We start from the raw sequence: 144,179 nt of genomic DNA, 5'->3' as shown, positions 1-144,179 counted from the left end.
TTTTTAAAGATTTGTCCCAAATAATTCTAATGTGTAGCCAGGAAAGGGAGTTGTTTAAGGGGATTAATGGTTTCTGAGCTGTGCTTCTCTAGAGCGGAGGTAAGTTGGCACCACCAGCTCCTGAGGCCCTACCCCCTTGACCCCAAAGAGCAGCTGTATTCTGGCCACATGTAGTGGTTTTCTTTTTAAGATTTTGTTTAAAGAAAGTTCTGTTTCTACAAACCAAGTCAAAGTCTTGGAAAACTTTTGGACTCCATGGTCTCTGATGTTTTTTGGCATGAATCTCATGATCTGTAATCCAGTTTGTTCTGGAAGCTACTTTTTTTTTCCCTATTTCTCATCATAGAGTCTAACATTTTATGATTCATCTTGGAAATATGCATTTAGTAATAAAATAATGGAGTTTTATTTATTTAATCATTGATAAAAGCATCAATATGGTACACTAACATTTAAAAAATTAAAACTCCTATCTTGCTATATGCATATATGAGTTATTTACATATATTGATTGAATAAAGAATTTGAAATTTATAACAGATGTCCTCTTATCATATGCCAACTGGAAATAAGGTTGTATTTACATATCCATATATCTATATATGTGAATAAAAGTTTTTTATCTTTTAGTTTCAGCTTCTGTGCAATCCATTTGTGTGTGTATTCATTAATTTCCACGTTCCAGAATTATTGAATATCTGTTTTGTAAAGCCTTTGTGCTATGGAAGGTTTTGTGTGTGTGCGTTTTGTGTTTGTGTATATAAAAGAAAAAATGATATAAGTTTACAGGTAAATATAAGAACGTATCCACACTCATAACAAGCATGTGCCCATAATTGTAAAAGATGCCAATTTATGTCTAGATGGTATGGACTCTGTTTCTTGTTAACTATATAAAAAGAAATCGTTTTCCACCACCTTGAAAAAAGGTTAAAAAAAAACTTTTACAGGATGAGCACTGGGTGTTATTCTATATGTTGGCAAATTGAACACCAATAAAAAATAAATTTATAAAAAAACTTTTAGTTTGTCCACTTGTTTAGTTCAAAATATCTGAAATATTTGGTTAAGAAAGCATAAAATCAAATGGAAATGCAAATATATTAGGAACATATCTGAAAGTTCATGAAAATTGGAGTGAATAATCAAAAAAATATGAAATGAGGACCTGATGCTAATAGAAGCAGATGCCAACTAATCCAGAAAAATGCATCTGTGATGGGAAAGGAGGTGAAGAATTTGGATTACAGAGAGCCAGCTGTCTGTTTGGGTGAATTCAGATATATTGTTTTTCAACTCTGGGGATCTTTAAAACAATACTGATGCCTGGACCCCCCCCCCCCAGTGCAGATCAACAGGTGGGCTCTCTGGGCATGGGATTTAGGTGTCAGTGATTAAAATCTGCTAGGTGATAGTACCGTGCAGCCAGCGTGGACGAGAAGGAAGCCATTCGTGGTTTCTGTCGTCGGGCACGCTCCACACTGGAGTTAGGCCTAGATGCACACTATTTTTGCAAGAAGCCGGCAAGTTCTACAAGGAGTTTCGGTGTCAGGGGAGGTTAGTTGGGCTATAATTGGCTCTAATTGGCTCTCCCAGCAGCTGAAACATTCTCTACCTACAGCTGAGTGACACTCCAAAAGGGGAGCGATGTGCTCCGACCTTTGAAAACATCAAAGGAGTCACTTCCAACACGGTTCTTACACAGCCCAATGCCCTACAGCTCAGCAGGGTCGGGGCCAGGCCCAGCAAAGCTGATAGGGAACAGCTTTTGCAGAGTCAGATTTTTATCTCTCCCCGACATCAGCAGTACCTGCAGACTCACAGTGAAAGGACTGGGGTGGGAAGGAGGAGAGCTCTGACTCAAAGCAGGCATCTGCCCCTGAACTTGTTTCGCTGCCCCCAGCATCTTTTGGGCTGCGCATCCCCTTCTGGTGGTGAAAGGAAACTCAATTCATGTGTATTTTAGTGTGAATGAGTAATACCTGATACGTAAAAGGGTTTTTAAACACATGTTACATAACAGGCGATTAATGTGGCTTCGAAGGCGTCCAGGACCTAATGTGTACACTCTCCAGTTTCATCTTCTACTGTTCCAGGTGCCAAACATATGGGTCCATTTCTCTTAAATAAACCTGGCGTGCACATCTCTCTGTTTCTCCTCTGCACAGTTAGCTCAGTATGGCCTGGGACCCTTGCTATCCTGTCAAACCCGGTGTTTCACCCACAGTGGGGGATCAAATATCTGCTGAATGAGTAGAAAATGTGTGATTAGGCAAAACAATGAGATACTGACTTGATTTTCAAGTGGTCCAAAATCCAAGTCAGGATTAGAAGATTCAAAGACAGCCTGGCCCCTGCCCTCAAGGCGGCTGTAATCTAGTGTGGGAGCGATGGATGGAGTCAGAATAACTGCAAAGTGCACTCACTGGAGGTGCAGACGAAGCTTCTCCTTCCTTCTCTCTTGGGGTGGACCTGAGAGAGAGAAGCCTGGTTGAGGAGGAAGTGGCTCCGCCTGGACTAAGGCCCCAGGGCTAGGGGAAGGAGGGGACAGCCAGTGGGGAGTGAGGCCAGAAGGCCAGGGGTGTTGTGTCTGCAGGAAAGCACAGGCACTAAGAAGGGGTGCAGCATATCTGCATTCGAATCCAGACTAATGGACAAAGTGAAGAGTGGGCCAAAGTAGGAGGGAAGTAAGGCGAGGAGGTAGGGAGACCTACTGCCTTGAGCTTCCGTTTATGAAGAGGGCGTCCTCTTGCAGCGGGTGGGAGAGCACTGCTGAGGGCGCGCACAGACTTGAGCTCACTTCTTTCCTCGGCCACGTATTCACTGGGGGCCCCGGGCAGGAGACTTCACCTTCAGCCTTGTTGGCCGCTGCAGCAGCCACACCTCACATGGGGCACTGGGCACCCGTCAAAGGGCAGGAGGTTCCAAATGGAGGCAGGCCCAGGTGCAGGAGGCCACGAGCTTGGGCCCGGGGCTTCGAGATGCTCTCGGATCTGCCCTCTCCTTGGGTTGCTTCCCCTCGTGTTTGTGTGACGTGCACCAGCATCGACATTCTCAACCAGTAGAAGCGGGGTGGCTTCTCCTCAGAATTCCTGAGTGGATTTCCTCTCATTTGTCATTGTCCCAAAGTGGCCAGAGACAGCTGGATGAGTCTCCTGGGCCTGCCAAGGACCACAAACGAGGAGGCTTCCGAAGTCAAACATCAAGGTATGGACAAGGCCACAGTCCCTCGGGAGGCTCTGGGGGAGGAATCCTTCCAGCCTTCTCGCCTAGCTTCCGTAGTTCCCTGGCTCACAACAGCCTGCCTCCACTCGTCACACAGGATCGTCCCTGCGTGCTGTCTCTGGGCCCCCATGTCCCCTTTTTAGAAGGACACCAGTCATACTGGATTGAGGCCCACCTTAGTGACCTCACTGTAGTTGATTACTTCTGCAAGGACCCTATCTCAAATAAGGTCTCATTGTGAGGCCCGGCGAGTTAGGAGTTTGATATATCTTTTCTGGGGGGTGGGGGGTGGGGGGTGGTGGTGCAATTGATCCCATGACAGCAGCCCATCCCTAAATATCGCCCAGGGAGACACGTGTCGTCACTGGCCTAAGTTGTGTGGGGTGGAGTGGCCCGTGGGGAGCTGTCTGCCATGCCCACGCTCCCTCCTCATGGGGTGCTGGCAGAGCCATGGGAGCTCAACGGCCGGCAGACAGGAGGCACACGGCCCTGGACTGGAGACTGTGCAATGGTCTGCATGTTGCCTGGAGCAAGGTTCTTGGCCTGTCTCCGCCATGACAACGGAGGTGGTGCTGCCTGCCTGGTGGGCTGCCTGGTGGGAGCGAAGAGCAACGGCTTGCATCGAGAGCTCGAGGTGATGCCTGGCCCCACAGTAGGTGCCCCACAGATGGGACTGTCACTTGTTGTTGTTGTTATTACTGAAATACCTTGCTTCTGGCCATGGTTGAAGGAGCTGTCTAAGTTGAGTCATTAAAAGAGGCAAGAGTGTCACCAGAGGAACTGGGGAAGTGAAAGCTTGGCCTTGGACTCTTTGAAATGAAAGATTTTAGAATGTCCATGGGAGGATCTCTGGCAAAGATACAGGCCTGGAGCTCTGGAGAACTCTGGAGACTGACAGCTTTGTCATCGGGTGACTGTAAATGCTCCGAGTGTAAGCAAACTGGCTCAGGGACAGACCACGAACACAGGCAGGAGGCAGATGAGGACAAAACTCTGGGGTGCTCCCGGACTCCGGCGGAGATGGGCTGGAGAGAAAGCGGGGACCCAGAGGTCCCGACAGCAGTGTCTCATTCGACAGCACAAGGTGCAAATAAAAAGGTGTAATTGAGTGGCAAGGGCTCCAAAGGGGCGGACTTGCTGGGGTCGGTCCCAGGCCACCTGCCAGTCCCCTGTGAGGGGTTGCCTCCCTACCTCTGCTTAACGGCATCAAGGAGCAAAGGGGGGGAAACAGCTTAGGGAGAAGGGAGCTGAGTGAGAACTTGGAAGAAGGACGGCTCAAGCCTGAAGCCGAACGAACGCTGGGTGGGGGCCGGGGGCCGGGGGCCGGGCCATGCGAAGGGCAGCATTGGAAGCCCTGGGGCGTGTCTCTGAAGTGCAACGGAGTGACCATGAGTGCAGCCAGCAAGGAGTCCAGTGGGGGCCAGATTCCGAGAGAGGGGCCAGGCCAGGGACCCCGCCTTGGGCGCAGATGATCAGGAGGAGGGAGGGAGCTCCCGGGGCTCTTGGGGGGTGTGGGTGTCGTGCCCAAGTTCTGCCCCTGCAGCCACAGTCCAGCGTCAGGGTGGAAGCTGAGGAAGCTGCGGGGGCTCAAGCCCACACAGATGCAGCGATAGGGAGGCACAGAAAGCTAAAACTGTAGATGCACATTTGGGGCTGGGGGTGGAGAAGATGACTACTTAGGAGAAATATGCTATATAAATTCTAGGTTGTTTTTTTTTTTTTTCTCCCAGTAGTCTGGACCAAGTTGAAGACTCCACAAATTTCATAAACGAAAAAGAATTCTTTCCCAAACTTGTCACAGGACTTTGATTGGTAAAATAAATGCATACTGTAATCATTTAGCGGTTTGCTTTTAATTTACAGGGTTAAGCATCTTGCTTTGTGGCACAGTCTCTGTTTATGATTGGTTTACATTTCCATGGTCTGTTCTAGCATATGATCCCCTGGGCAAGCAAGACCCACCTCCGTGCCGATGAACGCCGGACTGGCTAACCAAACTCATACCTAAGGTCAACTCAGTATATTCCTTTCGGGAGGTGCAAACTATTGAAAAGACATTCTTCTATTAATGGAAAATACTTCCAATGTGGGAAGCGGTGGTCAAGTATTAGCGTACCCGTATTCTGCAAGTGAAGACTGGAGAGGCAGTAAAGGAATTGGCAATAAAGCCCGAGGTCCTTGGTTTCCTGGCTGTGCCCCCATATCCCTTCCTAAAGTTTGCCGGCATCGGAATCATGTGGACAGAAACCATCTATCTGAATGCCTGGGTTCCACCTGCAGAAGTTTGATCCCATTGATGACATGGAGGACAATCGGAGTGCCATTATTTTACGAGCTCCCCAGATGATTTTTTAAAAAGATTAATTTATTTCAGAGAGAGAGAGAGAGAAAGAGAATGAGAGCAGGGAAAGGGGTAAAGGGACAGGGAGAAAGAGTGAGAATCTCAAGTAGATTCCTGTTGTAGGGCAGCCGGGGTGGCCCAGCGGTGTAGTGCCACCTTCAGCCCAGGGCGTGATCCTGTAGACCGTGGGATTGAGTCCCACGTCAGGCTCCCTGCATGGAGCCTGCTTCTCCCTCTGCCTGTGTCTCTGCCTCTCTCTCTCTCTCTGTGTCTCTCATGAAGGAATAAATAAAATCTTAAAAAAAAAAAAAAAAGAGATTCTCTGTTGCACTTGGAGCCCAACTTGGAGCTTGGTATCAGGATCCTGAGATTGTGACCTGAGCCCAAACCAAGAGTCCAACACTTAACTGCGCCACGCAGGCACCCCTCCCCAGATGACTTTACTATGCAGCAAAGTTTGGGAGTCACCATCCTATGTGCTACTCTGTGGCAAGTCAAATGAGTAATATCATCATTGCATCTTTCAAAACAAAAATAATAAAGCATATTAGAAATCTGCATGACTTCAGAGGCAGCATCATAGAGCATCATAAATATTATATAGCACCTGTAATATAGGATAGAATCGATCACTATCATAAATAGAACATGGAATAGACTAAGTTGCTTAGATTTAAGTACATAAATATTCACAGATATAATATAACCTGCAAGAAGACTCATGGATTGGTGAGGAAAGGAACTATTATTAGTTGGAAATACTGCTTTTGTTATTTTTTAAAAAATATATTAAAATTTTGGGGATGTAGGGTTCTTAATAAATAACCTCTTCTCACTGCCTACATTGAAAATGAATGGAGAGATGGACATAGAGTCAGAAATATGGAAATCAGTATGTTATGCTGGTCACTCGTAAAGACTGGGTGGAGAGTGTGGGTCTAGATCTTTTGGAAAACAAGGCTTCCTACACATCGTACCTGGGCTGGATAGATTTGCCCAAGGAAGCTCCTGGCAGCCCTGGGACAGGTGGGGGAAGGCTGCCCTTGTGGAGGAGCAGACCTGAATTAAAGCTCTCGGTGGGAGAGCAAAGCCCAGGAGGACAAGGGGAAGCGCCGAGCCTTCTCCCACACACGCCAATTGAATTAAGTCACCATTTGCAGTGAGGATTTGCACAAAAGAGGAGGAGGAAGAGGAGGATCCATACAGAAGCATGAAAGGATGGGGGAAGGAGGCTCCTTGAACATCCAATAATTTCACATAGATTATAGAGTTTAATGTAAGACAATGAATCCTTGAAGAAAATATTATCTAGGTGGCTATTTTTCCATCTTCTGAATGAGGACAGTCTTTCTCAGCCTTGGGATGGAGAAAAGAATCATAAAGAAACAGATCAATAGCATTGACTACACACAATTTTGGGTCTATCAGATTATTAAAGATTTTTAAAAATGAAGATAATACATGTTGGGGGGAGTATAAATTGAAGCAACCTTTCTGGTTATAAATTTGGCAATTTATTTTAAGAGCTTGAACATCTTCACATCCTTTGATTCAATAATTCCACTCTTAGAAACCTGAGAATGTAATCAATGATAAGGTCAAAGATTTATGTCCAGAGATGTTCGTTCCAGGTTATTCATTATAATGAAAGAAATGGAACCACCTCAAAGCCGAACAATAGGAGGATGATTGAATAAATGAAGGTGACTCCATACTATGGGAATATTATGTTTCATTTTTAAATGGAGATTTTGAATACTTTTCAATAGGGGAAATGTAAAAAAATAAGTAAAAATACAGAGTACAAAAATAAATACATGTAATCATAATAGTGCAGAAAATAAAGTTTATTTTTAAAAATATTGGAAGAAAATGCATCAAAATAGTAAGAGCGATTGGGATTGAATTTTTCCTTTATTTTTTAAAAATAAGAATTCTGGTTTTTATATTATTTTTAGGTGGATGTTTATTAATAATGTTATTTGTTGATAGCACATATTTTTTTTTAAGGCCCGAACGTCAGCACGCTGGTCTGGTAGTTCGGGACCAAGAATCAGGACTTCCTCCTGACAATGTGTGAGTGGACAGGGGGTGACAGCTGCCCTGCCCAAGGCTGGGAAGCCCAAGGGTGATCACGGCGCGTGAACATGGAGTGCGGTGCTTGCTCTCCCCGGGCGTGGGCAGACACCGTGCAGTCACACGCAGAGATTTTGAAAGAATAGACGATATTTAATTTCTTAACACAGACGATCGGCCAGTTACGTATAAAGCCACGATAGGACTCCTAGGTCTTGACAGAGTCCATGGCCACGGGAGTGTCTGGAGAAGAGCACTTGGGGGAGAAATCAGGGCAGGGGCCTGCCTGGGCAAGGGCGCAGTCGCACGGTTGCCAGAGCCAATCCAGGTACCTGATGCACCTGACTGGCCCCCCGGAGCACCTGCCCGAGAGCTGCCCAGGTGCCGCCTCTCAGTGCGGGCAGCTCTGCTGCTTTAAATGGGACACCCACAGTAGCCTGCCGCCTCCCAGCACGGAGCCAGGCGGATTTGCATGCAAATCTAGTTCATAAAATTCCTAAGCATGCCGTTCCATCCAGGCCTGGAGAGTTGGGCTTGCACAGACTCAGATTTGACTGCAGCAGAACCTGCCGTTTCCTAACGCTGAAAGGACAGAGATTTGAGTGCCCAGTGGGAGCAGAGACCGGGACAGCTCCTGGTGGACAGCACAGGTTTCAAAACCCAACAATCCCTCCAAAGTCAGTCTGTTTCTCAGCCTTTCCTTTCTTTTTAAAAAATAATCTGTTTCTTGTTTAATTTTTTTTTTTTTATTTATGATAGAGAGAGAGAGAGAAAGAGACACAGGCAGAGGGAGAAGCAGGCTCCATGCACCGGGAGCCCGACGTGGGATTCGATCCCGGGTCTCCAGGATCGTGCCCTGGGCCAAAGGCAGGCGCCAAACCGCTGCGCCACCCAGGGATCCCCTGTTTCTTGTTTAAAGAAAAAAAAAAAAACACCAGAAAACAAAAGCACATTTACTGGATGTGGACCTTGATAAATCACTAGTGGAAATTAGCAAAGCTCAAAACTGTTTTATTTCTCCTTTTTAAAAATTTGCCCCTGTTTTGGGTTTTGGTATTATTAATTAAAAAAAAAGAAGAAGAAGAAAAAGAAGCTGGGACCAGTGTGCTACCAGCTTCTCTCTTTGTATTGAGACCTCTGGGTTTCTAACACAGCACTGAGCGGTATTGGACAGCAACCTTGAAGGAGCAGAAAGAGAAATAGCTGATCTGTCACTATTTTTTCCATATTTCCTTAGGACTGCATTGCCCTCTTTTCTGTATTTTAGGCTGCTGAGCCCAGGCTAGTTTGAAATGTCTAAATGTCTAAATTATTAAGCGGTACATGAGGTAATTGATGCAGGATTGGGAAGTTGAAACACTGTGCAGGGATACGAGATGTGGGCAGCAAGGGCGAGCTGGGGCTCTTGCAACATGCAGGGAGGGGTGTGAGGTACGGAGCCAAACAGGGGAACAGCGATGCTCTGCGCCTGCCTCTGAGGGGGGTTTCGCAGCTGGGAAGTGTAGTTCCTTCCGCCTTGAGGGCGGGTCCCTTCTCCCAGGCAGGGGCGTCTCCTGCAGGATGGGGACCAGGTTGCGTTATGCAACTGGAAAGGGGAAATGCTTCATGTCTCAGGGTCTCCTCTGCTTCCCCTCTCCGACTCCAGCAGGCACGAGGACCTAAATCAACAGGGAACAGTAGGGAGGAGTGAGGGAGAAGGAATCAATCTGTTCTGATGTCTGTCTCCTGATCTTTGGAACAGGGAGACGGTGTCACCTCCGAGCCCAAGTGTTCTTGTATGGGGAAAGCGTCCTTTTAAAGAATTAGTCTTCAGCATTCTGTCAATTATGGCCTCCAAATCTGGCTGAGTAATTAAATGCCAGCTGACAGTAAATATCAAACTGCTTGGGAGCCGTAGCGAGATATAGACAAGTGGATTCTGTGTGATTGCTTTGGTAATTTGCTTTTTAATCTTTAATACCAATTAAATGCAGAGGAGCTGAAGCCCGAGCATTGCCCAGATGAGACCGCTGATGCCGAGAGCTGTCCAGCTTGGCCTCTTGGCTCCTGTGACCACTTGGGGTCTCGGGAGGCAGGGAAGCCTGATTGGCAGTGATGGTGGACCCCGCACCATCCATAGGCAGAGAAGCCCCCTGCCCTCGAGGGTGGCAGGGTGTGCGTCCTCAAATGCTAGGGTCAAGTACCCCCCTGTACTTTCTCTCCTTGGTTGTCCCTAGCGCCATTGTGGGTCTGATGTAAGGCCAGATCTCTGCTTCCTCCCTCCCTCCCTCCCTCCCTCCCTCCCTCCCTCCCTCCCTCCCTCCCTCCATTCCTTCCTTCCTTCCTTCCTTCCTTCCTTCCTTCCTTCCTTCCTTCCTTCCTTCCTTCCTTCCTTCCTTCCTTCCTTCCTTCTTCTTACACCTTCTTGCTTGAGGGAGTGAGGACAGGAGGACAAGAGAAGCAGCACTTACCTAACAACTACCAGCTGCAGACTTTGCTCTTTAGTGGTTCCTACTGAGATACCAAACTAGCATGGGTATGGGCTCTGGCCTTCAAAACCAGCTCTTGAGGAACTTCAAAGCAGTGGTTCTCAACCAAGGATGATTCCCTCACTCCCCTGCTCCCCTCCCCGCCCCCCGCCCACCACACACACACTCCCAGGGACCTTTGGCAATATCTAGAAATATGTTTGGTTGTCTTAGCTGGGGAGGGGATGCCATGGCTTGTGTTGGGAATAAGCTACAGGGATCCCACAGTGTGTAAGGCAGCTTCACCTAACAACGAATTATTTGGCCCAAAATATCAGTGGTGCTGAGGTTGAGAAACCTGCTCTGGAGTGAAAATAGGAGGTTGAAGAGAAAACTGAGATATTCTTGGGGTTATAGAGAAGTTTTGAACCTAAGAGTGGGAGGGAGTGATGTTTGGTCTTTCCCATAGCCACGGGAAGGTAAGAGCTGCTTGCGAGGCTGCTTGCGCTTCCCTTCTATCACTCCTTCAAGAAATACAGAACCTGTCCCATACCCGTGGAAACTCAAGCTCTAGCCCAGGTGTTCTCAGGAATAAATTAGAACAGCACAAAATCTCTGTGCTTATCAGGAGCTGACAAAATGGTGAAGACTCAGGTACTTCGGGCAGTTGCTTCTTGCTTCTTCTCATCTAATCTTCCCCACTCCCCTCTCCGACCTCATGAAGAATTATTATTTAAGAAGTGTCCCCTCTTGCTGTTGTTTCCTTTGGGTTGACAGAGAGTAAAACTTGACCTAGGCATTTGATTTTTGGAGCAGGGGGTGATTGACTATAGTTCACTGGTACCTAAAGTTCATTCATCTGAGCTTAATTAGGTTAATATTGACTGGGATTTTGGCTTCCCTACAAATCATTGTTTGACAGAGAGCTGATACCCCCCTAAGAAAAAGGAGCTCACTGGCCAAAATAATGAGATTTTTGGTATGTATAGCTATTTCAGAAAGAAAATGGCACTAAGCAAAGCGCATTACAGATTCCATCAGAAGCAGAAATATTACAACATATGGACCAGGTTTTGAAAACAGCCTGACAATAAATATACTAAAGGAGATAAACATAAAACAAGAATAGGAAAACATAAAATGGACAGAGTAAAAATATAGTTATGAAATACGTAATAGCTGGATAACAGTGGGTTACTTAGCAAGAAAGATATAACTGAGGAATGAATTAGTGATTTGGAACATCAGATTTAGGACATTTCTGAGGAAGAAAATATGAAGAACAAAGAAATGGAAAAGGTGAGAGAGGTGGGAAAAGCAATGGGAGAGTGAAACTCCAGCCCATGGGGGCCCCACACAGCCAACAATGCAGAAGAATGTAAGGGCATGAGAAATAAAAGTGGCAAAGAAAGACTCTTAGAAGGAATAATGGATTAAAAAAAAGAAAGGATGACCTCAGACGGAAAGAGCTCATACAGCGCCAGAATGGAGAGATAAGGGACAGCCCCAAACCTTATTAATGATGGAGGAGAGATAGTAACTTTGTAGTAGAGGAGCCTGAAGATGCCACCCTAAGCAAGTAGCGTATCAACACTATTGACTTATGGTACATTAAGAAGAGCACAGCACTTCTGTGATATTCTTCCCCAAATCCTACACCCCCTCCCCCAACCAAAGTATTGGAAAACATCAGACAAAGCCAGATTTGAGGACATTCTACAAAATGCCTGACAAGTGTACTTCTCGAGTGTCACGGTCCTGAAAGACGATGAAAGACCCAGGACCGTCAGATGGAAGGAAACCGAGGAGGCGGGACATTGAAGTGCGATGTGGGATCTGGGGTCTGATCTGGAACAGCAACCACGGAATAGACATTAGGCCAAAGACTGATGGCCCATGAATAATGTCTATAGTTTACTTAAAAATATTGTAACATTGTTAATTTATTAATTTTGTTAATTTTACCACATTTAGGTACAATATTAACTTTAGGGAAAAACGGGGTAAGGGGAATAGGAAATTTTTTTTTTCTGTCTTTGTATCTCTTCTACGAGTATCAAGTTCTTTTAAAATAAAAAGCTAAAAAATACTAATCCATTATCTCTGGTATTGAATTATTTGATGACAAAGTGGTTATTGTACGAGACTTGTAGTGGCTCCACGTTCTCATCAACATAGAGTGTGGTCAAGATTTATCATGTTGAACATTCTGGTACATTCTAGTACATCCTGTCGTGGTTTTGATTTTCGTTTCCTTAATGACGGATGATTTGGGGCATCTTTTCATATGCTTCTTTGACGTCCACCTGAGGAAATATCTGTTGAGATCTTTTGAATTTTTTGATTTGGATTCTTTTCTTGTGCTTTGAAGGTTATGCATGCATGTTTTTTGGCCATTTTGTGTAAATAACTAACCTTCTAAAGGAAAGGTAAGATCTGTGCTACCTTGGGTTAGGGAAAAAGTTTTCAGCCACACCACCAAAAGCACAATCCATAAAATAGAGAAATTAATTAGTTGGCATGTATTGAAATTAAACTATTGTATTTTTCTGGTCTTAGTATTGTTAGGGTGATGCTGGCTTCATGAAATGCATTTGGAAGAGTTTGCTTGTATTTTCCAGTAGAGGTTGTGCAGAAATTGGTATTATTTCTTCATTCCATGTTTGGTAGGATTTGCCAGTGAAACCATATGAGCCTGGGGTTTTCTTGGAGGGTTTTGACTGCAAATTTAACTTCTTTAACAGATACAGGGCTATTCAGGTTATCTATTCTTTTTTGAATGAGCTCAGATAGTTCTGTCTTTCAAAGAATCAGTTCATTTCATCTAAGATGTTGAAGTCATTGGCATGAAGTTGTTCTGAATATCCCACCATTATCATTTTGATGACTATAGGCCCAACAGCGATGGCCCATTTTTCATACCCAATCATGGTAATTTATGTCTTTTGTATTTTCTCATTGGTCAGTCTGATTAGAAATGTATCAATTCTACAGACTTTTCTCTAAAATCCAGTTTGAGGTTCCATTGATTTTTTTTCCTATTGTTTTTCCATTTTTAATTTCATTGATTTCTGTTCTGAACTGTATTTTTTCCTTATTTCTTGCTGCTTTGAGTCTCATATGGTCTTTTCCAAATGTAACCTTAGATTATTGATTAGGAATCCTTATTCTTTTCTAATATAACCATTTAATACTACAAATTTCCATCTAAGCACTGCTTTAGCTGCTGCAAATGATGATATTTTGGTATTTTTGTTTTCATTCAGCTTAAAACATCTTAAAATTTCCCTTGAGATTTTCTCTTTGAGATTACTCAAAGAGATTACCTTACTATTAAGGTTATTAGTAGTATGTTGTTTTGTTTCTAAGTGTTTGGATATTTTCCAATTATATTTTTGTTAGTGATTTCTAGTTTAATTCCTTTATGGTCTGAGACTCTACTTTGTATTTTCTATTCTTTGCAATTTCTATTCTTTTAGTTTTTTAAAGCATTTTAGGGCCAAGAGTATAATGCATTTTGGTGAATGTTCCATGTAAATTTAAGAAGAATGTGGATCATGTGGCAATTTGGTCAATTTTGGTTCACAGTGTTGTTCAGGATTTTTATATCCTTAGAGGTTTTTTGCCTACCCGTTTTGCTAATTACTTCAAGTGTTGAGGATGCCAACTATAATTGTGGATTTGGTTATTTCTGTTTCAATTATATAAGTTTTTACTTCGTATATTTAGAAGCTCTCTTGTGGGTTGCATACACAGAATTATTATTTCTTCTTTGAGAATTGAACCCTTCATTATTATGTCATCTCCCTATTTATCCTTGATAACGTTCTTTGTTTATGAGTTTCCTTTGATATTAAAATATCTATTCTAGCTTTTTTTTTTTTTTTTTTGGCTCTGTTTGCATGGTGTGGAGTAAGGAATCGACCCGGTAGGCTTGAGGCTTGAGGCTCTCTCCTTAGAGAGACTTTGAGGGCACGTTGGCTCTTGGCTGGGATCAGAGAGTTTGGATTTGGAGGGATTCCTACCTCTTCCTCACTGATAAAGGAGGCTCACTGTGCTTACACCGTACGAGCAGGGTAGTTTATCCTGACACTTACTTTCACTCTGGAAATCTAGAATTTTGGTGCACACTAAAGCAGAGGGTGCCAACAGGAGCAGCCCCAGTTAGAACCTTGGGTGCTGGGTCTCTATTCGGCTTCAACTGTGCACATGTTGCAATTCCATTGGTGGGGTAAGAATGTGTTCGTGGGAGGGAGAGCACGTCCAGAAGCCTTTGTGATCTGCGGCGTCCTCACGACCTAGTATAATAATAAGCTTTAGCTGTGAATATGCTGAGTCCCTGCGTCCTAGCAAATGTCCAGACATGGGATGGTGCTGGGCGCCCCCCCCCAACCCACAGGGTGCATTATTTTATCTTTTGTTGTTGCTACTTTTTTTTTTTTTTAAAGATTTTATTTATTTATTCATGAAATACACAGAAAGAGGGAGAGAGAGGCAGAGACACAGGCAGAGGGAGAAGCAGGCTCCATGCAGGGAGCCCGACGTGGGACTCGATCCCAGGACTCCAGGATCACGCCCTGGGTTGAAGGCAGGCGCCAAACTGCTGAGCCACTCAGGGATCCCCTGTTTTGCTACTTATACATCGTTTTCTTTTAATTAAACTTTTAAAATATTGAGATTATTATAAGTTTAAATATAGTTTGTAATAAATAACTCAGAGGGCTCCCACTGATGACATTTTGCAAAATTATAGTTCAGTGTCACAACTAGCATAATGACATTGACACAGTCACGATATGGAACAGTTCTATCACTAAAAAAAAATCCCTCATGTTACCTTTGTCTAGCCACACCCACTTCCCTCCTGTGGTCACCCTTGGTGACCACTAACTGGTTCTCCATTTCTATAATATAATTTGTCATTTCAAAAATGCTGTATGAATAAAATCATACAGTATGTGACCTTTTGAGATTGACTTTTTCCTTCTCAGCAGAGTCCACTTTAGGTCCGTCCAAGTCGTTTGTAGAAATAGTTTGCTTCTTTTTGTTGCTGTGTAGTATTCTCTGGTATGGATGTTATCACAGTATTTCAACTGTTGAAGGACATTTGGGGTGTTTCCAGTTTGAGGCTATTTTATCTATCTCCATTTATTTATATTTTTTATTTTTTAGAGTTGAGGGGAAGGAGCAGAGGGGGGAAAGAGCAGAGGAAGAGGGAGAGACAGAGAAAATCTGAAGCTGGACATGGAGCCTGATGAGGGGCTCAATCTCACGATCCTGTGATCATGTCCTGATCAGAAATAAAGAGTCCACCGCTTAGCAGATGGGGTCACCCAGGCACCCCCGGTTTGGGACTATATCCATGCACAGATATTTGTGTGAACATAAATCTTAATTTCTCTGAGAGAAACGCCCAGGAGAACAGATATTGAGTCATATGGTAGTTGTGTGTTTAGTTTTTTGAGAAACTGCCCAACTTTTCCAGAGTGGCTGCATTATTTTACGAGCCCACCAGCAATGAATATGTATGGTAATTCAGTTTCTCGGCATCTCTACTAACATTTGGTGTTGTCATTATTTTTTTATTTTAGCCATTTTAATAGTGTAGTAATAAGTCATTGTAGTTTTATTTTATTTTATTTTATTTTTTGAACATTTTTATTTATTTATGACAGTCACAGAGAGAGAGAGAGACAGGGACACAGGCAGAGGGAGAAGCAGGCTCCATGCACCGAGAGCCCGACGTGGGATTCGATCCCGGGTCTCCAGGATCACGCCCTGGGCCAAAGGCAGGCGCCAAACCGCTGCGCCACCCAGGGATCCCGTCATTGTAGTTTTAATTTGGATTTCTTTGATAGTTAATGATGCTTCACATCTTTTTATGTGCTTATTTGTTACATGCTCTTCAGTGAAATATCTCTTCACTATTTTTTTTCTCATGTTCAACTTCGATTTTTTTCACCATTGAAGTTCAAGAGTTCTTTAATATTCCATATACCAGTCCTTTGCCAAATACATCATTTGCAAATATTTTCTCCCAGTCTGCACCTTATCTTTTATCCTATTAGTAGGACCTTTTACAGAGCACATTTATTAATTTCTCAGTCCTGCTGTTTTTCTCATCTCTTTCTGGGATTCTAATAACACAAATGTTAGATCTCCTATTACAGTTCCACAGATCACTGAGGCTTTGTCTACTTTTATTTTTTCCCCCCTCAGACTGTTTTGTTCATTTATATTTGTTTAGATTGGATAATTTTTCTACCTTCCAATTCATTTATTCTTTTCTCTATCTTTTGTATTCTTCTTAACCTACTCATTGAACTTTTTCCTCCCAGTTACTGTATTTTTCTTTCCTTTTTTAAAAGATTTTTAAAAATTTATTTATTCATAGACACACATAGAGAGAGAGGCAGAGACACAGACAGAGGGAGAAGCAGGCTCCATGCAAGGAGCCCGACGTGGGACTTGATCCCCGGTCCCCAGGATCACACCCCAGGCTGCAGGCGGCGCCAAACCGCTGCCGCCCCCGGGGCTGCCCTTATTGTATTTTTCGCTTCTAAATTTCCCATTTGGTTCTTCTTTATATCTTCTGTTTCTTTGCTGAAACTTTCTAGTTTTGAGTTTATTTCCCCAGTTTTGTAATTGCCTGTGGAAGCATTTGTCATCATGGCTGCTTTTAAATCTTTGCTAGATAATTCTAACATCTTTGTCATCTCAGTGTCAGGATCTATTGATCATCTTTTAAAACTCAGTTTGAGATTTTACTGAGTCTTGGTATGATGAGTGATTCTCAATTGAAATTTGAATATTTTCAGATTTATGCTATGAGACTGAACATTGTTTTAACCTGTTTTAGGCGGGCTTCTTCTGACAGTGTACCAATGTCAGTATCCTGATTGTGCTATTGAATTTTACAAGCTGTTCAAAAGGGAAAGGGCGAGTTGCTGCCTTATTGCAGCCACTGGAAGCAGAAGGGCAGGTGCTCCACTTAACCTCCATGGACACCCAAGGCAGGAACAATTCATTACTGCTGGGCCGGAGTGAGAGTTCTGGCTCCCCATGTGGTCTCACTGACACTCCAGTGATGTGGTCTTCTCATTACTGGGTGGTAGTGAGAGTCCTGACTCTCCATCAGGTCTCCTTTGATGTGACTGCAGTGACAAGGGAAGAGGAACTCTTGTTACCAATGGGTTGGAGTAGATGGTGTTCAGACATGCCACATGGTCTCCATTGGAGCTGTGTTGGTTGGGGAATTTTCTCTGCTGGCTGGTGGGGATCAAGTCCTGACCCCCTACTTGGACTTTCCTGATACCGGCTCACCAGCTCAGCAAGAGTATTTTGAAGTGCCTTTGTATAGCATAGTGAGGGTAGAAGTCCAAGCTCCCCACCTGACTTTTGCTAGCATGGGTATGGATGGGCATAGTCGGCATAGTCACAGCCTTTTCTGTAATGTTTGCTTGCAATAGAGTGGTTGTTGAAAAGTATTCATTCTTTCTTGACTGAGTGTTCCTGGTCCTTTGGCTAACAGAGAGCAGACTTTTTTGGGCGGGGGCTTGTTTTGTCTGCATCTGTTGGTGTTTCTAGGCTGCTGGCTTCTTCATCTGCAAGTCTGGGATATATAAAGCAAAAGGAGAACACTGGGAACTCACCACAGTGTGTTATTCTTTAGGTCCTAAGGTACATAAGCTCGTCTGCCTTCTTTTCTTCACCTGTCAGAGTTTTCTAAAATTTGATTTAGATAACATTTCTGAGCTTTAGTGGGAGAAAGAAGCAAAAGCACATTTACAAGCTCAGCTTCCTAAAAGCATGTCTCATATTTTAATTTTTATATTTAATGTAAGTTTCTCATACATAGTATATTGTTACGCCTTGCCTTTTTTATTTATCCTATCTGATAATTTTCATTTTTAACTGTTATGTTATGCTATTTGCATATAATGAGAATGAATGTGATTATTGATGTGTTTGGATTTAATTTTACCACCTTGCTAGCAGTTTTCTGTTTGTTTTGTCTGTTTTTCATTTTCTTTTCCCCTTCTTTTCTGTATTCATGTGTTAATTGGGCAATTTATTTTATTTTTTAAAAAATATTTTATTTAAACTTTTCTTTTTTTTTTAAAAATATTTTATTTAAATTCAATTTTCCAACATATAGTGTAACACCAGTGCTCATCCCATCAAGTGCCCTCCTTAATGTCCATCACCCAGGTATGCCATCCCCCCACCCACCTCTCCTTCTGCAACCCTTTGTTTGTTTCCCAGAGTTAGGAGTCTCTAATGGTTTGTCTTCCTCTCTAATTTTTCCCCACTCAGTTTCCCCTCCTTTCCTTACAATCCCTTTCATTATTTCTTATATTCCACATATGAGTGGAACCATATAATGATTGTCTTATTTCACTCAACGTAATACTCTCCAGGTCCACCCATGTCAAAGCAAATGGTGGACATTCATCTCTTCTGATGTCTAAGTAATATTCCATTGTATGTATTGACCACGTCTTCTTTTTTTTTCTTTTAAAGATTTTATTTACTTATTTATGAGAGACACAAAGAGAGGCAGAGACATAGGCAGACAGAGAAGCAGGCTCCATGCAGGGAGCCTGATGTGGGACTCGATCCTGGGACTCCAGGATCACGCCCTGGGCCAAAGGCAGACGCTCAACCCCTGAGCCCCCCAGGCATCCCTAGACCACATCTTCTTTATCCATTCATCTGTCTAAGGACACCAAAGCTCCTTCCACAGTTTGGCTATTGTGGACATTGCTGCTGTGAACATTGGGGTGCAGGTGTCCCTGCATTTCACTACATCAGTATCTTTAGGGTAAATCCCCAGGAGTGCAATTGCTGGGTAACAGGGTAGCTCTATTTTTAGCTTCTTGAGGAAACTCCACACTGTTTTCCACAGTGGCTGCACCAGTTTGCATTCTCACCAATGGAAGAGGGTTCCCTTTCTCCACATCCTCTCCAACATTTGTTGTTTCCTGTCTTGTTAATATTAGCCATTCTGACAGGTGTGAGGTGGGATCTCATTGTGGTTTTGATTTGTATTTCCCTGATGCCACATGATGTGGGGCATTTTTTTCCTATGCTTGTTGGCCATTCACAGAGCTTCTCTGGAGATATATCTGTTCATGTCTCCTGCCCATTTCTTGACTGGATTGTTTATTTTTTGGATGTTAAGTTTGATAAGTTCTTTATAGATCTTGGATACCAGCCCTTTATCTGATAGGTCATTTGCAAATATCCTCTCCCATCTGTAGATTGTCTTTTAGTTTTGTTGACTGTTCCCTTTGCTGTGCAGAAGCTTTTTATCCTGATGAAGTCCCAATAGTTCATTTGTACTTTTTTTCCCCTTGCCTTTGGAGACGTGTCTTACAAGAAGTTACTGTAGCTGAGGTTTAAGAGATTGCTGCCTGTGTTCTCCTCTAGAATTTTGATGGATTCCTGTCTCACATTTAGGTCTTTCATCTGTTTTGAATTTATTTTTGTGTGTAGGGGTAAGAAAATGGTCCAATTTCATTCTTCTGCATGTGGCTGTTAACTGGGCAATTTTTAAAAAGATTTTATTTATTTATTTAGTCATGAGAAACACAGAGAGAGGCAGAGACATAGGTAGAGGGAGAAGCAGGCTCCCTGCTAGGAGTCCGATATGGGACTCAATCTCAGGACCTGAGCTGAAAGCAGATGCTCAACCACTGAGCCACCCAGGTGTCTCTAATTGGGCAATTTTTATTTCACTTATGTTCTCTATTAATTTATTTGTACCTCTTAAAAATGTGCTTTAATAATTGCCCAAGTATTTACAATATACAAATGTAGCCAATCAGAGCCTACCTCTAAATAAAATCATACCTCTTTTGTGTAGTGTAAGAATCTTACAATCATATAGTCTCAGTATCTCCTTCCCATTCTTTGTGTTATTGTGGTTATGTATTTTACTTTTACATATGTGATAAGCACTATTTTTGCTTTAGACCATCAATTATCTTTTAGAGTAAATAAAAATAAAGAAATGCTTAATTCTATTTTACCTTCACTTATTCTTTCCCCAGAGCTCTTTATTTCTTTGTATAGATCCAAGTTTCTGTCTCATATCAAAATCTTTCTGCCTGAAAAATTGTCTTCAATATTTTCTGTAGTGTAGGTCTGCTGGCAGCAAATTTTCTCAGTTTTTGCCTAAGAAAGCATTTGTTTCTCATTTGCTTCTGAAAGATATCTTCACTTGGTATAGAATTCTGGTTGGGAAGTTTTATTTCTTCAGCACCTTGAAAATGTTACTCCATTCTTTTCTAGCTTTTCGATATTTGAAGAAAAGTACAATTTAATTATTATCTTTGTTCCTTCATGTGCAGTGTGTCTTTTTTCTCTGGCTGCTTTCAAGGTTTTCTCTTTGTCTTTTGTTTTCAGCAGTTTGACTATCCTATGACTAGATATGTTTGTTGCTTGTTTGTTTAGATATATATTCTGCTTGGTATTCTCTGAGCTTCTTAGATCCGTGGTTTGGTATCTGTCATTAGTCTTCTAAATTTTTTGACAATTACTTCTTCAAATATTTCTTCTGTTCTGTTATCTCTTTCTTCTCCTTCTGAACTGGATAGTTGCTTATTTATTAGACTATTTGATTTGATCCTAAACTCTTGGACTGTCTTTTTGGTCTTTCTTTCTTTCTTTCTTTCTTTCTTTCTTTCTTTCTTTCTTTCTTTCTTTCTTTCTTTCTTCTTTCTTCTTTTCTTTCTCCCTTTCTTTTTTCTTCCTCTTTCTCTTTGTGCTTCAGTTTAATTTTTTGAAATTTTCAAGTTCTTTGATTCTTCAGCTTCTTGAATCTTTTGATAAGTCTGTTGAAGGCATTTTTCATCTCTGTTATTATGCTGTCATTTCTAGCATTTCAATTTTATTATTTCTGATAATTTCATTTCTATTGATTTTACTCACAAAATCTTGCATTGGGTTTACCTTTTCCATTAGTATCCTTAACACATTAATTATAGTTATTTTAAATTCCCTGTCATATAGTTTCAGCATATGCATCATATTTGAATTTGGTTCTGATGATTACTATTTCTCTTGGAGATGTGTTGCTTTTACTTGCCTTGTATGCTTTGCAAGTTTCTATAGGAAGATGTACATCTTGTGTGGGACAGTAGAGACTAATGTAAATATTTTTTTATGCCTGAAGAAAATACATATCTTTCCTTCTGCTAAGACTTCAGCATAGGAGTTTGAGTTGATCTAATTAGGAACTGGACTGGATTTGAGATTTGTTATTGTTATGGTTAAGCTATACCTTGTGTTTAGGGTAAGGGCTAGTTTGACAGAATATTTTTCAGTATATGATCCATCCTCTGCCTTGGGGTCTTCACTGTGCTTTGTAACCAAGAAAGGATATGTATCTTGCTATTTACTTGTTATTCCATGCTTGTTAGCCTCACCATAGGGTATAAGTGTGGGGATCATTCTCCTTCATTCTGATTAAGCTTCCATTTTGGGTTCATGGCCTCTTCCATGCTGACCCCCTTCCCAGCCGGATTCCCCTCACCTAGGGATAGAGGGATTCTTTCTCCCTGTTATGTTTCTCAGCTGCAGTGGGTCTTCATTAGTGCCCTAAGTGTGGAAATGTTTGTTCTTTTTTCTCAACTGTTAAGGCCTCCCCACCCCCACCCCAGAAAGATAGAGAATAAAGGTTCCAGTGGAATTTTTACCTCTCCTGCAGCATTTGCTCTATTTCTTCTTTAGGTCTGCACCACAGGGAGACTCGGGAACCTTCCAGTCTTTTCTGTGAGTACCCAGTAGAGTTTGTAAAGAAAAAGCCTATAATAGTATGTGGACTCCCCCAGTTCCTGTACTGCCTACAGGCTTAATCATCTATCACTAGGCCTCTTTCAGATTCCATGAATTTTCCAATTCCCCTAGCTGAATTCTCCTTACTAGTGTCGGGATGCTCTTGTCAAGGTATCTTGCATCTCATTTCTCCTGTTGGCTCATGTCTCTAGATTTTGGGCATGTTGGTTTCCCAGTGATGTAGTGCTCCAGCTGGTTCAAGAAAAATCATGAACTTGCTGTTTGTGTCATTTAAAAAAAATATTGTTGTAGGGTTGGGGTTGTCATTCTTTCCCAATCTCTACTTCCTGAGAGGAAACCAGAAGTCTGAAATAGTTAGTATTTTTAAAGTTTTGAAAGAATACTTTATTCTAGGATATTTCCAGCCAAGTTGCTATTCAAATATGGGAGTATGATAAAAATATTCTCAGACATATAAGGCTTTGTCACACAAAGATCCACACTGAAAACAGTTTGGATGAAATACTTAAATAGTAGGAAAGAATAATCCAGAATATTTTTTTACCAGCGTAAAAGAAGTAAAAGTAAAAACAAACAAATAAACAAACAAAAACAACAACAACAAAAAAACCCCATAAGCATGTTGTCCTTTAAAAAAGGAAATTTATTAATAATGATCCAGAATTAAAAGTCTAGAGTGATATAAATACAATGGGTGTTGGGAAGGAGATCAAAGAACCTAAGATTGAGCTACAATTCCTGTTTAATTAGGGGAAACAATAGTATTGCTTAAAAGGCAAGAATAGATTTTAAAAGAAGAGGTAAATTTAGAAAGTAAATTATATGGTAGGAACAGGTTCAAATATATCGCTATCACAATAAATATAAATAGACTAAACACACTGTTTACAAGTCAAATAGTGATAGGATGGATTAGGAAATATCCAGATATATGCATAACTGCAGAATTTTCTCTGGTTCAGATTTTCTTGGTAGAAAGTTCTTTTTACTAGCCAAACTTTACAGAACATATACTTCCTAGTGCAACATTTTTCATCCAATGTTTTAATGGGGAAAAATTATATTTATACCCACCAAATTCAATTCAATTTTTGGCAAAATGATTTCAGGAAAAATAACAAGTTATGTTATAAATACAATTGGTGAAATCATGTATAGAGATTTTGAAAATCTTGACAAGTGTTAGCAAGGAGGATGTTCATCTTGGATTTCACTGAGAAGCATCTCGGAATCGTTCTCAGTTGAGCAGTTCTCTGCCATTGTACACTTGTTCTGAACATGTTTCTACGCCACCTTTCATATTTAGCTTAATGTTGTAAAACAAGTCCACGGGAAAGTCGAAAAAATTGTGGAAAGGGAAGCAAAATGAGTATGGAAAATGATTGAATAGAGGAGATATTACTGCAAATGAGGAAACTTTTGCTAACAACCATGTTGATTTTTGGTGACTGAGAATAGATATTTTAAATATGTTATGATCTAACAAATTTGTTACTGACATATAGGCAGTTTACATATTCATTTGTGTGTTAGAAAATAGGGGGCAGCCTGGGTGGCTCAGTGGTTTAGCGCTGCCTTCAGCCCAGGGCCTGGTCCTGGAGACCCAGATTGAGTCCTGCACTGGGCTCCTTGCATGGAGCCTGCTTCTCCCTCTGCCTGTGTTTCTGCGCCCCCCCTTCTCTCTCTCTGTGTGTCTCTCATGAATAAATGAATAAAATCTTAAAAAAAAAAAAGAAAATAGGTCAGTGGTTTTGATTGATGCGTAGTGGGTTATTGGAAAAATAAAATAAAGCAGATTAAGCTCCTGATTATAGTTTTCACATAAGATGCCCGATTGTCAGGAACAAATTGTGACCTTAACTGGAAGTTGCCTGTATCTGAGATAACACATAAAGATTAAAAGTGAAAGATGTAAGAAGACAAATAGGGCGAAATAAAGTTAGTGTGGCTATCTCAATATTAGATAAAATGGATTAGAGCATTTTAAGGGATAGAGAGGATCACTGCATAATAGAAGAGTGTTCAATTTGCCAAGAAGATGTGGCGGTACCAAATGCGTATGCTCTTACTAAAAATTCTTCAAAGTCTATGACATAAAAATTGATAGAGCTCTGGGAAGAATAGGCAAATCTGCCTTCATGGTAATCCCTACATACCTTTGTTTATTATTGCTAGGTCAAGCGGAAAAAAGGGCAGCAAGTGTATAAGAGACCTCAATAATACAATTAATTAGTTCTGAATACGAAGCTTTATTACTTCCTGCCATATTATCATCCAAGCTATATTCTGCTGCTTCTTGGATAGTCAAGGTATGACTCCTTGTGAGGATTTCATTATTTGGTTGGAAAACTCTTCCTTGTCTTGTGCTTAGTCTTTCCTCCCTCTGAGGAAGGAAATGAAGTGTTTCTTAATTCTCTTCCATGGGACCATGTAGAAAAAAGCTGTTCCTATGCATGTGATGTGGAGCAATTTGTTTGGAGTTAATATTTTTGTATAGCATAAGGTGAGGGTCAGAGGTTATTTCTTTCACTTTCAGTTGTCCCATTACCATTTGTTCAACAGACTATCCCTTCCTCAGTGAATTGCCTTGGCACCATTGTCAAAATCAGTTGGTTATAAACATGAGGTTTATTTCTGCTTAATTCTGTTCCATTGGTCTCTATTTCTGTCCTATGTGTCTTGATAGCTGTAGCTTTATGGTCAGTTTTGAAATCTGAAAGTGTGAGTACTCCAGCTTTGTTATTGCTTAAAAATGTTGTTTTGGATTTTCTAGATGTTTAGTATTTCATTATACATTTTATAATCTGCTTGTCAGTTTCTGCAAAATATGCTGCCGGAGCTGAGGGTGGTTTGTTCCCTAGCAAGAGACAACTGACCAATACCATTTACCCGGAGTCAGTTTATCATGTGCTGTTGTCTAAGTCTTCCTCCCATGAGCTGCTTCAAAGACACGAATTTCTTGTCCCACACAGTGGGTTTTTTTTCCCTCTTTCTCTCTCTCTTTTTTTTTTTGACCCATGTGAGGTACTTCATCTTTCTTAATCTATTCCACTGTATGTGATAAAGTTTTGCTTGTAATTTCAGTCAGCCAGCCCCTAATTTGATCACACACTGTTTCTTCTGTGTCTCTCTGCCACGAATCATTTACAGACTCAGTAACCATACTTGTGTGTGGCTTTATGCAAGCCCTAAATAACAGTTGTTGAGCAGAGAGGAGAGAGGATTGGGCCATGAAATCCAGTCTCCAGGGAACCGTTGGGCTTGACTCCTTAAAGCAATACTTTAGAAATTGTAGATAATGGCTGAGAAACATCAGGGAGAGTGAAATTGTATCAGTGGGGGCCAAGTGGAGGCCTTCTGAAGAAATTATTTTTGTTTTTGTAAGCACAGAAGATTCTCATTCCTTTTTGATGAAGAAAAAATTCAGGGATATGATCCTTTCAGCCTCACCTCATGAAAGATGACGTTGGGTGAGGTCGCCAGGCAGAGGAGCATGTCCTCCTTGGAAGCATGAAGGCCGCCAGACACGCGAAGTACTTTCTTAGCAGAAGGAAGCCAGGAGCGAAAGACAAGATCACAATAGAAGAAAGACCTCGCTCCCACAGTGCTAGAAAAACTGCCTGAGGAGACTCAGGCAGTCTTTTTGTAGTTGAAATTATATTAAGGGAAAAAGAGATTCAAGAGAGAAAAATTGACCCACTAATAAATGAGAAGAGAAAATTAATGCTGACTCTCCACTGCCTGGGACTTGGCACTTGGCAAATCCGTTCCCAGCAAGGAAAACAAAGCAATGTAGACAATTAGAAATAATGAAGACCTTGCAGAACTAGCGACTGACAGGAATGAGGTGATGTTTGGGGAAGATCTGATCTATGCCCTTCCTCTATGCCTCATTCCTCTCTCTGCCTTATCCCCTCCTTTGATACGCCATTTGCCATGAAAGAACCCGAGAGATGATGATCTCTGGGATTGAGGCTTATGGAATCTGACTCACAGAGTTGCCTCTAGTGTAGCCTGATGAGGGGTGATGGGACGAGAGGGAGGAGAGCTCGGTTTCCCACCAGTGAGGTGACCTTGGGCAAGACATCTCACTGTGAGGGGATCCACATCTATGAGATGAGAGGTACAGGGGTTATCTAACCAGGATGTTTTCCCCCTCCTTGGGGTTTCAACACTCACTCACCCCTCCTTTGGGGAACTGTCCCTGCTCCATTACATAGGCTTTTGGGGTGCTGCCAGAGTGCCTGCTTCGCTGAGTACAGGGGTAAACTTCTAACCCAAGCCAGGTCAAGCTACAGCAGGTGATCTGCTTTAGACAAGAGGGGAGGCAAAGACATCAGAGTGGAGCCTTCCAAGGGCCACACCAGAGAAATGCCCCGAGTCATTGTGCTGCTTCCAGGCCTTCCCGAGGCTTACTTTAGGGAGTGATGCCAGTACCCTTCCAATAAACACTTTTTTTTTCCCTCTTAAACTTGAGTTAACAAATGACCATTTGTTTGTTTTTAACCCAAGAAGCTTATCAGATATCAGAGAAGAGGATGTTCCGGTGGTAAAAAGAGAAAGCTTCAGGCAGAAACGTACGACCACTTTGGTTTTGGTTGCTGAGATGGAGCAGCGGCTTCTACGAGCGATCGCAGGTGTCCAGGTGTCCAAGTCCCTGTGTGGGTCCTGGGCTGGCGGTGGGACCCAGTACGTATGTTTGACTGCTCTGGACTTTAGTTCCCTTGCTTACAGTTCTGGCTCTTTGGCTGTCTTCCTGGGATATTTTTAGAGTAAATAAAATGTTATGAAGTGCTTTGATGATTTTGGAAAAACGATTAAAAATTAATCCAAGATAGTATGAAAATCTGGGCCTAGCCCCTTTAGCCAGCCCTCGGGATCTCAAAATATCTGGCAATTCATATGAGAATGATGCTTCTTTGCATTTCTTATTCAGTCGCACTCTTCCCTATTGATTTGCCAATCTGGGCTGGAAAGGAAGGAAAACACACAAAGACAAAAACCCTCTGCAACTAATTAATTATTTTGCCAGTTTGAGAGGGAAGTGGGAAAAAAAACCCTTTAAAACCAAATAACAATAATTTTTAAAGGAATCCAACCAACACATTTCCATAAAGTGAATATGTTGGGCCTGGTAGGAGGCAGGAGGCTCACTAGGATGTTAAAACCTCTCCAAATTTGCATATATTTTTAATAGGGACTGATAAAAGCAAATATTCCAACACAAATAATTATAATATTTTAATTGCATTTCTTCAGGGTTTTAAACAATTTTTTAAAAAAATAAACATATATAAGACAAAGTCAGTGTTACTAAGTGGCAAGGATCCTGCCAGACGGAGTTAATTCTGAACTACATGAGGAAAGAAAGGTGCAAATGTGGTTTGCTTTAGAAAATTTTATTATTGAAGAGCAGTTGACCTACAATGCTGTATTCGTTTCGGGTGTACAGCGTAGTGATTCAACAATTCTGCACATCATGCCATGCTCACCACATCAAGTCTGCTTAGCCCTTTAAATTACAGAACTGCTGGGGATCCAGATCTGGGGCCCCGTGTCCTGTTGAAAGGAGAAAGTCACAATTCCTCTTTGGTCCTTTAGTGTTTCTGTCACTTACTTGCTTGCCTCTCGCTCATTCACTCGGCACCGTCCGAGGCACATCGCGGGGAGTTAAGCAGTTTTGCATGGGAATCGTGTGCTGATATGTTAGCAGCAGCAGCAGCTCTTACAGATTTCATGGATCACAGAATTCCAGAGATGGAAGGGGCCCAGATACCTGCAGACTGGAAAGAAAAGACAGAGTAAAATTCCCACAGTCTTCCAGGGGGTCTTACAGCGTGAGCTGGGAGCCACTGGTGGGAAGGCCACCTCCAGTATCATTCGGTTGTGGCTGGTGGACTTCCCCGACGAGGGCTTCCCTTTTCTCCTTTCTGCTTTGCTCTTTCAGAGCCACCCCCAGATTCACCTTCTCTTGTTTTCCAGGTCAGACTGGACCCTTCGATCATAGGACCATATTGCTGGAGGAGACTCTCAAGAGCTCCTGTTTCCCTGGAAGGTCCAAAGAGGCGAACGAATCACCTGAGCTGATGGACTCTTTAAGGTCATAGTTTACAGGCAGGACCTGGAAAAGTATGGCTGTCGTAGTGGCTTTGATGTAGTTCCAAGATCTTGGGCAAAGGCGTGGTCCTAGCGGAATCCCGAGGACCCAAGTCGAGCCCTGCTCTTTTAAGAAAGTGAGATCTCAGGCCTTGCTAATCAAGTGCCCTGGGCCGGCCTGGGGCCAGTTCGGCTTCGGTCTGGGCTTCGTGTGTTCCTTCCACTCTAGGAGGAAGGCCTTCCGCTAGTGCCCGTAGTTTTCCTCCTGACTTTGTCTCTTTCTCTGAGACTCTGATTCTTGGGCTAAGATAGACCTGGGTTGGGGTCCCAATTTTGCTCCTTGCTCTGGGCAAACTGGAAGCCTCTCTGATTCTTGGTTTCTTTTTTTGCAAGGTGAGGATATTAATATTATTTCATAGTGATATTGTAATTTTGGTACTCAGGGTTACAGAGTAAAGAGTCTAGAATTGTCATAAGAGAGGTGTTCGATACACTGTGGAAATAATGGTTTATTATTCTCTTTGGCCCTTCTTAGAAGCGTGGCTCTACCTCCTTTTGCCATTCTTCTCTCTGGAGCTGGGCCACTGTTCTGGCCCCAGTCTGGCAATGAGGCCTTGCTCTTACTGGACAAACTTCCAGTAACCCTACCCTAGCCTAACCCCAACACCCACCTTCTCTGGGCTTCCCAGTACGGTCAGCTCTGATTTCCCGATCACTAGCTTTCAGTCATCTTCCAATCCCCCAGTTCTTTGTCCTGAATTCTTCCCTATGACCGACCGCTCGCCTAAACTTGACCTGATGTTGTCATTTCCCTTGGGTACCTTTCCCGATGCTGGCAGCTTCTTCCCCAGGGCCTCCCGCCTGCCCAGCTCTCTGTGTGGATTTGAACATCCAGGATTCCTGAGGCAGATACCAGAAAAGCTCACCAACCCATGCCTGATTTAGTGATAGTCACTGTGATAGGCATGTATGCTCTGGCCTCTTCCCTTCTTTGGTCCTTTCATGGCTCAGAAAGGAGAAACACCTGCCTGCAGCCCCCTCTCAGAATGGCTTCCCAACTAGATTAAAAAAAAAAAAAATTCTATGAACATTGAGTGTGGTAGGAATAGAAAGAAGTAGAGCCCATCAAAGGTCATTGAGGCCTGCTGTCAGATTTCCTGGTGGTGTGAGCATGAAAATTCATGAGGGAGGCAGAGAGAGGAGAAGAAGCAGGGTTGAGGTGGGGCGGAGGGAAGGGAGGAAGGAGAGGGGCGGGAGGGAGGCATTACGAGAAACAAGGAGAGGAGAACCAAACATTGCTCAGAATTCGTTCAATTTATTCTTTTATTCTTAAATGCATGAAAAGTTACTGAGCGTGGCTCTGCTCCCTTTACGAATGCGATTCTAGTATTTATGTATAGAGTTGACACTCCGGCATCTTCCGTTTGTTCATCTGTTCCATATGTAGTTTGTGTTCTGCTTGTTTTCATATGCATGTATTTTAGTCTCCGGCTGGATGCCAAGTCCTGTCCTCGTGGCGAGCCAAGGGTTCCGCGGCCTTGGGGCCCATGGGCGTCGAACGCAGCTCCCCGCCGCCCCACTCCGTCAGCACCTCACCCGATTTGCCTTTCTGTCCCAAGTCACACTCTTCCTATCTCTTGATCCTTCACTGCTGAAGGTCCTCAAGTCCTGTTGTCTTCTAACGCTTCTCTGGTGTCCATCGCCTCCTTCTCACCCCCGCAGGTGCCATCTCAGCTCCAGCTCTCTTCCTTCCTCCCTGGATGCTCGCAGGGCTCCCGACAATTCTCTCCTGCTAACCTCGCTCCCCACTACCCGTTCCACCTTTCTGAAAAGCAGTTTACTGCCCGACGGCATTGCTCTCCGTAGGAGCAGTCCTTGCTGTTTCTCCATAACCGCAGCCTCGGCTCCGGCCTGGAAGCCCCAGGCCCCGCTGCCCCGATGTCTGCTACTTTCCCAGCGTGAGGCCCGTCTTCCAGGCTGTGTGTGGCTCATTCTGCAGCACACGCGGTGCTATTCCCAGTGGGCCCTGGCTCATACTGCTTCCCCGGCTGGGGCGTTTGTTGCTGCTTCTTTCGCCTAGCACATTCGGGGCCCAGGGATGGTCCTTTCTCATTGACCATTTCTTCGATCTCTGTGGTGCAGATTATTTACCTTGGGATTTAATTGCATATGTTTGTGCACAAGTGTTCAGTTATTTCATGTATTTGCTACCATTCCAACACACCTGTGTGCCTCTTAGGAGTAGGGACCGTGCCGTGTTGTGCAATAGACTTTCAGCCCCATGGATTAAGTTCTTCTCAAAGCCAGGCAGTATGTTGGGTGTTGGATGCAGAGATAAATGGGCATGTAGCTATCTAGTAGTCTAGACTGGCCTCAGTAGGACCTGAGGTCAGGTTCTGCTCCACCGCTTACCAGCAGGTCATATGGTAACTCCAGACTCCATTTCTTCACAGGTGAAGTGGGGATATTTATATAACAGTGTTGCTATAAAGATTACATAGATCATATGGGTAATAATTCTTATCATCCTGCTTGACACATTGAAAATTATTGATAGATATTAGTTCCCTTCCCCTCTGATGATCACAGAGCTACTTTCATAGGTGCCCTCTACCCACAAATGTTCCCTACTTACTACCCACAGAATAGGAGGACAGCAGAATACAGAAAATCACAAGCTCTCGCCATGTGATTTTACTTAGAACTGAAATAACAGTCCTCGGTGGTCCTTGCTTCTTGGTCGAAGCACATAAAACAGGAAGTTGCTGGAGAGCAGTCTAAGCACTTGTACATTTCCCACAAAGGCCGCAGATCAACCACTTGGAGGGGCTTCTGACCCCTTCCTTGCTTTTCTTGCCTGTTTGCTCACCTAAGCACATAGTAGGCCCCTCACGAATACTTCTCAGTAGAATAGGTGGAGGCTTGTTACGATCCAGACTGGAGCCACTGAAGGAGTGGAGCATGCTGAGATGGTGCAGACATCACCCAGAGGGAGGTACCGTGGGGCAGGGGGCTGGGAGTGAGGGCTGCCTCCGCTCTGCGCAGCCAGAGCAGACTTGCCATCTGTTTCTGCAGCTCCCTGCTGTTTCTTCCTCCTGCTTTAGTCCCATCCTGCCTGCCACTCTGGAGGCCTCAGTCAGTGAATGCCACTCTCAGGACCCTGTGTGACCCTGAGAGGGAGGGATGTGGCCAGACAGGAGGGTGTGGATATGTGTGTGAGGAAGGGGGAATAAGGAGTGTGAGGGAGTGTGGAAAAATGAGAATAAACCGAAAAATGGGAAGGAGGAAGGAAGTGAGGCAGAGAGGGTGAGAAAGGCAGGAGGGAGAAAGGGGAAACCGAGAGAAATGGAGTAAGAGTGAGAGGGCTAGAAGAGAAGGATGAAAAATGTGTGTGTGCGTGTGTGTGCACGCATGTGCATGCTTGAGAGAGAGAGAGAGAGAGAGGGAGAGAGAAAGAGAGGGAGCTATAATTATATGAGCAAGAATCTGCATCCTACAATTGGGATTGCAAGGCAAAATGGCAAGTGACTGAAACCGGGACACAGCAGGAGCTGAACAGCAGACTGAAGATAAGATTGAAATTGCTGAGAGCAGTGGAAGAAGTATCTGGGGTGCAGTTATCTCTTAAATCAGAGATTTATCCTCTGCAAGGCCCCTGGGTTTCTCATCCTTTGGATCCACGTTGGGCACTTGGCCCTTCCCTTGGGAAAGGTGAAGGGGAGAGAGGCGAGCATGCTCTTCCCCTCATTTGGGAACGGGCGTGGAGGGATGTGTTGATGGAGCCATTATGACAAATGGCCCAGTCTCTCAATAACTGTTGTGTCCCAATTCTCCTCTCCAGGGTGGCCCTGTAGTTGCTCTCTGTTCAAATGTGGTCCTCAGAGATGTCCTAAGAGTTGGAACCTTGGTCTCTCTTTCTGCCACTCCTCCCCTCTAGGCTAGGGCTTGGGTGCTGCTTGGACGGTTGCAGGAGCATCTGACCCACCTGCTCATGAAGCTCCCAGGAGCCAGGAGATCGCTAATATAAGTTTCTAAAGCTGGACTGGAGTCTGATCCCAGTGGAGTTGATGTCATGAGAACTGCTTCTCTCCTGCAGAACTTTGAAATTGCCCTGTTTCTCTGTTCCCAAGAAACTTAACTGTTAATTCAAAGAAAGTTCAAAGAAAGAGACAGAGAGACGCTCAATGATTGCACTTTGTAGAGCTAAACATACCTAACATAGTCATCTTCTGGGTTTGGAGAAGGGAGATGTCCCATTTGGGTCCCAGAGAAAGATTGAGATAAAGAAATTGAAGAGTTAACAGGACCAAACTGGAGTCCCAAAGGTGAGATGATGGCATGAGCACCTGGGAGCTCAGGCTTCCAGATTTGGGACTAAAAGTCACATTTAGTCCTCACAGTGTCTGAGACCTGGCCAGCCCCCTTCTCCTGAACCTTCTGTGGTTTCCTGGGCTCACGGGAGGCTCACCCCCTGCCCCTTGCTGTCAGCTCTGGAGACATTTGAATAATGAATTCTGTTTAAGACTGAAAACCTCGAAGTTCCATCTGTAACAAGACTCGAAATAATTACAGCTGATGATTGCCTGGTACACTCAGCCAGAAAAAACAGAACAGCTTTTGGCCGCCAGCAATTACAAGCAGCACCGGCTTCAGCACAGACAGAACTTTTAAATGAATACATGAATACATTGCTGAAGATCAGAAGGCAAGAGAGACTGTTGGAGCTGGGGATGGGGGTGGGAGAAATGAGTTGGCAAAAACTGAGTGACTTCACCCACCATATGAAGAAGGGAGGGAGAGAGGAATAGAAGGAGAGAGGGGGAGAGAGAGAGAAAGAGAGAGAGAGAGAGACTCCTAAATCAAAAAATTAGCTTCTACTTTTTCTTGATCCTCTGATGGTAGAGGGAGAGAGACCTCTCTGCCCAACACTTTGCCCATCCTAACTTATAACCATGAACCAGCAAAACTTGTTGGCATGGAGTCGCATCCTGGGGGTACTGCCTTTTAGGGCTTTCTCCTCTTTAAACTCTTACCATGAGAGAGAGTGAGATACAGTAGTTTGCTTGCCGTGGATGTGGTTTGGAGTTGTAGAACATGGTGTAGGGGAGATAATATAAGATTTGGAATCAGAGAAAACTGGGCTCAAATGCTAGTTTTGCTGCAACTGTTGTTTAGACACTGAACTATTCGGAGCCTCAGCTTTCTCATCTGTGGATACCTTCTTCTGAGTGTCTCATGGGGACAAAATAGGATAATGCTTATAAAGCATCTCACCCTGCTGTCTGGAATGGACTAAATAGCCAGCAAACGCTATTTGATGGTCTTCATTCACCAGCACTCCTTCCATCTATTCGCCAGGGCTCCTCACTTCTTTCCTGTTGGTTTTTATCTTGTGCCTTTAATCCTTATTTGCATTGGCTGAAATGATCTGATGCACCCATTGATTTAGAATAACCAGATGTTCGAGACTCTCAAAAACAGTTTTGGATAGTCATTTGGTTAGAGGCTTTTGAAATGAAAATGCATACTCTATGTTGCTTTTGCAGCATTATTTATAATAGTTGAGATGTGGAAGCAACCCGAGTGTCCATTGATAGCTGAAAGGATAAAGAAGACCTGGTATATAAACAATGGGATATTGCTTGGCATAGAAAAGAGCAAAATCTTGCCATTTGCAACAACATGGGTGGACCTAAATAAGTCAGTCAGAGAAAGACAAATACCATATGATTTCATTCATATGTGGGGTTTAAGAAACAAAACACTCAGTGAACAAACAAAAAAAGAGACAAACAAAAAAGCAGACTCTTAAATGCAGAGAACAAACTGGTGGTTGCCAGAGGGGAGGTGGGTGGAGGGGATGAATGAGATAAAGAGGATCAGTAGTACACTTATCTCCATGAGTAGTGAGAAACGTAATAGGGTCATTGAATCATTACATGGTACACCTGAAACTACCACAACACTGTGTATTAGCTCTATGTCAATAAAATAAATATGTAAACAAAAAACACCCCAAATTAATGACACAACAGAGGAAAACGTGAAACTATAAGAACTTCTGAGCTGCAGCGGAGAGACAGGGCAAGGCTGTGGAGAGGAGGTCTCAGAGCCGCATTCTTGCCTCCTACTTCCCCGACTTCTCATTTTGTACAAGTTTGCTTTGATTTCCCTGCCTGATTCACACATCTGCCTTCAATGGCTAATTCCAACCAGGATTAGAAGTGGGAGTCTGAACTCTTGGGACTTTAAAAACTAGTACATGAGCCATCAAAGTCTTGGTAATCAGACCACTGGAGTGGAGATTTTCAACCTGATTTGAAGACTGTGATTTTGTTGCATTGCAGCTCCTCGCCAGCCTCTCTGACTCAACCCTCCCACTCCCATCTGTGAGTTCAGGCAGGGTTTAAAGGCTGCTTCCTGTCCTCATACGCTGGAACCATCTGAGTGGGAGTTCACAGACCAGCCTCTGCACAAATCCTCTGATGCTCTCCAGGGAATTATCTCAGCAAGCCCAGTGCGGCTGTTCCTCCTCTGCAGAATAGGGTTCCCGACTTGCTTCCTTCTCTCTGCTCATCATTTCCTCCTTATTTCCTACTCTCTCATCTACAGTCATCTGCATGGAGCTCTGCTGTCCTCAGTGTATTTTCCCCTTTTGTCATAAACAAGAGACAACCTCAACGGGCTCTGGCTCTATGTCATGTTCCTGACAACACTTCGGTTGTCAGAGCATCGATCGGATCCGATCGGTTGTTTTGACTTTACTTAGTGCTGGGCTTTAAGGTTAAGCGTATCTCAGCCATTCAGAAGCTGCAGTGCTTCTGGTCCTGTCTCTTCCCACCTTTGGGCCATCTCATCACTCCTTGCTGCTTGCCCCTAGTAGGGCGAGAGTATGGGGACCAGAGGAGAGAAAATGATGCCAGAGAAAGCAGATACCATAATTTCAAATGACGCGTGTGGACGCAGCATACACTGCGAGAAGCAATGGACCTGGGGTCAAATGTCTGGGTTGGAATTTGGGATGCTTGACCTTGAGCAAATCTTAGGCTCTTCATTTATTTAGTGGGGTTGCTAGGGGGATCAGACTTAATGAGTCAAGGTATGTGGAAATGATGACCTGGGAAGGGAACTGCCTCAGGTTAAATAATCCAGATTTACTTTTATCTGTGCTTTTGAGAATTTAGAAGAGGCTATGGTAGGGGTTGGTGGACAGAATGACTTCCATGGCTCTATATATGCTCATACTCCTTCCAACAAAAACACTCTCCTGGAATTGCTGGAATTGCACTCTCCTGGAATCACTAAATAGTGAGAACCCTCCCTCAGAGTTGCATTGGGAGTGGTGATGCACTCTCCCAATCCCTCAGGTCCTATTGAAACCCTGCCTCCTCCCTGAATCTCCCTAAAGCCCCTCAGTCAAGGTCAATCGTAGGCCCCAAGAAGGGCTGAGTGAGAGTAAAGGTGCTGGCCTGGGTGCCAAAAACTCTTTATGCCAGCAGCTAACTGAGGTCTAGCCTATTTAAACTCTTTTTAGATCAAGCTTGGGTATAAATACCCAAAAAGATAGTAATTATAATACTTTGTGATGCCGGACAATTTGCTTTATCTTGCTGAGCCTTGGTTTTTGTTTCGAAAAACTTTGACTATTGAAAACAAAATCAGCTTGACTTCATTTATATTTAATCCTTTTAAATTTTATACTTTGCCTTAGCTATCTGTATCTGTCTATCTACTAATATATCCATTCTTTAGATGAACTTGAGGTTCTTTGAGGGTGGAATTGTGTCATATATTATACAAACATCCATTGGTCATTAAATCATCATTGTTGAAATGGTTCTGGAGCTACAAAGGTGACTGATACATAATCCCTACACTTTATGAACTGAGGAAAAAGAGAAAAAAGACAGGAAGAGCGAGAAAGAACTAAATTTAATTAAAAAACTAGCTTTCCTTTTTTTGGTTCTTATGATGGTATCTTCCATATGGTATGTAAATTTCTCAGTCAATACTTATTTGAAAGTATTGACTGATAAATAAGCCTAATTCCTTCATGGTAGCAAGGAATGCTGTGAATTTTAAGTATATTTAGTATCATAGAGGATTTTTGGTTACACTTGGTGGTGTGAACGTATGATTTCATCTTGACTCTTCCTCTAAATTTCATTAAAATGGTAGTAAGGGATTAAAAAAATAAAAAGAAATAGAATATATATATATACAAAGAAATTAGGAAAAGAGACAATAGCATGTGATGGATAATTATATGTATTAGGAGCTGGAAAGCAGATGGAAGAAAGAAGCTGCCTTAAAATGGATAAGCCCAAACTGAAGCTCATGTGGACATGTTTGTCTGCGCGTGGGTGTGTCATCATGCAAACAACAACAAACTCAAAAGTCTTGAGCCTGGGTTTTGGATGCCCTAGCTACCTCTGTGGCTGAGAAGAAGTCAGATTGCTAAAGAGCAGTCGGCCTACCTTACCTCCCTCAGCCTGTGTTGCTGTGACTGGTTTCCTCGTCCCAGCAGAAACTGGGAGTTGTGCACAGAGGATGATGGGTGAGACATTGTTTTGAAAATAAAGCAGGGCTGAGTGAAAGTTTGCATCCTAAACAGCAAGGCCTCTAGTCCATTTCTCTTACTCTCCTCCCAAACCAGGCAACCAGTTCTTCTTCCTAGCAGGACGTTGGATGGTTCCTTTTTGGGAAAACTGGCATTGAATACAAATTTTCGGATATTGAGCATAACCTAATCAAAGTCAAGCCCACTACGCTACATCATTGGTTGGCCAAGAACTCTGCTCTGAGTGGTCCTCATCCTGGCACTCAATGGAACAGCTCTTATCAGGCATGCTGGGCATCATTATGGCAGAAGGAAATAGTGCTGTGACTTCTGCACTGATCCCTAAAGTTCCCTCTGGAAGTGACGCGTATCATTCCCACACACTTCTCATTGTCCAGACAAGTCATATGCCTGTCTAGCTTTAAAATTGGTGAGGGAGTGAAACTTACCATGTGCCTGGAAGGAGAGGAACCAGGATATTCGTGAATAACTTGGACAACAGTCTTCCCATCTGGTCCCTAAAAATTCTTTGTACTCTTCTTCCCACATGCGAAGTATACTTATCTCTCCTGGAGGTAGACCTTTCTACTGTCTCCTAAAGCTCAAACAGAGGTACGTGCTACTAGTCTCTTGAAGGGATGATGCCCGAGAGTCTCCACTTCAGGTTCATAAGTGGCTCCTAGCAGTCTGGTGAGCCAGAAATTAAACACCACACATCCCAAAACAACAACAACAACAACAACAACAACAAACAAGTAACAAAATAAGCAAGTTGTTTACCTCCCTTCAACTTTCCCAATATAGACTCAAGGAACAGGATGGAATAACTCCAATAAGCTCTCTTATTTGGAAAGGGGAAGGAGAGGAGGCATGGAGTGGATGGTGGTGAGTCCCACTCGGCAGTCGTGTTTAGAGTCCCTTGGTCTAAGAGGGGAAAATGTTCTTGATTATATATCTTGATTCATTTTCCTGCTCTTGTTCCTTGCTTATTGTGTTCTGTTGTTCCTTGCTCTGCCTTTTCAATGTTTTTTCTTTTTCATTAACCTCCATTGCCTCATTTGAGGTAGATGTTGGGGAATAGGCCTTCCTTTGGAACTCAGGAGGCTTTTATCCTACTTCTTATCTGTAGATAATGGGAGCTCAGGGGTCATTTTAAGTTTTGAAGAGTCTCAGTCCAGGCTGATAGCCCTTTTGACAATATAAAGCTCTCCAAAACGTAGTTAGCTTATTATTTATTTGATTATAGTCAGCTCCATGAATGAACAGCAACATATAGTTCTTTTATAGAAAAACTTCCTAAATGTGCTATATTTATTTGCACACTTGCTCTTGTGTCTCTTTCTTAATTTAATTATAGGTCTTTTGAAAAAAATCCGATCAGGTTTTGGTGAGAGAGCCACAGCTTTAGCCTCTTCCTTAAATCATATTTTCATTTGAAAGGATTTTCTGGTTGCCATACCTTTATTTTTAAATGAGTATCTTAGTCCATTCAGGAATTTTAGCCCTGGGTTTAGTGGCTCTGCTTTTGTGGTTTTTACTTTAAGGTTGATTTGTAATAATTTTTTAAAATTTTTTCTTCTCATGTGCCCTCAGTTTTTTCTATTACTATTTGGATTTGAAAAGCAACTACCTCTTCCAACCATAAAAGTACTCAAATTATGGACTATGTTGCTCTGCATTCCTACGTAGATACCCACAATGCTTTTTTAAGCTCATTACAGTATTTTATATTTATCTTTATGCCAAATGCAACTAACATCAACAAATGTACATTCCCAATGCCCTGGTTCCTAGCACTAGTACACAAGGTTATTGCATTAGGATTCACCAGGGAGACCAAACCAATAGGGTTTCTCTCTCTAAGTATCTATATATAGTATCTATTATCTATCTATCATCTATCTATCTATCTATCTATCTATCTATCTATCTATCATCTATCTATCATCTATCAGCTAGAAAGGGAGTCTGGAGGCCTGAGAATCAAGAGAGTCAGTGATGTAAGTTCTAGTCCAAAACCAAGTCTGAAGTAGAAGACCTATGTCCCAGCTCTAATACAGTCAGGCCAAGGGAAAGAATTCTTTTTTATTCAGTCTTTTGTTCTATTCAGGGCCTCAACAGATTGGATGAGGCCTACCCACTTTAGGGAATGCAATCTGCTTCATTCAGTCTACTGATTCAAATGTGAATCTCATCCAGAAACACCCTCACAGACACACCCAGATAGCGTTTAACCAAATACCTGGCACTCTTTGGCCTCGTCAGGTTGCCACATACAATTAATCATCACAGTTATTTTCTGTTCGTCACGGTATCTCCAGTGAAAGTTCTTCAGATGTTTCCCATAGTCAATGTGGGTCACCATGATTCTAACTCCTGATAAATTTTCGTCACCCACTGGCAGACCATTAAGCTGATGCCACGTCTTCTAGGTATTTGACGTGTCAGCTCCCCTCCCCATCCATGTGTTGATTTCTGTATCTTCAGGATAGCTTAGGTTATGCTATAGGAATAAGCAACTCTAGAATCTTGGTGGCTTATATTAACAAAGTTTATTTCTTGTTCACGTTAACTGTTTCTTGTGGATATTAGGAGCTCTACTCTGAGTCATCCTCACATCAAGACAAAAGCTGCTGCTGCCACCATCTAGGGGTCTGCTGCTTGCCCTGGCAGAGGGAAAAAGGACATACCACTCTGCTCACATACCGTTGGTCAAAATAAGTCACAGGGACACAGCTAATTTCGAAGGCCACAAGTCCTACCATGTGCCCAGAAGGAGAAGTACCAAAATGTCTGTGCGTAGCCCCTGTGGTCACCATACAAGTCCAGCTCACATACACAAAACCTCCATTTAACTTTTTAGTGTTTTTCTCTTCTATATGAATGGAGAGCCAAGGAGCACAAGACACATGACAAAAGCCTCCAATACAAAAAATGGAGACCAATGCAAACACAATTTAAAAAATGAACTAGGAGAAAAAAGAAAATGCAGGGAACAGAAGAAAACTTTAAAAGACCTCCAACTGATCTCAGAATAAAATGCTGGCATCCCTGAAAGAAGAACAAGGTGCTATGAAAAGGAACAATAAAAAAGAAAGGGATTGCCCTTAACAACTGAACATATGATAAAAGGAATTTTATTTTATTTTTTTGATAAAAGGAATTTTAAAATTCAATGGAGGAGTTTGAAGATAAGGTTGATGAAGCAGAACAAAATATCTAGTATGTCAGACATAGAATAGAAAAGACGTGGATCAATCTGGAAAGCCCATCCTTTAATTAATGGGAATTACACAGAGAGAATTTATTTTTCAAAGAAATATTTCCTGGAATATCCCAGAACTGAAGGCAATGAGATTCCATATCGGAAGGACTAACCAATTGCCCAATACAACGAATACGAAAGCTCCTACCCCAAAGCTGTCGCCGTCAGTGTTCAAATCCTGTCGGTAAGGAGAATATCCTACGGACTTTCTGAGAAGAGAGCAGTTGCGGGTGACAGGAGGGCAGAATGTGTGGAAGGGGTCGGAGCGAGCCTTGGTCTCATCAACAGCAGCTTGGAAGCTAGAATATCTTCAGATGAAGACCTAGAGTTTGGAAGACTGTTGGATGGAGGTGATGGAAATTTCCAGAAGGCAGTGGATGAGGATTACAGCCATGCAGCGGGTTCTGGCAGCGAGTGGCCCCACTTGGAGCTGGGGGTGGAGGCCTCCAGGGCTTGAGGGCTGGATGCCTCTGCAGAGTGGTGAGGAGGAGGCTGGGGCGGGCAGTTGCCCACTTGCGTCGTAGCCCCTTTGGTGTGATAAAGCGCTGTTTGTGTGTATTCCTTGGTTGAAGTAAAATCCGAGCTTTAAAAGTGCCTCGGTGTGGCAGTGGATTGCAAGTTGAAAAAATCATGCGCTCAATTTCCGATTCTGATGACTAACTCACTTGGTGGCCTTGATCAAGTCATTCAAATTCTTCTGCAAGATGTTTCCCATTCCTTCCTTTACAAAGTAGAGCGATAGGCCCGGAAGGCTTCTTAGGTTCTTTCTGGCCTTTTAGTTCCAGACTCGCAAGAGCGGTCAGTGCCACCGTCAGCCCTGCAGGACGGCCTCACATCCCCAGTGGGCCCCCAGAGCCGCCCTCTCCCGTGGGGGCTGATGTGTCCCTGTGTGCGCCCGACTCCGTTTCCTTCCGAGACTAGACCAAGGAAGTCTAGTCTAGTCCTAGGGCCCTAGGTCCTAGGTCCAAGGACCTGAAACCCGGGCCCCGGGCCAGCGTGGGTCACATGGGAGGGTGGCTGGTGCATTCGGTTTATTTAGATGCTTTTAGTTCTGTATCCTGGGGGCCCCTGGGGGGTCCCGCTGTGTCATGGGGCAGGCTAGGAGCTAATCTGGCAGCTCGTTAACACTCAATTAAAGCTCTTCTCTACAGTATGGCATTAACTTTTAAAAAATTTATACATGCAATTGAAGGAATTAAAGTGCGACTGTGGTTTTCAAAGCGGCTCATGTGAGGGAGGCTGTGAAATTGTTCTCATCTGCCCAGTATTCAGTTTTCAAATTTATATGTGCAATTGAGTTGGAAATTAAAGTGCAGTTTTAAGGTGGGTGTGAGTGTCTAATATGGTACTACATTAACCATTTTAAATTTATAAATGTAATTAAAATGGGATTACTTTGGAATTAAAGAATATAGGAAGGAGAGGAGGCATGCTCTTTCTTGGGAATACGCTGCTTTCTCCCCCTCCCATAATCTAAATTCTTGATGAGTATGTTGTCACCAAAGTCTTCATTCCCGTAGCATAGGGAGATAAGATTTCCATGCCAGAATGGTAAAGGATCCTCATCACAGGGGCCATCACCCTTCCTTGCCTTTCTTCCCCGTGTTGAGACCAGAGGCTCTGCTTCCTATAGGATTTTGGAGGGTGTATCATTGTGCAGTTGTCATTCTAAGGATGTATATTTACCATATTGATGTTAGGATGGAGATCCGGAGATTGTGTCTTCCAGTTCCTGGAGTTATGCACAAACTGGTTTCCTGGAACTAAGGGAGCAAGTGCTGTGGACACCACCCTGTGCAGGCACCAGGCCAGAAGCCTCTTGATTTCATCCCTAGGTTGAGCATGTTGCTTTTTCAGATGGGGCAGCCCACGTGCAGAAGGCACTTTCTGGCTCATCGGGAGTTTGCAAGGATTGGGGCAGATGCTGGTGAGAAACATGGGCAGTTCCCATCCTCCCATGGATCCAAACAGTGTATTCCAGAAGATTAGAGAATTGCTCTGGTTTTTGTCTTTTCGGACTCCTATGACATTGTCAAAAATTTCTTAAATAATTTTTTCCCCTTCTGTTTTTTTTTAATTTATTTTTATTGGTGTTCAATTTACTAACATACAGAATAACCCCCAGTGCCCGTCACCCATTCACTCCCACCCCCCGCCCTCCTCCCCTTCTACCACCCCTAGTTCGTTTCCCAGAGTTAGCAGTCTTTACGTTCTGTCTCCCTTTCTGATATTTCCCACACATTTCTTCTCCCTTCCCTTATATTCCCTTTCACTATTATTTATATTCCCCAAATAAGGCTCTCATTCAAAATGGAAGGAGAGATAAAGAGCTTCCAAGACAGGCAGGAACTGAAAGAATATGTGACCTCCAAACCAGCTCTGCAAGAAATTTTAAGGGGGACTCTTAAAATTCCCCTTTAAGAAGAAGTTCAGTGGAACATTCCACAAAAACAAGGACTGGATAGTTATCATGATGACACTAAATTCATATCTCTCAATAGTAACTCTGAATGTGAACGGGCTTAATGACCCCATCAAAAGGCGCAGGGTTTCAGACTGGATAAAAAAGCAGGACCCCTTCTGGTTTAGACTGGCTCCTTTAAGACCATTGGTTCTTCTAATCGTTTGGTTAGGACGATTCTGAATTACCTAGAGAATGCTCACAGCTCTGGAAAATTCCAAGGTGAAGATGTACCCTGCTTGTCCTCTGAGGTGATGAGACAGGTGGTGCACGTCTGTGTGGGCTCAGCTCCAAATACTTCGTCTTCCCCGTCCATCACGCCTCCTTTAAGGCCGGGGCTGGTCTGTGTTCTCCTGTTGCCCCTTCCTCTTTCCTCATTGCCACTCAACTGGCAGCCCCTCTGTCTGCCCCAGAAGAGTGCTTAGTGCAGCAGGATGATGAGTGGCTTTGCTAGGCGGCTCCCCAAGGAATCCTGAATCCCCAGGCATGACTGGCTTTCTTAGGCCAGGCACAAGCTGCCCCGCGCTGGGGGGCCTTACCCTCTTCAAGGTGCTGAGCAAGGGGAGGGGGGATGGGTGCCGCCTCATTGTGTCTGTAATCTAAGCCTCTTTATCATTCATCCTTGTCATTTTCAGAAGTCTTTGAATCAGGACCCCTTTCTTCCTTTCTCCCCCTAATACATTTGCATGTTCACTGAGGCGAAAAATTACATGATTTCAAGATTGCACTGAGTCCTGTTTCAGACCCTGGGCCTACTTAGCCGGGCATCACTCCGCAATGAGGCTGGGACTCGCAATCCTTATTTAATATCCGTGTGCTCCCTCGTGAGTGCCTGCTGCTTCTCAGCCCTGGTGTGTGCCTCTGTCCCATCCGGGATTGTCTGTATGGCTTATATGCTCCACCGAGGGCACGTGTGTCCAAGGAGAACCACCGGGTAACCACGCGGTGCGTCCTGGGACATGAATGACTGATGGAGCAAATGAGTGGACCTAGTCATTAAAAACAGTTCTGTTTTAAAAGTTCCGAAGCTAGTTTAGGCCTTCATCTTTGGTAAGAAGTTAGTCTTGCTATTAAAAACAGATTAAAACCAACAGGTAGAAATCAATGAGTGCTTTATCCTGTGTGGCACGTCAACAAAGATTTGTAGGAACCTCCACAAACATGTAGAAGACCATAGGCTGGGAATGGAAGACGTGAGGGTGAAGAGAAAAGATACAGGAGAAAACAATAATCCCCTTCCCAGTATTGAAAAGGAAAAAAGTGTTAGGATCGCTGGCTAAGAGAAAGACGGACAGTGCTGCCTCCCTACACGTGGGGCAGGGCGGATGGTGCTGACTCCGGGGGGCACTGCTGGGCCTGCTGCAGAGGGAGCAGGCTGGTGGTGTTTGGATGCATAATATTGGCTTTGGCTACTAGAGAGCACGGAGTCAAGTGCTCAGCTGACCTCTAGCCCCCGGTTTGGATCCATTTTGAACGTATTTCTGTAAACTAATTGCCACTGGACTCCGTTATATTCTCATCCCTCCTTTCTCTTCACCCCCAATTCCTCAATTATTTTGAAGTCCCTGCAAATCTGTGGTGACTTCAGGCACAAAGTAAAACAGTCAAAGAATTAGGAATTATTATGGGGTTTACTCAGAGGATGAGAGAAGCCACTTATTATGAATCTTCCTAAATTAACCTAACTGAAGGGAAGGCCAGAATGAATTGTCCGATTTAGTGGACTTCATTTGTGAACATCTTTACCAATTTTCAATTCATTTAGTGAGAATTGACTGCACACCTATTTAACATGTGACGTTGGTTCAGGGAGAGTCTTTCGGAGATACTGTGAATAACCACCTAGACAGAGTCCTTGTCTCCTCTGGACCTTACCTTTCAGGTGGAGGAGGTGAGGAAAAGGCACCTTCCAGATGTTGAGAAGCTGGAGATAGAAATTTGTGGGTGCTGAGTCTACGCTCCCTACCCCAATGCACGTGCAGTGCTGCAGAAATGAGCCCATGTGACGGATCAGGAGATCTTGACTTTGTAAATTGCTCCCAGAACCGCAGATGCCTCTTGAACAGCAAGAGAAGCTCTGAGTGTAGGCGAGTGGAGGGCAGCAGGCCCCAGCCGCTCGCTCATCCAGGGAGTATGGAGCTCCGTGCTCTCCGCAAGAGCATGTCGTTGCAAGCTGCCGGGCCCCGAGCTGCTCCCCTTCTGGGTGGCCATTTCTCTCCAGGAAGGTGAGATTTGAAGCTTAACCTGACTCTGCTGTGCATGTATGCTCTCTCCCTGCCAGTCCATACCATAGGCCACCAGGATCACTTTACAGGGCTACAGATAACCAAGACCTGAGTAAACAATGTAATTCAGAGTGATATGTGGTGTGAAGGAAAATGGAACGGGGTCGTGTGATAGAGGGCAATAGGGTGGTCAGAGATATGTTCTTGGAAGAGTGTTCCTGGTGGAAGAGATGGCCAGTGGCAAGGACTTGTGACACAACCTCCCCAGGGGGGCTTAAGGAACGGAGAAAGGGACTGGAGCAAGGAGGGCAGGGGGAGCAAGGTTGTGGGTGAGCTTGACAAGGTTCTCAGGGGCCGGATCGTGAACAGTCCTGGAGGCCAGGGAAAGACTTATTCCAAGTACGATGAGAAGCCACTGGAAGGCTTTTAAGCAGAAGAATGGCATGATCTGATTGATGTTTGACAAGTTCTGGTCCTTTCCTGAGAAAGAATTAGAAGGGGAGGCGGAGTGGCAGGTAAGAGCAGACGCAGAGAGACCAGTTCAGGGGTCTCTCCACGGTCCGGGGCGAGATCTCAGTGGTGTGGGGGTGGTCAACATGTCGGCCACGTTGGGGCCCAGCTGTGCTGGGATGTCTTCCCACATCGCCGTTCCTGGTTACACTTACTGGGTCTCTATGCCTTCGTTTTATTTTTTATATTATTTAATTTAATTTATTTTAATTAATTAATTAATTAATTAATTAATTTTTTAAATTAATTAATTTTTTTGATTTATTTTTTATTGGTGTTCAATTTGCCAACATAGAATAACACCCATTGCTCATCCCATCAAGTGCCCCCCTCAGTGCCAGTCACCCAGTCACCCCCACCCCCCGCCCACCTCCCCTTCAATCCCCCCTAGTTTGTTTCCCAGAGTTAGGAGTCTCTCATGTTCTGTCTCCCTCCTTTCCCCTTTATTCCCTTTCACTATTTTTTATATTCCCCAAATGAATGAGACCATATAATGTTTGTCCTTCTCCGATTGACTTATTTCACTCAGCATAATACCCTCCAGGTCCATCCACGTCGAAGCAAATGGTGGGTATTTGTCGTTTCTAATGGCTGAGGAATATCTCACTGTATACAGAGACCACAGCTTCTTTATCCATCATCTTTCGATGGACACCGAAGCTCCTTCCACAGTTTGGCTATTGTGGACATTGCTGCTAGAAACATCGGGGTGCAGGTGTCCCGGTGTTTCATTGCATCTGTATCTTTGGGGTAAATCCCCAGCAGTGCAGTTGCTGGGTCGTAGGGCAGGTCTATTTTTAACTCTTTGAGGAACCTCCACACAGTTATGTCTTCGTTCTATACTGCGTCTCTTGGAGCCCACGCCCTCTGCTTTCACAGGTAGTGTAGTGGATTTGCGGATTTGCATCCTGTAAGTTTTTCCTGAGCCAGATCATTGAATCAGCTTAGGAGTCTAGGGCAGATGATCATGCGTACAGCTGGCAATGCCTGCTTAAGTTCGAGGTCCAGGGGAAAGGCGCAGTCGGCGTGGGAATAAATGTGCATCCCGGAGACACTCAGACCTTCTGGGAAAGTCTTTTTACTCACTCAGCCTCAATTTCCATATCTGTAAAATGACCCGTTGGATCTAAAATGCCCTTTCCAGCTCGCATGTGAAGAAGGAGCCCTGCTTCTGGCCTTGAACACACAGTATCTAATGATTCCACTTGACCCACAGAATTAGGACATTACTGGTGAGGATGTGAGGGCCTGTTGCTTAGTATTTAAACTGGCTTTGCTCTCCCACAGTAGTACAATTCTTTCCCCTCTTATTTGTACCATTTATTTGCACCGAATGCCTCTCTCCGCCAATTTTTTTTTCACAGATCAATGTAAAGATAGGCTTCAGTCTAGATAAATAATCAGTAATAGCACATGAGCGAGGCTTCGCCCTGACATTGTAGGAAATAACTGGCTGCCAAATGGAAGCCAAATCTCTGACGAGGCTGGAATCCAAACCTGTGACAGATTCATTGCCTTGTCTCTCCTTGGCTGAAGCAACTTGCGGGCAGTGTCCTTATTTCTGTATCTGGTACCATGTCCAGCTTACCTGCAGGCACTTAGCACCTGTTTATCATTATCATGGAGACTGACAAATAATGGAATCCCTCCTGCCACCCAACATGTGGAAAGGTAATTGCTGCTTGGGCTGGTATCAATCCAAGCCGCACCGCTGCAGCTGAGACAAGAACCCGGCCTTATCTTGAAGCCATACAGCTCCCGGAAGCTGCAGGCCGATGTCATTTGCTGGTGCTCTTGAACTCAGCAGCGGTTTTCAGCAAACACATCAAACTCTTAATGGGGTTTGTGAAGGTAAATCTCCTGTTTGAAATGAGAAGGAAGGAAATAAAGTTATTTTTAAAATTTTACTTAAATTCAATTTGCCGGCATGTAGTGTGACACCCAGTGCTCATCTCATAAACAGTTATTATTCTATTTCTCTTCTTTAAGGGAAATTCCTTTTAATTTTGGGGGAGGGGAAATTTGAATACAATGGGAGTGGGCACAGTGATTCCTCAAAGCAAATGGCAGTCGTGTTGGACAATCAGCCTCATGGAGCCACTATCCTGCCGGGGAGCTGTGTGGATAAAATATTAAGTGCCAGGGTAGCAGCAATGTGGTTGCACAGACATAATTAGATGAGTAGTTAAAGGTCTGGCATTCTTTAGGGAAACAAATGATTGATCAACCCTGCAAAAATAAATAACCTGGCTCTTCAGATCTATGTAGCAACTTTAAATATTTAATAAATCCATATGTGTGTGAGGGCTTGTCCTCACCCTGCTCCTGGTTGGCTGTGATTTTTGGATGAATTTATCAAACATGCTGTTTTAGGGACTTCTGATCTAGGCCATGGATACAGGAAGTGCCATTTAAAATTCTTGCCCCATCTCTTTCTTGGCACAGTGCTCATTGGAGGCTGTGATAACAGGCAGCCGTTGGGGAGGCTGTGTTTTGGAGGATGGTGTTGGGGATGGGGGCCATCTGGGACATTGGCATACCTCACAGGCATCAATCATAACGTGTATCTGCAGCTGGGAAGCAGTGCACTGAACCCAAAACATGACACAACTCAGAAAAGTAGCTGGTTCTTTGCTGACAGCTATTTGTGGCTGTGAGGGTTTCCAGCCTGGAAAGTCTGGGATGGAAAGGATGGCAGGGCCGGGTCCCTGAATCAGCCTTTGGGGTTCACATCACGCCCCATGGGAGATGGTGGTCCCATTAGAAGGTGCCACTCAGTCTTTAATGCTACAGGTCCCTCCCTGATGCGAGAGAGCAGAGACATGGCTTTGCCTCATGTAAGAGGACACGCAGTTGCCTCTGCTCTCAGGGAGCGCTGGAGATGGGCAGGACATCCGCCAGATTTGCAGAAGCTTTGGTAGTTGTAGTCAGTTTTCTAGAGGAGAGAACATGGTGGAAGCTGCAAATGTGGGTGTACCTACAGGGCTGCCATTGCTAGAAGCCTGTTTCTAGTCACCTGGTGGCTGTGGGTGAGTATACACTGTTAGGTGCCACCTGTTGACTGGGTGACTGATGGAGGGACACGTGGCATCACACGGCACAGCTCTTTTACTTAGGGAATGTCAGAAAGTTTTAGTTTTCTCTGGACACAGTACTGGGTTTTCTGGAATCCAGGATCCTAAGGGCTGCTGACAGAGACTTCCAGGGAGGTATTGGGTTTGGGTTCACTGAAGGGACAAGATGCAGAGGCATTGAGACTTTGTATGCCCCATTGTCTAAGTAATTAGACTTTTTTCTGCCCCATTGTCCAAGTGATTAGACAATGGTGCTTAAGAATGAATGATTTCGGGATCCCTGGGTGGCGCAGCGGTTTGGCCCCTGCCTTTGGCCCAGGGCGCGATCCTGGAGACCCGGGATCGAATCCCACATCGGGCTCCCGGTGCATGGAGCCTGCTTCTCCCTCGGCCTATGTCTCTGCCTCTCTCTCTCTCTCTCTCTCTCTCTCTCTGTGACTATCATAAATAAATAAAAATTGAAAAAAAATATTAAAAAAAAAAGAATGAATGATTTCATTTACTAAGGTTAGTACATATTTACTAAGTATTTATCACATGTCCGGTCAAATGCTGAAGACATGGGGATAAGGCTTAAAAGATGTGATGCTGGCCCCAAAGGCAGAAGGTCTTTACCAGAACTGTGATCTCACGAGCGGCATGATACCCGTGGGTCTTACTTGCTAGTTTTTACAAGAATATTCTTTGGTAGAGTGAAATGTAGAACACTTATTTAGGGGGAACCTCCATGGTTGTCCCCAGATCTTTAGGGCAAGCGGGGAAAACAGGTAAAGCCAAGGTTATTAGGAAATTAAAAAGTTAGTAATTAAACGTAAGAACTAGCAGAAGAAACAGGCTTTGGTGGTCGAGTCCAGATTACTGCCTTTGTATGTGTGCATCTGGGATGAGGCTCAGCAAGTCCAAACCAGCATGTGCTACAGAGAGCAGATGGAGAGGTGGGTCTTTCTTCTCGGGTCTTGCTCAACCCTGACAATGCAACAGATGGCCCCTCACCGCCAAATGAGGCCAAGTTGGGGTGCACAATAGGCCTATCCCACTCATCCGTGTGCCCTGGGTTTCCCAGTGCCCCAGACAGGAGGGGGATGCCAGCTGTGGGGGGATGAGGTTTTCTGGAGCTGAGCTTCACTTTGGATGGAGGAAAGGCTGGAGTGAGGGTCATGGAGGAAGGGGAGGCGGTAGGGAGGCTCCGATGGCTCGCTTTCCTGGAGTGACAGCTGGCAGGCAGCTGTGGAGAGATAGTGTGTGTGTTAACAGCCACAGTGACTGGGTGTTTATTGAATTGCTGTGGATTTTCTAAAAGCAAAGCAAGCATACTAAATTGCTGCAAATTACCAAGGGCTTTCCTAATGTTCGATAAAAATACTGTGAACATTTAAGGACACGGGCTCGGCAAATGGTTCTGAATGTGGTTGTAGGGAAGCTCTTGCTTCGAGAACAAATACGCTGGCTCTTCAATACAAATAAATGGAGCAAGTTGAATGATGATCACACCAGAGGCTGGACATTACAAATTCAAGTTGGCATCCCTTTCCGTTTTCAGTATTTGCTTCCATTCATTTCAAGCTGTGTTTTCCTGCCCGGCCTCTGCCCGCCTTGCCCACGGAGAGATGATTATTTTGTTGCACCACCTCACGAGACGCGTTGCACCTCAAATCTGGTTGCGTTGGCTTATCCTCTGGTGCAGAGATGAAAAGAAGTGCAGGAGGATGGGCTAATTTTTTAATTGTCTTTCTTAATGATCCCCAGTTTTTGTCATTTTTTTCAGTATCCCCAAGGCTACCCATCACTTCCAAGAGCAGGAATATCTTGAGGAGGACAAGACCAGGGGTTTAGACTAGGACACATTTCCTGCTTGGCAGTCAGATATCTCCACATTGCATATCTGGTTTCCTCAGATTCAATGTAATTTCTTTCTGTCCCCGGGGCTTTGCAGTTTTGCTCATTTTCCACCCTAAGGTCATGTTCTTTGGACAGAAATAAAACATAATTTTTTTGCCCTAAGGAAAAAAAACCCCACTAGATTCAGAGGTTTGTGGCTTCCAGCCTTGTGCTCAGAAGTATAGGAGAGCTGGGCCTCTGAATTAAATTACACCCCAGTTTAAAAATCAAAGGAATAACTGTTTAGGGGCCAAATGCACTTTGGGTTAAATCAGTTCAAAGCATCAGAAAAATCGTTAGAAATATTTGAAGAGCACAGCAGGTGGCTAGGTTTGCATTTCTTAACCTGTGTCATTTGATGTTTTGCTTTCACAGAGAGGGTATAAGGAATTTCATTGCCTTCCAGCAGTTAAATTGCATCCAGGAATCCTACACTAGCCTTGGTGGTTTGCAATGAAATTTCAAGGCTTGGATGCTCTGCTTCCTGTTTAATAGTAGTTATTGTGATGAGTTTGGAATTCTTTTGCTCATGAAAGGATCACATTGAAAACCAAAAAGACTAATATGCTTTCCAACAGCAGCAAAGGTCACTTTAGTGGTATGCTCAGGTGTGGGTGCCAGAGGTATTGCGGTTTCAATACAGTCTAGGAAATTAGGAAAGAAAGCCCCGTACTTTTGGGTTAGAATGGATGCTTCCCGAGTCAACACACTAAGTGGGCAAGAAGCAGTGGAGAATACACCTGGGCCAGAGAGGGATAGGACTAGCGAAGGGACAGGGTGAGAGAGAAAGAGGAAGCCAGAGCCATGGCACATCCACCTGGCCACGGCTGAACGGGCATTAGGGGGAAGACAAATAGAAGACAACCCGAAGTGGGATAGGAACCACAGATGGTTTCCCTCAAGAACAACTGCGCAGAAATCACAGGAAGAGAAATAACCCCTGTTGCAAGCAGGTGGGCTTTAGTAGCAGCCTTACAAATGGTTGCTCTCGGACCCATCTGATGATCTGTGAGCCCTTAGGCAGGACTTACTCTCTCCTGATAGGATAAAGGCCTGATCAGCTGTCTAGGAGAAGCACAATCTGCAGGAGGGCCTTCTTGAGGCATGGCTTCTCTGTGTCAAGGAGGAACTCTGGGGACGAAACGAAACTTTCCTAGGACGCGATCCCATTCCAGGAGTAGGAATCTTATGCCCCTGGGTGGTTATGTTTGTAAAGGTAATGGGAGAATCAAACTTACATGTGACAGCCATCTGTCTGAGTGCCACCCTTCTCATCCATAAGTTAGAGTGTCGGGGTTCCTGACTCCATCTCTCATGCTACGTGTCAAATCCTTTGGGGGGAAAATCAAGGGAAGACGATTGTGCAATGTCCTATGCATAAAGCTCAAAGACGTGTAGGGTTTTGAAAAACTTGTCCATCAATCCATCTGCTCATCCATCCAATCATCCATCCATCCACTCCTCCATCTGTCCACTCACACATCCACTCACCCGTCTACCATCCATCCATCCATCCCTTGATTCTTTGGCACTTTAATTATTCATTCATTGATTCGGTGAATAACACTGAGCACTACAGTAAAGCCAAACTCATGATACTCTAAGCTCTGTGGGGACAAGGACTATCTCTTCTTTATCTGGACACTGCATCTGGCCCCAGTGCTTGACAAATCATCAATGCCAACTCATCAATAATAGCCAAATGAATGAGAGAAGTAACTACATACCCGGTTAACAAGAAAACAGGGTGGGGAGTGGTTTTGCTTCACTCTAGTTCATTTCCCTAATTTCTTGGCAGTTGTACATACTTTAATGCTAAGTAAATACTTGTTAAAGGAAAGAAGGAGTCTCTGTTGGCTGCAGTTGTTTGTATTCATGAGTCTTGGCCGTATGCTTCAGTATCACGTCCTTCGGCAGTGTGGTTTAGTGAAGAGGGCATAACGGGTCTGGAGTTGGGGGCCCTGGATTTGCCTCCTCGCTCTGTTTCTAGCGAGCTATGCCACCTTGGATAAGTCATGTAGTCTTTCTGGACTCTCTCTTCTCATCTGCAAAGTGAGAAGTCTCTTTTGGCTCCTTCCAGCTTTAAAGGACATGATTAGCACATGAGAAATAAAGAAATAAAGATGAAGGCAGAGGGTATGTCCCTAAACGTGTTAGCTGTTATTATTTTAAAGGCAGGGGCTGGTCTTCATTACAGTATTAAGGAAAGGGCTGTATATCCTTTAAACATTCAGTAAATGCTTCTGAGTTACGATAATAAAATAATTGGGAAGCGTTCACTTCGACACGCGCATGGGCTCACTATGGGCCAGGCGCCGTTACCTAGGCTTTACAACAATCAGTAAATTTAATGTTCATAACAACTAAATGACGTAGGTACCCACATTGGCCCCGCTTTTACGTAGCCGAAAACTGGGACCCAGAGGAGTGAAATCAGCTCCCTGCTGTTACCCAGCCAGTAAGGGGCAGAGCCTGCGTTAGGAGCCCGGTGTTTGGGCGCTAAAGCCTGTGATGTTAACCACCTTGCTACGCTGTGCTGTGCTTGACAACCACGTTATATCCTGTGATGGCTAAAACAGAATATGAACCTCAGTCCCTACCGTGAGGTTCTCACGGTCTAATTGGGCACATGAAATATTTAGAGAATGAGAGAGTGGGCGATAAAGCCGCGATGGGAGGTATAGATCATTGGAGAACAGGAAAGCATATAATAGGTACCTTACTTTTATATAACACTTTATGCCTTTCTGAGTGTTTTTACATCCATCATCTCATTTGCTCCCCATAATAGCTATCATTATTTATTGAGAGCTTACTATGTGCCAGGCACTGGGCTAAGTGCTTCACTTATATTATCTTAACCAAGCCTCACAGCAGACCTATTATACAGGGACCACTTCTATTTTAGTGTTAAAAACCTGATTTGATTCTTTTATGTAAACAGAAAGTGGAGGAGTGAGGACTGGCTTCAAACACAGCTGGTTCCAGGGCCCCAAACAGTGTCACTGGGACCTGCTCTGTTGGCCTTTCTCTTCTCTCTCATCCTTCCTCTGTCCCTCTCTTTTCCTATTGTGGCTCTGGGTTCCTCTGTGTTGGCTTCAATCTCAGAGGAGTTCTTTCCTTGGAGCGGCCCCAGATATCCTTATTGCAAACGATCCCGGCAGAGAGAGGAACTCTCTTCCTCAACATTGCCAACAAGTATCTTGGAATGGAGCTCCATGTATGTGGTCTGTCTCCGGATGGGTCACTGTGGCCAGAGGGATGGAATATATTGATTGGTCAGACCTGGGTCGTGAGACAAGCCATGCACCCCCTGGAAGGAATTGGCCCATCAGACCCCAAAGGAAAACAAAGATGATGTTTCTAGAATAAGGGAGGATGAATGCTAGGCAGCCACAAAAATAAAAAGAAAAAACATATGATGATTCTTTCCCCCATTTTATGAATGGTTCTTGGAGGTTGAGTGCTTTGATGAGGACCTCGTATGTAGAGAGCAACAGAGCAGGAGTGTGTGATGCGTATTTGGTTCCTCTCATCCATTTTACACATGTGAAGAGTGAGGCACAAAGTGGGTGAATGAATGCCTTCTTGATGTATCTAGATAGAGGGAGATGTTCTGAGATTGAGGGTGGTGCTTTTTGCAGAGCAGCAGCTGACAAAGACAGCCCTGATGTAGACATCTGCACTGTGTTAGGGAGGCTAGCCTCAGTAAAAAAAAAAAAAAAAAAAAAAAAAGAAGAAGAAAAAAAAGAAAAAATCTGGATAATTGGTGTTGCATTCTGTATCAAAATCTGTAACTTAGGCTTTTGGGGCACCTGGCTGGCTCAGTCAATAGAGCATGTGACTCTTGATCTTGGGTCGTGAGTTTGAGCCCCTTGCTGGGTGTGGAGATGACTTAAAAATAAACAAAAATTAAAAAAAATCTGTAACTTAGGCTTTTGAACCACAGCTTATGGTTGCAAACCTGCACAGTCCCTAAATTTGGAGTAGAGACATGAGTGGTTCCCTTTGGGTGGCTTCCTTCATAAGCTGGTTTTCAAAACATCATGCCGGGGGTGGCACCAGGCCCAGAGAAGTGGGGACTCTGGCTGTGCATTCGAGGCAGCAGACTTGCTAGTGGACCTCCACCAGCACCACTGCACACCAACACCCGGGGTGCTCGCGCTCGGGGGCTGAGCACAGCAGCCTTGCTTTGTGTCTGGTCCTTGGGAGTGTCCCTGACGAGTGTTCAAGGATGATCTACCTCTGTGAGAGATGTGCAGGCAGCCTCGTACGTGGGAACACACGGATGAGAGAGTCGGGAGCCCCAAGTCTACGCCTGGATCCTGTCCTCACCAGCTGTGTGGCCGTGGGGGTCGGCGTTGGCCCCTCTGCAGCCATTTCCCCATCTGTGAGATGGGACCTGTGGGGCAGGTCTCCTTAGTCGGGAGATAGGTGTCCCTAGACCCAGGTCAGACCACAGCCATGGCAAAGGGTCCCCTGCTAAGGAGGGAAGGGACAAGGCCGCAGTTCCAAGCAGTCAGAGAGCTGGCCCCGGGTCGCCTTGCACAGCCGCTCTGCCTCCGGGTGGCCGTGCTCCCGGCTCCTCCGGCCACGGCTACAAGGACGCGCACTCCCAGGTCTGTGCCTTCACGTTGCCCGCCCTTTCCCCCAAGGCCAGCGAGCGCCCCTTGCCTCCCCCCCCCCCCCCCCCCCCCCCGAGACCCAGATTCCAACCGCAGGGGGCAGAGCGGGGATCCTGGTGCCACCGACCCGGGTTCAAGTCTCCACGCCGTAGCTGTGGGCGCAAGGGCAAACCCCCGTGCATCCTAAGCCTTGGTGCTCTGATCGGTTTGTATAAGGAATAAATCAGCTTACACTGGTGTCGGTAGCTCTGCTCCTCGCGTGCCGACCGAGCAGCTCAGGTGCTGGCCTCAGTGTGGACGTGCGGCAGCGAGAGTACGGACCCCGGGTGAGGACCAGGGCCTCATCCCCACGTCCTGCTGGTGGTCCCGAGGCAGGCGCTTTAGCTCCCTCGTTTGTCAAAGGAGGATGATAACCGGGCAGAAGCAGGGGTGGATGGCATGCAAGCTCCACCGTATATGAAAATGCTGTATGAGGTGCAGAGAATTGTGTGACTGGCAGGGCTTTTTTTTTTTTTTTCTTTTAATTGCGGTGAGATACACATAACATGAACTTTAACCATATTAAACTCTGCAGCATTAAGTACATTTATAATGTTGCACAACCATCGGCATTTCTAGTTCCAGAACGTTTCCATCTCTCCACTCTGAACCCCTACCTGTTAGCAGTCACTTCCCATTCCCTGCTCCCCGAGTGCCTGGCAACCCGTCATCTACCTTCTGTATCGATGAATTTGCCTATAATTCCGTATAATTAAAACCATACAGTATGCGGCCTTGTAGGTCTGGCTTCTTTCCCTCAGCACAATGTTATCAGGGGTTTATCCACCGAAGCATCAGTGCTTCAATCCCTTTCGTGACTGAATAATATTTTACTTTGTGGCTGTACAACATTTTCCTTATAAAAGCGACAGTTTTAATTTGAAATCTCATCCAGAGAACTATTAGCCACCATGGGGCAGGGGTAATTTGAGATGAGGGGATAAGGATGCCTCATTTGGAGAAAAGGAGCCCTGGGGGGAGTCATGGGACCGACTCTGAAACATCTCAGAGGCTCTCATCGAGGAGCTGGACCTAGTCTCCGTGCTTTCCACCTGGAAGACCAGGGCCAATGGGACACACTTCCGCACCCATTTCTGATGTGCTTGAGCACCTCCCATGGGCCGGCCCTGTGGATGGGGGAATGTTTGGGGGCTTTGGAGCCTTGGGAACTGCGATCTGATAGGGAAAAGCACATGGCACGGAGAAGCTGTCAGGCCAGAGCTGAGAGAGCTGGTGTGAGGCCCTGGGCGAGAGCTGAGGCAGGTGCGGAAGGGAGGCTGCAATCGAGGTGGGGAGGGCAGGGGCTTAGGACCTGGGCCGGGAACAAAACTGGGGGGCTGGTGGTAGGGGCTCGACAGCTCATGGAATGTCTCCACCCTGGCTGTCACCATTCTAGTTCGTTTTTCGGATCAGCTCTATGGCTTGCCTGCAAGTCCCCTGGCCCAGTTCTTGTCCTGACTGCCCCCACCGCACTCTGACCCCTTCCTCCTCCTCTGACCTGCCAACTCTCAGATCAGATTTTTACTTTTCGACATTGTTCCTCCCGGAAAACCTGTCCTGATCTGCATCTTCATTGCCCACAAAAATATCTCTCCTATTTGTCCCCAGAGGTCCCTGCCCTTGGCTGATGCAGCACTAGACCGTGGGCGCCTGTCTGTGGGCGTGTCTCTGCAGGACTGTCCGCTCTGCAAGGGTGGGAATCAGCACGTCCCGCTCACCGTGGCATCTGTGGCGTTGCAGACCAGCGTCTGGCACGCGGTAGGTGACGTGCCCGTATTTGCTGAGTGAGTGAACGAATGAATGGATGGGGCTGGTGCCGGTAACAGTCAGCGTGAGGCAGGCTCGAGCTGATTTTTCTGATGAATAGCAATCACGGAGTAAAACACTCTGTGCAGAAGTGAGGTCTCCTCCCACAGCAGAAGAGTTCCATCCGGGGTCTGGATGGCCACGTCCTGCGGTATCATAGGTGGATTTGAGCCAGTTAGGGGAATGGGCCAGATGGCCCCCCCAAGCCCCGTCCAGCTCGAATCCCCTGACGAGCTTGCGGAGCTGCTCCTCGCCCCCTGTCTGGGCCATCTCTCACGCCAACGGAAACCCCACAGCAGCCCAGGGGCAGCACAGACGCCGACCAGGATTCTTCCACTGGGCAGCTGTGCTCTTCATAGCATCCAATTTAGTAATGCGCTGCCTATACGGTCTTTTCATTGACCTCCCTCTGGGGTGGAGCCTGGAGTGGAGGCCAGGAGACCACAGGGAAGGGAAACAAGGGGCATCTGACGTCTTACGTGGCCCTGTCCTGGGCCAGGAGAAGGCACAAGCTGTGAGTAGCACAGACAACATGGGCCTTTGGGGGGCGGACGGGGAAGGTTGTGGCCGGATGGTGACCTGCACAGAGTCCCGTGTTGCCCTCTTGGTGGAAGCTGTGCAAGTTCACAACCAAATATTTTCTCCACCAACTTTCACAAAACCCTTCACCTTTGTTTCTCCTCAAGGCAGCAAGCGACCCTGTCGGCATACGGCTCTACACCCAACCGGCTCAAAGTGCCTTTGCATCAAAAGACGATTATCCTTTCAATTCTCTTGATGTAGATGGGGACCTTATCCGAATATCCCTTTTGTGGAAGGAGAAACTGAGGCACTGGAAAGTCCCGTAGCTTGCCTGGGAACTGACTCGGTTCTGGGGTGCAAGTTCCCCCAGCACCTGTGGCCGTAGCTGGAGGACAAAGAGAGATCAGAAGCTCTGTAGAAGTTGGGGTGTGGCCCAGTGACAGGCCGGGGACCTGGGGGAGACGGCGGGACAGTCTCAGAGGTCACTACAGGCATTGCTCCTTTTATTGCACTTGGTTTTATTGAGCTTTGCCGATCGCGTGTTTATTACAGTGAAGGTTTGTGGCCACCCTGCGTCAGGCTAGTCTATCGGAGCCGTTTTGCCCGCGGTATTTGATTCCTTTGTATCCACGCCACATTCTGGTGACTCCTGCGACCTTTCAGACTTTTGACTATTATCACATTTTTTATGGTGGCCCGGGACCAGTGACGGCGACTCGCGAAAAGCTCGGATGACGGTGAGCGTTTTTAGTCATAAGGGACCTTGTAATTAAGGCTGGCGCACTGGGTCTCTGGACGGAAGGCTGGTGCCCGAGCCACGGGGCTGCGTGACTCTCCTGCGCCCGGAGCCGCGCCATCCACTGGGCTTGTGCCGTGGTGTCTGCGCCGGGCCGGGGACTGGGCCTGGGTCTCTCTCAGCTATGCCCACCCTCCTCGATTTCCCGCCAGCTGCCCGGAGACCATTTGGTTTTGCTTTTCAGGAATATTTTTACTTCGCTTTCCTTCTGCAGAGTTCCCTGCCTCACGGGGCCTGTTCTGTCCGTGACCCTTTATTCTGGGAACGCGGCGTGTTCTGCGGGCCCTTTTCTTCTCTGTCCGCTCCCTGTGCAGTGCACGCAGGGGCACCCGTCCTCAGAGGAGCTGCCCCCACCGACACGTGTGCACATGCATGCACATGCACACGCAGTCTCCCTTCGGCCACTTTCTTTCCCCCCCAGTCTGCACTTTGGACAATGACAACTTGAGAAATGTCGTTAAAGGGAGAATGTGCACAGGGACAAGCCCGTGACGCTGGGCGCGGGGGGATGTGGCAATGCCACCCAGCGGCAGGGGGGCTGGCCAGCGAGGACGGGGCGCCCAGGGCAGGGCTGGAGCAGGAGCTGCGGCGAGCTGGGAGGGGGGACGTCGTGGGGCCTCCCATGCAGCCTGGTCTCTGGCGGGGGGCAGCTCTCCATCCTCGTTGGCGTGTCCATCACCTGCTTGGGGAAGACCTGGCTGGTCGGTGGGGGTCTCTGGCACACGGTCGCTGGCCCGGGCACCTGTCTCGGGCAGGGATCGCAGGGACCTGGGGCGGCCCTGGTCTCGCCCGCGTCACCCCTCTCCCTGCTGCCAGCGCCAAACCCCGTTGCTTTCCTTCTTTCCGGGGCTAGTTTCTAAGGCCCAGCAGTGAGACCCTGGGGAGGAGAGGGTGCCTTGTCCGTTAGGAAATGGGGTGCAATGGTGGAGGCCTTGGGTTAGGCGGGCGAAGGGTAGGGTCCATTGCTTTTAACAGCTTTGTCCTGTGAGCAGGTCTGGGGGCTCAGGGCTCCCCTCTTTCCAGGACAAATGTATCCATCTGGGGTGCTTAGCAGGGGGCTCCCCACATCACTCAGCTCATTAGAAGAGAGCCTCGCCTCGGAGTGGCACAGGTAATGAGGCATCGCAGGGTGCCTGCCGCTCTAATAAGACGGGCCGAGCCGAGGGGAGAATTACCTGGGAGGATTAGTTCACTCGGCAGCAGGATGCTCGGAGTCACCTCCTGCACCCCGTGCGGGGAATCTTAAACGCCTTCGCCTCTCGGGAGGGGCGCTGGCTGGGGAGGAGGGCGCCGGGCTGGACTGAGCTAGGAAAGACAGGCAGGCTGTAGAGCAGAGGCCTGTGGCTCCGGGCCTGAGACACGCTCTCGGCGGGAGGCCAGGCTCCTCTGTGGCACGTGCCTCAGCCCGGTGGCCCAGGGCCCCCGCTCCGTCCAGCCCGCCCCATCGCGGAGTCCAGGCTGGCCCGGGTTCCCGGCGGAGGGGGAAATCCGCTTCGCCTCCAGGGGCCACGCTGCACTTGGTGATACCAGAGTGCTTCGGGCTCCAGACAGACCTGGCCTCCAAGGTTCAACTGCAGACGTTGGGCTCGCCAATTCTGATCCCGATTCAGGTGTCTGCTGGGCCACAGGAAGGACACAGACCTGAAGCACTAAGGGCATCACCATTGAAACTTCAGTGGTGTCCCTACTGCACGCCACACCGAGCTGGACGCATACTAACGCGACTCGTGCCCTCGAATTGCTCACAGACCGTGCGGGAGAGGTGAGGGGCAGGCGGCTCCAACAGCAGGCACGCGCTTAAAGGCGGACAGGAACGACTGATTCTGCTTGGCCAAGTGCTGGGAAAACACCCAGGGGGCCTTTAAGGCAGAAACAGCTCTCTTTGCTTTCTTCTTCCTTCCGCGTCGGCTGTTGCATCAAGCCGGAGGGTCACATGGGGCGCCCGGGGGGCTCAGCTGGCTGAGCACCTGACTCTTGACTTCCCCTTGGGTCATGATCTCAGGGTCATAAGATCAGGCCCTGCACGTTAGGCTCCATCCTGAGCGCGGCGCCTGCTTGGGGTTCTCTCTCTCCCTCTCCTTCTGCACCCCGTGGCTTCCCCTCGAAACAAAACCCAAACCCCAGAGGGTCAGAGATCTCTAGGGGCACACGGCGTAACAGTGACCCAGTAGTTCCAACACTGTGATTCGCTTTGGGCCCATGTCAAGAACCTGAGACAGTCTGAATGAGAATGTCCCACGGTGCCAGGGAGCCTGCATTTAGACAAGTGTCGCAAGTGATTCTGCTAATTAGTTAACTTTGAGATATGCTGAAGTAGACATTCTCTCCCATTAGAGAGGTGGCCAGTTGGTCCCAACACGGGGGTGTATGATCACCTGTCACCCGCATAGCACCAGGGCCTGAGCTCAGATGCACTTGTTTGCTAAGGAGGCTGCGTAGGGCATTTCGCACAGCAGGGGAGGAGCTAAGAAACAGCGCTGGGACCCACGACACAGCATTCTGCGCCGGGAGAGGTCTCCTGTAGCACCCAGGGAGCAGATCCAGAAACGGGGGAAGATCTGGGGTGTTTGGCAAATTCCCATTGCTCTGCTGCACCTGGCTAGCTATAGCCCTGTTAACCCCACCTGCTCCAGGCTGCGGCTGGCCTCATTCCTGGAAGGTCACGTCTTCCTGCTTGGAGGCTAACAAAATGCCAAACCAACCGGTGGTTTGCTCGTACTCTAAATACAGATGGCGGTATTTAGGAGGGAACAAAGCCTTGCCACAGAAAGTTGCCAAACTCTTGTTTCCAGAGACAACACTATAAGAAAGCAGGGAGCAGGAAAAAAATGTAACTTTAGGGCATAATAACTCTCCCGAAAGAGCACCAGATGCCTTTGCAATCCTGGGGTGATGCCCTTTATAAAATCCCTCACTTGTCGAGCAGGAAGCTGCTGTTGCTTGCTAGCACGTGGCCCTGGCTCACCAGCCGTCTTATATTCAACATGAGGGAAGAAATGTGTTTCTACAAAGTGTACGTCCTGCCACATCGAAGCGGAGAGGTCTTCCCTGGTTTCCCGAGGCAGACGTCCTAAATCTCAGTTCGGCTCTCAAGCTGTGGGTGGGCTGGCCCCGAGCCCACAGCCACCCCCCATCCTGTGTGTCCCTTGAGGGCAGAGCCCTTTGACACCAGGCCTTTCTCTGATCCCACAGGGCTCTCTGGGGCACGTAGGGAAGGACTGCAGCTTGTACGTCTATTTGGCAGGTGAGGCAAAAGACTCTGAAGGGTTAAGGAGTTTTGTGCTAATGCTGTAAGTGGTCCATTTGAGACCCACCCAGGTATCTGGGTTCCAGAACCTTCCCTCCTGACACTTCTAAACCGGATCAAGCCAGTTGCACCACCCCAGGTGCATGTCTACCTCCAAGACTCTGCAAATGTTTCCCCCTCTGGACGGCTTTCCTTTCCTTCAACTTCCATACTCTTGAAAATGTAGCTTGAAACTCCTCCAAGAAGCCATTTTCAGAGTCTCAATCCTCTCTGAACCTGAATGACACTAGTTAGGGCTTAATTACGTTCCATCATATTGTTTTTTAATTATCTAATGTGTGCCATTTCTCTCAGCACATCTAGTTTATAAATTTCATGACAGTGAGTACTCAAGATCCTTTGATTATAGCCAGCACAATCCTAAGCACAGAATTTAAAACTTTTTTTGCTGAAAATCTGCATGGAGAAAGCTAGTGGCATTTATCTTCCTACGGGAATTAACGACAATGACCCCATTTAGCATATCTCAATGTGTTTGGTTTTTCCCCATCTTATTAGCTTCCCAACAGAAGCTATCTGGCTCAGAAAAAGCATCCAGCTGTTCAGAGCAGCTGGAAGCCAAGTAAGGGTTATTTTGGGATGAGTTATTTCTTGCTTCTTAAGCCCTTTCAAATAATATTGTCTGAGATGATGCTGCTTGATGGAGAGGAGTCCCCTCACTCCCACAAAACTGAGATACAAAACTGAGAGAAATTGCTCCCGAGAAAGACCAAGGACAGGCTAAGAAGAACAGGAAGCAAGATCACTCAGCTTTGGTGGCCAGATGTTTTAGGAGGTCTTATTTGGTCCTCATCACTGCTTCTGTGTAACATCTGTTCCTAGGAGCAGAGAGGGACAGCTGATGGCTTCAGAGACTGCAATGCATCCAAACTCAGTTTCACGCATCCCTTTATGCATGTAGGGGTCTACTTATTCCTTCCTTTTATTCCTTACTCTTTCTCTGTCTCTAAGGATGTCACACTCTCAATGGAGATGTAGGAAAGAAACATGCATATAAAGAAATTAGGTAATTGCAGTTTGATAAGTGTTTGGGGAGAGGGAATTGTAGGAGGGAGTCTGTGGGTGGGGGTGGGGGATTTATTTTAGACAGGGTAGTCTGGGTGGTCACTGAAGGCCCTGAAGAGATTCAACTGAGGCATGCAGGGGAAAAGCCCACCAGCCAAAGGTGGTGGTAGTAGGGGGACAGATGGCAGCTAAAGTTGCAGGAGGCACCCAAGACAGGCAGTGAAGAACCATTTCAGCAGGCCAGAGGGAAGTGGGGGTAAAGAGGAGCAAAGGATGGATTCAGGAGCTATAGTTGGGTTGCATGTTGAAGGTCAAGTAGCCAGGCCTGTGGTGGATTAGATCCAGGGACTATGGGGAAGGGAGGGACTGAGGATAAATCTCAGCTTCCTAATTTGATTGAAGAATACTAAGCAATAGGTCAGGAGTGTGTGCACGTGTGTGTATGTGTGAAGGGGGCTGGCAGTAGTGTAAATCAAGAGATCTAGTCTGGATATATTGATATCAGGCAAACAGTAATGGCTACCTGTTATTTATTCAGCCACTGCTCGTTGCGTACCTATTACGTGTCAGACAAAACTCTCCCTCCCAGAACACAGTCTGGAAGACAATAATGAATAAATAAAATACACAGTATGCTAGAAAGGGAGCAGTGCGTAGGAGAAAATAGGAAAGGGAAAATCACAGAGGGCTGAAGTTTTAGATAGGATGTCCAGAGAAATTACTTATTACTTACCGATGATGAAATTTAGGAAAGACTTCAAGGAACTGAAGAGTTTTTGGAGGAAAGCCTTCCAGGCTGGGGGAACAGTAAGTGCACAGGTCTGAAGGCAGGAGAATCACCCAGGAGCATTAAAGTGGTCAATGCGACCAGAGCAGAGTGAGCAGGGCTGACAACTGACGTGGGAGGAGGGCGGACCATATGGGCCTGGCAGGTCAGAGCAAGGCCTTGTTCTCTTGGACTGAGCTGGAGCTCAATGGAGGGTTTCAGTAGGGAACTAAAATGATCTGGCCTCTTTATTTTTATTAATTAATTAATTAATTAATTTATTTTGATCTGGCATCTTTAATGTGGCTCTGGTAGCTGTACTGAGGACAGACTGTGGAGTGACAAGGGCAGAGCAGGAAGTAGGACCTGTAGGTCTTGCCATAGTCATGGGGCCTGCAGTAGCTTGGTGCCATGGGAGTCCAGAGTGGACAGATCCTCCGTGCATGCAAAGGGATGGTGACTATATTTACTTAAGGGTTGGATGTGGGATGAGGAAGAGGGAGACATCAAGGGTGATTCCAGTGTTTTTAGCCTTGCAGTTGAAAGGAGGAAGTTGCTTTAACTGATACTGAGAAGAAAGTGGGAAGAGCAGTTTGAACATGAGAGCATGGTTTTAAGCATATTAGGTGTTAGAAATCTGTTAGACACCCTATGGGACTGTTTACCAGGCAGTGTGATAAATGAGTTGAGTTTGGAGCAAAGTGTGGGGCTAGAGATACAGATTTTGAGTCCTTAGCACAGAGATGAGATTGAAAGCCAGAGCCTGGATGATCAACCTCAGGCAGTGGGAGTGGCTAGAGAAGACGGCTCAGGCCTGAGCCCGGGGCGCTCTAGAGTTTCGAGGTGAAGTAAGGTCGAACCAAAGGCAGAAACCGACAAGAGATGGTCAGAACGTCGTTGGAGGCCAGGTGGGAGTGGGATCCACGGATCCAGGCTAAGAAGGCTGTTTAAGGAGGACAGAGTGGTCAACAGTGGAAAATACTAACGATAATCAAGAAAATGAAGACTGAAGGTTGCCGCTGGCTTTAGCAACGGATGGCCCCGGTAGCCTTAATAAGGGTTGTTGGGAAGGTAGAGGAGGCCATGGACGTAGAATGATCTCAAGACAGAACAGGAGGAGATGCACATTTGACAATAGGCGCAGACAAGCTTTTCAAGGAACTTTGCTCTGGGAAAGAGGAATGTGGAATAGCCAGAGGAGGAAGCATGGTTGAGAGATTTTTTTAAATAGGAAAAACAACTGTGTGTTTGTGTGTTGATGGAAAAAATCCAGTAGAGTGAGAAAAATTGATGCTGCAGGAGAAAGAGGGGGAAATTGCTAGAGCACCATCCTTGAATAAATGAGGACGAATGGGATCCAACAGGCCGGGGGAAGGCTGGCCTTAGAGAGGAGCATAGTCACTAATAGTAACAGGGGAGAAGGGAATGTTACCGGCATAAATGCTAGAAGGTGGATAGATGGGTGGTGGGAGCCTGTGGCTGTTCTTTTCATATTTTGTATTTCAATTTTCTTAATCATGTAGAAACAAGGTCATCGCTAAGAGTGAGGAGTGATGAGATGCTGTCCACCACTGAAGACGAGAATGCACAACAAAGCCACCAAGCAGAGCCGGAGAGGTACAGTGGACCACAGCTATGAATGCTGGTCCAGGGTCACAGGCCCCCTTGGATTTGGGCAAATGGACTTGCAATTTAGGAAGTGGTGATCAGAATGCAGGGCTTCTGAAATTAGGCAGGTGGCTGGTGAGACTGTAGTTCTTGGTAATGATGAGATCAAGGGGGATCGGGTGAGTTGGGAAAGAGGAAAAGCTGTACGGAGCAGTGGAGGTTGGAGTATTTGAAGCATGGTTATTTATTAAGTCACTGAAGTGAAGAAAAGAAGAACATAAGAAAAAGGGATTATCAGGAGCTAAATTATTTTATTTATTTATTTATTTATTTATTTATTTATTTATTTATTTATTTATTTATGATAGTCACACACACACAGAGAGAGAGAGGCAGAGACACAGGCAGAGGGAGAAGCAGGCTCCATGCACTGGGAGCCCGACGTGGGATTCGATCCCGGGTCTCCAGGATCGTGCCCTGGGCCAAAGGCAGGCGCCAAACCGCTGTGCCACCCAGGGATCCCAGGAGCTAAATTCTTGAGGGTAAAAGAGGCATGAGATAGCCGTAGCACAGGGGGGCAGCAGGTGCTTTGACAGGTAACATGAGATCCCATGTGAGCAGGGCACAGGGGACATGGGGAGATGGCCCTTAGGAGCAGGCACATGCGTCCCGGGAAGGCCAGATGCTAAAGAGGACAGAAGAGGAAGCCGCGTCTCCTGGGAAGAGCTGGGTTTTAATTTAGAGGCACAGGGTGGAGAAGGTGAGGACACGATTGGCCTTGACTTCTGGAGGGTGGGAAGTAGGGTGTCAGGAGGAGGGGGAGAGAGATGAGGCTGGAGAAGGCTTTGTGCAGAGCCTGCAGGTGTCAGAGTCTGGGGTTTGGTGGCTGCTGGTGGTGCCTGGATATGAACAAGGAGAAATGTGGACAAAAGCACCTAAGATTTAGTGGGAATATCCCATGTGCCAGACATGGTTCTCATCTCATGCAGTGACTCGCCTGATTCTCTCAACAACTTCAGGAAGTAGGCACCATTGTCTTCGTTTAATGGGAGAAGAACATGAAGCACCAGAGAGGCTAAAAACTCACCAAGGTCACGCCGCTTTTTGAGTACAGAGCTAGAATTGGAACCCAGGATCCACGGTATCCACGACGACTTCATTCTGTTTTTAGGCTCCTGTTTGTGCTGCCCCTTGTCCGTGAGGCGGTCTTGGAAACCCTGGGTAATCTTTCTGAGGTTAACTTTTCACATCGCACAACAGGGGTGATAATTCCAGCATTAGCGATGCTGCACCCGGCAGTGTAGTAAGGGACCCAGAAATTTAGTAGGGAAAGTGAGACATCAATACTATTTTAATAAAGGTACCATATGCTATGGAAGCAAAGAAAGAGAAATATAAATGCCTGGTGATTCCAGCAGGCGAGGACTTTCCATTCATGAAAAGTGGCTGGAAATGAAGGGATAGGAGGGGAGCAGAGGCCCCGATCCTGTCTGTGCAAGCGCTGGCCAGACTGCTGACTCCGTTTTCTGCAAAAGAGGAGCCACTCAAGGCTTACCTTGCTGAGGACGCCGATCTCTCCAAATACATGCGTGTTGCCTTTCCTTTGTCTCCTTGTCTCTCTTTTGATTTCTTTCTTCCTTTTTTTTTTTCTTTCTTTTTAGCAGTCTTCTAAAGAGTAGCAACGGAGAGAGCAGATAGTGGAGGAATTGAGTGGAAACTGCCTTCTCGGTAATGATATGCTCTGGAGACTGAGATAACATGAATGAAGGTGCTTAGTAAACTGTGACCAGAGGTGTTCTTGCTAAAGGGATGCGGTGGGTAGACGGGCATTGACATCAGAAGAAACGTGTGCCAGATGTGGACCAGGTATCTTTAGAAGAGTCTGTCGCGGCCTGGAGATGGATAGTTGTAGGAAGGCAGCAGTTCCTTTCAGAGAGAATGGAAGACAGAGAGACAGACTCTTTCGGGGTTCCTGCTCTAGCATTGAGCACCGGGTTTGTGCTGGGCTCACAGGTGCCTGCTTGCACTGCAGTCGTGGTGGGGGGAGGTCCATCTGTTGGAGCACAATGAAGTGCCCTTGTCAGGTGGCTGCTCCTCTCCTTATATGGCGGGTGGGGGGGGAGGGTGGGGGTGGGTAAGGCTCACATTGTTAGCTTTGTACAACACAGTCTTCACGGGTTGACACCGCCCTTTGAACCGGTGGTGTTGAAGTGACCCTGCCCCAAAATGGTAGAGTCAAAACACCCTCATTCACACGGAACGTGAATTGGCCTCAGAGATCTCTAGCCCAGGGTAAATCAGGACTCATGAGAACAAACTCTCCTTGAAATGATAGTGTCTGAGGACATTGATCAGTGACCCTATGGCAGGGCACTTGGGGCTTGGAAAGCAACCAGACCCTGGAGAAGGGAACTTAGAGACATGAAAAGGCTGGTCTTGCTTACCGCGGATGCCAATTCTCCTACACCACATTCCAAGACGTTCTCTGAGCCAATACCTCCTGGGGGATGGAGGTTGGTGGTACTTCGTTGTTCCCTGTGCACTGAACAACAGGAAGAGACAGTGATTTCAGCAGGAAGGATCTGGCGTAGACCCATTCCTCTTGTTTCTCCCCTGTCACTTGTAAGGGTGGCTGTAAGGGATCCATGTCCAGCAGGCTAAGCTCATCTCCACCTTCCTTAACTGTGTAGCTGGGGCACCAGACAGGCGGAAGGAGTGAAAGCAGGGACAAGAGGGTTTGGGCTGAGTTAACCTTGACATAACACTCACCCAGAGCCAAGAATGGCTAGATTTTTCTGAAGGTCTTGCTTTTCCAACAGGCCTGTTTGCTAAGCTGGGGGCATTTCAAGCTCCTGTCTCTTTTTTCCTCCTTGGAGCTCCAGCAGGTTTTCTCTCCCTCTGCATACAACATGCATACTAATTGGAACCTCTCCCTGAGAAGAAGCCTTCTTTCTGACAGATTCTTTAAGAATAGACGTAGGTTTTGAAAAACCCAAGATGGCATTGCCTGTAATTATAAAGTAATTGGTGTAATTGAGAGCTCAGGGTCTTATGCAAATCACTCTCCTGTTTTTAACTTTACATCAAGACTATTTTTATTTTTGAATGCAAAAAAAAAAAAAAAAAAAAACCCAACATGTGCCTTTGGGTATGACACTTGTGCATTTCGGCCTAGGCCCTATGTGTGCAAAAATGCTAGAGTAGCTGTGGAGGAGGAACTGGCCTTGGATTGAAGATGAAGCCACTTCTGGTCCTCATGCATCTTGCAGAAAGTCTCCAGAGTTCTCTCAGCCTTTGTTTTTTCCTTCTGTAGAACAGGGAATATAAGGGCAAGCTCCCCTTGTCGCGAGAATTAAAGAATATAAATGCACGAGCCTTGTAAAGCATAGGAGGCTGTCATGATGTTGTTTCCCTTTCCTTTTTGTTATTCCTTTCCTCTTCTCTTGCAGGTGGAGTGTGGTGCAGTGGGAAGGGCAATGCTTTGGAGTAGAAGGCTAGAGGGCATGTCTCAGCTCCTGTTTATAAACTGGATAAGTGACCCTCTTTTTCCTCTTGTATACAAAGGAGATTAGGTGGGGTCAGAGGGTCGAATGATATGATCAGTGGGAAAGCACTTCGAGAAATTCTCGGGGTCATCAAGTTACTTTTAACCAGTGGCCCAACCCTCTGTACTTTGTTTTCACTGAGGTCTCGTGAGCACTTGCAGTGGCTGCTATGACTTCTGTTGAGGGGAAGGCTTTCAGTATGAGACCTAACCAGCACTCTGGGTAGCGGTGATTCAGGTTTCGTGTGGCTGCTGTAACAAAGAACCACAAACTTGGTGGCCTAAAACCACGGAGATTTATTCTCTCCCAGTTCCGTCCAGCAGCACCATGCTCCTACTGAGGACACGCGAGAGAATCACTCCACTGACTGCCCGCACCTTTACCTGGCCGTCTCCTCCTTGTAGCTCCACGTGTATCTCCATGTGTGTCCATGCAATCTGCCCATGCGTCTCTTCCAAGGACACTTGTGATGGCATGTATGCTCAAGCAGATGATTAAGGGGATCCTCACCCAAGATCTGTAACTTAATTACATCTGCAAAGAGCCTTTTTCCAAATAACAGAAAAATCTACAAGTTTCTGGGATTAAGACTTGGTATCATCTGTGGGGCCATCTTTCAGCTGACCATAGGAGGGAAGCCTCCCTGGGGCTTCCCAGGTTGGAATCATATCCTACTACTTTGCAGCTATGTGACCTTGGGCCAATTATTTCATCTCCCTGCATCTCAGTTTCCTCTTCTGTAAACTTGGGGAGGGGAGGGGGCATGGAATAATAGCATCTACCTCATGGGGTAGTTGTGAGGGTTAAGTAAATTAATATACAAAAAACACTTAGATGAATCCTTGGCTCATAGTAAGCTCTCTCAAAATATTTGTTATTATTATCTCTGGTTTTTCTTCAATACCTGGTTCTAGATTTGCCATCATAATTTCCTCCACACTCTTCCAGAACTCGATTATATTTGGCCCAGAAAAACATTGTGGCGTGAATAATTTTAAATTTGCTCAAAAACTACTTTTTCATGTTTAAAAATATTTAACAATTTTGCGATTTGTTCTGCTTTTGCTTTTACCATCATTTCATGATTTTATAGAATTTCACCATATCCCCTATTAACATATACTTTTTCATGTTTTTGTTTGAAGAAATATTTCTACCTGTACGAAAGAAGGAAATTATTGACCAAAAAAGAAGTTGGGCTTCTTCCCTGAACCATATACAAAATTAACAAAAACTGGATCAAAGACCTATATGTAAGAGCTAAGATTATAAAATTCTTAGAGGAAAATATAGGGTGAAAGCTTCATGATACAAGATTTGGCAATGATTTCTTGATTATGGTACTAACAGTATAAGCAACAACAACAACAAAAAATAGCCAAGTTGGATCTCACCAAAGTTAAAAAGCCTTTTGTGCATCAAATGAACCATCAACAGGGTGACAAGGCAACACACAGGAAGGGAGAAAATATTTGCTAATCATATATATAACAAGGGATTAATATCCAGGATATCTAAAGAACTCCAACACAATAGAAAACTAAACAACTCAATTAAAATATAGGCAGAGGAATTGAACAGACTTTCCTCTAAAGAATATATAAATGGCCAAAAATGTAATCAACTCTGCTCAGCATCACTAGTCATTAGGGAAATGGAAATTAAAACCACGGTGAGATATCACTTTATACCTTTATGGATGTCTATTATCAAGAAGAACAGAAAATAGCAGGCTGTTGCCACGGTGTGGAGAAATTGGAGCCCTCGTGTATTGCTAGTGAGAATGTCAGGTAGAGCAGCCACTATGGAAAACAGCATAGTAGATCCTCAAAAAGTTAAATACAGGATTATCATATGGCCTAGCAGTTCCACTCCTAGGCATACCCCCAAAAGGACTGAAAGCAGATATTTGTACGATGTACAGAGCAGCATTGTTCGCAAGAGCCAAAGATGGCCCATCGACTGCGAATGGACAAAGTGTGGCATGTGCATACCACGGAGACCATAGACACGGAGTGTTGTCTAGCCTTAACAGGGAATGAAGTATTGACGTAGCTAAGCGTGGACGGACCTTGCAAACGTCGTAAATCAACCAGACAGGAAAGGGTATCACAGCATAGCACATGTCACAAACCTTGCGGGAACTCTCCAGCCCGCACCCCTGGTCCTCGGGGCAAGGAAATAAAAGCCTTGCAAGTGCTTGGTTGGGAAGGAATAATGACCCAACTGTTAGTCATCAGGAGGAAATTGTAGGGCTGCTAACAGGGCTGCTGATCTATAGGAGTTGAAGTGGAGGTGGAATGTTGTGTGTTCCTATAGCAGGGAAATGCCGGTGAGGATCCCGAAGAGCCAAGAGCTCTTGGGCACTTGCAAAAACAATTAAGACGGAATTGATAAATTTTTGTATAGGTACTGGGCACGGTACTAAGGCAAAGATAAATTCCTTCAAGGAGCTTCCAGGCTTGTTGGGGAGATGAGGCATGAATACCTCAATAAAGGAAACACTTAATATTTCAGGACAACAATTGTAGAGCTATCGCAGGCAGGTTATGATTAACTGTCAGAGTAATTGAAGAGACACTAATTGCTCACGGAGCCCACAGCAGGGCTTGATCACTTGAGGTTGGTGGCGGGTAGGAGAGATTATTGCCTGGTAGTGTGGAGGGGCCGGGCCCTGGGCTTTTACTCCAGCGTCGCCAGTTCTCATTGACTCAGGACCAGTTTCCCAACCTCCTTAGGCCTCTGTTTTCTCACCTGTAAGACGGGGTAAGGTTATTTCCCTCGCACGGTTGTTGTGAAGGTGACGTGAGGTAATGTGTCTACAGCGCTCAGTGTAGCACCAAGCATGTTTAGTACTCACTGGGGATAGGTCTTGAAGGGGGAAGGAGGAGAAGATGGGAAAGAAGATTCTGGGAATGAACAACAGTGAGGTGGGTGGCTGGTGTGTTTGGGAGCAGAAGTGGTGAATGTGGCTGTAGTGAAAAATGCTTCTTAGTTTTCTTTTCCTGCAGAGAGAAGGTTAGACTTCCGGTGCACCAGCTACAGGACTCAGGAGAAAAATGTGGGTTTGTAGGGTCTTGAAAAGACTGGCTCTGAAGCAGGAGGAAAGCCCGGGCTGTGGGCACAGTCTTGCTGCCTTTGCTGGGTCCTGTCTCCCTTTGGCCAATGCTCTCTAGGTCACTTGGTACCATAAACCCAACCGTTTAGCCTTGAGGCCAGTGTATGCACTGACCATAGGAGTCAGCATCCCACCCTGGTGTGTCGTGCACCATCCTTGCAGAGAACTTTTCAATCATTTATTAGCTCATTAGAAATTTAATGAGAAATGGGTAATATAATTTCTGCCTCATAGAATGAGATGGGGTTGTTTGCAGAATATTTACGGTCTTTAAATGGTGCAATATAAGCAATAATGTTACTTTGCAATAATGAACTTTGAATAATATTCAGTGAGTATCAGGGGTTTACCTTGTGGGGAAATGGCAAATGGCTGAAACAGTGTTAAAAGAAGGAAAAATGAACCAATATTATTCCATGTTTCTTGGGTAGTGACTTTTACCAATATTTCCCTGAAACTGTGGGTGTATGTTGTGATTCTCTGAAATTATCTTATTTTTCTAACTCAGATCTGTTTAGGTAATTAATTAATCTGTGTAGTAAATGTCATAGCTGAATGCTAGTCTTATTTCAGTTTTCTCAATGAAAATAGATTTACCTGCTCAGTGAACTAGGTAAACCGAGAACCTGATTACCATTTTTCAGACTGTTTTTCTTAATGTCCCTTTTGAGATGCAGCTCTATCTGTAATGGCACAAATAGGGTCTTAGAGAGGGGTCAGAGGACCCTGTTCATCTCCTGGCTCAGACAAGACAGAGACAACCATGGTGCTGCATGGGAATTGATGGTGGCACCTTTCCAATCCCTACCCTATGCCCCTTTCTGTTTCTTTCTTCCTGTCTCTTGTTCTGGGCTTCACTAGCCTCCTTTCCAAACTTCCATTTTCTATCTTCCTGCTGTATGTCCTCAGCCTTTCTGCGGACATACTGTGCCATGCATAGTGGAGGCGCTCACCTGAGGCCTGGTGTCTATGTGTTCTCGGGCCTCCTCTCCTCTCTCCCTTGCGCCCCTAGGTTCTCTGCTGCAGGTGGCACTGACTGTAGTCAAAGGAGTTCTCTCCAAAGCCTCATTCATTCATCATTCAACAGCTATTCATTGAGTACCTACTGTATGTCAGACACACACCTGCTATGTTTAAGGAGACCGCATTGAACCAAACAGAGCTCCTGTCCTCATAGAGCTCACCTTGTAGTGAGGAAGCAGGGAAAAGTACAGAACAGGTGCATGTATGGACTTGTAGGTGGTGATGATGGCTTTCAGAAATGCTAAAATACCAAGAGCAGTAAGGCGGGTGGAAAAGGCCGTTCTGCTAAGACTGACAAAAAATAGGTAAGTTGGATCTCACCAAAGTTAAAAAGCCTTTTGTGCATCAAATGAACCATCAACAGGGTGACAAGGCAACACACAGGAAGGGAGAAAATATTTGCTAATCATATATATAACAAGGGATTAATATCCAGGATATCTAAAGAACTCCAACACAATAGAAAACTAAACAACTCAATTAAAATATAGGCAGAGGAATTGAACAGACTTTCCTCTAAAGAATATATATAAATGGCCAAAAATGTAATCAACTCTTTTCAGCATCACTAGTCATTAGGGATATTCAGATCTGAACGATCTTCCCCCAAATGAGGGGGAACAGAACCTACAGAGGCCTGGGGCAAGAGGCTCCAGGGTGTGTTTGGGGAGCCGAGCATAGTCCCACGGTTTGGACTGGGGTGCATGAGGAAGAGAATGCTAGAGGACTGGTTTGGCAGGCTCCGGGTATGGAGTTTCTCTGGCAAATTGTTGAGCTGAAAAATACTTCATCTTTCTTTTGATAGAGTCATTTCAAGTGATGCCTTTCCATCTGCATTTCAATATTTTGGGGGGACAGCTGGAAGGCGGAATATAAAGTAGACATCTGTTGCTTTTGCCACCTACCACCCATTTCTTGTTCTTTGACAACTGTGCCCTGCTTTTCCTCCGTGGAACGACCTTATCCTCGGACTGGCCTGTGTGCTCAGCCGGGGTGCCGGTCCCCACCAACGGGTGGAGGGTTTGCCCTCAGGCTGCCCCGATTCACGTGTTGCAGTCCCCCGTGGCCATTAGAGCCCAGGGCCTGATCTGAGCCGATGAGACACGATGAAACTTTTGCCGGTAACACCGGAGAAGAGGCTTGCTTCTTACTAATTAAAGGCTACGCTAGCACACGACAGGCGATGGCTGCAGCCACGATGCACCCATCTAGGAGTCTGTCTGAAAGTGGAGCCCTGGGAGTCTGGGAACCCCGGGAGTCTGTCTGGAAGTATAGGAAGTACAGCTGGGGGAGATGAAATTTGAGTCCTGGCGACATCACTGGAGGCCCTCCGTCAAACCAGACATGAAACCAGTAAAATACCTTGGGTTTTCTGTGAGCCATTAGGTTTCATTACTGGTTAAGCCAGCTCGAGTGGGGTTTGAAAAATATTTTTGTTGTTACTTGCAGCAAAAGCAGCTCTACCCACGTAGGGGATATGAGACGGTGTAGTGAGGCAGCTGAGGCCTCAGACTCTGAATTCGAAACTAGCTCCTTGGCCCTACCCCCCCGCTGGGCGCAAATGTCCCCACCTGTAAAGTGTAAGGCTCGCCTCCACCTTGGGGTGGCTGTGAGAATGGGTGGAACAGGTAATCTGAAGCTCACACTAAGGGCCATCGGAGCATCTGGGGCTGTTACTGTTTCTCCCACTTTGTCAAATAAGGTTTCTGGAGCCAGACCATCCTGACTGCCCCCAGCTACACAGAAAGGGCTGGAGCTGAAATCCAAGGCCGGGATTCTCGGGGGGCGGCTGTCAGCAGCTCTCCACCCAGGGCCCAGGCCTGAGGCCCAGCGTGCCCTGGAGCTCCGCCGACCCTGCACAAGGACCACAGATTCAGGGAGAACGAGGGCTGCTACTTGAATACGTTTATTCCCCTCCAGTTCTAGTACAAGGTTCTTCACCCAGTGGGTGATTAATCAGTGGTGTTGACTAACCTTCCCTGACTACTCAGCCTCCCAGGGAGGAAAGGCATTTTCTGAAGAGGGTTTATTTGGGGAAGCAGTGATCCACAGAGATGCAAGCCCCGCTCCCGGAGCCGGGCTCTCACGGTTGGCCTGGCGGCGCCTCTGCCCTGCGGGGTGGCCGAGCGGCAGGCCGGGGCTTGGAGCTGCCCTTCTGCCCAGCTTCCCAGGGCATCTGCCTCAGCAACTTGCTCTTGGTCTCATGATAAATTCATTACCAGAAAATGAAGCTGGAGTTTCCTAGTGACATAAAATATTGATGAGAGAAATAAGGACTAAGATAAATTATCGGGTGCTACTTGCAGGGCCTGCTGCGTTCTGTTCTGCTAGCTCTGCATACATTTGTTCTTCTCCCTTTTTGATTTGTTCGGGTGGGGTCTGGTCCTCTTAATAGGAAGCATGTTGGAACACTAGTCAAGTGCTCCAACCCCAGCGTCACACCAGAGTGGGAAAAATAGACATGTCTCCTGGTTACTGTCAAAACTATGAAACCCAATCCTGCCACTTAACAACCTTCTTGGCAGGTTCTTGGCACCCTCAGGATAGCGTGCAAAAACACATCGCTCCCCTGCTCAGAAACTGCTAATGGCTTCCAATTGCTGTAGAATAAAATCTAAGCTCCTTACGATGCCACTCAAGGCCTTCCGCAATGCCGTGCTCGCCGGCCTTTTCAGTCTAATCCTATGTTACCCAGAACTCCAGCGCCTCAGAACATCCGGATTCCTGGCTTCTCCAAACGGCACCAGCCTCCAAGGCTGCTGTGCTAAATTTCTTGCCCTGAAATGCTCTTCCCCAACTACTTGGCATATTGAAATCCTACAGCTCGCTCAGCTCGGGTGAATGCCACTTGATTCACAAAAAGTCTTCTTTGAACTTCTCCTACACAGAATTAATTCTTGCGGAGATAAGACAAAAGAACTTCGACCTGTGTCGGGGAGACCAGTGTCGGTGAGAACATAGAGACATGAGTATCCTATAGGTTTCAGAATACTTAACCGGGCTCACAAGCCAGCAATTCCCACACCTAAGAATTCATACTAAGGAAACAGTCAGGAAGGGAGGTGTAACTTTTTTTTTTTTTTTTAAATATAAAGCTATTCAAGTAGTGTTCTTTAAAATTGTGAAAAATTGGATAGAATCTAAAGGCCCACAAATAGGGAATTTGTTAGATAAATTGAGATACATCTATATGATAGAATGATATTCATGTACTTAAAAATCATGGTGTAGACAAGTAGCTGATGGTTTAGGAAAATGTTCGTGATGTTTCCGTGAGTGAAAGAAATAGAATGCAAAATTATGTGAGGTTTGTGAGTAGGGAGAGAGAGAGAGAGGAAAAAAAAAAGAGAGAGAGATGGAGAGAGAGAGAAACTGAGAGAAGGAGGGAGATTGGTTAAGAGATTTGAGCCTAGAGGTAAGTGTTGGAAGGATTTGTGCTAAAATGTTGGGTTTTGAGACTGTAGCCTATGTCTACACTATTTCTCTTGCACAATCCCAGTCAACAGGATCCTAGTGATGTAAATAAGCTTCCTCCCGTCTTCTTCATTGTAGACCTGGCTTTCCTGGCTTTGGCCTTGCGGTAGATGAACGGATCACTGGATAATCCTTCTTATATTTTAGCTCTGTAAATCTGTCCCCAGGCTTCTGCTCTTCAGTTAAACTCACTCACTTGCTCTGATATTTCTCCCAAGGGCCTTTTTTTTCCTCTTGTGTTATGTCCATAGCTTTCCTCCCAACCTTCTCAAGTCTCGGGCTTAGGTGGTATTTCTTCTCACGCGGCGTGTGGCTTTTTTTTTTTTTTTTTTTTTAAAGATTTTATTTATTTATTCATGATAGTCACAGAGAGAGAGAGAGAGAGAGGCAGAGACACAGGCAGAGGGAGAAGCAGGCTCCATGCACCGGGAGCCCGACGTGGGATTCGATCCCGGGTCTCCAGGATCGCGCCCTGGGCCAAAGGCAGGCGCCAAACCGCTGCGCCACCCAGGGATCCTGGCGTGTGGCTTTAATGAAGGTCTGACCAACGCTGGGTTCTACCGTGTTATTTTCATATATTTTTACGTCGAACCACATGAGCTCACCCTTACTATTTTTAATGCCTATACGGGTGAGGTAGGAAAGCTTTTGGAGCCCAGGTTTCCAGCCATCGTCTCTGAAGCATACACATCCGAGATGCTTTCAGACGTTGTGTTAGGTGGCGTTCTCCAGGGAAATGGAACCGACGGGATGTGTAGATGTACATATATACAAAAGAGCTTTATTATAAGGAATTAGTCACACAATTAAAAGTCCCAAGATCTGCAGTCAGCAAGCAGGAGCCTCAAGAAAGGGGTGAAGTTTCAGTTTGAGTCCAAAGGCAGGAGAAGACAGATGTCCCAGCACCGCAGTCAGGCAGGAGGGCTTCCCTCTTACTCAGGCTTTGTGTTTCACTCAGGTCTTCAGTTGACGGGATGAGGCCCGTTCGCACTAAGGAGGGCGATCTGCTTTGCTCGGAAAACAACTCAGATTTTCATCTCATCCACAACACTCTCACACACACAACCAGACTCATGTTTGACCAAATGTCTGGGTGATAGATGCTCTTCCAGCCACAGGTCATGGACACTCACCAACGTCACCCATTTTTTTTTCCTTGGTGTTCCTAATCCTCGGTGTGTCCGGACGAGGCAAGAATCATCCCTGGACAAGAACAGCTATTTTATAAAAACTAGAATCGTGGGTTGTGAAAGGTGTGACGACGAGGAGGGTGAGGTCTACAGAAACAGGGACTTGTCCCAAGCCACAAGTCTTTCAAGTGGCAGAGCCGGGACTAGACCCAGGGCCTGCATATCACACTGCCCTGTTGTTTGTTCTTAAGGAGGACGGGAGGGCAAGGAAAAAAATCTAGTCCCCATGGGTCTTGGAAAAGGAGCTCACTCTCATTGCACCCCCAGTAGCTTGTCCTGTCCCTGCTTCCCTCTCCCCTGTTCATTCCCTGTTTGTGGGGTGTGTTTGTGTTCTCTGCTGATTTCCTGGCTCCATCAATACTTTTTGACATTTTGACACGTCTCTCCCTGCGAGTGCAGCTGCGGTGTTGTGTCAAGTCGTATGGAACAAAAATAATTAGTTAATGTCTATGAAAGCTTTCAGAAAATGAGAAGCACGGCCTCATCCAAGTGCAAGGAATGCTTCTGCCCACCCCTCGTGAAGACCAGGGCCTGTGACATTGCTCGGCTCCGGGCGCAGTCCAAGGAGGGGGATCTGGATACCAGGGGCTCTTTTCAATTTTCCAGTTTCTTCTATTCGGGGTTGTGCGGTGGGGTCGTGTGCTGTGTTCTAGATCCTTTTGTTTTATGATAACGCTCTCTCCTTTTGAAATCTGTGTCCATCCCACCCCGTCATTTCAAAGTTCAATAACTTCTGAGGCAGATCCTTGTTCACACTCCAACACTGTTTCTGCTCGGAGAGATCCCTACATGTACACACATGGAATGCGCTAGAGACCGAGAAGACTGAACGTGGGGCCGGAAGCACAATCGCACCTCAAGCCCCTAATGTCCACTTGTACTAACAAGTGTAGGTAACTCGAGGTCAAGGTCTTTGGCTTCCGTTACTTGAGAAAAGCACGCGTAGCCCAGATTATGCGTGCTGGGGCTCTTGCGGGTTTCTTTGTCGTTGTTGCATTTGAGCTCTTTGCAGAGATTCTATTTAGTATTTTTGCCGGGATTAGCTTTGCCCCCGAGTCTTACATAATGTACATGTTCCTCTGCCTCCTCCTCCCCGGTGCTCCACCTTCTCCTGAATTCTTTCAGTTAGAAGCTGATGGAACCCAGACCTACAAGGGGGGCAGAGAGCTTCACGTGGGTCCCACACCCCACCTCAACTTAAGTGTCTGGTCGGAGGGGGGTGCTGGGGCTTAGCAGGAACATAGACACAGCAGGACAGAGCAGACTGAAGCAGGCAAACTGCAATCAAACCCCACTTCCCAGGTGCCTGGGGGCGCAGCGCCCTAGGTGAGAGCCTCGCAGGGTGCTGTGGTGTTTCGACCGTCTGCCCACCTGCCTCGGGCTAGGGCTCTCGCAAGGCAGGACTGTCCCTCTCGTCCCAGCTGAAGCTCAAGGCCTGGGCCTCTAGGCAGACAGGGCTCCCCAACCTACCCCCACCCAGTGAAGGGACAGCTGTGTGACGGCTTCCTCAGCTCCGTGCCTGGCCCTTGGTGCTGGCGGCCAGTTTCCTTAGAAACGGGGAGGGAGTCTAGGACCATTCTGGAAGGTTGGAACTAGAGAACCTCATTTAAAACCTCTTAACACTTCCTTTAAAGGACCAGAACTGTTTCCAAAGTGGGAGAGCGTTGTGTGGAGTCTCAATCCCATGAAGCCACATGATTATTGTCCCAGTTTATAGAAAAGGCCAGTGACCCTGCCGCACAGTTAGGCAGCTCTCCTTTGGGCTTGGCCACACACGGGTACGTGGGGCTGCTGATTCTTGTACCCGGGTGGGCCGCCCCTGGGTCCATTGTCTCAGCTTCGCTAGGCCAAGGGTCAGTCAGTGTTTTCTGTAAAGGGCCAGACAGTTAATACTTTGCTCCGTGCAGACCTGTTGCAAGAGTCTGAGTAAGTCCTGGACTCCGCCTTTGTAGTGGGAAAGGGCTTGTGAACATACAGACCAGGGGGCTGGCACGGCTGTGGGCTGCAGGGTCCTGGGCAGCAGGGTCCCGGGCAGCAGGGTCCCGGGCAGGAGGGTCCCGGGCAGCAGGGCCCTGAGCGCAGCCTTCAGAGCGAGGGACCGGAGCCGCGCTGTCTGCGGCTGCGCAGGTGATCCAGGCGGCGGGTGGGCCCCTGTGACGGGGGGACAGCAGCTGTCTGGCACAGCTGACCCATCACCCAGGGCCACCCCTCGATGTTCCCTCGTCCCTCCAGGCAGGCCCAGGGCTCCCAAGCTGGGGGAGCCGCAGGGCAGGCCTAGTGCCTGGCGCCCCGACCGCGTCCACACGAGCAGAGGCGTTCGCTGGCATCCCATCTGGCTTCAGCTGCCCGGGCACAGAGCCTCCGCATCGTGAGGCCGGTGCCACCTCCCAGGGCAGACGACGGAGACGGGGTGGCCAGGGACAGTGGCCGGCGTGGCCTCCCTGGACTCGCATCCCTCAGTTGCAGACGCTGCATAAACGCGGGGCCAGCGGGGCGGCTTCCTGGCTTTGCGGCTCTGTCCCGCGGGAGGGCCTTTCGTCCCCACGGAGGCAATGCCAGCGATGTGACATTGGCGCGTCTGCTTTGCCGCCCTCCTGCGAGTCAGGCCACCTGCCTCTTAGGACTTCTGCTCTCGGGGACTGTCCCAAGTGCCGTCGGCCCGCCGCGGGCCGGCTCTGTCCCTGCCCGGCTCGGTCCCGGGGCTCGGGGGCTCGAGTCCTTCGTGACAGCTGACGGAGGGCCGAGCGCGGGGCTCTGCAGACATGGGCGGGTGACAGGCCAAGCCGGCCTCGCCACCCCCGGGCTCTGGTGTGGCCCGTTTTTTTGTCCTTGTATTGTTAAGAGGTGACAGTTCTTTATATAGTCTGTATATAAGTTCCATATCAAGTATGATTTGCAAATATCTCCCGTTTTCTGGGTTTTCTTCTAACTTTCCGGTTGGGGTCATTTATAACACAACCATGTTAAGTTTTGGTTAACTTCAATTTCTTCTTTTCTTTTGTTGCTTGTGTTTTTTGGTGTCACATCCAATAAGTAGCTAATCCAACGTCACTGTTTTCTTCTAAAGGTTTTGTAATTTTAGCTCTTATATTTAGGTTTCTGACCCACTTTAACTTTTGTATATGGTATGAGGTGGGGGTCCAATTGCATTCTTTTGGGTGTGTTGTCCAAGCATCATTTGTTGAAAAGAATATTCTTTCCCCAGTGAATTTTCTTGGCATCCTTGTCAAAAAAGCCATAGGTTTATTTCTCGACTCTCACTTCTATTCCATTAATCTCTATGTCTATCCTTATACCAGAATCATAGAGTCTTCATTACAGTAGCTTTTGTAGTAAATTTTGCTATTCTGTAAGTGGATATGGGCAGTATTGCCATCTTAGTAAGTCTTCCTATCCACGAAGGTGGGGTATGTTTCCACTTAGATCTTCTTTTGTTCCTTTCAAAAAGCATTTTGTAGTTTTCACTGTACGAGTCCTGCACTTCTTTTGTTAAATTTACTCCTAAGCACTATATCTGTGCTGATGTTAGTGTGAATGAAGCCTTCTCTATTTCACTTTTGAGTTGTTCATTGCTTGTGAATAGAAATACGTTTTTTTTTTGTATATTAATCTCATATGTCGCAAATTTGTTGAACTGTGTATCAATTCTAATTGTTTTTTGGTGGCTTCTTTAGGACTTTCCTTTTCATGTTATTTGTAAATGGAGATAGTTTTACTTTTTCCTTTCTAATAATGGATACCTTTCTCTTTTTTATTTTTTATTTTATTTTAATTTCTTTATTTTAATTTTTTATTTTTTTGCCTAGTTTCCCTGGCTGGAAACTCTGGTCCAATTTTGAGAAGTAAAGAGAGGGCTATCATCATCTTGCTTCGGATCTTAAGGGGAAAGCACTTCATCTGTCACCATTAAGTATGACATTAGCTATGTATTTTTTGTGCATAACTTTCCTAGAGTGAGGAGGCTACCTTATGTGCCTACTATGTTATGCATTTTTGTCATGAGAATTGTTGAATTTTGCCTAATGCCATTTGTTTATCTATGAAATGATTATCATTTGGTTTTTGTCCTTGATTCTATTACTATGGTGTATTATATTGATTTATTTTAATATATTAAACCAACCTTGAATACTTGGGATAAATCTCACTTATTCATAATGTATAATCTTTTTTTATATGTTACTAGATTAAGTTTGCTACCATTTTGTAAGGATTTTTTGCTTCTCCATTGGATACTGCTTTGTAGTTTTATTATCTTGGGATGTCTTCAACTGGTTTTGGCATCAGAATGATAATGGGTGGTAGTAGAAGGAGATGGCAAGTGTCTCCTCCTCTTCTGTTTTTATGGAAAAGTTTATGAAGGCTTGATGCTACTTCTGCTTTAAGCATTTGATACAATTGGCCAGTGAAGCCTTTCTTTTCAGGACACTTACTAATTATCTCTTTACTTGTTACAAGTCTATTCTGATTTTCTGTCTTTCTGAGTCAGTATTGGTAGTTTGTGAACTTCTAGGAATTCATCCATTTCATCTAGGATGACCTACAATTATTCATAAAATCCTCCTCATAATCATTTCTACTTCTGTGAATTTGGTAGTGATGTATCCTCTTTGTTTCCTGATTTCAATAGTTTGAATATTGCTTCTTTTTTTTTGCCAGTCTTGCTAACAGTTGTCAATTTTGTTGCTCTTTTCAAAGAATTCACTTTGCTTTTGTTGATTCTGTTTTGCTTTTCCATTCTTTATTTCATGTATTTCCACTTTAGTCTTTATTATTTCTTTCCTTCTTCCTCTGAGTCTCATTTGCTCCTCTTTTTCTGATTTCTTAAAGGAGATTTAGTTATTGATTCAATATCTCTATTCTTCTAAAACATACATATTTATACCTATAATTTTCTCTCTAAGTCCTGCTTTTGCCACATCCCTTTAGCTTAAGGATGTCATATCTTCATTTTCATTCATCTTTAGGTGCTTTCTAATTTCCCCTGTGATTTCTTTGGATCGCTGGTTACTTGGGATTGTGTTGTATAACTTGAACATATTTATGAATTTTCCAAGTTTCCTTCTTATATTGATTTTCAATTTCATTCCATGGTTATCTGAGAACATACTTTGCATGATTTCAATTCCTTTAAAAAATCTTCTGAGGCTTGTTTTATGACCTAACATATGGTCTATTCTGAAGAATGTTCCATGTGTACCAGAGAAGAATATATATTATGCTGTCTGTTGGCCAACTTGGTTTATACTCCTGTTCAAATTTTCTGTTTTCTTTTTTCCCACTAATCTTTTGCCTAGTTGTTCTACACATTATTGAAGCTTTTATGTTGAATTGTCTGTCTCTCCCTTCAATTTTATCAGCGTCTGTTTGGTAGAGTCAGGTTGTATCTATCCGAAGCTTTGTGACTAGTCTTATTCTAAAACTTGCTCATTATTGATTCAGTTTTCCATTAAGTGGTACTTTTGGATGATGCTGGGTAGAAGATCATAAAATTTTGGAAATTGAAAAGTCTTTGAATATTGTTTAGTTTATGTTCCTCTTTTTTTCTTTCAGATGAAGAAAGTGGGGCCCAGAGAAGTGAAATGATCTATCCCAGGTCACTTGGGAAATTGACAGGAACAGGGCTGGAACTCAAGCTGTTTAACTCTTTGTTCACTACTCTTTTTGCTGAACCATTCACATCTGCATATTTTTATTCAGTGGTTCCTTTGTGCATGTCTATAGGCTTGTGCTTGGCTGGAGACTCACTGGGGAATCTTGTTTAAAAATGTCTATGTCTATGAATATGTATATGTGTATATTCCCTGTTTGCTTCTCTCTCAGGGAGTCTCATTCAGTATGTTTGATGGGACCATAAATCTGCATTTCAGGAAATCTCCCTCAGGTGATACTGAGGCGCAGCCACGTGGCAACACACTGAGTACTTCCACAGATTCACAACCCTTACTTAGTCCTGTGGTTTTATAATGTACACACTCTAGTAAAATTTTCCTTAAAAATGGCTCTGGTTTATAATCTTCTAAATCAGTTTGTCATTCGACAGTTTTATTTATACCTAACTTTCACAATTCTCTGGACTCCTCTCGTTTGCCTCTTCCACATTGCAAGTGAAACACAGAAGGTAAGATATTTCCCAGCCCATCTAGGCAGAAGCCAGGAGAGGAGATTGACTTGCTAGTGGGAGGTTGAATTGAGAAGATTTTCTGTCTCCTCTTGCCTTGTATGTGTGTGACTTTCCCTTTATGTGATCAAAGCTGGAGCTTTGAGCTTTTTTTCAAGGTTTATGGAATTATAGAAGGGCAGGGAGGCAATTGCTATTCCCTTTGTAGGCAGGCCCTATAAATCAGGGATTTAAAATCAGATCTATGGATACCTAGAAATCTAAGGATGGGTGCCAGAGTTTCTATGAACTCCCTAAAAAGCTAGTCCAAATTTTGTATGCACATACTTGCATTATTCTGAGCAGGTGCCTTATAGGTTTTATCAGGCCCTCTGAAGTCCCATAAACCCGGTAATGAGGGACTACTGCTAAAGCTGGCTCTTTGCTGGCAGCATCATTTCAGGTGCCAGCTTATCACCTCCAGTGTGTGTACTGGGGCCTTGGGTTAGTCACTCAGGACTATAAGATTTTCCCTAAGGTGTGGGTAATTGAGGAAGAGTGGAAACAGAACTCACAGTACCCAGTTGTGCTTTCTTTCAGAAGATAGTTCCTTTCCCTGTTGAAAGAGGCATAGAACAGACAGGTTGAGCAGGGAGTACTGAGAAAGCAATGTGAAAACTGAGGACGATTTATGGTATTTATACATTAGCAATAGCTATCCAAAGTCTTGGCATCTTCAGTGTGGAGAGCAAGTTTTTATGCTAAACTTGACATAAACTAAAAAGTAAGATGCTACTCAGAAAGATAATCTGTGGCAGGGGATTAGCAAACTCTTTCTGTAAAAAGGCAGATGGTAAATATCTTAGTCTTTCTTGGCCATACACGGTTGTAACTACTCCTTTACTTTGTAGCACTAAAGGGGCCAGACATTACGTTAATGAATCGATATAGTTGTGTTCCAATAAAGCTTTATTTATGGATGCTAAAATTGGAATTTACATATTTTGCACATTTCACAAAATAGTTTTCTTCTTTGGTTTCTTTTTAACCATTTAAAAATGTAAATGCCATTTTTAACCTTTGGGACATACAAAAATAGGCAGTGAGCTGCATTGACCTGTGGACTCTGATTCCTTGACTCCTGAACTAGGGTGATCGAGAGGCTTTGGATCTTAGAATCTAAGCTAAATGAACATTGTTCTCTAATTTTCTGCTTTGGCCTTGGCTATAGAACCCAGAGGTAAGTTAGGCAGCAATTAGAATAATTGAATTTTAATGTCAGAAAGTACTTATAATTTGATTAAATCTTGTTCTATATTATATCTTCTTTTAATTATGCCTAGGCATTGTGTGGTATTTTTCAGCTCATAAAGGGCTTGAACATAATTATCTCATTTAATTTTGTTAAAAATCAGTTAGAATTTATTTTATTTATATTAGTAGAAGATGAAACTATTCTTATTGTAAGAAAAAAAAAATCAAATAGCAAAAGCAAGTCTCCATTGGTCTCCTTCTCAAATTCACTGTTCTTACCAGGGGAAACTGTTTTGAATTTGGTGTGAATGCTTCTAAAAGTTTGCTTGTGTATTTATATAGTGTCTGTATATATAGTCGTGTTTGGTGGGTTTTTCTCATTGTTTCCTTATCTCCTCTGGTGACAGGTACATATTCTACAATTTGCTTTTTGTTTCTTTATAATGAATAGCTCATTAAGACCATTTCAAGTCAGTGCACATAAAATACCTTTTTTATTTTAATTTATTCAGATGAGTCCATAGTTCATATGTATCATAGCTTGTTTTTTTCTTTACTGATGATTATTTCAGTTGTTTCTAATTTTTTCCTGTTACAAACAATTATTCTGTAAACATTGACACATAAAGAAGAATGTCTGGGTAGAGGATCACACACACATTGCATCTTATTAGGTACCATCTAACTGCCCTCCAAAAAGAATGAACAGTTTGCACTTCCACCAAGAGTGTACAAGAACCCACATCACCCTGTAACCTGGCTGTGTGTGTGTGTGTGAGAGAGAGAGTCAGCAGAGCCCCAAATGGCGTCGACTTGGTTTAATTTGCATCTTTTCACATGTTTCTTAGACGTGTGTATTTTCTTATCTGCAGCTTTGTAAAGGTTGTCTTGGTTGCAGCTATATTGATCATCTTTCCTCTCTGGCCATTTCTTTTTGTACCTCGTGTAAGAAACAAGAAACTAGATCTTTGATCATTAAAATTAGATATTTCTGATCATTAAGGGCAACTATAGATAAATAGATGGGTAAAAATTTGATATGTTTGCAAAATAAAATAAATAAGAGATTAATATATAATTCATGCTATGTCTTACAAGTCAACCAGAAAAAATGTTAAAAACCTAACAGAAACATAATAATAATAATAATAATAATAATAATAATAATAATAAATAGAGATGTGAATAGCAATTAACAGAAGGGGGAACCTGAATAGCTAGCAATGTCAATAAAGAGGTGCTTGATCTTACTAGGAGTCAGAGAAATGCAGATGGAAGCAGCATTGAGCTCAAAGTTATACCTATTAAGTTAGCAAACATATAAAAGTTAAAAAATACTAAATGTTGCCAAGAACGTAAGGAAATGGGAAAACTCTTGCATTGTCACTAGGACTAGTCAGCTGGGGTGCTGCAGCCATTCTAGTCATTGTCTTGAACTTGGTGGCCCCACTCCTTAGTGTACACCCTGCAGACACTCTTGTATGGAGCAATGAAATGCAGTCTTCTCTGTGGTAGCAGAGAGTTAACAGCAACCTAAACGGTCATTTCTAGAGAATGGATAGGCCGAATGGGATGGGTGTTAGGGAACCATACTCAATAACACAGAGTGGAGAGCAGCACAATGTAAGACAGAACAAGATCTGTAGTTTGGTGCTATTTGTGCACATTTATCCCATCAAGGTAAGCAAAGGTGATGAAACTTCATTAGAGGGGTGCCTGTGAGGAGCAGGGGAATTGGAGTGGTGATCAGGAACAAAATGGGGAAAACATAAGAAAACACCTGTGTAGATCAGTGATGATAAGAGCCAACCACTGGGGAGTCAGTTAACCTAATCCTCTGCTTCTGCGTTCTAAAGGGGCGAGGGGTCTCATTGGACGATTAGGAACATATTCTCCTATAGTTATTTCTAACATTCATGTTACTTGCTTTCTAGATCTAGCGTTTTTATTGGGATTTTTTTTCCTGTATGTTTTCTTTTTTAAAAGATCTTATTTATTTATTCATGGGAGACACAGAGAGAGGCAGAGACACAGGCAGAGGGAGAAGCAGGCTCCCTGTGGAGAGCCCGATGCGGAACTCGATCCCAGGACCCCCGGATCACGTCCTGAGCTGAAAGCAGCGCTAAACCACTGAGCCACCCAGGTGCCCCTTTCTGTATGTTTTCAATTCAAGATGTAACGTAAATATCTTTTCACCAATAGTCAGTGGTTTTAACACTATTTAAGAATCCATGATTTCCTCACTAACTTGAGATGTGACTTTTGTCATATGCTGAAATCTCACGTAGATATAGGTGCCACCGATTCATTGGCAACTCTTTTTGTGGAATTTTCATACTATTTTAATTGCTATAGCATTATAAAGTGTTTGTATGTTCTCGCCATGCATATCTCCACTCACTGGTCTTCATGTTCAATATTTTATCAGTTATTTTTATGCTCTTATCATCCAGAATAATTTTTAAGCAGCTTATAATTTTCATGAAAAATTTTATGGAGATTTTTGATGTGACTGAATTTATCATTGCGTTTATAGACTAATTTAGAGGTACTGTTTAAGACAATGAGTTTTTCCATCTGGAAACATGGTATGCCTCTCCACTTATCCAAGTCCCTATTTTCTTCAGTAAAGCTGGATAGTGTGGTTCATAGAGATCTGATTTGTTTCATGTTAGGTTTGGTCATAAGCATTTCATGGAATTTTTCCTATTATTAATATGGCTAATTCTATTGTAATTTAAAAAAATGTGATGTTGCTGGATATTCAAATCTTTCAGCAAACCATTGTCAATCACTTCTAACAGTTTTAAATTTATTTCTGTGGACTTTTCAGGCAGACAATAATATATCTAACACATAATGACAGTTTTCTTCTCTGCAGTATTTTTTCTTATTGCACTGGGTAGGAACCCCCCTCCCTGCTACTGTAATATGTTTAGCAATACCGAAAGTGAGCTTTTTTATTTTGATGAGGAGTCTTCTGATATATCATCATGTAGTATTAGACTGACTTTCATTTGCTGCTAAAATTTCTTATTAAGGGGAAGGAAGTTTCCTTGTCTTTCTAATTTCTAACAGTTTTCTTTTTTAAGTCAAGAATGAGTATTGTTTTGTCAGTATTTTTTCTTTGATTTTTTTTTTTTAAAGAGAGAGAGAGAGAGAGCGCGCGCACACAGGGTGGAGGGAGGGCAGAGAGAGAAGGAGAGAGAGAACCTTAAGCAGGCTCCATGCCCAGTGCACAGCCTGATGTGGAATTCGATCTCACAACCCTGAAATCATGACCTGAGCTGAAATCAAGAGTTGGACGCTTAACTGACTGAGTCACCCAGGTGCCCCAGTCTTTTTCCTTGGATTCTATAGTGATAGTGATCTTATATATTTTCTCTTTTAATTGGTTTGATTTTCTCAAAACCTTAGAGGATAGGTATTAAGACTTTCATTTTGCAAAGCAGGAAACTGAACAGCATAGAAGATAAGAAAGTTGCTCAAGGTTGAAGTAGGGTGGAGCAATGTGCAATTAAAAACTGGATTTTCTGCATGGTGGTAGGCTGTTTGCAATGGGATAGCCACGGCTCATTTAAGTTTGTGAAACAAAGATGAAGATTAAGAATGTTCTAAAATTCCATTTTTTTGATTCTTCCTTTGAGGATATATCCTAGGAAAATAAAATGTGTGCAAAATTTATCATCGAGGATGTTTATCACATCACAAAGTACAAATAGTGAAAAAACAGAAAGATCCTAATAAGAAACGAGGTGTCACAAGCCATTAAACGAAATGTAATGTTCTTATTAAAATATTTCTGAAAACTATTAGTGACAAGAGAAGTGCTCATGATAAATAATATGTGAATAAAAGCAGTTAGAATGTTATATTCTTGAAAATCTCCAGAAAGAATACTAGTAGGGGAAATGAAAGGAAGGAGTGTGTTGGGGTACCAATAATAGGAGAGCTGCTCCTTGAAAGCTTTGGAAATAAGCCAATTTTATTTGCACAGACTTCCCAGGGACATTTGTTCAAATATGCAGCTAGTCCAGGGTACATGGGGGCGCAGTACGAGTACTCCCTTTGCTGTTATAAAGTTCTTGGCGTGTGCTGTGCCTGAGTCTGGTCAACTCTTGTACCACGTCCGTGAAAACTCTGCATCATCAGCCTTCTCTCTTGGTCTCTCTATCTCGGTTTCTGTCTCTGCCTTCGCCTCTCTGTCTCTGTTTCTCTGTCTCTCTCCGTCGTTCTCCTGGCAATCTACTTCTGACAACTCCCCTGCCCTCCCACCAGCCAGCAGCTGTCAAGCTGACACGCGTGACTCTGTCCAAAGAGCATGCCACCCTTCATTTTAATGATCCTCATAGCAAGGAAAACAAGGCAGCTCTGTAGGCACCCCCCGCCCCTGGAAATGAATTAGTGGCTTATTAGCTTCATGAGGAGCTCTTCTGGCCTCCACCAAGAGAAATGGAAAAGATGTTTTGGACTCAGGACATAGTCATGGCCAACCGGAGACTGTGAGGTCCCCAGTCCTCTTTGCCCACATCCTTTTTAACTAATGCCTCTCAGCTGCTTCATTTCTTCCCTTTTGCAATTTGTCATTTGATCTCAATGTAAACAGCCCTGGTTTGTCTGGGGGAAGCAAATAGGTGTGTGGAGGGGTGGGTACAAGTAACAAATGCTTCTCACAGATGATATGACAGCCTATAAGGAATTCCCTTTCCAGTGTGGCTCTTCCTTCTGCCTCTAACTCTTTCTAAGCATGGATCAGCTCCAACAAATGAGGCATGAATGTGAGGGCTCCCCGGCCCCTTTGGAGTTCCATCAACTCTTACTATGTGCCAGGCGTTTTGCTAGATACTCTTCAAGGATTACCACATTTTGTCCACACAATAATCCAGTTTGTTGAAAGCAATTATTACCCCCATTTTAGAGATGAGAAACTGAGACTTGGAGGGGGACTTGGCCAAGGGCTCACAGCCAGATCGGAGCTTGAGCATGGTAACAATAGAGCTACATTTGCTGAGTTCTTGCTATCTGCTAAGCATGTTATCTGTATGAGCGTATTTATCCTTACAACCTGTGAAATGCATGGTATTATCAACATTTTAGGGCTGAGGAAGCTGAAGCTCAGAGGTTAAGTAACTTGCCTAAGGCTGTTCTGTAAGTGGAGTTGGTACCTAAACTGGTCTGACTCTAGAACTATTAACCATTATACTAAATTTCAGCAAATACTTATTTAGTGCCAATTACTCAGCAGGTACCATGTTGGGTTCTTGGAATCCCAGAATTAATAGGTCATGACACCAGAGGATGCATAGTCTAGAGAGAAGCAGGCACAAAACAGATAATTCCAACGTAAGACAGCAAGCACAGGAGATGGTCACTGAAATCATAAGAGACTTCTTGATTTAAATCTTAAAAGGTGGATAGAAATCGGTTGTGGGGTGAGACACCGAGGCAGAACAGGGGAGGCATGACAGCACGGGGCTTGGGCCGATGGGAAAGACCTAAGGTTCAGCATGGCTAAGGGATGTGGGGATCTGGGTTTGGTGAAGCTGACCGAGCAAGAAGTACCCTGACCACAGAAGACACATGCCACGAGAAAGAGCTTGGAATTTATCTTGGAGATAGCCATCTGCAAATGGGATTGTCAAATCTGGAGTCGTATGATGCAAATAAAGGAAAGAGAGACTTGAGGACTAGTTAGTAGAGGCCTCTGCAGCCACCGGGACTAGAGAAGACAAAAGCCTGAGGAGACTCTGCGCTGAGTGTAGTTTTCTGCACCCTGTATTTGGCCCAGGAAGCTGAGCCTCCCTTGGGTCAGATGGATGGGCTGTTGACAGGCCAGGGCCCTCCCCGTCTACATTTGGGTTCTGAGAGCCAGGCCTGGGGCCCTGAGCTTGCTCTTCCAGGCCTGTGCTAGGGCTGCTATGGAGAGGCCACAGATGATGCAAAGTTGCATGAGCTTCGTCTAAATCTTTGTTGACAAATTCTAAATTTGAAGTTTAATGGTTTAGTTACAGTGGGGTTAGTTTATAAAATTCATGAGCTGTTAGGGGAGACTTGGAAATCCCTACAGATCAATGCACACAGTGGCAGCCGCCAGCAGCCTTAGGAAGCACAGCTGCTGTGAGTTCTCTGTGGTGCCCCTGATTGGAGACTGATTTCTCCTGGGATGGATTGGTAGTGCAAGCCCCAAAACAACAAAATGTTTAATTCTAGATTCCTTAATTGTGTTGGGAAGGGAGTTTTTGGAAATGGTAGTGATTAATGGAGTAAAGTGGTGGTTGGCAGTGGGACAGGGAGGCTCGGAGGAAAAAAAAAGCAATCCACTTCTTGGGTTTGAAAGATTTACCTAGAAGGAATATTCAAGCTAGCTCTTTGTGACGGCATCCTTTTGGGTAAGAAAAGTTAGAAACACGTGACATGTTTTCTTATAAAAAGATTTTTGACTTGGACGCCTGGGTGGCTCAGTGGTTGAGTGTCTGCCTTTGACTCAGGGCGTCACCCCGGGGTCCTGGGATCGGGTCCCACATTGGGCTCCCCGCATGGAGCCTGCTTCTCCCTCTGCCTGTGTCTCTGCCTCTCTCTGTGTCTCTCATGAATAAATACATAAAATCTTTTTTTTAAAATGTTTTGACTTTATATCTGTAGAAAGCAAGGTGGTCCTGGAAAGATGATTTGTATTACTCTGAGCCATTTCTTGATCTGATAGTTGAGAACCTGTGGACTGGATGATTCCCAAGAGCCTTCCAAATGGGGATAGTCTAGTGTGAGCAGTGGGAAAGATGAAGATGGGATGGTGGGCATTTATGGCAAATGAATCCTTTCCCCAATCTTGGAACTGGGATCGAGAACTAGGCAGCTTAGCTATCAGCGTGAGAACTGCCATTCAAAAAGTTTTTTATTGCTAATAAGATGTATGTACAAGAAGCAAAATTTAAAAGGGACCAACAGATGTGTGGAGTGCAATGTAAATCCTCAGCTGTCGCCCATCTACCAGCATCTTGTTTCCCTTCATGGAGGTAGGAGCTATCAGTTTCATGTGTCCTCTACCTGAGACACTCTGTGCACTTATTATGCGTGTGTGTGTGTGCACGCGTGTGATGTCGTAACACAATGCAGGATGCTCTTTGTATTATTTCTACCCTTGCTTTTCAGTGGTGTCATTTTGAAATACCATCCACTGAAGAACCAGTTCTTTGCTTTGGTTTGTTTTTAGACTATTTGCAAAGTTTTTTTTTTTTTTTTTTGCACCTTGGAATACTTATGAGCTCTGAGCTTGAAATGGTATTAGCAAATTCTGACCCTTCAGCTTCATTTTTTCTGGACTGATGTGTTCCCTCCTAGCAACCAAAATTGATTGTTTGGTTTTATAGCTGAAAAATTTTCACTTGTTGATGAAGCGAGGAAGACCACAAGAATGAGGCAAGCAAAGGTGGCTATGCAAATAGTTACCAATTAATTTGATAGGCAAATAGTTTGAGGTGCAAGAGGGAAAAGGGTGTGATCCAGGAAATATTAAATCAGCATACTTGGTGTAGAGAGCCACGTGACATGAGCAGTTTATGAATACTGTGAGATTTAAAAGGAACAATTGTTTATTAATCGCATTCAGTATATTGGGGTGGAGTGGCGGCAGTATTCACAGGCGATTGTCCTTTTTCCAGATTGCCTCCTCCAGTTTGAGAATTACAGTTCCCTAGGAATGAATGGCTTGATGGGGCAATGACTGCCAGTCTTTAATCCTAGAGCTCCTGTGGGGTTTGCAATAGGAATAAGGAGGCCAATTTAGCCTCATCCATATGTGCCATGCACTCAGGAATAATATATTTTGACATGTATATTTCCTCTAGGATCTCTTTTCTCAGCAAAACACCCCAATTTTAGAGAAGTAATTACAAGAATTACATAGTCTATAGAATATTAATTAATGTTCCTTGGAAGTAGAAATGTTGCTTCTCAGGCTGTTTCTCTCTCTTGGTAGCTGACATATTTTTATTATCTGATAGTTGCTTCCTGTTTGTGGTGAATATATTTTCTCTGTCCACCCTATTAACTTTCTGTTTTCTAAGATGGGATGGCCTCCCTAATTTTCAGTATTTTATGCAAGCTTTTGGGTTTTTAAATATCATCTTCTCATAAGTCAAGTCACAAATTCCCATTTATTCCTAGGTGTTTGCAATCACTAATATTAATTCTCATTAGCTCTCTGGGCTGCCAGCCACATCTGTTCAGTAACTCCATAGGAATTGGCCTGCCATGTGCTGGCAGGAACAGCAGCTATATGGAAAGTGTGGTTGCCCCTTGTTTGCTCCAAGGACCCTGGAAAGCTACATGGCTAAACATATAAAATGAAAGGTCTTTACAAGTCATTGAATCATTTTTCCAGATTAGATTTCCAAATGTCAAAAGAAACAGCAGCTCATTAAAACTGCAGCTGTAAAATCCACCAACACCACACGTAGAAAAGTGATTACAGAGCAAGCTTGATTAATTAGGTGTGAAAATTTAGGACCAGCGTGGTAATAAATGATGGAACTCACCCAGCAGCCTGCTTCCCTTCCACTGTGTTTCACTGAATGGCCAATTTTCCACTTGTCTGTTGTACAGAGATCACATTTCAGAGCTGGTAAAGTTTACATCTAAATCATGGTGCCAACGGAAGACCATGCATGAGCTCCAGACAGAGTTCCAACTTTGGCTTCATTATCTTCTTTCTTTGTGACCTTTGAGACATTACTAAATCTTTCTGAGTCTTATTTTCTCCATTTTTAGAAGGTGAATTTCAGTTCCTACCTATATCCCAAGACTTTGAATAGGAACAATTTCATTAAATACAAACAAAATAAACTGTGCATAATCCTGGATGTGGCTGAGATCGTTGGGTCTAAGAAATCCTATGATATGTAAATATTATGTCCATTGCCTGACAAAATTTGGAAATCTGATGATGTGGTTTACGAAACTAATCTTTTCAATGGAGTAAATTGGCATTTGTAAAAGTGCCTAGCCTGGGGCTTAGTACATAGGAGGTATTTAATAATCCTTTGATGAATTGCCATTATCTGAATGGAGGGAGCAGATTACCAGTTTCAAAGAATGACAATAGAAAATGGTATAGTTATCGGGACAGAATTCCTATGGGAAGCACAACATAATTTTTCCTCGATGATTCAGAAGGAAAAATTGTGTCATGCTTTCAAAAGGGTCATAAATATTAATCATAGAGGTGAATACAGTACTGATAGCGTTCCATTTCTTCCAAACTCCAAATTTTCAGTGATTTCCAATTGACTACAAAATAAAGTTCAATTTCTTTGACCTTGTAACGATTCTGTACCAATTCCAGTGTGGGTTGGGGGGTGGTTTCCTCACAGCGCCAAGGACTGCTCTGACAGCAGCCCCGTCTCCTACAATCCAACTCAATTCTGACACTATCTACCCAGAGACAGCATCAGATTTCACAGGTTAAGGGCTCAATCCCACTAGACTCTCCTCGACTTCAGATACCAAAGGCAAATTCAGATTTTACCTGTGCTTCTGATCCAATGGCTATAAATTATAGATTCCCACAATCACCTCCTTGGGTTTGATCAATTTGCTAGAGTGGCTCACAGGACTCAGGAAACCAGTTTACTCACTAGATTGCTGGTTCATTAAAAAGGAAATTAAAGGATATAAGTCAGCAGCCAGTTGAAGAGATACACAGTTTGGGGTACTGAACAAAGGAGCTGCTGTCCTCATGGAGTTTGAGGCCCAGCACCGTGGCATGTGGAAACATTCTGATTCATCAGCCTAGAAGCTCTCCAAACCCCATCCTTTTCCGGCTTTATGGAAACTTCATTACATAGATATGATTGATTGAATCATTAGCCACTGACAATTGATTCAACCTCCGGCCCCTCGCCCCTCCCTGGAAATCAAGGAGTGGGATTGAAAGTTTTAATTCTCTACTTGTGTTTGGTTCCCCTGGAAACCAACCCCCATCATTAAGTGCTTTCCAAAAGTCACTTCATTAACAAAACAAAATATAAATCCCAAGGTTTTTAGGAGCTGTGTACCCGAAATGGAGATGAAGACCAAATATATATTTCTTATTATAAATCACAATATCACAGCTTGCGATTCCAAGGCATCCATTGTTTGGCCCCAGTGTTAGTTCTCACTATTAATCACACCAGCCAAATTATATTACTTCTTGCATATGTCCCAGAATTTCCCACTTTCAAGTTTTTGTCACTCATTAAACACTTTGCTGAGTATTTACGCTACTTCAGGCACTGTGCTAGGTCTTGAGGAATTTGGACTCTATGTCTGGTAGGTTTTTGTCCAGTAAGGACAGGCCTATGAATAGACACTTATAATCCAATGTGATACATACAGTGGTAAATGCTCTACCCCACTATCTAACTTTAGGGGTTCACAGCTTCCTCAAGTTCCAGTGTCCTTTACCTTTATATTAGTACGTACTAAAGCTGACCACAGCCAGAATCCTGTGTTTACCCAGAACAGTTCCATTTCCAGACTTTACCTTTAGGCACACCACTGTCTGACTGTAGTTTCCCTTTGCTGCAATATTTACTCCATTACTCCTAGTCTCATTGAAACTGCCAGTCTTTTGTTTCTACAATTTTTTTTTCCTGCCAACCTGTTTGTCTTCCCCCTTTCTGCTCCTTCTCTATCAAGCATGGACTTTGTGGACTATTCCTTTAAATTTCAATGACTCTCTGGACAATGTCCTAAACTCTATTATTACACCTTCTGTATACCTTCTCTGTTTCTATACTTATCCTTTTGTGTAGTGCTGAAGACATCTAGCCAGGCAAATACCTCTATAAAAATCAAGTTCTTTCCATTCCTTTGGGCCATTGGTTCTGCCCAGAAATCCTTTATGGGTTCCTCATTAGCTGTCAAGTGGCAGTTTCAGAGCTTCTCCTCTCTCCTACAATGGACAGGTAATAGGGAGCCTTGTATTTCATGTTAAGGAACCTGGATCTAATTCCCTAGAAATGTATTGTGGCAGAGTTCAAAGCACGTGTGTGTGTGTGTGTGTGTGTGTGTGTGTGTGTGTGTGTGTGTAACTGAGCTAGATTCATTCCATCTGGCAGATACTCAGGGGTGAGTTTGAGGGGATAATACTGGTGTTGGGAGGCTGTTAGGGTACTCTAAATAAGGCTGATAAGGTACCAAGCTAGGGCCTTGGTATATGAGTGATGGGAAAAGGGGGACAAATTTGAGAAATATATAGTGAGTAAAATCAGCAAACCCTAACTGAGGCAGAAATACAAGAGGAAGTGACATTTTAGGGGAAAAAAACTAATGATTTTCATTTTCAACACGTTGAGTTTTAGTTGCCTGTGGGATATTGAAGTGGAGTTTTGATATATGAGTCTGAAGCTCAGGGGATGAGGCCAAGCCTGGAAATATAGATTTAGGAATCATTGGCATATAGATGGTAATTAAAATCATGAGAATGGCTGTGGTTACCCAGGGAGCATGTGGAGTGAGAAAAACAGTGGGCGGAGGACAGAACCCTGTGAAATGGCAGCCTTTAAGGAGCAGATGGAAGAAGACAAGCCCACGAAGGGGCCAGAGACGGAGCTGTCCGAGGTATAAGTTGAGCCAGAGAATGTGGTATCATGGAAACCTCAAGAACAAGGAGTGATTAATTATATCACACATAGCAAGGAGATCCAGTAAGATTAAGATTTTAAAATGCCCATTCCATTTGACATTTAGGATCTCCTAAATGGCATTTTCTGAGAAAAAATTCAGCGAAAGGTGGGAGCAGAAGCCAGATTACTTGAGAGTTCAGAAGAGGAGGAAGGGGATTCAGCAAGTGTAGATTTCTCTGGAAAATAACAGAGGAGAAGCGGAAGAGGTGATCAGATGGTTACTATGTAGATGGTTACCAGGTAGACTGATGATTACCAGTAGGGTATTACGTATAACTGATTTGGTTTCCTTTTGCTAGAAGGCCCTGCCTCCATAGCTGCCCCATGTTCTTGTTTAAAGCTCAAGAATAATGACACTAATAGTTCTTCCATGGGAAATCTCTGATGATCTTCTCACAGGAAAGTAGTATCTCCTTTGCCTAACCCCTCACAACGGCAAATCTATGGTCCTTTTATGGCATTCATTTCTGTATTTATATAAACCCCATATTATAGTTACTTATCTATACATCCATTCCTTGATTAAACTGTAAGCACCTCAAGTATACATTATATTTTCCAACATTTGTTTTTCTATATTCTATGTACTTATATTTTAGAATGCAAATACCTAATGGAATGCTCTAATTGCAGTAGGAACTCAATAAAAAATTATCGAAGGAATACATATGTCTGAACATTAGTCACAATTACATAGAAATATTCTGGGATTTTGGTTGACATTAAGTTTTATTAATAGAACCAATTAACAGAAGGTGATCTGTAGGTGATTTTTTTTACTCTAATTGTTAAAAGTTCTTTAGATTGGGCTTCTGGTACACATCATTTTTGGAAAAGTAGAAGCTGAATTTCTCACAAAATTGACAATTCCTACCACCCCATGTATGGTGGCTTTAAATTGTTGGAAAGAAAAGTCAACAGGAAATACTTAAAACTTGGTTCTCTCACATCTTTTTCTTCTTCTTTTTAAAAAATTTACTTATTTATTTGAGCTGGGTAAAGGCAGAGGGAAAGAATCTCAAGCAGACAACCTGCTGAGTGAGCATGAGCCCCATGCAGGGCTCTATCTCATGACCCTAAGATCATGACCTGAGTTGAAATCAAGAGTTGGATTCTTAACCAACCAGGCAACCCTCTTATATCTTTGATAATAACAAACAGTACTGTTGACAAAAATTACTCTTCCAGGTTGGCTTAAGTGAGTCCTAGGATTTATAGATATGTAAATACAGTTTCCTCTTTCTGTGTCATTTCAAAGGTTGATGGTTGCCAGATCCTGGTTGTTTTAATATTTGTATTTATATGAAGAATTGCATAAGATTGGATATTCTCAAAAGAGTGTTTTAGAAATCAACAAGGATGCATTTCCCCCCCCCCTGAGAAGTAACTGTAGTGAAGCCATGGAAAGACAGAGGTGTCAGTTCCTATATCTTCCCAGAAACCCTGGCACAAGGATAGTACTTGTTTTCTTTTAAAAAAAGGACATTTCAGAGAGACTGGATGCTTAAGAATTTATAGAGACTGGGTGCATTTATTTCCTTCTCAGAGGAGCTCATGTTGGACCTCTTTGATCCCAAGAAATAGGAAACAATGATTTGGATTGTTTTCCTGGGGAATTGGAGGGTTCTCTCTTGGAATAAGCTGCTTGCATGAGGGTTTTCTATTGGCAGCTACATATTTGGACCCTCTGTGATCATGTGGCAAACTCTCCTGGCCTCTGAGTAGCTCCAAGTGAATGATGGAAGAAGCAGCAGGCCAGCCTCACAGACCTGTGACCTGTAAGCCTAGCTCAGGGAAGGCCCTCATGCGTGGTGTAGGGTTTTGCTGCTGCAGACTTGAAGTTCTTATTCATTGAACAAGGGACCCTGAATGTCATTTTATGGTTGGCCCCACCCATTGCATCCTGTCCTTAAGTATCAGTGTGGGTCCATGCTCAGATAGACCCTGAGCTTTGCTTGTCTCATAGCTAGAAGATTCCCCTGGGACGTGTTGTAGGTTAAAGTGCTGGACCTCCAAGGGCAGCAAGTGGGAGAACGGGAATGGTTAGCTGCTCACTTACTACTCTGGAAACAGCTGAGAGTATCCATGGGCCAGCAGAGTCATCTTCGTATATGATAACATGAACATTTTATGTGCTTAATGAGACCACAGGAGTGTCTCTTCCAATTACTTTTTTGGGCAAAAAGAATAGAACCTGCTGGCATGAATGAATAGCACCAGAAAAGGTCAAGTATATCTGGTCTCTCCACTTGGTATGCGTGTCTTATTGCTCTAACTCTCGGTACCTTCGCCAGATGCGCGTTTCAGGGTCCTCTGTGGCATACCCAGGGCTGATGGGGCTGGTACATTGTGCATATATCTGGATTTAACATGTCTTTTATTAACTTTTCTTTTCAAAGAGGCTTATGCAGAACAACAGAGAATGAAGTTGCTATTGGAATGTCATTGGGGGACATGAAAAAAAGCATTTACTAGATAAAAGACGTTTTAAGATTGTGAATTCAAACAAGTGAGTCAGAGCTTGCCTGAGGAGTGATTTTCTTAAAACAGTTGTGACAAAAATCTCATACAGATGCAAAGAAGATGTCATGAAGCCTATAGCCATCCTTCATTTTGGATGACCGCTGAAGACTACAAATATTTGTGGAGAAGTTACAGGATGCCAATAGTGATGTGGAACTTACAGTGGAAGCATAATTTGAGTGTAGACAAGGATGACAGAGCAGAGCTTCTTGATTAAGTTAATATGTATTGATATTTCTCCTGTTGTTTTGACTTCCTAGGCTGTTTAAATTCAGCCTTGTCACAACAAAATACAAAAGAGGCTGCTATGACATTGATTTTTTTTTTAATAAATCCTGTCTCTGAAGGATAGTGGGTTTTTTTGTTTTGTTTTGTTTTGTGTATGTGTGTTTGTATTCCAAAGTTGACAGTCAGGAAGGTAGAAATGTTAAAATTGTGGCACAAATAATTATGTTAAATTGTTGAGCATAAATTATCAAGGGAAATACATTTTGATTGTAAGCATAAATCAATTTTATGCATCACAAAATTGCCACCATTAGAGTTTGCTGAGGTGACTTATTTCTGGCAGTAGTGAGTAGTACAGTGATAGTTTGAAAATAGAAACTCTGAGGACTTCATAAAAACCTGGACTCTTTGATTCATGGGGGGAAAAACAAGAATGAGGGAGGGGTGTGTGCAGGTGAAGAAATGCACAGTTCACACTCTTTAACCTGAGACAAAAGAGTGTTCACATTCCCTGAGCAAGGCCCTAGCCAAGCTGATTTAGCCTCTTCATTGACGGTAGCCTGGAATACCTACCCTTCCAAGTCAGAACCAAATTTAGTTGTAACCTTCCAGCTTATTCTTGCACCCTTAAATCTACTTCATCATCATTTTAAAAGGCTTATCTTATCTTGGCAGGCAGACAATGCACTATTGCCTAGCCATCTCTCTATTATTTAAAAGGAAAGAACCAATTGTATCTATAAACAGACTGTCTATGAACCAGAATGTTAGTCTTTGCATTTTGTACTTGGATTTTTGTGGTGGTGGTGGTGGTGGTGGGGTTTAGGGAAAGGGGTAAATCACACTTGAATATAGATGTGTCTAATCTAAGTGTTTTCAATACTCAAAATAATAGTGCTTCTCTCAAGAAGCCCTACTCAGAGAAGCTAGGAAGTTGTATTTCTTGCCCAGATTGTAACCCTGTTCAGCCCTTCTCTCTATGGACACACATCATTCTGAGGCTGATGGAAAGCAGCTGCCTTCAGAGACAAGCCTTTTCTCTCTTTCCTCTCCTGTTCTGTGGTTGAACTCTCCTTGGGACAGCAGAAGTATTTGACTGTTTTGGTTTGGAGGGTCTGCTAGTTGGACTGCTGGGAGGCAAAGAAGCAGAGGACAAGGCAATGACCACATACTCTTTATTCTACTTAGCTATGCCAAAAAGGGCTTTAAAATAGCGTTGGCTGATAAAAGTCATGAAGTGAAGCTGACCAACGGTTGCTATCAGAGGTGCTGGCACTTCCTCCTGAGATGGGGTGCCGTGGGGCGTAGAAGACAGAGCGTGATGCTGAGAACACTCTGGGGCCAGGCTCCTGGTTCTTACTATCTCTGTGACTTTTGGTAAAGTATTTAACCTCTTCCTACCTCTGATTGCCCATCAGTAAGTTGAGGAAGATAACAGTACCCACCTCAAAGCTTTGTTAGGTGAAATGACATAATATACAGAAAATGGTTAGAAGAAGTTGTGTACATGGAAGAAATAGGATGTGTCTTAGTTGTTATTTATCTATTCACGGTTGGTGCAGAATGTGTCAATCACTCCTCATACAGGCATTCGGGAAATAACTACAGTTAGAACATGACACCTAAATTCCTTTCTAACCTTTGATTTGGAAAGGAGAGTTCCAGTTCTCATTCCATAATTCTTTTAACTGTTTTTATTTACCCATCTACAGTCTGGGGTGTATTAGTCAAATTTCTGGAAATTTTGCAGGAGTCTCAAAAATGAGTGGGAATGTTAAAATGTCCCCAAAAGAGAATACACCATGCGAGTCTGTGGGAAGTAGTCAGTATTGGGGGTTAAACTCCACCCCCAAGCAGTCTGAAATAAAGCAAATGTTTTAAAATGCTTTTAGAGAAAAGAATAAATGCAAACAATAAATCAAAGTTGAAATAATTGGAAAATCTAAAACTACCATTTGCAGATAATATAATCATATGCAAAGAAAAGCCAACAGAATTAAACCATTGTAACTAAAAACAGAGGTCAGCAAAGTTTTCACACACAAGATTAACTGAAAAAGAGCAAAAGCATTTCTGTATACTAGCAATAACCAACTAGAATATTTTAAAATCTAAGATACTGTGTACAACAAAAACAAAAGCAAAATACATAGTAATTAGCAAAAAATACACTGGATATTTGTATAAAAGTATAAAAATATATCAATGGATATATAGATAAAAATCCAACTGTATGGTGAATTATTTCATATTCTTAATTTGTCATTATCATCAGGATGTCAATATTCTCAAATTAATCTATAAATTCAATACTTTTCCAATTGAAGTACTAGCTGGATTAAAAAAAACTAAATAAATATATTCTAAAATTTATATGAAAGGAAAGGATCCATGTATAAGTCAACTTTATTAAAAAAATAGCCTTGTTCTTCTATGTATTAACATGCTCTCTAAAGTCATAGTAATTCAATATGTGGGCACTAGTATAAGAACAGACAGAGCAGTGGAGCAAAATAAGATGTTATAGATAGGTCCAAAGTCATTTAATATATTTATAGGTGGTACTGGAAAAACTATCAGGAAGAAATTGTCTTTTTAATTGATGTGATTGGGAAAAATTGCCTACTATATGGAGAAAAATAAAACTGTAGCCAAGACCACATACAAAGGTGGATGTCAGGTTAATCAAGGACATATGGATGAAAAGCAAAGCTTTAAAGTTAATAGAAACATTAGGAAAATCTTTGTGACCAAGGGTTGGGGAAGACTTTTTAAAATACGAAAAGTACGTAAAATGCATAAAAGTATAAAAGACAAAACGTGATTGTAGTAAGATTAAAGACAGTTGTTCAACAAAGGATATCATAGCTAAAGTTGACAGTAATAGATTGGGAGATGGCATATGCGATAAACCAATTAGAGATTAATACCTAGAAACTCTCATAACTCAGCAAGAGGATATAGATCTCCAACAGAAAAGTGGGGTACGGACAGGAAATTTGCATAGGATGAAAACAGAATGAGATCAAGCAAACAGACAAAGAGTTGTCAAAAATCATCTGAAATTACAGAAATGAAAATCAACTCCTTCCTCATTTTTTTTTTTTTTTTGTCAATAATTTGGAAGCTGAATAGCATGTCAGTCAGTGGGGACGTGGGGACACGGGAACCTCATGGCGGAGTCTGGACTAAAGCTTCCGTTTTGGAGAGTAGTACTAGCAGTACTTGCTTCAATTGAGCATACATATACCCTCACATCAAGCAGTCTCCTCCTGGGAATATAGCCCAGAAAGAGTTTTCCAGGCCAATTAGGGCACATGTACGAGGACGCTTATTACAGCATTGCTCATGGTAATGGAGAGATGGAGGCAAAGTGAATGTAAGCCACCAGAGAAATGGATAAATGAAGCATGATGAAATCATATTATGAATCACAATGACACATTTAGATGCAACAGAACAGATCTACCCAGCTATCCAGGCTAAATCTTAAAAACACAGTGTTCAATATAGAAAAAAACAACAACAAATGAGGTCCCTAACAGAATACATGAAGTGAAACCCTTGTACACAAATCAAACAACACATTTTATAAGCATATGTAAAGGGATATATATGCGTGTGTTATTACACAGCGATCTATCCATCATCTATCTGGCATCTCAAAGATGTTCAAATGGTTGCCTGTGGCAGAGGAGGGAAATAGGAGTGAAGATGGACACATAAATGGGACCATAAATGGACCAGGGGTATGGCGTGCCCTCAAATGAAACTTATGATTAACTCGGTTCTCTACACCTGAGGTCAATACTCACGTGAGTTCACACGTACACACAGACATACACATGGGACTGGGAATACATAACAGGCAATTTAGAAACCAGCCTTCCACGCATCCTCACCAAGCCCCCATTAAAGACCACCCAGCAAGTGTGCCTTAAATGCGACAGGAAAGCGTCTGTGTTACAGAATGATTGATTTGCTTCAGCAGAGACTGAAATTGATGTAACTTTATTTTTGGCATAGACCCCTTTTCTACAAGTGGGATATCAAGACATTCCTCTCCACCAGAGCAATTTGGGAATTTCATTTAGTTTCATTATGATAAAACTTCACCCAAGCTGAGCACATGATAAGCAACTTCTTTTATATTTTCTGTATTCCTGTACCTAAGGAAGAGGTGAGTTGTTCTCCAAATTTATGCAGATGCTAGAATTCTAAGATGAAAAATAGTGGGAAGAAACAGCTCATGTGCCTCAGATCCTAAACAACAACAGCAAGGTTTCAGCAACTGTTTCCAGATTTTCAGAAAATCTTTAACTTCATCAAGGGACAAATCAATTTGCAGGTGCATTGACAGCTATTTAAGCTGGAGGATGGAACATCTTGACTGGGAAAAGCATACTGAAGGCACAGCCAATTAACCCTTTATGCCTGTATCATTTAATGTGGTTTTCACAGACTTTTTAGGTATTTATTATACTTTCTATGCACTTAATTATTAGAGGTCATTATTTTTTAAATTAAATTTTATCTATTAAAAAAAAACACTTAATTTACCAAAAAAAAAAAAAAAAAAAAAAAAAAGAGGAAGGCAAAACCAGAAATAGAATAAATCCTTCTCCAGTTCGAGATGCATTAAAACTTTCTGGGAACAAGAATATTCTCTGTGCAGTCAGAAATGTGGTGCATTTCATTGTATCCTCTATGTGCTTAGTACCAAGCACTAAATAATTATTTATGTGCACTAAGATAAAAGGTTAATTGAGCTCAAAAGGTTAATGGACTTCCATATTAGCAGAATTTTTCTCAAAAGCATTTCCTATGCTAGTGATTTTTATTACTATTTTTATAGTAATTCTTCTTAAAATATTCATTCATTCTTAAACATATGCTTTCATTCATTAGCGAATGTCTCGTCCACGCCAAGGAGCCTTTGGTGTCACCTTCACTGGTCTGCTTGTCCACGACAGGGTTTGTGTCTTACTTCATCTCTGTAGCCCCAGGGCCAGCAGAGTCCATAAGAAATAGGACACAAATGTAGGTCTGGTTGAAAGGGAAGAGTAGAGGGTCCTTTGGTCCCCTCTACCAATTCCATGTGGGACATCACCCTTTTTCCCCTCCAAGACTTTTTAGGAAGATCCTTTTTTCCCACTCCCTTTATCTCTGTCCCTGTTCTTAACTCCATAATCAATAACATAGGTGCTGGAATATTATTTATTACTCTTAGTGAGAAAATTTAGTTCCTATATTTGTTTCTTAGCATCATAGCAGGGAAAGTGAGTGGTGATGCTTACTTCGTGCTGAGCACTGTTCCAAGAGTTTGCATGTATTTACATGTATTTAATCATCTAGGCCTTGCTTCAACCTCTGAGGAGGTGTCCAGCTCACATCTCTCACATGCAAAAAAAGTCAAAACCTGCTTCCAGATTTTCAGAAAATCTTTAACTTCATGAAAGAGAAAGCAATTTGCAAGTACAATTGACAGCTACCGTCATAACAATTATTATTCCCATTTTACAGATAAGGAAGCTGGAGCCCAGAGACATATTTAAGCTGTTCCAGTAGCAGGTAGAGGAGACCAGTTCCATCATGGGACGTGGCTCAGATAGCTTTTCCAAATGAGTCGCATTCCTTTAGATTGGACCCAGAAGGGGTCCGCGCAGGCAAGAGCCAGTCATCTATGGAAAAGCAAATCTATTCTCGCCCTCGGCTTCCATCCCTATGGTCTGAGATGGTGTTAGCAAGGCCTCAGGGAGGATCCGAGGCTCCAGCAAATGGATGAACTGGAATGGTGTCCTGAAAGCAGGTATCCTATACCTGGTGGCAACGAGAAAAGAAGGGTTGGGGGGGAAGGCTGGAAGGGAGCTAATGCTGGCGACAGAGAACAGGCCACAGAGATGAAAGAACCGAAGAGGGAAGTGTAGGTGACCATTAATGAAAGGTCACAGGGGAAATGTCAGTGCTAATCTGAATAATTTAGCTAATGAATGTGTGACAAGAGCAAGCTGTCCTTGCAGAGAAGGGGCGCCCTTGTCCCTTTATTTTTATTTATCTGTCTTAATGGAAGGCCTCCTTTCTCCAGTTTCCTCCCACACTTACCCTATGCACAGGGATTTTATAGAGGGCAAATGTTTCATTTCGAAATCTTTTAAAGATGGGTGGATTTCGATTTTTAACTCTAATGTGTACCTTGCAGAATTTGCAACAGCTTGTTTTATTTGGAGGAGGTTGTAGAGAGTAGTTGCTGAGAAAGAGTTCTTTATTTTCCTTCCCTCCCCCTTCTTAAGCAAAGGGTTTCTCTTATGTAGAATAGCTCTTATAAACTAACATTTTGATGAAATTAGAGGCATACATATTAATGCCACTTGTTTTTCCAAATTTTCCAGAGAATGGTCTTGAAGTACAATGTTTAGGTCCTGTCAAACATGTCAGACAGGGCTGCTTGAGAGCTGAATTTATTATCTGAATAGCCCCTCACTCCCCTGCCCCTGCCATGCACCCTGCAGCATGGCGGAGAGTCTGCTGAGCTGTGGATGGTGCCCCTCTGTCAGAAATCTTGCCTGTGCCTTTGGCTCTGATTGAAGAATGTGGCATATGTCCCCTATATATAGAAATGCACATATCCATACACGGCTACGTAGCTACAGATAGACACACCGACACCCCCACACGTGGGTCTGTGCAAATTTTTCCTCCACTCTTTCCTTCAACCCAATGATTTCCTAACGATCTGTTACCCATCTAAGACAGATTGCTTTTCATGGTTCAGCGGTCCCAGCACAGACATTCATTTTAATCAATAGAGCAGTCAAAAGAAAGAATGGATTTACTTGCTTTTTTTCTTTTTTTACATTTAATTGAAAATTTTCAAGTGATTACCAACTTGTGTAGATCTCAAAGTTTAGGAAGCAGTAATAGGTAAGCCCATGAAGTAAGTGCAAAAGCATCAACCGGCAGGATTCGGGTCTGCAGAGGCTACCCTTGGGTAAAGTAGAGCGCGTGTTTCTGTGCAGTGCCCCAGGTCCCCCCCTGTCTCTCCCCACCGTTACCACCAGACATGCCTAGGACTCAGGAATGTCTCCATCAATCCCCTTGATGACAGCACCCTAGTCCAAGTCTTGTCATCCTTTCCCTATGCTCCTGAGTATCTGGTCACTCCCGCTTTCAAACTGCTCCTTGATGAGCTTCCCAGAGAAAAAGCCATCCTTGCCACTTCCTTGCTCAAAGACCATATCTAACTCTCCATCGCTATGCGGCCTAGTGTGAGCTTTAGTTTTCTTACCTATAAAATGGGAATAAGAAGTCCGTAGGCTGTAGCAGAGAAAGCAGGTTTCTTTAGCCTCTACCTGCAACTCCTCTCCACCCTCTACTGAGTTAACTAGTCTCTGAACACACCAGACCTTTCCGTATAACCCTACCTCCCTCTGGCAAACTTGTACCCTTTCTTCAGGGTTCAGGCCACGTGGCCCTTTTGGGGGGAATTAAGCACCTCCCCCTTCTGGGTTTGTTAGCCATTGTCTGATGACAACGCTGGCCATTGGTGGGATGGATGTCCCCTGTAACCAGGCAGTGAGCTCCAGGAGGGCATGCCTCACCTTTCTCTCCACTGTCACCAGCACGATGCTTATCACAGAGCTGAGTAACCTGTGTGAAGGAGCAAACGTATCATCTGGGAAGAGTCTGGTTCATAAGGCAACGTTGGGAAACTGGTCTTCTTCATGTTTCCTATTCAAAGCTGTCCCCTGGGTTGATGTTGGCTCAGAATCTAAAGCCCTCCTATGGCTCCTAGATCGCTACAGACAAGTTGTTGGGAGAGAAAACCACTTTGGCCACCAGTCTTGATTGGTTTTAGAATACTTCTTTTCATTTTTTTAAAATTTCTAAAATTTATTTTATTTTTTAAAGATTTATCTATTTATTCATGAGAGACACAGAGAGAAAGAGGCAGAGACACAGGCAGAGTGAGAAGCAGGCTCCATGCAGGGACCCCGACGTGGGACTCGGTCCCGGATCCTGGGATCACGCCCTGAACCAAGGGCAGATGCTAAACCGCTGAGCCCCCTGGGCATCCCTAGAATACGTCTTTTCTTTGGTGCACTTAAAATGTGTAGATCATTTCACGTGCAGACCATTTCCTTCGATAATATTTCTTTCTCGTAGAGCCTCCCCTTGTGTTTCCCTACTATGATTATGATTTCATGGGACACGTATTATGACTCCATCTTTCATGGTGAAGACATTGAGGCTCTGAGCAATATCACTTGGGAGAGACTTAAGACCTCTGCTCCCCAGATCAATCCCACGAGAGTGCCGGGGGTTGGCTCGGGTACCCGGGTTCCAACACTCCTCGTGCAACCTCAATTTGAGGTTGCCCACTTGAGAACGCTGTCCTCGCCCTAGAGGGTTTAGATTCTAGGTCCATGGTTGGTTCCAGGTGCCGGAAGCCAGGCTTGAGCCGGAGTCTCCGACCTGTGCTGGGCCTGCTTCCAGGACTCTGTGCCATCCCTTCACTGTGACTCCACGCAGAGCAGTATCAAGTTCCATGAGAGGAGGTCCACGCAGACCTGGTGTGCCTGAGAAGGTCCACGCGGCTCTTTCCTCACCCGCAGACTGGGGCTATAGTTTCCTTACAGAGCTTCCACGTGCACCCAATGAGATGGGACTCAAATCACAGAGGGCAGCAGATAGTATGAAGTTAAGAAATGACAATCTCTGTTATGAACATAGATCCCTTAGAGTGGGCAGACGATTTTTATCGAAGACTTAGTGAGAAGCTTGGAGGTTTGAAGCCCACGTACCTGGCATTCTCCTCCACGGACTGGGAATTTTCTGCACCGTGTGTTTAGAACTCTTCTCAAAGCCTCACCTTGGGCCGGGTGCTGTGGGCTGAAGGAATTCATGTCTTCTTAGTATGTTGTTCTAGTCAGCTTTCTGCCTCAAAGTGTATGGTAATTTGTCTACCCCCTGAAAAGAAACCAAATACAGGCTGAGTGTTCTGCAGGCAAAATCATACTTAGAGTGTCTCAGGTTATCAGAGTAAGTGGTAGTTGTCTGATTATAAAGTGGGAAGATATTATTCAGACATGGATCTATCTGTAATCAGCAATGATGAAGGAGGTGTACAGGAAGTGAATGGTAATTAAAGGGGATTTATGGGACTTTTTTGCTTGGGTGTCCTGAGTGTCTCATACGCCTCGAGAATGACCCATTGACTTTTCAAAGTCCCGTTAACATTGCGATTCTCAAATGGCTTGAGAACCTGGCAGCACCTACTCGAATTTTGGGAGGATTCAAACAGCAACATCCTTGAAAGGATCTAATAAGCTTGGTTTCCAATCCAGGCCAATACAGGACAGAAACATGGTCTTCACCAGTGGTCGCAAAGGGCCAGTGGGCTGAAGCCTGCCTACCCGTGTGCAGGGCATTTGAGAAGCGTGAGACTGAGATTTTTACTCCCAAGGAAAGGGTGAGGAGTAGTTGGATCTGGTTGTGGGGCCGTCAGATTGGAGCCTGGAGAACTCCGTTTACTCTCCTCCGCCATCTGATTGACTTGTAATGTTGTCCTGCTGTTAGGCTTCTGTGTCTATTAGCAGCTGAACAGACGTGCGTTGATAATCGAGCAAGCAAATGTTATCTGACTTTTTTGAAGGCTGATCCTTAAAAATTAGCACATAACTGGGATTGGTAGCTGATAAAAGAACTTGGCTTCCCTGGTAACCCTGGTGTCGTCACACAATAGGTTTCTGGGAGCTTGTGGGGTCGCGAGACAGAGCATGGCACTGTGTGACCGAGCGGTGCACACGGGCCCGACGCTGCCCGCGTGACAGCTCCCGCCTCTGGGACGGGGTGGTACCGCGACCTCGTGAACTGAGGACGTGTGCAGAGCCTCCCTCTAATTTTGCTCACTTCTTTTCCTGGGAGCAAAGCGGAGACAACCTCGTTTCATATGCAAATTGCAGGAAATGTTCCACCTCTCCATGTGGTTTCCCTTGACTTGGAAAATCATTCATAGTCCTGCTGCTGTCTGGGGGGAACCATTCACGAGCCTTCCTTGTCCCTTGAAATGGATGTTTAATAAGCTTGGAAATGGCGTTGCCTCCAAGAAAGCCAACAGTGGAGAATTAGAGCCCGTTTCCTTAGATGAATATGAAACTTTAAAATAGTCCAAGAAGACCCCTGCAATCCCTACTAAATGAGATCTGATTTCTCTTTAAGCTGTTTTTAATAGCTGGAATTACAGAACATTGCTGTTTACCAGTTAATAGGTTTGTGAGCGAGCAGCTTGCTTTGTGTGCAAGGTGCTCCCATTCACACCTGCATCACGACGAGGCCCCTCCTGCTTGCACGGCTCTCGGCGCATAGAAGCTGAGCTTAGTGCTCAGTGCAGGTCTTGCCCGCCGTCTGTCGCCCTGTCCCCAGCTCCTGTTGCCCTGCTGTCCCCCACCTGCCTTCTCCCCTCTTCCTCAACGTGTGTAATTCAATTTTTGTTTTGTTTTTCTTTCTTTCTTTTCTTTTTTTTTTTTTTTTTTGCCAGAAGAGTTTTACCCAAATTCTGCCTCTGGGTTTTGGAACCAGGAAACGGAGAAAATGAAAGGGCCCGAGAAATTGCGTGCCTTCTAATTAATTAAGAGAAATCTAGGCCACGGGCAAGCTAAGCTTTGCTTGGCTCCAGGAGACCAGGTCTTCCTTGGTGCTTGGTTGTGTGATGTGACTCAGTCTACACGCACACAGGTCCCTGTGGGGGAAAGGCGGCTGGGGGGGCGGTGGTGGATTGACCAGGAAGACGCAGTCTGGCCTGTGCGCTGTGGCTTCCACCCAAACTGTGACGAGTCCCAGTGGGTAACGTGAATGGAACGTCAGTGAGCGCCAGCAGCATGGCAGGCCCGCTTCCGTGTCCTCTTGTCAGTCCGTCAACTGCCTTTGGATATGGACTGGATCGTTCTGACCTTACAGAGGGGGAGCCTGAGTGACTCAGCCCCTCGCCCTCCATCCAACAAAACGAACAGACTACTCTGTGCCTCTGGCAGACGCTGGTGCTCAGGATGAGGGAGCAACAGAATCACTGGTTTTCTTAGAAGGGTCTAGAAAAGGCTTCATAGAACATGTGATCTTCTGGCATTTTCTAGAGCAGGAAGATGGCAATAGAGGTCCATTGTGATGTAGGGATTCCCGGGAACTCTGTCTGTGGCATGGAGCGTGGGGCGAGGGGCGTGGGGCGGCCGTGTCCTTTCCCTTGCGGCCCAGCTTACTGTGATCTCACGCATCATATGGGCCAGGCCCGCCTCGCTTCTCCCACCACCTGCCCCGGCAGTTCTTCTTCCTCACTCATAGCGTGTTGTGGGAACGTGAGAAATAACAGACGCTGCCCACGTGAGCAACAGATTAATAAGTCATTTTAAAGTATTAAAATTGATATTGGGTTTTTCTGCAATATTTCATCAGTTATAATTTATTAAGCACGTTGTTTGTCACCTGGTTAAGCCAGGATGACCGCGTGTCATTGGGGGACCCGGCTGCCCAGGGCCCTCCGCCAGCGACTGCCTTCCCGGCAGAGGCTGGGGCGATGCTGGCCTCAGGGTGGCCGCCGCGTGACTCCCTAGTGTGTGTGTGGGTGACGCGGCCGCCGAGGCCCCACCTGCCCAGGACCCGCAAGGCGAGCTCCGTCTCCCTAGCCCCGCTCTCAGGTGGGCGGCCAGGACCAGGGCGGGGGGGTCGCTAAATCACAGTCCCGCTGTCCCGGCTGTGCCCTGCTTGCCACCTTCCTCCAGCGTCCAGGTCGAGGGCCTGCTGCGTGTGTGCACCGTGGGCAGTGACCGGGCCGCTGAGCCCAGCAGGTGCACCCGGGCCGCGGGCCAGGCACGTCGTCGCTGGGCAGGGACTCACCTGGGAGGGTCCCCCACTGTAGGGGGGGAGCACAGCTGGAAGTGGAGATGCAGAGCCACCCTGCCCCCTCCTGGGGCCTGGAGCGCGGGAAGCTGGGGCGCAGGCCGCAGGGCGCACAGTCTGGACGCCTGTGCCAGCTGCCTCCTCTTCCCACCCGGGCTGGCTACGCCCTCAGTCTGGCTTTGACTTCTTTCTGGATGCAAACAGAAAACCAGGGGCCTCGTCCCTGAGTGGCGGGAGCTTCTGGGAGGTCAGATGCACGACTGTCTGCTTCCCTGGGGGCGTTTTGCGGATTCCGCTTGGGGCCGTTGTCCAGTCTGCAGCGTCTCTGATCTCACCTAAGAGTCAGGCTGGGTTTCTGGGAGTCGGGTGTCGCAGGGCACCCTCGCCGCGGGGGAGCCGGGGTCCCTGGGCAGCACCCAGGAACCCCCACCCTGGTAAGCCTCCAGGGCCACTTGAGACAGAGCTTTGGGGACCAGGGGTTGTTAAAAATCAGTGAACGGAGGAAGAAAGGAGTTTATAGTTAGCACAGAGAAAATCACAGAATCACGTAGTTCATTATATTTAGCACAGTCTCAGGAAAAAAAAAATCTGGCTTTCCTGGCGGAAGTATGTCAGTCGCCCAAATGGGGCACCATCGGGGGACAGGTGAGGATCACTGCCCAGGGAGGAGGCAATGGGATGGCCTAACTTTTCTAGGGTCAGCTCAGTATTATCCACAGGTGTCTTATCGTAAGAATCTTTGGGGGAACTTGAGAAAAATACTGATTCTTGAGCTTCATGGCCTTGAAGTAATCAGTTAAGATTTGGGGGGTGGAGAGCGGGGGCTCCGCTTTAGCCAGCACCCCAGGGATTCTCCAAGGTGGAGCCCATGGCCCCCTGCCGGCCTCCGCAGCAGAATTAGCCCGGGAGCCCGTGACAATGGGGGTGCTCAGGGCCCACCCGGAGGCTCGGTCCCCCTGTGGGGCTGAAGGAGAGCTGCAGGGGTGCGAAGCCCTGCAGGTGATTCTCGTAGGTGGCAAACAGTGGGGCTTCTGGGGAGAAGAGCAGGGTGGAGGGCCTTCCTCGCTGTGACCCCGAGGGGGGGGGGCCTCCTGCCTGCTGAGCCTCCGGATCTCACGGAGGGACAAGTGGGGACATCCCTGCCCGGCCCCATCCCGGTCCCTGGGGATGTTGCCGGCCGGTGGAGGTGAGGGCCCTGCCCCGTGTCTGCCACTGCCGCCCGCGCTCAATCCCACCGGGCCCAGCACTGCACCTGTGCTGCCCTTCTCGGTCTGTGGCCTGGGTGGGTGAGAAATGCAGAGGGCGCCAGGCGCTGGTGCTCCCTGGAGGCCAAGCCGCTGCCCCTGCTGCTGCCCCTGCTGCTGCCCCTGCTGCTGCCCCTGTTGCCCCTGCTGGTGCACCTGCTGCTGCCCCTGCTGCCCCTGCTGCTGCCCCTGCTGCTGTACCTGCTGCTGCCCCTGCTGCTGCCCCTGCTGCTGCCTCTGCTACTGCCCCTGCTGCTGCCCCTGCTGCTGCCTCTGCTGCTGCCCCTGTTCCTGCCCCTGCTGCTGCCCCTGCTGCTGCCTCTGCTGCTGCCCCTGCTGCTGCCCCTGTTCCTGCACCTGCTGCAGCAAGGCCCGGGCCCTCTCTAACCAGGAGGGAAGGCGCTGGGCCGGGAGCCGGCTAGCCTTAGTGCCGCCCTGGCCACCCCCACAGCATCCTGACTTATTACGTTGTAATAAATTGAACCATTCCACTTCATTATTTCATATTTGAGGAGATTTATAGATTGTCCTGGTGGCTGAAGAGGCGGTGATTAAAGAAGCAGCGTGCTAATGAACAAGGCTCTGCACAAAGCCGTTTTAATTAATGCGCAGCCCAGGGGCTGTAAACCACTTGCTGATAACAAACCTGCCCATTGAAGACTTGAACTGACAGCGTCGACAGGAGACAGGTGGAACTTGCGCACTTAGGGCCCCGGAACCGAGGTCCCCTCCCTGCGCCCCGGCTCGGCCCAGCAGAGCCACCCAACCCGGAGTTAGTTTCTTCCGCCCACGAGTTTCTACTCTCGGCGGTGCCCTGCCCTTTCACCCTCCTCCATTCTCCTCCATCCCAGAGGCTCTGGACTCTACGATCACACCTGAACTTCCAGGACACTTTGCTTGGCTCAGATCTACGGAGGGGAAGATGCCTGGCGTCCTTCTTCGCAAAGCTCCTGTGATACAGGATGGTTCTTCCCACCCCAGCTTATTCAGCTCAGAAGATTTAGTTCAGTCTGGTGTTTATCTGAAAGACTTAAAAAATACTTTTTTGTGTGCGGAGCCATACCTGTCGGCAGCTTGGCTTTGGAAAGTCCGCTCCCCGCTCTTCCCCTGTTCAGTGGCCCAGCTTTCCTGGGTGGAGGTGCCTGGGGGTGGTCGGGGCCAGCCAGGGTCTCCACAGAGCAAGCCCCGAACATTCTCCATCCTTAGCACAGAGCGCTCTGTACCCTCGGGTTTCTCAGTAAATGCTGTTTCCTGACAAATTAAGTTCAAAGGGTGACAAGTAGCAAAATAACCTTTTTCTGTTCTTTTAATGGTTTCCTGCCAGGATTTGATGTTTGGAGACATGGAACATTGTGATAAGATGGCTTCTCTGCCAGCTGATTACTGTGGCACTTTCTGCTATGACACACAGCCTCACTAGTCATATGACTAACACTAATAATAGTGATTCTAATAACAAAAGGAATGCAGCCATAATATGAGCTAAAAATCTTGGCCAACGGAATGATTTGAGAAAAAAAATATTGATAACGAAGTGAGGTTTATTGAATTAACTGTTCCATTTAGCAGACGCATGAGCAGAAGCAAGGCAGGAGGGATGTAATCAAGAGTGTGACGCTGGTGACAGAGCTGAACTAGGCATGGAGGTTGGGGAACGGCCAAGTCAGTTGTGTTCATCTTGGTGCCGGGGTTGCTGCACATCTCAAGGAAGCTGCACAGCTCAGGGGAGGTTTCCAGGTGCCTACCATGGAGCCTAGACAGTTTTATTTTGGCAATATGTTATTACTGCTCCTGGACTCCTGCCTGCAAGGTACCTTTCCCAATGGGAAGGTGTCCCTGTGTATCGAGGGGCTCCGTGCCCCTAGGACTGACGTCCTTGTCGCGTTTGGAGAGCACACCGCCCAGTCAGGAGGGCAAAGCCAAATGCCAGTGGGGTAGGCCTGACCTGCAGAAGCAAGTAGCAGCTTTTACTTCTCTTCCCTTTCCCTTGGATAAATATGCCCGTGGTGCATGGTGGCCCCCAACTCCCTGCAGGCCCCCTCTGGGGCACAGCTAGGGTCTGGTGGTTTCTTTGTTGCTCCAGGTTAACCCAGGGTCTGTCAGGTTGCTGTGCACCTGCCTCATCTTGCTCCCTAAGCCTTCTCTTCGTCCTGTGATCAATCAGCTTACCTACGCTGTCCCCCTTGGCTAAGATCGTCTTCATTCTTCTTAGGAACACACTCTTTTCTTCCCTACAGAAGGCAGCTGCAATACTTACATACAAACTAAAGTTTTAAGAAATCCCCCCCAAATTAGCATTCTAATGTAATGTATTAAGAATGTAGTCATCTCAGAAATAATCATTATATGGATAGCAGTACTTTGCCCTTTTAAACAGCAAGATGTTTTCTCATAATTGCACAGGGACTAGTCCTATATTACTTAATTTATCTGCTTTTTATATTACCTCCATTGGACATTTGAGAAACTGAGGGACCTAGGAGCTATGTGAGTGACCATGGTGGTCAGTGGGGGTGAAACGATGGGAGACTCCAGGTAGGAACTCGACCACTAGGGAGATCTCCTGGCTTTGTGAATTCTGCATTGTTTGCGTCTGATTTTTGGTAAGCAATTCTGTAGTCATCTCTGGGCGTTTTATGATTAGGATGGAGGGGAGACTGAGACTGAGACTGAGGTGGGGAAGGGGAGAATGGGCAAAATTTTGTGATTTTCAGTGTACTTGTCCTGGATTTCACTTTCTCCATCATCCCCAGACTGTATGTAAACTATCAGCTGTCTTTTTAGAATTACACTGAGAAGGGGAATGGATTTGGGAAATAGAACAGAATTCACTTGTAAATGAAGTACTAAGCTTAAGTTTTACTGGTGGAGAATACATCTGTAAACGTGGAAGACAAAGCAACACGGAGGATGGGAATTTTAGCCTCAGAACATGACACATAAGCAGTCAATTTTACATTAAAACCAAGGGAAAATGATTTCTTAACTCAAGTCCTATCTCCAAGAATCTTACTCCGGTTCAAGTATAATAAGGGCTTCGTTGGGAAGAGAGAGAGCAAAGAAACTGAAATCCTGCATGAGGACTGAATAGGGCTGGCTAGTTTTCTCATTTGTCCAAATGGCAGCGGCTCCTGAGAACCCCTGGAAGCAGGAAGAAAGAATGAAGTTATTTCTGCAGGACCGAGCTGCTTCGTGGAGAAGAGCAAATTCTTGGCAACTGAGATTTTCCAAGGAGATGTAGAAATTATTTCTTTGCCCTTCAGTTCATAGAGGCTGACCAGAACTCCAGTGACTTAGACCGCCTCCAAGAGCCTTCTACTTCCTCATATTCTTTCTTAGATTGTGAGTTGATTTAACCTTCCTTCCCCATTCTTTCCTGTCTCTCTATTGTCAAAGGCGCCACCTTCTCCGGAGGTTACTGTGTGAAACTTGCCTTCTGACACTTTCTTCTGTTTCTTGTACCACTGAGCTGGATCAGAAGAATTGAATCAATATGGCAGCTGCTTGAAAAGATGGAATCCGGTACTTGGAAAGCTGTCAAAGGTCAACCGAAAAGATGTGGCAAACTGGAAGGCCTGAGGGGGCAGGCATTTGACAGAAACAAACACAGTAATACCCCTTGGTTAGTGCTCAGAGGCTCTCACCAGCACCAAGTTTAGCACCTGTCCAGTTTGAAGGACTTTTTTAGTGTGTTTATGGGCAAACCCAAATGGTTCCAGAATGCTCAGAGAGCTCCAGCTTGTTCCAATGGCAGCTAATTTGTGATAGTTGGTGGCCATGTGCTTCCACACAGATGTACCTTTGATTGTAGAGGCCATCTGGCTTCCTGGCCCAGGAGGAGAGGGGTAGCACATCTTCTAGGGACCTTCGCATGGGATTGACGTCTTTTATCCTTCCTCCTCAACAGACTATTTCCTATCACCCACCTTTCCTCCTTCTCCTGTTCTCTTCCCTAAAACTTCTCCTCTTCCTCTATCTTCTTTCTTTTCTCTCAGCATTCTTAGATGGAGGCAGATACCAGAGTCATTTGTAAGACCTGATAAAACAAGGAGAAAAGAGCCAGTGGTCTTCCTTTCAGGGAATCTCAGACGGTAAACACTGAGGGAAGGCAATCTTACAAACTCTTACCAATGGTTGCAGTGTTAATAAATCATATTTGAGAAGTTATTTCTCTCCATCTAAACCATTTTTGTTTAATTTTCAACCGTTCTCTTAGTGTTCCTTAGTTGGATTTAGAGAACAGCCAGTTATTGCTTGCATTGTGATTAGGCCCTCCATTTATTACCATAGTGAACTTTCAGCTCTGAGAGTTCATTTTCCAAGTGCCTTGAGCCAGGCTCCTGAGGAAACAGGGACTTGAGAGCAGGTGATTTGTAGTGTGTGCGCTTGGTCACCTGTAAGGAAGTGAGAGAAGCAGGGCTGCATGGTGGGAGCAGCTGAGCTGTTCTGCAGGTGCAACAGTGGCCTCAGTGCATCCCACAGGATGTTCTGGAAGGTGGGACTGGCCCTTCAGAGCTGTCCTTTTTTTTTTTTTTTTTTTATTTTTTTTTTATTTTTTTATTTTTTTTATTTTTTTTTTTCAGAGCTGTCCTTGATTGAAGTAAAGGAGCCGGGCCTTTGCACTACCATGTCAATCCCTTAGCAAGGCCACTCCCTCTGGCTGGAGGAAATCTTGGGCTGGTGGAGAAGAACTCATTGGGTAACATTCTGGGGAGGGAGCTCTTGTGTCTTCGTGAAGGTGGGATCTAGTGTGAAGAAGGATCTGGTCTGAGCAGGAGGATGAATAGGGAAGATTTCCCACCCAACTCCTCTCTGGTTTGGATATCAGTTTGTTTGTGAAGTACCTCATGAGATAAGATTAACTTTTGGCTTTAAGAGTCAGGAACACTTAAATACCATGACTATTATTTATGGATGAAACATCATGCTTTCTTTCACTACATTCTCCCTTTCCACTCTTTTCACAAGTTTTCTGTACAATTCTGTGACAATATTCAGGATCCTCTCCCCACAAAACATCCGCTGGCTTCCCAACGGCATTTGCAGCTGTTTATAGGGACATATAAGGCCTGTTCCAGGGAAAACAGAAGATACGCCACTGTATTTTGGGGTATACAGAGAACATCTTCCAAAGTGCTACTCCAGAGGAAGGAGTTTAAAAATGGTTGTTTGTCTGCACCGCAGATGTTAACAGGTGCATGACTCCTGGGTTGTCCATGTCCTAATTAGAAAGGTTCATCTGAGAGTGGATTCGGAATCTCTGCTTCCCTTCACGTGGAGTATCTGGTCCCACCTGTGTTTCTGGTCAGCTGCTGTCTCACAGGTATGTCTATGTGAGTTGGCGTGGCAGGGACGGGTGGAGAGAAGCTACAGCAAGCTTTAAGGATCCCACGTAAAAAGAAAACAAAATACAAAAGATGGTGCCCGTGGTCCACAGTGTTGATGATGTTTACCAGATGATGGATGAATATGGTGAACGAGGCAGCGTGGCCTGATCAGGGTGAAATGGCTGAGCAGGAGAACTGCAAGTGAATCAATCATGAGACCTGCTCCACCAGCCGGCTGGGTTCATCAGTCTCGCAGCCTCTCTCAACAGGCTTATAAATTACCCCTGATGGAGGGATGGCGTGTTGGGCCAGGTTTCGGGGACTTCTCCAGCAGAGATCAATAGGCTGTGGTGAATAGAAACAACACAACTCCAATGAGATAGTTGGTGATGCACTCCAACCTCATGTCATCAGCTGTGCTTGCTTTTATAAATCCATAGATTTTGTGCCCAAGCTGAAAACCTCCATCCAAAAAACCCAGAAACCAAAAACCAAAAGAAAACAAAAAAACCCCAAAACGCTGGACTTAAATTAACATCCAGATGTAGTGCACTACAGGGCTAAAGGGCACGGCCTCCTGAACGAGAACTCCGTCTTCACTTACTAGTTGTCTGACCTGGTGGTTTGCTTCATTAACTTCCTTGTGTCTGAGATTCCTCACTTAAAAAAAAAAAAAGATTTTATTTATTTATTTGAGAGAGAGAGATAAAGAGAGAACATGGAGGGGCGGATGAGGAGGGAGAGGGAGAGAAAGAATCCCAAACAGACTCTGCACTGAGCGTGGAGCTGGTCACATGGCTGATCTCACAACCCTGAGACTGTGACCTGAGCCAAAACCAAAAGCTGGTTGCTCAGCCAACTGAGCCACCGAGGCACCTCTTCCTCAATTTTATAAAAATGACAATAATAATAACAAATCCAATTCCTTCTTCATAAAATTCTTCATAGGATTAAGTTAGTTAATATTTTTAAGTTAGTATTTAATAATTTTAATAGTTATTATTATAGGTGTCGCTCTTATTATCTGGTCCACCTCAACTCCATTTAGTTTCAGAAGACGAGCCTGTGTTTTCCTTCACTGATAAAGCAATGGCCTGCACGTCACTCTGAATTACATGCACCCACGTCCACTCACTTATCTTCTTTCAGTCGCAGAGGAGGAAGTGTATCTTCTATTCAAGATTGGCCTCTGCCTGTGACCCTCACCCTCTTCCCTCTATATTTTTCTGGGTCTGGCTTCATGTACTCCATTCTCACTGTTCTCTCTTGTCAGGGTGTTTTTTGTTTTGTTTTGTTTTTTCTTTTCCTAGATCCTTACTCTGCCTATATCCAAGTCTCTCCAATTGAAAAAAAATAAGCAAATCAAACAAGTTTCTGTTGATCTTGAATCTTACTCTAGTTACATTTGCATTTTCTCTCTCATTCTGATCTAAACATTTCAGAAGAGTGTTCTAGACTTTATATCTCTATTTCCTCGCATCTTAGTCATTTATCTACCATTTATTTATTTATTTATTTATTTATTTATTTATTTACTATTTAGCATCTTAATTATTCTATTGAGATGTTGAAGGTACTCTGGTCTATTGAAATTATTCTAGGAAAGTCACCAATGACATTCTTATTGCCAAATCTAATGGAAATTTTTCAATTTTTACCTTATAGTGGATCTCTTTGTGATGATTGCTACTATTGTTTGTTCTTTCCTTGAAAACCTTTATTCTTTCAGCTTTCATGGCACTAGTTTTTTTTTCTTATTCTTTAAAAATTGCTTTAGCGATAGTGTTTTCAGTATTGCTTCTTTACAACTAGTCTCTAATAGTATTTTAACTGTATTTTTTTAAAAATATTTTATCTATTTATTTATTTTGGAGAGAGAGAGAGAGCTTGAGTGAGAGGAGGGAGAAGAAGAGAGAGAGAATCTCTAACAGACTCTGCACTGAGTATGGAGCCTGACATAGGGTTTAGCCTCATGACTTTGAGATCATGACCTGAGCCAAAATCAAGAGTCACTCAACCTACTGAGCCACCCAGGCTCTAATATTATTTTATTTTATTTATTTATTTTTTTTTTTTTAAAATTTTTTTAATTTTTATTTATTTATGATAGTCACAGAGAGAGAGAGAGAGAGAGAGGCAGAGACACAGGCAGAGGGAGAAGCAGGCTCCATGCACCGGGAGCCTGACGTGGGATTCGATCCCGGGTCTCCAGGATCGCGCCCTGGGCCAAAGGCAGGCGCTAAACCACTGCGCCACCCAGGGATCCCTCTAATATTATTTTAAATTTAACTTTGTATCTAAGAATTCTTTGGAAAAGTGTTTCTCAATTTCAAAAGAATAGATGTTTATTTCCTTATTTTCCATCCTTTTTGTTGCAGATACGTTTTTGTTGTTTATTACTTTAAGGTCAGAGAATGTCCTGTATATTTTGGAATATGCTAAGATTTTTTTTTTGTAGTCAAACCTTGAGCATGTTTTAATCAGTGTTTGATGGGCATTTGAAAATATATTCTTTTCTGTATATCTATATACGTGTGTGCAGACTAATATTAAGTTTGTTAGTCATAGTTTCTAACATTGCTTATTTTTTGTGTATTTGATTTGTCCATGTATGAAAGTTTCATTAAAATCTCCTCCTCCATTTACTTGAAATATTTTTGGGTGGATATTTCAATGCTATGTTAGTTGATGTATAGGTGTTTATTACTATTATATCTCCTTAGGGAATTGTATTTTCTTTCTATAAACTATTCCTATTGCAAATTTTCCTTCTCTATGCTGACGTCTTCCCTTCTACCTTCTTCAAAAGATGCTCCACAAGGTTCTACTCTTGCTCCTGCTTTCTTATGTTAGCCATATGCCTTGAGAAGCCACCTCTGCTCTTAGGTGTCAGATGACACACATGTGCAATAATACTCATATTTAAAACTCAAGTGTAGACATTTATCCAAGTTTCTGACTGCTATAACCAGCTTCATGATAGACTGTTCCACCTAGACATCCCATAGGGCTCCCAAACTCAAAATATCCAAAGCTCTCTCTTCCCTTTTGTCCTTAAACCACCTTATCTATAGATATTTTCTAGCACATTTCATGGTCTCACCATTTGCCCAGTGGCAAACTTGGGTTGATAGTTTTACTTGAGTCTAAGAAAATATAACAATCTGGAGGTAATTGTGATTCATAGCTTAGGGAGAAATTTTTCTTTCTTTCTTCTTTCTTTCTTTCTTTCTTTCTTTCTTTCTTTCTTTCTTTCTTTCTTTCGAAATTCTCAACTGATTTTTCACAAGAACCAAAATAAAAGACTTATAATCACCTTACCTCCAGCTTGTAGTCTATTACTCTTCTTCCTAAATATTGGGGGGTGTGAGAACTGGCTGAAGCATCAATGGTGAAAGTCAAAGACTCCAGAGTCTGCCATCCTGAATTCTGGATCCAAGTTAATAGCTAACTGATCTTGGGCAATAGACCTCTGGGAGCTTCTATCCCTTTATCTTGTGATTTTTGTGAGGATTAAGTAAATTGATGTGAATTGATATAATTTTTTCTTAAGTGTTCAAAAAATAATCTCATTATTTGATTTCAATGAAATCAAAAGTTAATAAACAAAATATAGAAATTGATATGCCTAATACTCAAACTCCATCTAAGAGCACCTTTTTTTTTAAAAAAAATCCTTATATCAGAGAGCAATAGCCCCTGGTTTCCTTAAAACAATGTCTCCTTTACTTCAAGATATTTGGTCTATACTCATTTTTCTTTGGCTTTGATAAATCATCCACATTCATTTAACCTTTTTCCTGAGTTTCCATTCTCAACCCCTTTAATCATTTTCACTGCTCTGTCTTGGATCCTCTCCAATTTTTTTGTACCTTTTGGAAAATTAGAATCCCCAAACTGAGCATAACACTCTAATAAGGGCCAAGTCTATGCCAAATATAGCTCATGACACTCTTTCTTGTCACTTGAGTGATAGACAACACCGTTAAGACTTTTCAGTAGCTTACCAGTTTTAAAAGGCACACGCCTACATTACAGACCCCAAGATCAAACTTCAGAGATGTAATAGGCATGCACTTCTGGAGGTAACTTAATGCTATTATTGATTCTCTCTGGGGAATGAGGAGATGTGCCCAGGATTTCTGGAAGATACAATACTGATGTGTCTCATGTATGAACCTCACGGAGCCAGTATACACTTAGGATTTGGAGGAAAAGCATGATATTTGAACTTTCAGGGTATCTATCTATCTATCAAGACAATTATCCTACCATTTAGACCTCAGTCATTTTAGGGCCATTTTAATATAGTTATAATAACTCTAGTTATTTAGTTGCATGGCTACTTTAAGTTTTCTTCTTCCACAGGAAGAAAGCATTTAACATTTTTAGTTGAAGTGCAGAGGGTTCCAGAGGGACTAGTGAGAAATAGAATCTGGAGCATGAGGCAAATTAGTGCTGATAAGTGGTCTGATTGGTGTCCTGGAAAGTCTGAAATATCAGAAGTTCATTACATAGAAACTACTGTGATTCAGTGAGCTATGGAACAAATGATGCAGAGAAGGAAATTAATTTGGGAGTGGGGAGGGTGGAAGATCCTGCTTCAGAAATTTTTACCAGGGCTAGAAGTTTAGGGACACTGTAATGAAGACAGAAAGTGATGATTTTTGAGGAAGAAAGCGGATTGCGTAGTCCAGCATAGAGGTGCATATTTCAAATGCATTGCTCATCCAGCCTGTGCTATGAGAGTCCTCTAGGCAGGTGGTAGATCTCATAGCCAGATGCTGATGCAATGGGCATTGCAGGCATACAGGCATTCAGCTGCCATTTGGAGGCTAAGTAAGATGCTAGGAGGATCACTCACACTAGATTCCCAAGGGCAAAAGCGGGAGATGGCAAACCATGCTGCCGAATATTCTCTCTCCTAACTGCCTCATGGCAGACACCAAAGCTCTTCTTCCTCTCCCAGTGCCTGGATGAAGCTGAGCTCATGCTGAACTGGTGAAACATTCTCTGCCGTTTGGAATGATGGAAAGTGGATTGTTTTGGCTGGAACTAGACTAGGACAGGTGGTGCCACCTGCTACAAGTGATTTCCTTCCAGTTGGCTCTAGAGCCCCCATTCTTGGTCTTTTTGCAGTTTGGTGGCATTGGTGAGGAGGGGAGGTGAAGGGGGAGGTAGTAGATGAGGAGGAGAATCTGGAGGCATTCAGCTTTGTCAGTAAATTATAATGGGCTTTCACAGGTTGGCAACCCCTTTCATATACTGCAGCAGATGCACTGGCATTGAGAGATGGTTGTATAAGGATATATTTGAATTATTGATGTTCTAGGATCCCCACAGTGGCCTCTCTTACTGCAGATGTCTGAGATCTTTCTTGTGCTTCATCAAGGTGACAGGAGGTACATATCTTTTTAGAAGGCTGAAGTTCTTGGGAGCTAAGAGTTCTTGTAAGGGATCCTCCAAGGCCCCAGCCTTCCTTTAGCTATTTCCTTGGTGGACAGCCTTTCATCCCATTGATTCATACCCAGAACATGTCTGGCAACAACCTCTAGGTCTTCATAAAGTTCAACCATAGCAAGCCAGGCAGATGAGCTTTGTCCAGAGCAGGAAGATTGAGATGGGCTGTCTAAAACTGTCTTTGTTAATTCTTGAAGGTGACAGCACAATTTCTTGAAAGCCTCCGTGGTGTCTAAAAGCTCCTGTCTCCCCATGGTGGCCCTCTGTTTGAATACAGTCATGCTTGGGATTAGAAGAGTTCTCTTGTGAGAGCTGCTGGGCCTGAGAACAGCTTGTCAACCAGCTCTCTGAGCCTGTCTCTCTTTATCAGCTGGCAAAAAGGATGCCTTGTTTATAAATACCAGGCAAGAACAGCAAACACAGGTGCCATGGCCAGCCCCGGAGGGAGAGAGATGTTGTAGTGGGCAGAATGGATCATGCACACTTGCTGATTCTGATGACTAAACTCAGAGCCTTTCTTAGCCTCCAAGTTCTGTGCTTGGCCCTACAGGGCTGCTGAGGCGTTGGTCTTGCTGAAGATCCCGAGGATGCCATTGTTCTTGACTGTCTTATCTCTCAAACATGTATATGCTTCCATGGAGCAAGGAGAATGAGACATGCCCTGCACATTCCTGAAGAATGTGGTCACATTTATCGAAGGTCTACCATGGGCCAGACACTAAGCCAGGGCTTTTGCATAAATTATCTTTGATCCTCACTGTGTCCCTCTACAGTGGGTATTATTTCTGTAGTAGCTTGGGCAGGGAGAGAGTGGGGTGAGTGGGAGATACTAATACCCCTAGGGAATAAGGATTATTGCACAGACTTAGGAGGTCAGGGGGTAGCAAGGACATTCCCAAAGGAATGATTTGAACAGGAACAACCAGATTGTATAGTGTGTGGTCTTTGGGCTTTGGGGGAAGATGCCTTCTGGCTGGAGCAGGAATCCAGGCAGATTTTGTTTTCCTGGTTAATTGGACCCTTGTTCACAGTACCTCCCCACTCACAGAACCAGACAACAAAAAAAGTCTGTAGTGTCCACAGGAGGGACACAAAGCAAAATAAAGCCCAGAGCAGTGCAGTGCTATTAATTCAAATTAATGACCCTCACCTACAAATGAAGCTGGTGCCTGACAGATTGCTGGCTCTTAGAGGGAAGCAGATGAGAACAAACGAGGGACTCTGCCCATCTGGTGAGGTGATCGATGCCTCCTCACTGTCCTGGCTTCCCATACCCACCCCTTACAGGTGTTCCTTGTCTTCTTCAAATCCCTCCTCAAGGAATCCTGCTCCCCAACTGCCCCAGGAGCCTGGCAGTTCCAAGGGCTGGCCCAGGGGGCTCGCCTCCAAAAGAGAGGCCCATTGACATCCTCAGATGCAAAGCCACACAGATGGCAGTGCTGGGAATTCACTCCACAGAGACTTGTCTGAAATGGAAGTGATTTCTAGGCAGCACTCAGGGGATGTATGATTGCCATTTAGGCACATTTCTGTCTTGTTCTGTAGGCTGTTATTTATCTCTGCTGAAATAAAGATGTGTTTGATTATAAAGGCCTCTTTTATTGACTCATCCAGTCACTTAGGCACTATAGATACAGAAATGAATAAGACATCGCTCTTGAGCTATAACTTAATTTTCACAAAAACCCCTTTGAAGTAGGTAAGTTTAATTTTACCTTAAAGTTGGGGCCTCACAATAGTCGAGCAATTATCCAAAGGTCACTTGGCAAGTAAATAGTATAGTTAGAATTTGGATTCAAGTCTTCTCATTCCAAAGATTTATTTTAATTTTAACGTGATGACAACCTATGTTTCTCCCCTTCAGACTCTTTAGCATAAAGGTAGAATATTAAAATAACTAAGTTTTAGAAGAAAAACAGAGAGTTAAAACTGAAATAGTCCTACAAAGTGGCCTAATCTAACTCCTGACTTTTACAGAGAGAAGAACTAGCCCAGGGCAGTAAAGGAAATGTCTTGCCCTTCCATTTTGCAGCGAGGTAGGGAGGTGAGCATTTCAGGGTGCCCACAGTCCGTTCTTTCTCACCTGGTGAAGATAAGGGGGAAAGGCCGAGGAGTGTGTATCTTCACATCTGTTGCTTCATCCATGGACAGGGGCACACAGACCCCAAAGGCAACCTGCCCTGTTTATGTCATATATTTTTTGCCCCTCTGTCCTATCAGTAAGATCGCTTACCTGCAAACCCGGATCTTTGTCGTCTGTTCTATCTGGGGTAGGGGGAATGCTTTCTTTTGGGAGTGAATGGAAATCCAAAGGATCCCTGCCCCTGTTCTTAACCCAGCAAGATTATTTTTTGAGATAAATCCAAACTCTGATTTTCTAGATTACAGCCTTGATGATGAAAGGCATCATGTTTTGTTTATGCAAAAAAGAACTCTTATTCTGTATAAGCTTTTCCATACATCTAACTGCAAACACAAAAGCCCCAGGAAAGTTAGTGGATCTTGGATTTGTCCCATGTTTGCTAATTGCCAGAGACTTTTCTATTTAAACAAGTGCTTCTTTCATTGCAGCCTTTGCACAAACACAGCTTTGGAGAGAGTTTATATTTTTAGGGGAAAGTAAATAGCTCTGCATTGTGCTATACTAGCAACCGTAGATGATGTAGAAACCTGAGTGCCAAGCACAGTATTTCCTACTTTGGAAGCTATAGCCACATGCTTCTCTTTGTTATATCATTTCTTCATTCATTCATTCATTCATTCGATCCATACTGAATGCCTTCTATGTACCAAGTGCTGTGCTAATTGCTGGGAATATAGAGGAAACATAATTTCTAAACTGATCTCTCAAGGACCTCATAGTCCAGTGAGAGAGACAAAGGCCATCATATATACTATTATACAGAGAAGAAATCATATACAGCTAAAGAGAAGAGACTTCTAACTTCCTCCAGGGATAGACAAGGAGTTAGAGAGACCTTCCTGGAAGAGGTAACATTTGGGTTAAGATATAAAATAAGGAATGTAAATTAGCAAGATGAAAAAATGAGGATGGACAGTGCAATTAACTTGAGAGAGTATTTTTAAAGGTCCACAAAAGAGAATGGTGTCTTGCAAGTAGTTTGATTTGATTAATGGGGGTGGGGGGGTCTGTGTGTCAGACAGGACTGGTGAAAGGTTAGTGTAGGGGGAGAAAGGTAAGGACCAGATTATGAACTTCCTAGCCTACAATGCCATTCCAGGGTAGGAGGTTAAAAAATATCTCCAAACAGTGGAATACCATGGAAATATTTTAAGCAGTAGAAGATCTTGATTTATTTACATTTTAGAAAAATCATAGAGAATGAATTGGAAAAGGGCAAGACAATGTTAGGTTTGAGTAGACAGTGGCAGAGCAGGTAGGGAAGAAGAGGCCAATTCCAGACATATTTAAGAAAGCAGAATTGACAAGACCACAAGATGAGTTGCGTGCAAGAGAAGATGAAGGGATGAAAGAATAATTTCCAAGTCACTGGTGTGATGAGGAGAAAGAGTTTGGGGAATGAAGAGCACAATTTATTTCTTGGATCTATGGAACCTGATGGTCCTGGGCATCATCTAAGTGGAGATAGCAAGGAAATAGTTGGTTACATTGATCTGGAGCCCAAGAGAGAAATGGTCTAAAGATTCAGACTTGGAAGATATAAGCAATTGAAACAGTGTGAGCAGGTGAGATATTCCAGGGAGAGCAGGTTCAGTAGGGGAGATCTTAGAGAATGTGGGCTTTAGTAGATGGGCAGATTAAGATGAGCTCATGAGGCGCACTATCACCGAGCCACTAGAGAACAAAGGTGAAGAATAGGTCATAGAAGTCAGGAGAGGCTAGACCTTTAAAGATGGAGTTGCCTGCAGTATTAAAGGCTATGCAAAGGTTGTAAAAGATAGATGAAAAATAACCATTGACTTTTAAAAACTGGAGACCACAGATAATCTTTGGGAGGTGAGGATATGGAGAAAACTCGTTCAGAAATCTAGGCTGTCAAGCAAAGAATTGGACTAAGTCAGTAGCTGGAAGGGCATATGGGAGTGAGGGAGTGGTCGCCTCACATCACATAGTATAGATTCTGCGTTCGTGACATCAAGTCCTGGGTAAGGGAATAATAGTAAAAGCCATATGTCATGAACTAGTCCAACAGTAGAGTGATTGGTTTGAGAAAGAAGTTACTCTAAGTAGATCAAGAGAAAATACTAATGCTGGAAGTATCGATGGTCTCCCTCGTTGCCTTGTTCAATAGTTGTGTCGCAAGCCTTTTATTTATTGTTTTTGACTGCTGTGGACAGAATCCACTTTTCCCTTAAAAAACAGCTAGGTCATCTCAGGCACTGACTTATTCTTTTCTCAGTTATTAACTTCTTGCAAGGATGTCAGTCTCTGAGGAAGATGAAGGGGGGTTGCTGAGGGCAAGGACCTAATAGGGACTCTTGACTGACAGGGTGAGATTTCAGGGTGAGGATAATGATGGTAATGATACTATCAAAAATCAAGATTTGAGGAACCCCTTGAAAGTTAGCAGGATGTGTGAAGGGGCACTTGCAGTCTGCTGAGCAGCAAGTTTGCAAATAGTGCTGTAGTTGCTTATCTGGAAGCTTTCTGAGTTTCAAGAGAATTGGGGCTTAGAATGTTGGCTAAATCTCCTGCCAAGTCAGCAAATGGTGGATCCTGTCAGACAGTGAGGGACTTAACTAGAATTTTGATCTTTGTCCATTGCCTCCTTACTTTACTTGCTTTTGGTTTCAATTTCCTCCCATCGTCACAGGTCATATTTGTTTATTGTTATGCTCCCAATGGATACCCGAGACCAAAGAGCAGCCGACCTATATCTGGGGAACACAGTAGGTCAGAAAGAAAAAGATGCAGGAATCTGGCAAACGCCTCCTTTCTGAAGCAGCTACCAAATATTGCTGAGCTAATTGTCTAATTTCCCATCTAAAAAAAAAGAGAGAGAGAGAGAGAGAGAGGTGCTTCAGAAAGTAGGCAGGAAGCTGGTTTCCCAAGAATGGGGGGGTGCAAGGAGAGGAAGGGGGAGCAGAAGATGCTATTTAACTAATGCTCCTGCCTTCAGGCAGGAACTTCAATTAAATCACAGCAGGAAGGTAGGAGTTCTTTTTCTTATTCAAATACTAACAAAAGGCCAGTTTCTATAATGTGCTGTGAAAAAAAAAAAGGATTTTATTGCCTAATAACTTTTGCATTAAGAAAATCATTATCAATATTAACAAATGTTTACTGAATCCTAGTTGTCATTTATCGAGCACCTATCATACACCAGGAACTCTTCTCATAGCTTTTCATTCGGGTTTCTGGCAAAGCCAAACAATATTTGGAATTACTTCAAAAAGGAAGTGATATTAGATTTCATGTACAGGTAAGAAACTGAGGCTTAGAGAGATTACTTATTCAAGGTCATATGGTCAGCAAGTGGCCAAGCCCTAATTTCTCTGACCCAAGATCATGCTTCCGACTGCCACTCGCCACTGCGTACGGCACCAGACACAAAGATAGGCTTAAAAGTATAAGACACAGTCCTTATTTTCCGTGCACACATCGTGTTATGGATTCTGAATTCTTCACACTTTATTTAAACCTACTGATTAGCTTTAAATCTTAGAAAAGAGGAAAAGAAAACAATTCTTTGTATAATCTTAATCTTTAATTACGAACTCATCTTTGATGATTAAAGAACCATTCTATAATCTTTTGGTAAATTATCAACTATTATTGTTTTCCTAAGCTCCTACTGATGTCTCACACGGTATAGCTCCTGAGTGACTTGCACAGGGAATCGGTGATACGTACCGTTGGAGAAATGAGTCCACCATTCTTCGAGCTCAGTCTTGGTGTCACATTGGCCTTGCCGCTCTCCCCTCCCGTTCAAACCCTCAACTCGGAATCTAAGAGCCAAAAGCTGTGGTCTCTAAAATATTAAAGAGAATTTAGGATTGTGAGTTCATGGCGCTTGTTAGCTTTGGCATCTAACATCCATCCTCTTTCTTTACAGAACTGTGATTTCCTTCTTCCCCGTTACAAACAGTGCCTCGAAGCTGTTAAGCAGGTGCTCCGCCATCCTCTCACCAAGTAGATGTACACGACACAAAGGCTCATCTTTTATCCCCTCTATTAAATTTGAATCTTAAGCTGAGTAAAAAAGAGATTAAAATGTCTGAGTAAAGAAGAGATTAAAATGTCTAACCCAAACTCCTACCCTAGAATTCCCCCGTGCTTAAATTGGCCAGTTGTGGTTTCCCTCACTTGCAACCAAAGAGGCTTAACTGATTCTCTTCCTGGTTGCCACCTCCTTGTTCATTCATTTACTCAATATTTATTTAGGGTCTGCTGTGTCCCAGGTACTGTGACCAGGACTGACACTACACCTTATCTACAACCATCGTTGTTGTAGCTGCTCTCCAAAGACCCACAGTCTAGTATGAAATGGGAGAGAGAAACAAGCAGTTATGATTTCTCATACCAAGGGTCCAATTGTACTTTACGGAAGGTGAAAACCTGTCAGGAAGTTCAATCAAATGACGTTTCCTGGAAGAAATGAATTATACGCTCAACTCAGAAGGATAAGTAAGAGCTGGCAGGTGAAGAGGTGGAGAAAGTATGTTCTCAGCCAATGGAGAGGGTCTGTGGAGGCCCTGAGGGCAGAGAGAGCAGATACACAGGGGAACCAAAAGCACTATCCTGGGTAGAGCGTAGAACACAGTGGGGCTGAGGATGAATCAGGTTGAAGATAAAAGGAAAACAACAGATTATGGAAGATCTTGTGGGTCCTGTTAAAGAGTATCTGCTTACTCGAAGTCATGGGGGAAACACTAAAGAATTTAGAACAATGAAATGGCATTTTTAGCTTTGTGTTCTAGAGTGACACTTCTGCTATTGCATGGAGAATGTTTTGGAGGGGGCAGGCCTGCCGCAGAAGTCTGGGCTCGGCGTGGCAGGGGCTGGCGTCAGGGCAGGAGTGGAGAAAGGATGACTGGAGAGGCAGTAAGATCTAGAACACAGAGGACAGAGTGATCATTGGGACAGGGGGTTGAGGCTGAGTAAGTGAGCATCCAGGAGGAAGGTAGGGGCGTGCTCTGAGGCTGGGAGCACAGGGGAATGGCTAGATTTGAGTGAAATAATGTGTTTACTCGAATTGCTGGCCAACTAGGCCTGGGCCCTCTGAGCTTACAATATAAAAGCACTGGAGAGTATCAAGGCAAGCACAGTCTGTGTGTGTGTGTGTGTGTACGTGCGCACGCATGTGTGCACGTCTGGGGGTGATGGAAGTTGACATCTTTGTTCTGCTTGGAGACCTTGCATGGAAAGAATGCCACAAAATGCTTGAGAAGGAAGCTGAGGATCTGCTTTGTTTGACAATCCTACACAAAATGTGAAATAACGAGGGTCCTGGGCGAAGCCGTACCGTCTAAAGTCTGTGTCCTTTGCAGGAACTTGTCCTGGGCCAGGCGGAGCCGGTTGTGCATTCCATCAGCAGCGGAGCCCGTGGTGTGTCTACCTCGGGGCCGTTTGTCTCACTGCGAGCCGGGCGTGTGGGAGCGCTTACGCTGGGGCCACTTCAGCCCAGGCTGCCGGATAATTAATGAGTTTGTTTTTGAGCTGGTGAGTTGGAGCTGACACAATGCCGGCAGGTGCCTTTGTCTCAATCCCTTCCATCCATCTTTATCGGATTTGCCAGACTCGCCTTCACTCTCTTTTCTTTCTTTACTTTACATTGAAGGCAGCTGGGAACGGATCTGCAGAAGGATCCTTCTAGGACCGTCATAAGAGCGGGGACGTCCTCTATGCGTATGTTCCTTTTTTACTGATTGTTGTCCACTCCCAACCCACCCTCTACCTTCATCATCTCTGACTTGAGCAGAACAAGGAGGACTGTCCACTAAACATGTAGATGCCAGACATTTCCCAGGATGATTCTTCAGTAATGAACTTAATTAGCCTCTCTCCCTCCCCACCCTTTCTCCCTTTCTCCCTCCCTCTTTCTCTCTCCCTCTCCCTGTCTGTCTTTCTCTTAGTCTGTCTTTCCTTCTTCATGGGTATGACAAAAGAGAATAAAGATTGTAGCCATTGTCTCATATGAGAATGATATGAACTAGTTTTATAGCCATTTTCTTGTTTCCTTCTCTTTCTGAAGAATCTCAATTTAACCTCTAGACCCAACCCTAATGTTATCACCTTTATAACACGCCTCAGTTTCTGCTGGCTCCTCCTTTTCTACCCCAACAACAGTAAATGGCACAACTCAGTTGCTCAAGCCAGAAAACCTGGGAGTCAACTTTGGTTCTTTCCTTCTTTACCTCCTACATTTAATCAGCAGATTCTGCTGACCATACCCATTTAGCATCGCTCATTATTTTTGTATTTCTACTCTCACAATATTCCTTTACACCACCGTCATCTTGGCAACATTTTTAATTACAGAAGTAGAAACTTCAGAATTCAGGCAACTGTTAGGGAGTTCATACACATTATCACTTTTTGTCTGACTTTTTCCAGCAACCTCCTAATGAGAAAACCTGCCTCCAGTTTTGCCTCTTTGTACTCCCTCAGTCCATGTTGAAATGATCTAAATGAAAACCTAATCATTTTATTCCTTTGTTTGAAAATTTTCAGTGGGTTCAGACTGTTCTCAAGATCAAACTACTTAGCATCTTCTGGATAAAGTTTGGCTTACAGTCAGAATTCTCTTACCTTCGAAAATACCTGACTCTCCTTTCCTTGCAAATTTGTGCTCCACCATAAATACATCAAGGTTAAATCATGCACTGTCTTCTTCCTACGATGTCTTGTTGCCCGCCCCATTCCTCCCTCTTCTTCACTGGGCTAAGTTCTACTCTGCTCATTTCAGCTTATATGCCATGTCCACTGGAGATTTTTTTCTGCCTTCCCTAGTCTGAGTCATACATACACCCTTCCCATGTGTTCCCAAAGCGCCCTACACTTACATCACCGTTTACTATAATACATTGGTATCACCTCTCTTCATACTCTTTTAGGGCAGAGACTGCATCTCCTTCACTATTATTTTATTGTCAACACTTATTCTGGTATATTAGGTGCTTAGTTATTGGAAGGCCACAGGTGACAATACTTATTATTTCCCCTGGATTTTCCACTGGGCACCTTACTTACGTATTTATGGAAGTATGAACAGCCTTGCTTTGTAATTTTCGGTTATGTGCCCATGTCCCCCACTAGGTGGTGTGTTCCACATTGACTGGGACCGCATTGAATCCATCTCGGTTTACCACGTGGAACTTAATACAGTTTCTGGACCGTAGTAGGCACCCACTGCCTGCTAGTTCTTGTTAGGCATGAGAGGTACCAACACGATTGAGTCCTTATGCTCTAGTCTTTACAGAGCTTATATCCCTGTTGTTAATTAGCTGCGTAGTGTGAAGAAACAGCATCCTCATCTGTAAAATGAGTATTCTGCAGTTGATCCTAAAAGCTTAATGGCTCTTCCAGTATCAGGATTCTAGAACTTTAACCCTCAGCCTAGTTTGCATCCTGTTCATGTTGAGACGGTTATGGAATGAAAGGTTTTGGAATGCTAGCTCTCTACTCTGCATTGCAGCTTCCGCTCCATTCATACAGCGGAGACTGGTTTGTGGGTGTGGGTAAGAGGCTAGGTCCTCACATGTTGCTCACATGCAGTCCCTCTTAGCAGCCCCTAAATCCGGGCAGCCTTCGATGGTAGACCTGGGAGGATGGAATGCCTGCTCTTAGCATTACCCTGTGCTAGGAGCCAGGGGTGAGATGGAATGGAAATTCTCGTTATTGTCAAAGATCTGGTAGCAATTTCAGTAAGTTTTATAAGAAGTTTAGACTCTTAGTTCTTTTTTCTTTTCCTGATATGGATGCTGAGCTTCGAAAGACAAAACAGGAAGCACAGTCTTTCTTAATTCTGTGGAGTTGGGATGAGATGGAGAAGAAGGTCTGGGAATCTCTTGGCAGGACATGGCCATTTGCAACTTCCCAAGATCTTGATGAACATTCCTGGGGATTAAAGGGCTTTCTTTCCTGAACAGACACCCAGCCTGGGTCCCTCTTCCGTCTGCTGTTGACTAGGGCACCCAGAAGCATACGGAAGCCACACCGTCATCTCCTCTTCATCAGCCATTACCAGGGCCTCCTTACAGCCTGGGAATTCCCTTTGCGTCCTTCTTTGTTCTGCAGAACATAGCATGCCCGCGTGTCAAACGCTCAAAGTTACTCCCTCGGCTCCCTGAAACAGATCTCCTCACAGAAGCCCTGGCTGGGAAGCCAAATCTTGCAAATCCATTTAGGGAAAGAAAAGCCTTTTAACTTAATTTCTTCCTCAGAATTATTTATGTCCCTGATAAAAAAAAGTGCTCTTTTACCCTTGCAGTGTCTTCTAAATGATGTCAGATGTTACAGATGTCACCCAGCGGCAGGATTCTCGAGTTGCAGACTGCTTAATGCTTTGGAAATGATGTAAGGCTGAGAGCTGAGTGAAGTGCAGTGGTGGGGAAAGCTTATTTCCAGGGTCCAGCATCCCAAACCCATCTGAATTAGGAAGACCTGTGAGTTATGGCTGCTAAGCAGGCTTCAGAATAGATGGCTCCCTCAATTGCTAGAGGCAGACCTAGAAAGCTCCATTTACCAAAGTGCCCTCCAGTGGCCTCTTTCCTAGCAGGCACTAAGAGTATAGAATGGTGGAGTCCGGGAAGATTTTCTCTCTTTTTTGATCTGGAGTAGTCAGGGGTCTTTGTGCTGAAGTGCGTATGGGTCAGATTTAGTGCTACTTCCCCGCTATCTTATTACCGGACGTTCTCCAGCCTGGTCTGACTGCTGAAGAGTGAAGAACAATTGTGCCCCAAAGATTAAGGTGTTCTCATCTACAAAATGGGGATAATAAGAGCTTTTCTTCACTGGTCTTTAATCAGATAAGTGTCTTAGTCCCTTTGGGCTGTTACAACAGAATACCATAGACTGGGTGCTTATAAGAAACACCAATTTATTTCTCACAGCTCTGGCAGCCAGAACCCAAGATCACGTTGCCAGCAGATCTGCTTCCCGGTTCTTCTCTCTGTGTCCTCACATGGTGGAGGGCAAAGGAGCTCTCTGGGCTCTATTTTATAAGGGCACTAAGCCCAGGTCTGACCTAATCACTTCCCGAAGGCACCACCTCCAAACACCATCACATCAGGATTGGGATTTCAACATATGAATTGGGAGGGCACAAACCTTCAGTCCATAATGATAAGTCAAGGCATGTTGTAAGCTGTATTTTCTCAGATCCAAGATATAAGGCAGTTTGCTACCTCAGGATGTTCCCATCATCTTGTTTATTTTCATCATAGCATTTATCATCCTCTGAAATTATCTTGCTCAAATTTTGTTTGTTGTTTATTGTCTGCCTTTCTTTTCCCAACACCAATCAAAATGTAAAGTCTAGAGTCAGGCAATTCTGGATTTCCAGATTCTGACTGTGATAGATTAGGTTGTAGTAAACCCATGCTCTCTCTGAGAACAACTAAAAATGTCAAGTAAAAAACATCTACTTGAGGCAGAAATGTACTGGAGCATGTAGGACCAGAGGTCTAAAATGCCCAAAAAGGGGAGACCTTAGGGATGTGAGTCAACAGGCTGCAGCTCTTTTTTTCTCTTAGGGCATTTGCTGATTCTGGGCTTGAGACAAGGGGCTGAGATTTCAGATGAAGATCTCAGGCAGAAGGCCATTGCTAAGAAGCACAAAAACAAACAGACCTTCCTTTTAGGATTCTTCTGGAAATGAAGAGACTAAAAAATAGAAATTTCAGGAACCTGGATCAGAAGGGAAGGCTAGAGAATCGAGCCTAAACCTTGGCCAGTTTGATCAAGACATTTGCCAAAGTCTGATATTCCAGGGATGGGAGGCAAAGACCTCAGCAGAAAGTCTTTGAAACACAGAGCACAAACGTTGATTCTCTTATAAAGGAGAGAATTGGTGTTCAGGTTGTACACATGTGAAAGGTACCCAGTGAAAACCCCAGGCCCTCAGCTGGGACTTTTTTTTTTTTTTAAAGATTTTATTTATTTATTCATGAGAGACACAGAGAGAGGCAGAGACACAGGCAGAGGGAGAAGGAGGCTCCATGTAGGGAACCCGATGTGGGACTCGATTCCGGGACTCCAAGATCATGCCCTGGGCCGAAGGCAGGTGCTAAACCGCTGAGCCACCCAGGGATTCCCCTCAGCTGGGACTTTTAAAGAGTAACCAAAACAAAATAGAGCCTTACTCAAATTGTAATTCTTCCTTAAAGGGCTTGTGTTAAGGTACCAGCTCCATATTCTGCATCACAGAGGAAAGAGTAAACCCTCTCAGGAAGAAGAAAACATCATTTAGGGCTGCTACAACTTACTATTTTTGGTGTCATGCAGTCAGTAGAATATTGTCGGGCATGCCAAGAAACAGGACCGAAACTGAGAAAAAAAGTAGACAATACTTAATTCCAGTATTCAAATCACCTCGAGGTCTTTATCAGGCAAGAACTTCAAAATAACTATGATTAAAATACTCAAGAAAATAGAGGAAAAGAGGGACAAAAATAATATTTCACAGAGAACTTGGAATTTAGGCTTAAAATCAAATGCTGTGGTGCTAGGCATTCAAATCGACATATGTGATAAAATTTCCCAGAAACACACAGACTCAGACACACACAATCTGAATAATTTCTTTACTTTATTAATAGTTAATAATATTGTGCCAACATTGTTGTCTGGCTTTGATAATGTGTTTGGGAAGGTAAGATATTATTAATAGGTGAATAGGAACTCTGTACTATTCTTGTAATCTCTTATAAATGTTAAACTCTTCGAATAAGACCCTATGATATAAAATGAACAAATCACATGTAAATTCTAGGACTAAAAAATACAATTGGTGAAATTAAGAACTCAATAGAGAGGTTTAATGTTAGATTTAGCACAGTAGAAGAGGAGGCTAGAGGTCAACAGGAAATATCCAGACTGAAGCACAGAGGGACAATTATGAAAATTCAGAAAAGAGATTAAGGAACATATTGGACACAGTAAATCTCAATGTAATTGTAGTCCCAGAAGTAGAAGAACACTAGAATGAGTTATAAAAATATTTGAATATTTGGTAATTTTTAGAAGCTGATAAAAAGCAGCAAAGCACAAACTCAAGAATCTCTATAAACCCCAGCAGGATAAATACAGGCACATCTCAGAAATATTGCAATCTCAGTTCCAGACCACTGCAATATAGCAAATATTGTAATAAAACAAGTCAAATGAATTTTTTGATTTCCCAGTGCATGTAAAAGTTATGTTTACACTATATTGGAGGCTATTAAGTGTGCAATAGCATTATGTCTAAAAAAGAAACAGTGTACATACCTTAATTATACCTTACAATATTTTATTGCTAAAAAATGCTACCTCTCTTTACCACATCAACTAACTCTTTCTGTCATGAATGAATTTCTCTACAACATGTGATGTCATTTGCTAGCATTTTATCCATAGTAGAACCTCTTTAAAAACTGGACTCAATCTTTTTAAACCCTTCTACTGCATTATCAACTGAGTTTATGTAATATTCTAAATCCTTTGTTGGCATTTCAGTGATCTGCATAGTGTCTTCACCAGGGGTAGGTTCCTCTCAAGAACCACTTTCTTTCCTTATTCATAAGAAGCAACTCCTCATCCATTAGTTTTATCATGAGATTTCAGCAATTCAGTCACATTCTCAGACTCTACTTCTAATTTTAGTTCTCTTGCTATTTCCACGACATCTGCAGTTACTTCCTCCACCGGAGTCTTGAAACCCTCAATGTCATCCATGAGGGGTGGCGTCAACTTTTTTTCCCCCACAATCCTGTTAATGTTGATATTTTGACCTCTTCCACAAATCACAAATGTTCTTAATGGCAACTAGAATAGTGAATCCTTTCCAGAAGGCTTTCAATTTACTTTGCTCAGATCCACCAGAGGAATCATTATCGATGGCAACTGTAGGCTTAGGAAATGTACTTCTTAAATAATAAGACTTGAAAGTAAAAAAAATTTTTAAAGATTTTATTTATTTATTCATGAGAGACACAGGCTGAGAGAGAAGCAGGCTCCATGCAGGGAGCCCGATGTGGGACTCGGTCCTGGGACTCCAGGATCATGCCCTGGGCCGAAGGGAGGCACTCAATCGCAGAGCCACCCAGGCGTCCCAGAAAGCAAAAATTAATTTTTGATTTATGAGCTGCAGAATGGATGTTGTGTTAATAGGCATGAAGACAGTGTTAATCTTATTTCATCTCCATCAGAACTCTTGAGTGACCAGTTACATTGCCAATGAGCAGTAATATTCAAAAAGAATATATATATATATATATATATATTTCTGAGCAGTAGATCTCAACAGTGGGCTTAGAATATTCAGTAAACCATGTTGTAAACAGATGTGCTGTCATTCAGGCTTTATTGTTCCATTCATAGAGCACAGCACAGTAGACAGCATAATTCTTAAGGCTTTTAGGATTTTCAAAGTAGTAAACAAGAATTGGCTTCAACTTAAAGCTAACAGCTGCATGAGCCCCTAACAAGAGAGTCAACGTGTCCTTTGAATCTTCGAAGCCAGACATTGACTCTGTGACTATGAAAGCCCAGAAGGCATCTTCTTCCAATGGAAGGCTATTTGTCTGTTTGGAAATCTGTTGTTTAGTGTAGCCACCTGCATTAATTATCTTAGCTAGACCTTTTGGGTAACTTGCTACAGCTTCCACCTTCTACTTTTATGTTATAGAGAAGGCTTCTGTCCTTGAACCTGATGAACCACCCTCTGCCGTTTGCTGACTTTTCATCTGCAGCTTCCTCACTTCTCTCAGCCTTAGAATTCACAGAATGAAGAGAATTAGGGCTTTGCTTTGGGTTAGACTTTGGTTTACGGGAATGTTGTAGCTGGTTTGATCTTTTATGCAGACCACTAAAATTTCTCCTCATCAGTATTAAGACTGTTGCATTTTTTTTTTTAAGATTTTACTTATTTATTTGACAGAGAGAGAGAGTGGGAGAGAGAGAGAGAGGGAGAGAGAGAGAGAGAGGGAGAGAGAGAGAGAGATTGAGAGAGAGAAAGAAAGAGAGGGAATGAGTGGGGGAAGGGGCAGAGGGAGAGGGAGAAGCAGACTCCCCAGTAAGCAGGGATCCAGATATGGGGTCAATGCAGGGCTTGATCCCAGGACCCCAAAATCATGACCTGAGCTGAAGTCAGATGCTTAATTGACTGAGCCACCTAGATGCCCACTTTCTTATCATTCATGGGTTCTGTGGAGTAGCACTGTAAATTTCCTTTAAGAACTTTCCCTTTGCATTTACAACTCTTTGGTGTAAGAGGCCTAGCTTTCAGCCTGTCTCAGCTTTTGACATGCCTCCCACTAAGCTTTTGATTTAAAGGGAGAGATGTCTGACTCTTCCTTTCACTTGAACACTTGGAGGCCATGGTAAGGTTATTAATTGGCCTAATTTCAATATTGTTCTGTTTCAGAGAATAGGGAGGTTGGAAAAAAAGGGAGAGATGGGGCAACAGTCACTCAGTGGAACAGTCAGAACACACAAATTTATTGAATAAATTCACCCCTTTATATGGATGCAGTTCATAGAATCCCAACACAATGAAAATAGTAATATCAAAGATCATTGATCATAGATCACCATAAGAAATATAATAATAATGAAAATGTTTGACGTCAAAATGTAACATGTAGATAGATATAAGCAAATGCTGTTGGATAAATGGTGCCCATAGAATCTGCTAAATCCTGGGCTACCACAATCCTTCAATTTGTAGAACAATATCTTTGAAGCACCATAAAGCAAAGTGCAAGAAAATGAAGTATATATGTATAAAGAAACCTGGGGTCATCATAGTAAAACTACATAAAATTAAAAAGAAACGAAAATCTTAAAACCAAAGGCAAAATACATATTACCTGTAAAGGAGCAGCAGAAGACTAACAGCTAACTTTTTAACATGAAAATGTAAATTAGAAAACAATAGAACATTTTAATATGCCAAAATAATAGGTTCCCAAATAACCCTGTTAACCTAGAATGATATATCTAGCAAAATTATTCTTAAAAGCTTAAATAAAGACAGTAATAAACAAAATCTAAGAAAATGTGTTAACAGTAATGGTATATTGAAAGAATTCTTCATACAGAGGAAAAATAACCCCAGATATAAATAGGCAAATATAAAAAAACAACAAAAATAGGAAGTGTTAATACGTGGGTAAATCAAACAAATATTACTTGGACAAAGGAATAATAATGTTTTCTCTTGTGGGTTTTATTTTTATTTTAAAAAATATTTTGTTTATTTGAGAGAGAGAGAGAGAGACAGAGACAGAGAGAGAGTAAGCATGGTAGGGGGCAGTGCCTGGGTGGCTCAGCGGTTGCATCTGCCTTTGGCCCAGTGTGTGATCCTGGGTCCTGGGATCGAGTCCCACATTGGGCTCCCCGTAGGGAGCCTGCTTCTCTGTCTGCCTGTGTCTCTGCCTCTCTCTCTGTGTCACTCAGGAATAAATAAATAATTTTTTTTAAGAAGCATGAGAGGAGGGAGGGGCAAAGGGAGAGGGAGAAGGACAAGGACAAGAAGACTCCCTGCTGAGCTAGAAGCCCAACACAAGGCTTAATTCCAGGACCCTGAGATCATGACCTGAGCTGGAGGCATGCATTTTACCAACTGAGTCACTCAGGCACCCCTCTTGTGGGTTTTAAAATAGGTATAGAATTAAAATGTATATCAGTGAAAAATAAAATCTGGGAGGGGAGATAATAGATTTTAAATATTCTAAGGTTCTAGCAGTGAAGGGAGATGTCAGAGCTAATAATTACCATTAGAATGTAATTAAAGATGTAGATTGTAGTTTCTTTTTTTTAAATGTAGATTGTAGTTTCTTTTTTTTTTTTTTTTAAGATTTTATTTAAAATCTTTAAAATCATGAGAGACACAGAGAGATCTCGAGAGGCAGAGACAGAGGCAGAGGGAGAAGCAGGATCCACACAGAAAGCCGGACATGGGACTTGCTCCTGGGACTCCAGGATCACATCCTGGGCCAAAGGCAGGCGCTAAACCGCCGAGCCACCCAGGGATCCCTAGATTGTAGTTTCTAAAATTACTTGCAAAAAAAGTGTAACAAATAAGCTAGTAGAAGGTGAGTGTGAAATAATAAAAATGTATTAAATAATCAAATATTAATTTAAAAGAAAAAAGTAATAAATAAGAGTAATAAATAAATAAATAAGAACGTAAACAGGTGGGTCAAATAGAAATAAGCAGTAATCTAGTTAGATAGTAATTTACATCTTTTAGTAATTACGTTCACTGTCAATAGACTAAATGTTCCAAGTAAAATACTAAAATTGTCAGACTGAATATATGGTACTATAAACGATGTGCTTCAAATTTAAGAACAGAAAGTCTGAAGGTAAAAGAATGTATAAGGACGAGACATACAAACAGAAGATAAAATAATTATTGGCTCATATTAAACACTCAAATAATGGCTGGATAACATGAACTTTGTCCAAATATTGATGTTAGCCAATAATCTCAAGTATTGTATACAGTCTTATAAAAAGACATTTGATTTTTAAAAATGGTGTTTATCCACTGTATTGGTTCAGAGAGAAACATCCTAATGCAGATATTTTTTAAAGTTCGTAGTGAAACAAAGTCTTTTTGATATTCACAGGATTATATTGTCTCCATATTTAGCTGTTAGAGATGTTAATTTATTTGTTTATTATCACTTCTGGTCCACCTGGTATTTCTGCTTGGTTATTAGCTCTGAAGGCAGGAATTGGGTTCACGCTAGTTCCAAGGACCTTCTATTGCTCACCTAGGGCCAATGTCCAGGAGTTGTAGTGAGGATGTAGACACACAGGAAGTAAGAATGAATGAGGAAACTGAAGGAGTGATTGCATGCCCAGGTGGCCTGGAAGTGTAAATGTTTTTTGGAATCTGCAAATATATAATGTTCAAATAAAATTCCTCTGTAGTATCATACAAAAATTTAATAGTAGTTTAAACATAGACTTGAAAATTTAGTCATTTGCTGAATTGATTGACTTTTGAAATTAATTTTTAAAAAGGCAGAAAATTATGATTCTTCCCGTTATCATTAAGAGTGATTCATCAGAGGGTGCCTGGGTGGCTCAGTGCATTAAATATAAGACTCTTGATTTCAGCTCAGGTCGTGATCTCAAGGTGCTGAGCCCAGCGGGCAGTCTGCTTGGGATTCTCTCAACCACTCTCTCTGCTCCTCCCTCTGCTCATGAACTCTCTCTTTCTAAAAATAGATCATAAAATCTCTAAAAAAAAAAAGCAATTCATCCAATGAAATTCATCCAGTAACTTACCTAGAGAAATTTATCTGATAATCTGTTCCTCTTCACAGGAATTTTTTCTTGTTCCTGTTCCTCAATCCCAATCCAGTTCCATCCTATTTATTCAAAATAACCATAGGAATGATGGGACGTGATTTGGTAGAGGTCAAGAATTACCCATTGAAAGCCCTAGGTATTAAGATTGAGATTCTAATATTCAGACACTGAAATACCGTGCCTCTCTTTCACCCTCTCATTTTCTCCCATCTTACCCCCTTAGCTTTTTTCTTTCCAGACCTTCTTCTCTTTTTATTTTGTTTCAGTATTAACACAACCCAGCTACTGTTTTCTTTATTAAGGCTCTTTGTATCTTCAGGGTAAATGCTGTGTAGACGAGCTACAGTTGATCGTTGAGCACTCATGCATAATGTTTGCAGTGATGAATAATAGATAATAATAGGTAATCTGTGTAATTCACTGTGCTGCTACTTCATGGATTACTTGTTTGCAACTGACCCTGACATGACCTTGTCTCTAAAATAGACCCAATAGCAAACAAAAGAACAAGCACTGCTATGTAAGCCATCCTAAAATTACATATTGAAAATAAAATTTCTTAGTGGTTTTGAAAATTTTGTGGTTACAATCTGAGGAAAACTATAAACAAAGGCTCCTCAAACTTTAATGGGCAAACCAAACAAATTACTTGTGCAACTTACAAAAATGCAAATTCCGCAGATTCTGTAGGTCTGGGCATGCATTGAGGTTCAGTGTTTGTAATAAGTTTCCAGCTAATGTAAATGCTACTGGCATTCAGGTTGCAATTTAAATAAAAAGGCTTTAGACTAGTGATTCTCCAACTTGGCTGCACATTAGCATCAAATAGAGAATGTTACAAAAAGATCCATGCCTGACATTCACCCAACAGGAATTAAATAAGAATCTCTGAGCTTGGAACTTGCCATCTTTAAAAAATCTTTCCATGGTGGATACAAAGTTTGGAACAGAAAATATAGGCCCTCTTTCCAGAAAAGTTCATATACATATTTTTGCATGCAATTTCTAGTGTAACAAGGATCACCGGAAACTAATATATAAAAATATAAGATGGGATCCCTGAGTGGTTCAGTGGTTTAGCGCCTGCCTTCAGCCCAGGGCGTGATCCTGGAGTCCTGGAATCGAATCCTGCATCAGGCTCCCTGCATGGAGCCTGCTTCTCCCTCTGCCTGTGTCTCTGCCTCTCTCTCTCTCTTTCTCTGTCTCTCATGAATAAATAAAGTCTTTAAAAACTAATAATAATAAAATAAATAAAAATATAAGAACCAACACTTCAAAAGAAAAATCCCTTAAGGAAATGACACAGGGCACAACTTCCCCATGTATTCCTGTTATGAAATGAATTGTTTCCCTCAATCTTCATATATTGAAGCCCTAACACTCGATATGACTGTATTTATTTGGAGATTGGGACTTTAAAGAGGTAACTGAGGTTAGATAAAGTCTTAAGTGTGGGACTCTAGTATTCTTATAAGAAGAGGAAAAGATACCAAGGATGTGCAGAACCCCCAAAAGACCATGTGAGGATAAGGTGGGAAGTGAGAAGTGTAGGCCAAATAGAAGAGCCTCAGGAGAGAGAAAACCTGTTGGCACTCTGACCCTGGATTTCCAGCCTCCGGATATGTGAGAAAATGAATTTCTGTTGTTCAAGCCATCAAGGCCATGGTAATCTGTTATGGCAGCCCTCGTGGACTAGGGCAGATTTTGGTAACTAGAGGTGGGGTCCTGCTGTAACAAATGCCTGAAAGTATGGAAGTGGCTAATAAGTAGAGGCTGGAAAAGCGTAGAGGCACTTGTTAGAAAAACCTGATATTGCCTTCAAGAGATTGTTGGTAGAAATATGGACATTAAAGATGGCTTTGATGTGGCCCCAGATGGAAATGAGAGCATTTCATTGGAAATTGGAGGAAAGGTAATTTTTGCTGTAAAGTGGTGGATACATTGGGCCAGATTGTTTTCTAATATTTTTGTGGAAAGTAGAAACTGTAATTAATGACCTATGTTTAGCTGAGGACATTTCTAAGCAAAGTACTGCAAATGAATAGACTTCCCATGGGAGTTGCCTTTCCATTTTCCAGACAGGTGTCTGTATCTATTATTAATTAATTAATTAATCATTATTCATTTTTATTATTTATATTTATTAATTATTAATTAATTATTCATTGGGTGTTGAATATCTACCACTAATTTAGGCAGTTTGTTAGTAAACTGGGAACACAAACTCGGAGATGTAAAACCTTAATGCTATTTGTATAGGTGTAATGGTGTGCAAATAAATAATGACTTCCTTAACATGTTTTAGGAACTCTTGTGGATGAGACAGAAACTAAAACTTTACCTCAATTTTGCTTATATGTCTTACTGATGTTGGCCAAACTAGAGCCAAATCTATAGTATTTGGTCCTGCCTGGCCATCTTTTAGGTAGATAAGGACAGGAAGTTAAAGATGAGACTCAGTGAAAATAATTTCCTTAAATTCCTCGTCTAATTTCAGGATTTGATTGGTATGGTGCAGTGGTTTCCAAAGTGTACTGAGGCTCCTTGGGTGCCATAGCAAACTCACAGGGACACCGTGTTTTACTTTTAAATTTTGAGGAAAACCCATGGACGTCTATCAGACACAGTAAAAACTACTAGCTCAACATAGTTCACAATTTTAATAGTGTGTTACATTTAATTTAAGGATTTAATAGCTTCACAAGTCTTGGTTTTTGGTGATTCATATGATGAGATAAGACAAGTATTGCACAAAAATTACTGAGGAACAGGAAACACATGGGATAGTATCCAATACTTCCTATTCGATTGGAGGTTTCGAGAAGTCGCATAGTGTTGGGACAGGTGTATGTGTACAAGTAATTGTACTTGTTTAAGAATTGAATAAAAGTATATTCAATTTCAATTTATGTTATTTCAATTTATGTTTAAAAAATAGTAACTAAAAAGTTATTAGGAAATAAAAGCTTATCAAGTTGTCTGATGTAATTACTTAATAAATGAGCCATTCGGTTCCTTTTCCTTTGTTTTCTGTGATTTGTTCTGGCTGAGGGACGTTGTAAAAATGATACTGAGCCACTGTCAGTGCTGCGGCCTGAGAAAGTGCAGGAACCTCTGGTATGGAAATCTGTGTGGGGCCCTGAGAATGTCACTCTGGGAGAGGCCCAGCTCTCCCAGGTTAGAAGCCCAGCTACCCTGAGACTGCCATGATCTGAGGAAATCCAATAGAGTCATGTGGAAAAGCTGCATG

This window comes from Canis lupus, chromosome 3 (assembly GCF_048164855.1).
Source record: "Canis lupus baileyi chromosome 3, mCanLup2.hap1, whole genome shotgun sequence".
In the NCBI taxonomy this organism is placed as follows: Eukaryota; Metazoa; Chordata; class Mammalia; order Carnivora; family Canidae; genus Canis; species Canis lupus.
This window is presented reverse-complemented; position numbering follows the sequence as displayed.